Genomic DNA, 138556 nt, shown 5'->3' with positions numbered 1-138556 from the left:
TCTAAAGCGAGGTATGCTTCGAGTCTGTGCGGGACTCGAATCATACAGCTTAATAATGTTAGACTCGATAGTTGTAACAAGAAAATATACGCGTTCTATTGTCTTTGCGATTAGGTGGGAAATAATTTGTGCGCCAACCGTTCGCAAGTCGATGGAGTTTTTTCGTTGCGAATCTTTCCATCACTCGGCTCATCTTGTACGGTGTAAAGTTTACTGATGCCAACTTGAGAAATGAAACAAAAGAAGCGAAGGAAAACGGAAAATCACTTCGGGTGACTAGGTTGTACGACTGTTGGACCGATTTCACTTGTTTTTTGTAACCCTGCGTAATCGATTGTTGCGCAATATTTTACTGCTGTAACGTCAGGTCGTCTGCATTGTCCTTGGCGAATTGTCAAAGGATGCAAAACCAACCCGAACTTCGATTTATCCGAGTCGATGTATATCACGAATAACGAAATGATGATATAACTTGAGTGAAAACGTCGAAGAGGACAACGTGTTTACCAAGTTCCGAGCAAGACAGGCGCTTCAGAGAATTGGAAACTAAAAACGACAGATCTAGATGCATTCTTGTATCTGTTGATAATAATCCTAACATTGACAGTTATACTAATGTTAATAATACTAACGCGAACAACAATAATTATCGCTTACACTAAAAGTAATAGTATTAGTACGTATCGGGTTTCAAATAAAGATTTAAAGAAAAAAAATCTTTGCGCTATCACAAAGACAAGTGCGTGCCACATTGACTGATATCTAGTCACAAGATTTAACAAAAGGAAGTCGTCACGTTGAACTTGAAAGTTCAGTCAGCAGATGCAAATGATAGAGACAAAAAGAGGCGGAGTAACACTGGATGTGTATTCTAATAATAATTAGAACTGTAATAATAAGAAATTAATAATAACAACAATAACAATAATAATAATAATAGTAATAATAATAATAATAATAATAGTAATAATAATAATGACAATGGAGGAAAATTGAAGGAGATTAAAATTAATTAAAGGGAAAAAAAAATGGTTAGTCCGGCCTACGTTTAGTAACACAAGGTAGAGCGTAAAAAAGTAAGAAGGGATTAACAAAACTATCTATTATACACATATATATATATACATATATACATATATACATATATACATATGTACGTACATGTATATATATGTATGTATATATAGATATGTACATTATATACTTGAATATATCATTCAAAAAAGTTTGAAGAGAGAAAAATAGGAAATGAAGAAAAAAAAAATACTTAGAATAGGCACAAAAACTTGTTTGCATTCAGTGCGTAGTCGTTGTTAAAATAAGATGCTTCTATCCGTTGCGTGGTTCAAGTTTTTTGCTATGAGCATATTATATACGTACGATAGATCTGTCTGCTGCGGTCGTAGCAAGCATTGTATGTAGAAGTGATGAAAAAATCAAACGGACAAGGAGAGAAGAGAAGAAAAGAAAAGAAATTAAGCGAAAAAAATATATGTTTTAGGTATATTTAGTAAATGTTGAATCCGGAGCTTATGGGAGGAGAAAAAAAAAATAATTCAAACATTTCGCCTTGGCTTTTTGCGATGCTTACTTTGTCGAGAAATCAGAATCGAAGAAAGAAATGTGTGTATACGTACATACACATCCGTTTATTCGTGCGTACGTGGTTGTGGAATAGAAATACAAAAAAATAATAAAAAAATAAATAAATGAAGATGTGAATAAAATTAAAAAAAAAAAAAAAATTAGTAATAAGTGAAGAAAATTACACACACACACACACACGCGCACACACACACACACAAAAAGAAAAAAAAAAGAGAATCAATAAGTAAAAAAAGGAAAGAAAACAGCGGTTTCAAAGGGCCAAGAGTTCGTTTGAGGAAAAGATGGTTGTTTTTTCTTTTTCTTTTTCTTCTTCTTTTTCCTCGTTCTCGTATTTTTTTAACCTTCTCTCATTTATTAATTATTCAGAATTATGAAAAGCTTTAATAAATATATGTACATGTATAACGAAACAATTAATAATTTATAAGTCACGCAAACTATATTATAGGTATAATCACATGCAGTGCATAGATTATTGAGTGTTTTGCAACGTTAGTCCTGTATTTGAAAATGAAAATGAAAAGAAAAAAAATTTTAATCCTTAAGTAGATAAATACATATTATGTATAATATCTATATAATGTAAATGTAGGCACGTAGTCAGCCATAGGGTAAAAATGATTGTTGTGCATTTTTCGTCGTGACGATGTTGCGTCGTTACGTGTAATAATTGGGTTTATTTTTATTTAAATTCATTTATTTATCCTTTTACTATTTCATAATTTATCGACGGAGAACACAAAAAAAAAAAACACACACACCCACAATAAGGGAAACGACGATCGTCTGCGATACTTTCTCTTATCTTTTCTTTCCTTAATCTATATCGATGCGATACTAATGGAAGAAACGAAGATGAAAATAATAGAATCTGTTTGAATTTTCAAGTTTTTGTTCAAACTATTTACTAATGTAACGTCTTATTTATTTTTTATCTACAAACGTACCTTGACACTTTGTTTATTTGGTATTCAGATGGTGCATATTTGCATGCCCGTTATAGATTTAACACGTAGTTTTGTCACGTCCGTTTAATTTTATCGATTTCATCAACTCCTCATTTTTTACTGTCGATCGTTACCGAATTCATGGGCGTAAAATTTATCAACTCTATATGTTGTGACTCGGATTAATAATTTTCTGCGTTTGTGCCATTTTCTTTCTTTTCTTCTGATCATTTTCACAGCTAGGCGAGTGGAAGTAAGAAACAAATTTAAAAAAAAAAACAAATAACAATAAGGACATTTCAAGAATCTAGCTTTTCATTAGAGATTTTTAATATAATGTAATAATCATCGTAATAATACTATTAACTAATTAGGGTTTACTATTTAGACGGCTGTAAATCCAATCCTACGTCACGCTGTCCGGTTCGATGTGATTTTTTTCTATCGCCAATTAATAATATATGTATACATGTGTGTATATGCATATATATATATATATATAATATATATATATATATATATATATATATATATATATATATATATATATATATATATATATATATATATATTAATTATGTTGAACGTTACGAAGATTAATAATTATATAATATATACCCTTGGATTGATTCTAGGTCACTTTTGTAGTCTGCTGTCACTTGTCGAACATTCCGAACAAATGCAACAAGTTATTAAATGGCGTTATCGAATCTCTCGCAATCATAATCAATCCAAGGGTCTGTATATACGTACATGCACATATACGCATATAAAAAACGAACAGAAGAGACAAAAACACGCGCAAAAAGAAATGGACAGGATAAAAAAAAAGTAACAAAGAAAACCAGAAGTAATGTGTACATATACATACATACATACATATATATATATATATTTATTTATATATATATATGTTATATATATAAAAGAAGGGAAAAAAAAGAAGATTTTACGTGCTTGTGCTTTAGGAAATAGAGAGAAAATCTATACTTGTTGAAGAAATGAACAAAAAATAAATAAATAAATAAATATATTAATAAAGATACCTCAAGTCAACCGTAAAACCAAAAGAACGAAAAAAAAGATTTAAAAAAAAACAAAAAAAAACAACAAATAAACAAACAAAAAAAATATTCATCGATGTTGAAAAGTAAAAGTGATATATTTAATACAAACAAAAAAAAAAAAAAACAAACAAAAAACAAAAAAAAACGAAAGATAAAGCAAGGAAAAAGGCCAGGAGCGAAAAGTACAGTTGAAAAAATTGGAAAGTGCAAAGTACATGGGAATAAAAACTAAAGTTAAATAAGAAATACTGATAATATTGTTGCAATATAGAATCTAGAGAGGGAGAAAGAGAGAGAGAGAGAGAGGAGGGTTAGTCTTCTTTGCAATTTGCGCGTAAGCAAAGAATCTTAAGAAGAATGTTTGACGCCACACCTCCTGCTTGTTTAGTGTTTCTTATATTCCATTGACTTGAATGGTATAAATTGATGAATAGGTGATGTTTACTTTTAGAAATTAAGTAGAGAGTCAAGAGTTTGGCATGTAAACGTAGCGCCGTCTCATGTCTCATCTTGTCACCACGTCAAGCTTTGTTGTCAGAGGAAATGAAAGAAAATTTTAGAAAAGAAGAAAAACAAAAACGTAGTCTTGTCTTGTATTTTTCGTAGCAAAAGAGAAATTTCGAATGAACCTCTGAGATGCGATATGTCTCATTTGATCGAGTAGCCGTCCTGTTGTTACATAATTGTTTAAAAATTAACAACGCGCTGTATAGCATATATAGGTATGTATAACGCGTGATAAGAAATATTGCCAAGGGAAAGGAGAAACCAAGGAACTTCGGTGGTCGAATGAAAATGAGACGACACAAAATTGGAAAACCATACCAAGCGCGTCGTTGGAATATGTCAAATATCACGAGAGTCAGGGAAGACTATAATTTTCACGACAAGAGAGACAGTGATTTATATCTTATATTTCAACCACCACGCCACCCTCGATGCCAGTGCAATTTCTGTAAGGTGAATTATGAACATTATAGAGCAGATTTTATTTTTTTAACATATAAGATAAACTTTTATCAGAGGAAGAAAAAAAGGTGAAATAACAAGAAACAAAGATTAGCCAAACTTTAATTATTATCACGCCCAGGTTGTGTTTGTTAGCGAGGAAAGAGTTGTAAAGCTATATCGTATTTTCACGGTTATGTTTATTATACTCATCTTATTTACTTTGACATAGCGATTTTTTAAACAGTTATTACACCTAATCTATCAATCAATTAACTTGTAGATCTGTTCGCATAAAATGCAATTTTACCAAAGAATAAGTATAATTCTAGTTGTTATTACTATAAATATATAATGTATGTTTATATTATATATATATGTATATATATTTTTCTCTCTTTGGTTACGCTTTTGTGTTTCGAATGCAAAACTATTTTTTTTTTTTTTTCACCTGTTGAAATTGTCTATCTGTTTTATCGAAAGAAAGAATGAAAGAAGGAAAGAAAAACTTACGTTACAAGAGAAGTCGCAATTTAGTTAATAAGTTGGAGGAAGGAAAAAAAAAGAAACGAAAAGAAAGAAAAAAATAGTAAACTTGGCGCACAATGGTCTCAATGTAATATCTCAAGCCGCTGCACGCTACAAATATTTTCTTTTGCTCCAATCCGACAAGTATATCTTGATCTGCAAAACAATCCGTCATAACTTTTCGCAGAGAGTCATTAATGCTCTGTGGTGTTGGAGTTTTGCCCAAGAGTGAGACAAAAGTTTTAGTTCTTGAGTTCTATGAAAAAATACCACGTTATAGAAAAAAAAGATGAAAAAATCCACAAAAAAACATTACCCTCCGACGGTATTTCATGTTTATCAGAATTTCTGATAACCCTGTACAGCCGCAATTTTAGCAGAAATTCAATGAAAGTAAAATTGGAAAACACATCGTACGATGATCGGCGCTAGAATAAGCGAGACGTACGCATCTTGAACAAAGAGAACAGCGTTATTCACATGTATGATGTATACGTTTGAAAACCACAAGTAATGTCTGCGAGTATTTGGTATCGTATGATAATTATACGTTATACTATATTGGTTGAATCTTGGTTATTATTTAAAAGAAACAAAAAAAAACTAAAAAAAAAAAAAAAATCACTTAACTATACACACAGAGTATATATGAATAATTAAATTATCTGCCATTCGATTGAAAAAAAGTAAATGCTTTCGGTGTTCTGAGATGAGAGAAAAATGTCAAAAAGCAAAAAAAAAAAAAAAAAAAAAAAAGAGAGTAATAAGCATTGTGTACGGTATACATATACTATTTACAAAAGTGATGTATACGCATGTTACTATATATCATCATGCATATGTTAACATAAGTAATAATAATAATAATAATAATAATAATAATAATAATAATGATAATGATAATATTATTGAGTAAATAAGTAAATATTAACGGTAATATATTTATATTTATGTTACCAAATTGAGGTAATAATATGCTTTTCATAACTATTATTCAACTAATTTTTGTAAGTCCACGAGTACAATTAACTATATAATGTCCGTATTATGTTAGGTCGAGGACATTGCCAGATATTATTAATATCTTTTATTATTTTTTTTCTTTTCTTCTTGTTTTACATCGGTCTAATGATTCCACCTATTATTATTATTATTATTATCGTCATCGTCATCATCGTCGTTGTTACAAAATCTATCATTTACACGTTTTCATCTGCAGGCGGAAGAACATTAAAGTCAATTATTCTTTTCTTCAATGAGTCATCAGCTGTGAAAATTAATATTTATTTTAATTTTTATCTTTTTCGTATCTTCCCAAGAAGAAAAATTAAACGCATTGAAAGAATATTCGATTCATTATAATGAAATTCTTATTCATTACCACGTGCCGGTGCCAAAACGCAACATACATATGATACGTACTATAGAAGAATGAAAGATACGTATAATTTATAATTAAAGGGAGTGAAAAAAAAAATGAAATATATCAACCACCTACCGTTTCGCAGAAACTTATAATATACAATATTGATATTCTTGACATGTGTTACACACCGTTAAAAAATAAACATAATTGTACGAATCCTCAGTTTCTTTCGTGACGCAATGTCCTCGTATTATTTTCTTATCGTCATTATACTGTATAATTATTATCGCATAGAAGAGAATTAATTATCAGCGTGGAAATGAAGGAAAGGGGACTTAAAGAAAGAAGAGAGGCAAAAAAAAAAAAACAAAAAAAAACCCTAGATAAAGGCAAGTTGAGAAAGGATACAAAAAACATTGTAACATTACCTAAGAGAGAAGAGAGAGAAAAAATACCTTGTAAGTAACAAATACCCACATCTATTGTATAACTATTGCTATAGAATAAATAAATAAATAAACAAATGAATGAATAAAGAAAATAAATATATGTATACATATATACATATATGCATACATACATATATAAATACCTAGATAATGTATATCATACAAATATATAACACGCCGTATGCGAGCAGTTGCTTTGCCGTTTTCCCTATCTGTGTAATGAAAGAAAAAAAGTAAATAAATAATAATTGTACGCATGGGTATTATACCGATGCAAGAAAAGAAGAATATAATACACGATGAATATAGGTATTATAATGTGAATAAAAGAAATTCTCGGGTAGATGAAAGTGTATATTTATTGATTGAATATTTTCGTTTTACTTGCATAGGGTTGGCGACACGAGCAGCTAGCAACTGAAGCGAGCGAACACTGTTACTTGTCTGATTATTGTGTAAAAAATAAAGATGATTAAAAATATATATGAAAGAAAAAGCAAAAAGGAGTAGATAGACAAGCCATGGAATACATGTATCATCTAAGACGTCATTACCTGTCGCCAAGAGACACAAAAGCTCGTGTATTCTAATCCCAGTTTTACATTTTCTCATTCTCCGTTTCTTATCCTCATTGCGGGGAACATTTGAGACAATTACACCGTGTCATCGCAATATAATGATTTTATTGTGTTCTTACAGGATTCGAGTATACTTATATAATAATAATAATAATAATAATAATAATAATAATAGTAGTAGTAGTAGTAGTAATAATTTATATACAGAGCGGTTTCGATTTATCATAATATCGTACACTAATATATAATTTTTAATAACATTTTCAACTAATAATTCATCACTCAATCTCTACACGTTACATACAAGTTTATTTGTTTACTTGTTTGTTCATTTTTAACGTCAATTTTAAATATAATAATATATGTTATATATACCCCCACGTTGTTCTGTTTCCATGCAACAACGTGGATCACAGTCTATATTTTTCTGCATTCGTCGACACAACCGTTTAGCAATTGTTTAAAAGGTTTTCTATTCCTTATTACTTGTTCATTTCCGCGATTGCCATTACACACAATTTGACGAAAGCTTTGCATTATCTTGATATCCTACTATTGTTAGGCTTATACTACAATACCACGATCCTTACGAACGAAATAATGTTTTTCTTGTTTTGGTGTGAAATTTCAATGTCATTATCGTCATTCGATATCTCGATTGAGAGCTAAAGCTTTTCAACGCGCGGTGTTGAGAAAGAATTTTCATTCGGCCGAAATCAAGTAACAAGTTGAGTATTTACAGAGAAATAATTCTATCAATGATTCAATAAAAGAGAAGTCTTTCATTTCTTAGGCTCTTTAAAAATATCCTCCCGGTATAATACCTATGATGATAACACTTGATGGATGAATCCGATCTGTGTTGCTGTCAGTAGGGTAAGCTACATTGAATAATGTTTTACCGCCGGTAGTCTCATTCCCATATTAAAATATACACGTAACAAGTATAATATATATATATAATATATATATATATATTTATATTTGTATATAACATATCATTTTTTTTAAGTTTTCCTTTCATAATAAGTCGCACTCGTTGAACGTTGTTGTTTCATCGGCGGTGCGGCGTTTCATTGTGATTGGAGAGAACTTGTGCGGGGCTCGGTTTAAACTTTCGCACTTTGCGAAAGACGCGTAATAATTAATTTAAACATTATCTATTCACGGAGCCCTGAGATTATACACTAAAAGCAATTTAACTATAACATTCGTGCCTCAATTCTCAATAATTTTTTTTTTCACTATAAAGCAATGCGAAATAATATATCGAACCTACGATTGCTACCTAGGAGTTTTATTCCAATTTTAAGTAATGTACATTCATTGTAGCTATCAAGTTTATCCACTACTTCTCGAACAGGGCTATTTTTCATCTAGACATTTAACGCCGTGCAACCTCGTTATATTCGATTTTCTTGACTCCTGAATGTTTTGCACAGTTTTAAACTTGGCAGTGTGTAATATTTCCTCGTATAATAATCATAATAATAACCTCGAATGATAATAATAGTAACGATACCATAATAAATGTTGTTTAAATGCAATTTGGTACAACGTGTAGCATCCGAACCAAATCGGTTTTTCAGCCTGAATCGATAAATACTGGAAGAGATAAAAACTATTAGGCTTTACTGGCAATCTTCTTTTCGTTCGCGTTCCGACGTATGTTTTATACGCGTATATTCGGCAAATAATACGAAAATGTTTATTTGTCTGATTGTGTTTTCGTATTCTTTTTATTTTACAGCCCGCGCGATACTAACTAGGTATTATCTTCGATCCTTGTGCGTTCGTTTTACAGTCACTTACTCAGACTGGTGCCAAGAATTAAAGATCAGTCATTATTCTAGTACCAGGATCAACGTCCCTTGACCCTCTCTGAATACCAATTTAACTGGCCTGAGAGTGTATCACCGGTGCCGGCCTGTGCAGCATGGACACAGGTCTGGATCTTCGTCCTCCAGCCGAGGATGGCGGAGCCTGAGGCTGTTGACTGACCTGCTGGACGATGGTCGAATCCCGCTTGGATACTTCGACCGGGGACTGAAGGACCTCCGTGTACTCCCTGATTAGATTTGATATCTGGAATGCCTGCGAGAGGGAGAAGTCAGGTTTATTCAGAGACACGTTGAGACAGAAATTGACAAGATATCAGTCAGACGCGCAAATTACCTGCGACGTTGTTATGATAACTTTGCTCTGCTTTTTGTCCGTCCCAGTAATGATCATCAGGCAATTGAGGGCTGGACTGAAGCTGAGAATACTTCCGTACTCGTAGCTGCAGAGAGCGTTCCGCGAGCGATGCTCGAGTAAATGCAGACCCTTCTGGTCAACGGCAAGCCACAAGACTCTCGGCCAGTTTGACGTGAATGACTGCATTACGTCGAATATCGTCGCCTTGTGCAGCGGCCAAGACTGAATCAAATTCAAAAATGCCTTCTTCGCCTCCGGCGGCGTCATTCCTCTCAGCGATTGGTGGTGTTGCAAGACCCCGTCGGGACTCAGATTCGGAACTAGTCGAGCCGGCAAGCAGTGTCCAGCTATTCCCCGGTACTCCTGACCACCGGACAAACCCTCCTCGCAGTCGCCCAGTTCCAGTTGGGCTTGCAGCGCCGTCAGCATCATCTGGGATTAATGGAAACACGTGCAAAGGTAAGAGTACGGCACAATTTAACGAGGATGAAGTTATAGTAACGTGACGTTACTCTAACGATGCGTGTTTGAGAAAAATCGTTACTTATAATTAAACAAAACACACTTATATTTTGAAAACTAACTCTCTCAACGTCGTTCTAAACGTTAACGTTACTAAGCGTTACAGCCCCGTACATTTCAACGATGTCGAATATGGTGACGATTAATCAGCGCCATTTACTCACCGCCTCTTTGTCCGTGATCGGGAATCTATCCGCGCGCAAATCGTGCAAAACCTGGTGATAGAGGAGCTCCTTCTCCACAGGATCGTCAAGGTTCATGTACTGATCGAGAAACAGGTGCTTTTTGAAGAGGAACAAATGATGCGTGTGCTTTCTCTGGGATTGCTGGGACTGTTGGGTGTGCGTCGCACTGGCTGTTCTGTAACGCTCCCATTTTGACATTACGTCGGCTATCTTCTCCTCCGGAACGAGGGAGCGTTCGGACGAACCAAGTTTTTCGTAAATCGCGTAGCCTGCAAGGTGAGAACAACGTTCGTTACGGTACCGGCTCGTCCCGATTTCCTTTACAATTGAATCTCTACTCACCCATGGCCGTTTCCTCGAGTCCAATCTTCGCCTTGATTATTTCCATCACGTCCCTCGCGGTCGACGACGGGTGAAATTCAACCGCGTGATATTGACCGTCCATGAAATGGAACCTAGCGTAAATAGGCCGCCTGTTTATGGTGCACATGATTTCCTCTCTGCTGGGCGGCCACTGCCTCCTCCTCGTCCCCTGTGTCTTGTTCAAACATTTCTCGGAAAATCTCGCGTACTTTCCCTCCTCCGTTACGTAGTCGCTGGCGCATCTTTTCAAATGGGCCATTAAGTACTTTCTTATTATCTTCTGTGGCGGGAGAATGACCGAGCAAGCCAAGGAGAGGAGCGCCCAGTGTCTCAGGTTTACTCTGCTGTTTGGATCGGGGTGGTCGGTGGTCTGCTTTATCAGTTGTAGGTAGAGCTCGCCGAGGAGGCACTCCTTGCGCATACAGCGTTCCATTATCGTCTGGATCAAGTTCACGTGCTCGTCCTCGACGCTCCGAACCGCGTCTCCGTTCTGTCCGAGTCCGGCGTAGGTCAGGATCAGTTGAAAGACGCTCAGCGCGATCTGCTCCTCGGCTTCCGGGAGCTTCGTCAGGCTTTGTGGAATGGGCTGCCTGCCGAACGCCCAGTAGGCGTACGGAAAGCCCTTGTACGTCTCCCCGTGGTCCATCGCGTTGCCGTGTTCCTGGCGCAGCTTCTCTATCCTGTGCTTGGAGAGGCGGCGCAAGGTGTTTCTGAGGAACCCGCCGCCCATGTCTTGCGGCTTTCGAAGTGCGTCCGAGTCTACCAACGTCCTCCGACAGTTGACCAGGTTGTGATAGAGCCGTACTCTATCCTCGTTCGTTATCCCCTTGACCTTTTTCACCGGCGCCTCATTCTCCGTTATCCAGCCAGCCAGGGCTGGACAGTAGCTGACGATCAGACTACCGATCTCGTTCTTCTGCTTCGTCTCGAACACGAAACACTTGTGCGAGCTGTCCGGGTTGTGCCTCAGCAGCGACAGCGTGATGAATGAGTCGCTGGGGTCCAGCATTATGCTCTCGACGTCCTGGTATCTGTACTCCGACAAAACGAACTTGTCGTCCGGCTTTATGAGCATCAGACCGTCGCAGTTTATTCCCAGTATCAGCTGATTACCGTAGGACCAATAGCCCCGGTACGTCACGTTGAACATCGTCGTACCGTAGAGCGGATACTGCATCACGCAAGAGAGGTACAACACTTTCGCGGCCAACTCGGCACGCCCAGCTCCGTACTGCATGTGGGCTTGGGCTATGATCGGCACCCAGACGTCGTCGCCTCGAGCTCTGCTTATGCGGTAAGGAAGGAAACTGTCAACTTCCGCGTAGTAGTCGAGCCGATCGTTGTCCTTCGGGTCACCGAGTGCAACCTGGGCCTGCAGCCCGGCCAGTTGAAGCGCGACTTTCTCGGACACCGGGAAATCGTCGCACTGAAAACACAAGGATTCGACATTAGTCTCGCTAATCGCGTATCGGTGAAAGTCGACCTGTGCCTCGATGTTACCTTGACGACGTTGTAGACCGCCTGAGCGTAGAGCATGTTGACCTCGACGGGATCCTGGGACAGCTCGCGACTGTTTCTGAATAATCTTCGTTTGAATACAAACCGATTCTCGCCGCTTCCAAGTGTCGGATTGTTGCTGCGTCTCAGAGTCGAGAATGTCGACTGGGTCGTGTTCAGCTTGCACTGCTTCCTGCGGAAATAAATTCACTACGGTAAAAATAAATCCTTGCGAACACGTTTCGACGCTACGCGATGTTACAACTCACACTTCCCAGGCCGCTATCACGTCGTAGAGGTAATCGTGGGCTCGGACGTGCTCCTCGCCGTCGGGCCTACTTTGGTATATCGCCCATCCGTCGAGCGACCTCAGTCCAAGTTTCTCGGCCAATTTCGCGGCCGCGTCGGCCGCCGTGTCCGTCGGGTGTACGTCGATAGCCTTCGTCCTGCCATCGAGGAAGAAGAAGCGACAAACGATCGTACCGAGTCTCCTCATCGCCGCGATCTCAACCGTCGACGGAGGAAACTGTCTGCAGGACACTTTGGTGTTCTTACAGTTGTCGACGCACCATTGAACGTACTGACGGAGTTTACCCTCCAGGGCAAGGTTCTTCTTGAGAAAAGACACGAAGTACTTGTAGAGGAGTTTGCTCGGCTGGAACGCGACGATTGCCAGGCAGAGAAGCAGCCAAACCCGCTCCGCCCATTCCGGATTCGGGTTGTTCGTCGCCTGACGCATGCACTGGACCAATATCTCGTCCCTGAGCTCCTCGCGCTCGATTCCGTAGCCGATTATTACCTGGATCGTCGCGATCTCTTGCTCGAGCTTCATCTCGCCTCGCGTGTACTTGCACAAGTCCTGCGATGAGAGGTAAAAAGAAGAGAAGTGAAAAAAAAAACAAGTCGATTTAACCGCCGTTCGAAACTTCTTCGATCGCTACACAACTTACCCTGAACACCGAGCAGGCAACGTTCACGTTGTCCGGGTCGTACATGTGGATATGAGAGTTTGGTATGCTGGATCCCTTGTAGTACGTGACCATTTCGTACTTGGGTATAAACTCGAGACTTTTGCCGCGCGACTTCCTCGTCAGCGTGGCGATGATGGTTCCCTCGGGGGATCGCTCGTGGTTGTTGAAATAGTTCTGGGCGAACTCGACGATGTCGTGATAGGTGGCGTCCGCCTCCTGGACGTCCTTGTTCTCCTCCAGTTCCTGGAGTTTCCTCTCGACGCGGAATTTTCGCCGCTGTTCCCGCTCGGCGGGCTGCTGTTCGTGAGGGTGGGATGTTGGCGGCGGAGGCAGCGATTGCGACTGGTGATGGTGGTGGTGGTGGTGATTGACGATTCCGTTCGAGTTCCGGGAATCCGAGCGAGGCGGCGGGCTGCCGGCTATGGGCTCCTTGGCTATCTTGCCGGTGGGTACCGGAGGCGGCGAACCGCACAGATCGCCGTTGCCGATCGTCGATCCGACGTTGATTAGCACCGGGCTGCTAGGCCCGTTCTCGTCCCTTGGGAGAACCGACTCGTATATCGGCTCTCCGTCGCCCGCCGTCGAGATACCGGAGCTGTTCGTCGCGCTCGGAGACTCGTCCTCGAGGACCGCCGGCGGCGGGGGTGGAGGCGGTGGTTCCGTCGGTTCCGGGAGACGCGGCTGTCCCAGCTTAGCCGCCGCCCTTTGCTGCTGCTGAAGCACCGTCTCGGCGTTCGTCCCGCTCTGTCTTCGCTCCTCCTGCATGCCGTTCTGACCCAGCTCCATCTCCTGCTGGATCACCGTCTCCAGTTCCACGTCCAAGTCCTCGACCAGCTCGTCCATCTGCTCTCCGATCTCGTCGATTATCTGGTTGCTCTTTGTCGACTGTACGTCCGACAGGAACGAGAAGAGGTTGTCCAGGTCTACCGCCTGCAGTTCGGATGTTGCCATTTTCGAATTCAGCTGCTCGGCCATCTGGGACAGCGCAGCGATCTCCTCCTGCGCCTTTCTGCAATTTCGATAGAAATTATATAGCGAACGTTAGAGGTAAGTCGACGACGAATATCGCGGGAGGATCTAAATCCTTCGGTGTTAGACATTCCAAACTCGCATACTGTACAATATTTATTTTTATCAAAAGACGTGCTGATGCTGAGGAGGTGTTGTTTGTTTTTTGTTCCATATCATTCATCGTGCCCGGTATTAGTTATAGTTTTGCGAGTTATCATGTATCAGGCGCAGAAAAGTCAGAAGAGATTGTGTATTAATTGTAAGTATAGCAAGACAGTAATTGATTGATTCAACGAAGAGACGGTACACGCAGGCATTTCACCGAACTTACCCTCGCTCCATTCCCATAATACCGTCGTATTGCGCGCTACAAGACACAAAGGGGGAACACGATAATGAAATAAAGTCGTTCTCAAGTCGTCGTATATCCATATACCTAGATAGTACCTAGATATGTCCAATTCGACAGTCGATAATCAGCTCGTCCTTGTTTCCACACTCACCTCTGTATCTCCTCGAGTGCTTTCTTGTCTTCCATGTGTTTCCGTTCTTCCTCCATCCTCTCGCGTTTCCTCATCTCTTCGTCGACCCGTCGCATTTCTCTCAGAGCCGCGGCAACCTCGCGCGCAAATACGCCACGAAGGTGGGACTGAATCACGACCGCAGCCCTGCGCTTCCTTATGAACATAATACGGAGTTTCCATCCCCGGTAGGCGTGCTGAACCCTCAGCGCAGCTTCTCTTACTCGCAAAAATTCTGTAAAGTTTATAAGAAACATCGAATTTATTAGGTCGTGAAAACGGCGTCGTCTCAGGTATATTGCTTTATTATTATTATTATTATTAGGGTTGTTGTTGTTGTTGTTGTTGTTATTATTATACCTTTGCGAGCTGTGTAACCCCGCCAAATCTTCTGTATGACGATCGCGTTTCTAGTGACCATTTGGTTCCTCGTGTCTTCGAGAGGTTCGTGAACGTAGCTCCGCAGGAATACTTTCGTCCTACCTATCTGCCATTCGGTCTCCGGTATTCCCTGGCTTCGTATCAGTCGTCTGACAGCCTCCTTCTCGTCGCAGTTACCGAGTAGCCTGCCCTTGTCGAGACATCTGTATCTCGCGACGAAGTCAACGAACGGCATGTGTATCGGGAATCCTTCTTTCCGTATTCTGATTATGTCGAGCATACCCAAGTACTTTAGTTGGTCCAGGACCAATTGCTCGTCGTAATTGTTCGCCATCTTTTTCATGTTCGGCTTTATGCAACGCGCGTACCACGGGGTCGTCGCCTGGAGGACGTCGACCAGTGCTTGAAGCTGGTGCCTGAACGAATCGCAGAGGGTAGGTTTCCCCTTCGACGTCCCTCGGGACATCGTCATCGTACCGGATCTGGCAACCGTGCAGCTCAGCAGATCCTGATACCTCGTTATTTCCTGAACGAATACGTTCCTGCTCCTCGACATGAAGTCGAAGAATACGTCCTGCTGCACGTCCCTGTTCTTGTCGACGAATCCCTCAACGGTGTAGGTCACGCAACCGGCGTAATGCTTCACGCCGAACTCGGTCTCCCACTTCCTCCGGTCGTCACCCTTCACGTAACACGGATGGGCGTCGAACTCGGCGTGCAAATTGGAGAGATAGGCCAGGTCGGATCCCTTCGGCATGTGGCACTGCTCGGTCAGCATCTTAAGCACGCATCGCGGCGGCTTCTCGATCAGCTCCAGGCACAGCGTGTTGTCGGTAAACTGGATGTGCGAGTATTGGATCTCCTCCTGGCGGTACTGAAATGGCGAAGAAGAAGAAAGAAAAAAAAAACGGCTTATCTAACTGCCGCTGCCGTACACATCCAGGTGTAGTACCTATAAACACGATACTCACAATCTCCTGCTCCAGGGCGAAAACGTAGTGATTGAAGAACTTGTGGAGCTTCTCGTTCGTGTAGTTTATGCACAGTTGCTCGAAGCTGTTCGCGGCAAAGTTTTCGAAGCCAAAAATATCGAGGACTCCAAGGAACCGGGAGCTGTCCTGACCGGGGTTAGTGCAGTTGTTGATGTGGTTGATCAGCCAGGCGAAAGTTCTGGAGTAGAGCGCCTTGGCCATCGCGTGTCTGTTTTCTCTGGCCTCCTGGACCTTGAGCGGAATCTCCGTGATGTTGCCCCGTACGTTGATCTGCCGCACGAGAACAACTCGCGTAACGTCCTCGACCTGAAGCCCGAGGAGCGGAGCGACCGTGGCGACGATGTCCTCGTCGTCGCGGGTCACCTCGCAACGCTCCCCGTCGACGTCTTCGAAGCTGAGGTTGCCCAGCCACAGAATGGCCGACAATACGCGGAATATACCCTCGCACATCTCGGCTGGTACTTGGAGGACGTTGAAGGCTAGCCTCAAGGCGTCGAGCTTGCGCGAGTCCGAGATACCGTCGATCTTCGTGCACCCGGACTGGTTTAAATACTTGTAAAAACTCGCCGGTCGCAGTTTGTACTGATCGGCAAACTCCCGGTTGCTCGTTCCCGCCTCCACCAGCTGGTAGAACACGTGGTAATTCCGCTCGCCCGGACTCTGAAATGTTATTCTACTCTGCTCGAGGAGGTAGTCCTGAATTATGCAACCCTTTATCATCCACTTGCTGTCGAAGCAGACTTGCATGAATTTCCCGAACCTCGAGCTGTTGTCGTTTCGAACGGTCTTCGCGTTACCTGCGGCACGTTCGAAAAGAGCGTGAAGGAAAATACGAATTAAAAACGGCTGTGCAAACACAACAGGCAAGGTGCCGTTGGGCGGACAACGACTTGTGACTCGTCTTCTTACCAAACGCTTCGAGGATCGTGTTCGCCTCGAGGATTTGCTGCTCGACCCACGTGTCGACGTTGCTGGTAACCGAGCACAAATACTGCAATATGAATTTGGTGGTTTCGGTTTTCCCGGCGCCGCTCTCGCCGCTTATTACGCAGGACTGATTGCTCTCGGTGTCCTGAAGCGACCGGTAGGCCGCCTCGGCCAGGGCGAAGACGTGCGGCTCCAACGCTCCCATTTTCTGCCCATGATAACGGGTGACGTAATCCTGTGGGAAGGGTAGAGCTATAAGGGAATGACAACTTCTCGCCCTCGTAACGTTACGAGAGCCGTGATGATGATGATGTAACGCTAAACGTTTTCCCTACTTCGCTACTCATCATCATCGTCATCATCATCATCATCATCGCATCTCGGCTGCGCTTCGCTTTTTCCCTGTCGCGTCGTGGCTTAAAGTGCAGCCCACGAGGGGTGAAACGGTCCTCTCGCTTATACGCTTGACTCGTAACTAGGCACTTCCTTCTTCACGCTGCACTAGCCGCAGCTTTACAGTGACATTTTAAGGCTGTACACCTTGTTTTCTACTCCACAGGGACCAGCCTGGGACTCGTATGACGACGTTTACGGGTCGCAGGGTGAGCGGCACAAGTGCCCCTCTCGTCAGGAGGAGGAGCATGATAATGATAATGATAATGATAATGAGAACGAGACCGAGCCGGAGAGGGAGGAGGATGAGGAGGAAACGTGCACTTCCCTCGACTCTGGAGGGATGGATTGCAGATTCGGATATGACGTCATCGCGCGAGATGATCGAACCCGCCGACCCCCACTGGTTGAGCAAATCCATATACAGGCATACCGATGCCGCAGCTGCAGTATATCGCTCCGCGAATTTTAACCGCGCGAATGAATGAACGACGCGGTTCCATTCTAGACCCGTTATGCGTATAATACATACTGTATGTATGTATATGTATATATGGACATACATATGTACACGTGCCATGCGCTCGGCGGTTCGCTTGGAGCTGAGACCGATCAATAGAAACCCGCCCCGTTAACTTTGACCGCCCTAGCGGCCGGATCTTCGCCTCCCAGTTTCCCGTGGATCTCCTCGAGGGCACACCCCGTTTGAAAGACAGTCGAGAGAGGGAAATTCACCGGCAAGCAACATCTATCGCTGCAGAGCGGGACTGGGATGATGAATTTCCGCTCATTATTCGCGGACTTTCACGATCATCGATCCGGCCGCTGCAAACCCGTTCGGTTCCTTCGCACTCCACCATCGCAATTGGGGTACGAAAATCACATGCATCTGAGTATCCGACCTCCGACGACGACGAGGACGATGTATAAACGTCGTAGCTGCACGCGGTTGCAACGATCGATTCCCGCGCAATGTGGCATTCCGCAAGCTGCATGTAGTTTGTTTGTTTGTTTTTTTCGGTCATCAACTACCCTTTTTCTTTCTCAAAACGCTCGCTGCTCTGCACTTCAGAAATTATGAAGCAGGCTATTCAAACGTGGTTGATGGTTGATGGTGTGCTCCGGTTTTCTGACCCAGTTTATCATATGCTGCTGTTGCTGCTGCTGCTGCGAAAGCGGGGCGAAATGCAACGTATAGCACATGGCACTTGTTAATTCTGTGCATGGTATACGTATGTATACATTATACGTATGTGCATATTTTAAAGCGGAATGTTTTCTTCTATAGTATGTATATTATTCGAAGAGGGTTAGAATGTCGACGTTACACGATTACAGCGATGTCGCGAAATTTGAACGCGCGCTCTTACAATTAGTTTCCTTCGCAGATGTAATTCTTTTCACTTATCCTGCGCGCATTTGTCATATTTTACGCCTCCGTTTTGCGGTTGGGCAGTAAAGTGACCGACCGTCGCTAATATCAGTTGAACAGAGTTTTAAATAGTTTACTGGCAACAACGCTGATAATCTAACGATGTCACGATGCTATTTCTTCTCAAATCATGTTCAATGCGCAGAAGCAGGGTAGCTGAACACGAAGAAGCTATAGGGGGCATCGACTCGATTACGCGGATTCTGACCCTGCCACCAATCTCGTGGCCAGATCCTGAAAATAGTCGGCGTTGGATGCGCCGATGAAGCGGTTCTAGTATCATTCACCCCTTTACGCGACTTTCAACCGATCGTTTCTTTCTTTTATTCGTTTTTGATAGACCGCACTGCAGCCAACAAACCTGGAAACAGCCTTGCAAAACTATGGCTATACTGTCTGAAAGCGGTTAGGATTATTATCTACGTAACGTCGTGGCCTTTCCCGAGTTATAAGACGCGAAAGCTGGGGGATTTCCGTTTCCTGTTTTTCTACCGCAAACGCTTATAGGAACAGGCGACAACGGCGAGTGATTTTCGGTGATTCGAGATCGGACCGTTGGAAGGAAACAAGAGTGATAAAGAAATCAGGGTCAAGGTGAAAAACCGTTGCTGTAAAAACGGTTCGACCTTGTGTGGCGAATTTTGTCCACTCTCTCTTTCGCTTATCGAGCAATCGAGAGAGCGAAACGTGTAAATCTAGGAAACGAACGAGGAACGCGGAACGGAATTCGAATCGTGCCGAGTGCAAGGCAGGAAGTTACGACGAAGCTTCTCGAGTGTTAGAACCAATAGGGCTAAACATAGACCCGGATATTTAGGAGCACCCTGCTGAACCTAGTTGTGAGAAAATTTAAGGAGCGCGAATGACAGAATGAACGAAGCGAAGCGAATATATTACACAGCTTATATACCTAATTCATGATTCTCTCTCGGCACCGACGTATTATACATATATTACTATTCTCGAGATAGGACTTCCTGTCTCGTCTGGCGGGTACACCGCACGCGTTGCAAAGTCCGGAAGCACGTGGCTAGCGCCAGCGTTTTACGTACGTACCGCGTTGGTGTGCCTTTCTTGTAATGTATGTATACCTTTTCTTGGCACATAGGTGCCAAACTCGAGTTAATTGAATTATAGCTACGAGGCATGGTTGAGTGGATGTACGGCTAACTGTGAACGGATGATAATATGCATGAAGGAATATAAAACAGCTATGGGTAGGCATTCGATGCTTTTCCTTACCGATGTGTAGATGTCGACTTCCTTGTAGGGATTGACAGCAATCAATATGGACCCGGTGTAGGTCTGTGAGGAAAAGTTTCAAGTTAAGGAAAACTCGCGGTGTGTAAATAGAAGGATAAACAGCCAAACCGGGCAAGGTTCACACGGCTTGTATTACCTGGCCTGATTTACGTCTATGTTATACACGAATCGGGCTACATTATAAGTGGGTAAACATACACCTATGCCGGCTTACGAAATGAATGACATTTGAATCGCGCGACACTGGAACAACGGGGAAGTGTGCGGGTGTTGAAAGTCACCCCGGCTCTCGGCGAGGATGGAGGAGAACGTAACGACAACCTCGTCGCATCGTGATCCACACACCCGACATGTGGAAGGCCCGAGGAATGTCGGGATCCGGGGCGCGGAAATCAAATCAGTCAACTGCAATGGACTCCGCCGGTTGATCATCCACATTCGGCGACCGGTCGAATCCCGTGAAATGCGGTTTGAAACGGAACCGTTTACTCGGGTATCGCTGGTTCATTGTCAGTATCAAATTCCGTCGGCCTTTCCCGGGTCGCCGGTCTTTGCTTTTTTTTAAAACTCGTCCTCACGCCCGCGTGTTTGGTGTTGGGACTCCCTCCCTCCCCCTCTGTTTCGAACGTTACACGTACCGTTTTCAGTTACGTCATGTTTAGGGGTAGTGGAGCCTGCCGCGTGACTCATTCCCCTCGTCCTCGGCGCTCGTGCCTTGCATCATGTTCCAAATTCAAATCAACTGCCCCTCGAGATGCAGGGTTTCAATGACGAGACTCTCGAGTCAGAAGCTCTTCTGCTTATGTCGTTAGACCGCAAAGAGACTGTTGCGACGTTAGTGTAAAAAGCAGTTTGCTTTTTCAATCAAGTGGAAGGAGGACCTGGCTTTCTTATTGGACAGTGGATTTTAATGTCCTTTGTGCCATAATCGAACCTCCACACCGTAATTAGCCTGCCTCGGCTAGGGCAAAACGGCGCGTATGTAACACCACGTGGCGCACATACACGCGCGTATCCTGTACCTGAGGCAATTATGTCATCCGGTTTTTGCGCACGCCCCCGCGAGCTCTCGAGCCGAGTTCAACGGTCCAATCAATGCGCGAACTGGGTCTAAACGAAGGAATTAAGCCGTGCTACGCGTACCTACTCACAGCGGAATTCATTACGAAGACGGTTTGGATACAGTGCATGCATTCACGCCCCGCGACCCGACCTCTGAACCATAGGTAGGAAATTCCCATTAACAGTTGGAAGTGTTTGATCGTTCGGTTTGGCTGAATCTTCTCGCCATGTAAGAGGGAATGAAAATTGGCTTGAAACGAGACGTCCACGCTGATTTCCACCCTGTCCCCCTCCTCCTGCATATCCCCGGGGTCACCGCCCCCAGGGTCCGCCGCTCGCCCTCTGCCTGTTTCTCTCCCTCCGGGTGCGGTATTCTATCCACGCACCCCTTGCCGCGGGTCTCGTTTTTGCATCCCCCAGCATGCAGCGCGTCGCGCACGGGGTTGTCCGAGTTCACCGACCGTGCAGCACGACTGCTCATCTTCCCGACTTTCAACAACGCGAGTGTCATTACTAATGTCGCATTTCTTCTTTTTTTTCGACTTTCTCGGGTGATTCGTACTCGAAACGTACGTGGCAAAGGATACATATATCTGGTCCCGTTGGTAGCGGACCTGCAGGTTCCTGTTTATTCCGGTCTCGTCTATGTCGCTGATCACCGTCATATCCGAGACCCCCATCTCGGGCCTGGAGCCTGGAAAAATAAATACGTAACACCGTGTATGAGTTACTCAGTCACAATTATTCGAACAACAAGGCGCAAGGGTAATCTTCTTTGAATCCGGTTCAAATCATCGGCAACCACGGGAAAGTGTATCGATTGTATTTCAGCACACCAGGATATAATTTCTAGTTCAGAGCTGTTTTGTACGGTCCATCGTAGCTTTCAGCGTTGAAAGTGCTTACCGAACCGGAAGTAGCCGTTCGGCTTGGTCCTAACCAAATGACAGAGGCCAGATGTGTTCTCAACCGCAAGTGTATGGCGTGCACGTCGGTTGGTGACTCGAGATCTTTCCACACGGTATAATTATAATGTACGATGAATTATATAATATTATACAGCGGCCTTGTATTCTGATACGAACTACAACTTGGATGGATATTTTCTCAACGTTACGATGTTTCAATCAGTCGTACTTTAAAAGAACACCCGAGAGGCCCAACTTCTATTTTAACATGATCCCGACTTTTCACTAAACGTACCTATATAGCACCTGTAATGTACTACTGAAAACTGAATTGGTGATATCGTGCCATATTATAGGTACAAGACCCACGGCAATAAAAAGGAATGAAGAAAAGTCGCGCAGGTGGCGGGAACTGGAATCCCGGGGTGTAACCTTCGGAAAGCAAAGTATGCATCATGAGTCTCGAGACGGTCGTGGCGCGTGCTGCACCTGTAGCAGCTGGCATCCTGGGCTTGGCGCGTGTCCCGATCAGTCTGCTGCAAGTACGTTGCAATAAAACAGGGAGGACGACTCGGGGTGAGAAATGGCTGCGGAGTGCAGAGGCACCCGAAGCGATCCACGACGGCGAGTTGCTCGGTGAAATTTCAATATCGACTCCTTTTTCCGCAGGGCGTCGAATATGCGATCGCGAAACTAAGAGGCAATAATCGGCACCGAACAAGAGAAATATTCTTCCGTTTACCAAAAGGCTTGAGCGGGACTCACTCAATGTCCTTAGGACATTGCGGGTAGCGGTAATAAATTCTCCACCATAATTTTATCTCGGTTGATTTTTTATTCTCATTCTCATGCGCCTGCACACTCGTATCCTGCATATTCCTTATCGCTGTGGTAGGATCTACGTCAGTTTCCTCACTTGGACGTTCACGGACGCACCACGCATATTTTGCCTCGTCGACGGAACGCTGCGCAATTTCCAGACCCCCATGGGTTTGTACGTCAACTGACTCTGCGTGTAATCGGATGAATAGACGTTAAAACCGTGTTTCGATTTAATTGTAAGTAAAAGAAACGCCAGCGCTGGTGTCAAAAGTAAACTCTTTTCACGATCCTACAATTTCGTTATGTCATGTATACATGAGGAAATAGGAATTCTGTAATCGTGGCCGGTATAACAGGAGGCGAACCTTGGAAGTCTGGATTTGATAATAAAATTATTTGATTTTGAATTTCGTGTCTTTCGAACTGTGCAACGAGAGCCTACACGTCCTGTAATAATATCGAACCTGTAGCCTCGGCCGGAAAGACATCCGCGCATTGCGTACGTAATCTTCGCATTGCGAGTTGGACGAGTAATTGACTATCGCATATGATGTATGTCCGCTATTTTGCTCATTCGCGTATCCAGAGCCATTGTACGCTGTTATTTCATTGTGTGTCCGCTATTTATGCATTATCGCTGTCGGAACCGTTCATTGCATATCAACGATAAAATATTCGTTTCCAGTTCTTTCTCTCTGTATCCAACAAAGAGCAGTGATTTTCACCCGGTATCGAAAATTCCCCTCGATAGACGGACGAATTTCTCACGATTATAAGATAAGCTACTATGTGGTGATACTATTGCAGTTGTTCTTTACTTTGCCGTTTAGACAGCGTTGCCATATTCACGATGACAGTAGCTGCAAAAGTTTCATAACAAGGAATGAGAGAGAAATAGAAATGGAAATAGAAATCTAAATAGAAAGAGATTTATCATCATCCGTGACAATGTTGGATAAAATTAAAGCTAGATACAGAAAGAACTTCCAACTAATTATAGAGAGCGAGAGAGAGAAATAGGAATAGAGCAAGAGTTGCAGGCGTATAGGTTTAATTCTACACCATGTTTAGTTTAAAAAATCAGCGTTTATATTTAGACGAAGCAGTCCTATTCGGGGAATCATTTGCCGACGCTTCGGGATCGGCAGTCTGTTGGTTCCTCGGCTTGGTTCTGTGTCTAGCTCTACACGCAGACACTGCGGAACATAGGTATGAGGTGGAAGGTGGTGGGTATATAGTAGCTCCGCAGGGCGGGCTACTTGACAGATGGTACCGTACTTCCAAACCCTCTCTTTCTCTCTTTCTCTCTCTGTCTCCCTCTCTCCCTCTCTCTCCCTCTCTCCTCTGCTCCTCGCCTCTCCGTCGTTCATCGTTCTTTCGTCCCCGCCCGGCTCTTCCTTTCCTATAAAGGTTTGTTGATTCTTTCCCTTCCTTTTTAGTTGTTATCTTCGTCTTCCGTTCAGCGTTTTGTCTTCTCTTTTTCTAAAATTCTATCCGCGTGCGCGTATTTACATTGGAAAAAGAAAAAAGTTGGAGCCGCTATGAGCAGGAACGTGGTGCAGCATGAAATGGTAATAGAATAAGAAAGGAAATTTCCTCCGCTGTGCACTCTGCACACGCCGGTCTCAGCTCAATTAAGAAAACCTCCCGAGGCGTGTACCTGAGGCGCATGGTTTCCAAGTGACAAAGCGTCACGAATTCTACAACCTGCGTAAAGCGAAAGAATATGACATCAGTGAACCGGAGTTCCTCGGTTCCTTTTCCGCTATTTCCGTTTCGGCTCGGACCCTCATTATCTATGTGCTACGGATTTACACCGTGCCATGCGTCTTTTAATATCTATTTCTCTGTCGAGTATCACTCCGTGCACGTCGGAAGGTTCCGCTGCTTTCCTCCTAAAACGCTGAGATAGCGTACGGAGGAATCGGCATAACTAAAAGCGATAAGGCCTGTCTTGTCTTGATGCCGTAGGTATGCAGCAACAGGGGCAGGAGGGGGAATAATCTTGGAGGTGCGATCTAGTGCCCCTCTTGCGAGGCGTAAGAAAGCTCGGAGATCCGCTATTGATATTCTCCAGTGAGTCACGTCGGCGTCGCCAACGACGACGACGGCGACGACGGCGACGACGACGACAGCATCCCAGAAGGGGAATCCCCGGAATTTCGTGAGTGCCCTGCACGGTGTGAGTCACGCTCTCACTTAACTCGCAGGTATAACTCATGCAGTCCCGCAAGAAGTTTGAGTCCCGCTCTTCGCCAATGAATGGGAAAGTCATGACGACGATGAAGCAATGCCGGATTGTGTGAGTCGAACGCTATACACACGCGCATAGCGCGCGAGTTATCAGAGATGAATAATTCTTTCCGCCCGAAGTAGATCAAACCCCCTTCACGTTTGTCCGTTCGTATTCTTTGTTTCCTATCCACATTACGGTAGAATAAATACCACAGAAAATTATAAATGAAACGAATGTTGATAATTTTTCCAACTTTTCTATCCTCCAGACAAACCAAAGCATATAATCGCGTGTTAATTAACTACCTAAATGAAATATGACAAGGAAAGGAAATGAAACGAAAACATAATTAATTAGATGCGTTCGCGATGTGGTTGTGTATGGTGTATATAGTTTATAACTGGGTCAGACAAAATGTGTAAATGGGGTGACACGAGAAAAAGATAAAAATGAAAAAAGGAAACGGTTTTTTGTGTCGTAAGGTAACGTGTGTCCTTATGGTCTCGTGCAGGGTTCGCATGGTATACCTTTATACAGTATCTAAGTGTATATATAGAGTATATATAATATATATATATATATATATATATATACGGGGCGGAAAAGAGGGGTATTGGGCTCAGCGTTGACAGCTGTTTCTACCGAATATACATATATATATATATATCTACACACACACACAAAACTACAGGAATAGTCGTGACTGTGTATGCGTTTAGGCGACATTTAGGAAAAGAGGATTACTGTATCAGACATGCAGGTAACCGGCTGTATTTCGAACAAATATTAAAATATCGTATTATAAGAAATAAATGATATGCGTGTACTCTATGTTTTTTATTAATTGTCATTAGTTTGACTGATGATTTTTTTTAAATAAAGACAAAGAGAAAAATGTTAATGATAAAGAAAGTGTGCAAGGAAAATTTACGGAAAATATCGAAAATGAATATTGTATGCTTATTTTCTTCTTTTTTTTTCTGTGGCAGTCACTGATCGCGAGTGGGTGGAGTATTTGACGAAACTCCGAATCATTCGGAGGATGGAAATCGCATCAGCGTAGAAAAGTGTGTTTGACATGTGTATTAAGGTATGAGTGAAACAACGCAATGTATATGTGATGCGGCGTGGAGAGATGATCCACCCTTGACAGTTGGCAGTCGAACGGATTGTAGCGTGCTGCTGACAATGAGCAAGAGTGCCGAAAATCAAACTTGAAGAAGTGAGGGTGAACTTGTTAGGGGTGTGAGTCGCGTTGAATGTGCGTATGAAAATTAATACTCCTTCGTCGACGATGAATGCAGTAGTCGGTCTAGTTTTTCTGGAATGATTCCGAATATTCACGATTGTAAAATGGGGATGCGTGAAGAATAATAAGTTAACTCACCCTGAGTAAAATGCTTAGCAACCATGCTGGTGTCGTAGGTGGGTGGAAAATATTCACCATTAAATTCAATTCCGATTATATCGTCGATATATACGTTTTTGTAGATCTTGTTTTAACGTATACAAATCACCGGTCGTCGTTGATATATATCGCAACGCGTGAAACTATTACAATATTCTCTGTGTTACACGTACTTTAGAAAATAGGAAAAATACATGATCATTTCACCAGTAATCACATTGTGCTTTGCAATACGTGACTTGAATATCGCATTGTTGCTTTCCTTAATCACACACCCGAGGTCCACTCCCGTAAGAATCGCGCATGTCCGACCATCCGCCACAATACTACCCGACTAAACGCAGAAGGCTTCAGTTCCTCTGACCTCATCTTCGAAATCCTGAAGCTCGCTATCCTTGTTCGTTCGAACTCCGGCACTCGTAGCTCGACCTGTCGTCGTTTTCATGGGATACCCTGCTTCCACTGAAACATCCTCGAGGGCACCACAAGCCGGCCGGACGCGTGCGTAAACGCCTTACTCTATGCAGTCGGTGTTAATGCCTTAACGCACGCATTGATAGATGTGAATCGTAGCAAGCTTATAGTGTAAAGATAGAATACCTACAAAATCTAGCGGGGAAAATTCAAAGTCTAGCTTCGAATAAAATACAGGTACAGATACAGTATATATACATCACAAATAAATTTTGTTAAATTTTGGCTGTAACATTAACATATTCTAATCCTCATCTCCAAATTTGTAATCGGACGCTGTATCTAAAAATCACAACTATATAAATAACTCAGGTTTGCTTCTGAATTCATGATTTCGCAGCTTGCTACAGAAATCGACACCTCACTGCAGCCTCATGTTCTTGAAGTCGTACCGATGCGAACCTTGTACTATAGAAACCGTCATGGCAATGTCCAAGCTGAACCAGGAAAAACTACTATTACCTAAGACTGGTAAGATTGAAAATTCGTATCAGTTTCTCACAAAGTATCATACACTATTGCAGTGCTTTGACCTTTACCATCATTTTACCGCAGAAAGAAAATCAGAAAACGCAATATCAATCATATTCCTGTTGCGAACGGTTGTTGACATGTGATGAACATGTTGAAGAGCGAGTTGAAACAGCATCAAGGCTCATCAATGACTCCTGGGGAACAGATTCTACTCCTGCCTACAGACTCGGATTTGAAATTTTCAATATTTCCATAAAATAGAAATACGTACGAGACATTTATTTTAGAAATTGTTTGGTAACTTCAAGTGCTATAATAGAATTTGAATTGTTTTCTATGAGATTGGAGGCTCGTAAAAATATACGAAGAAACAAACCAAGCGAATAAATATTGTTTTGGTATTTAGTCTATAGTGGTATATAAGTATTTTTAGTATTCTCGGATTGGACAGGGTGCGTGCAGATGATGAACCATCTTTGCAGCATACGACGATTATTAGATAGATTATAGATACATGAGTATGGTCGGCTTCGATTAGGAAAAAAAAACTACGACATCTTTATATCATGGACGGTGGTCCAAAAAGACATTCATTGTACTGATCATATTCAATATTTATTCCCGTGCGTGGCGTGTATGATATTCATTTTTGCGTCCAAGAAATAATTGCGCATAATCTAGAGTCACTGTAGAAAATGGATCGTGAGTTGCAACCAGGAAATCAACCATTTTCGTTATAATTTCTCAGCTGTTGGCCCTATTATGTTGTAGATGTGTTTTTCAAATTCCTGACTATTGACCTGATCGTAATGATTGATTGGAATATAGATCAGTGAATTCTGCAGATCACTTCTGACGAGTGAAAAATTTGGTTAAAAAATCGTGATACTATAGTAACTGAAGTGAATTGGTACATATCCTCAGTCAACGCCAATACTAAACATTAATATGGAATGTAACATAATACTATGTCCGAAGAGATATTTGGTGGAAGAATGTGTGCAGAAACTGAATAAATATTTGATTACGCATAAAATTTGGGAGTGATCACTTTCCTGTCCCAGTTGCATGCCGTTTCAAATTTATGCAAAATTTACCTATGCGATGATGGCCGTGCCTGCTCAATTTAAAGGCGCCTTATTTGGGGCAACCATACTTACATGTGAGACGCATGCCCTTTTGGACAGGCAGACACGTACTCATCGCTGGACACACAGCATCGTGTGTACCACTCAATCTCTGTTTCTGAGCGACCTCCTCAGCTCAGATATTCTCCTGATACCAGGAGCAATTTTCGACTGAAATTTCTGCAATTTGCTTAATTCGAAGTAGATGTAACATGTGAGTAAGCGATCGTGTATAGTAGAGATCAGTGCTTCTCAAACAAGCAGGCATGCATTTAGACACGCAGCATCAATATCATAAGCAGTCAATCGATCAGTCCCTGTTTTGAGAAGACCTCCTCGGCTCAGATGTTCTCCTGATACGAAAAGCAATTGCCGGCCGAAATTTCTCCGATTCGCTGAATTCTACGGGGATAGCAATTAATCGATTTCTCTCGCGCAATTACGTCGGAATAGTGCATGAAAGAATTGATTTTACAATTTTTCGAAGTCGTCGAAATTTTGGCAAAAAATCCAAAGGGGTTAGCCTTACTTTTGATGAGATTTTTGAAGCTGGAAATTTTTGGTCTCCAAATCGATTTGTATAACCCTTTTCTGGCTAATTGGAACCCCAGGAACTCAAAAAACACATGAAAAATAGCGTAGGACCAGCAGCAGAGAAATGACGATGAAAATCTGCAGTTTTTCGGCTGTAACTTTACAGGTGTTGCTCGCAGCGCATTGGGACTGCGATAAATCAATTTCTCTCGCAAAATTACGTCGGAATAGTGTTCTAAAGAATTAATTGCAGCAGTTCTTGAAGTCGTCAAAAATTTCATCAAAAATGCAAAGGGGTTAGCCTTCGATTTTTTTCGGCCAAAAATTTTTTGGTCCAGGAATCGATTACTATGACGCTTCTTAGACGAATTGGACGCCCAGGAACTCAAAAAACACATGAAAAATAGCGTAGGACCAGCAGCAGAGAAATGACGATGAAAATCTGCAGTTTTTCGGCTGTAACTTTACAGGTGTTGCTCGCAGCGCATTGGGACTGCGATAAATCGATTTCTCTCGCAAAATTACGTCGGAATAGTGTTCTAAAGAATTATTTGCAGCAGTTCTTAAAGTCGTCGAAAATTTCATCAAAAATGCAAAGGGGTTAGCCTTCGATTTTTTTCGGCCAAAAATTTTTTGGTCTAGGAATCGATTACTATGACGCCTCTTAGACTAATTGGACGCCCAGGAACTCAAAAAACACATAAAAAATAGCGTAGGACCAGCAGCAGAGAAAAGACGATGAAAATCTGCAGTTTTTCGGCTGTAACTTTACAGGTGTTGCTCGCAGCGCATTGGGACTGCGATAAATCGATTTCTCTCGCAAAATTACGTCGAAATAGTGTTCTAAAGAATTAATTGCAGCAGTTTTTAAAGTCGTCGAAATTTTCATCAAAAATGCAAAGGGGTTAGCCTTCGATTTTTTTCGGCCAAAAATTTTTTGGTCTAGGAATCGATTACTATGACGCTTCTTAGACTAATTGGACGCCCAGGAACTCAAAAAACACATGAAAAATAGCGTAGGACCAGCAGCAGAGAAAAGACGATGAAAATCTGCAGTTTTTCGGCTGTAACTTTACAGGTGTTGCTCGCAGCGCATTGGGACTGCGATAAATCGATTTCTCTCGCAAAATTACGTCGGAATAGTGTTCTAAAGAATTAATTGCAGCAGTTTTTAAAGTCATCGAAATTTTCATCAAAAATGCAAAGGGGTTAGCCTTCGATTTTTTTCGGCCAAAAATTTTTTGGTCTAGGAATCGATTACTATGACGCTTCTTAGACTGATTGGACGCCCAGGAACTCAAAAAACACATGAAAAATAGCGTAGGACCAGCAGCAGAGAAATGACGATGAAAATCTGCAGTTTTTCGGCTGTAACTTTACAGGTGTTGCTCGCAGCGCATTGGGACTGCGATAAATCGATTTCTCTCGCAAAATTACGTCGGAATAGTGTTCGAAAGAATTAATTGCAGCAGTTTTTGAAGTCGTCGAAAATTTCATCAAAAGTGCAAAGGGGTTAGCCTTCGATTTTTTTCGGCCAAAAATTTTTTGGTCTAGGAATCGATTACTATGACGCTTCTTAGACTAATTGGACGCCCAGGAACTCAAAAAACACATGAAAAATAGCGTAGGACCAGCAGCAGAGAAATGACGATGAAAATCTGCAGTTTTTCGGCTGTAACTTTACAGGTGTTGCTCGCAGCGCATTGGGACTGCGATAAATCGATTTCTCTCGCAAAATTACGTCGGAATAGTGTTCGAAAGAATTAATTGCAGCAGTTTTTGAAGTCGTCGAAAATTTCATCAAAAATGCAAAGGGGTTAGCCTTCGATTTTTTTCGGCCAAAAATTTTTTGGTCTAGGAATCGATTACTATGACGCTTCTTAGACTAATTGGACGCCCAGGAACACAAAAAACACATGAAAAATAGCGTAGGACCAGCAGCAGAGAAATGACGATGAAAATCTGCAGTTTTTCGGCTGTAACTTTACAGGTGTTGCTCGCAGCGCATTGGGACTGCAATAAATCGATTTCTCTCGCAAAATTACGTCGGAATAGTGTTCTAAAGAATTAATTGCAGCAGTTCTTAAAGTCGTCGAAAATTTCATCAAAAATGCAAAGGGGTTAGCCTTCGATTTTTTTCAGCCAAAAATTTTTTGGTCCAGGAATCGATTACTATGACGCTTCTTAGACTAATTGGACGCCCAGGAACTCAAAAAACACATGAAAAATAGCGTAGGACCAGCAGCAGAGAAATGACGATGAAAATCTGCAGTTTTTCGGCTGTAACTTTACAGGTGTTGCTCGCAGCGCATTGGGACTGCGATAAATCGATTTCTCTCGCAGAATTACGTCGGAATAGTGTTCTAAAGAAATAATTGCAGCAGTTTTTAAAGTCGTCGAAATTTTCATCAAAAATGCAAAGGGGTTAGCCTTCGATTTTTTTCGGCCAAAAATTTTTTGGTCTAGGAATCGATTACTATGACGCTTCTTAGACTGATTGGACGCCCAGGAACTCAAAAAACACATGAAAAATAGCGTAGGACCAGCAGCAGAGAAATGACGATGAAAATCTGCAGTTTTTCGGCTGTAACTTTACAGGTGTTGCTCGCAGCGCATTGGGACTGCGATAAATCGATTTCTCTCGCAAAATTACGTCGGAATAGTGTTCTAAAGAAATAATTGCAGCAGTTTTTAAAGTCGTCGAAATTTTCATCAAAAATGCAAAGGGGTTAGCCTTCGATTTTTTTCGGCCAAAAATTTTTTGGTCTAGGAATCGATTACTATGACGCTTCTTAGACTGATTGGACGCCCAGGAACTCAAAAAACACATGAAAAATAGCGTAGGACCAGCAGCAGAGAAATGACGATGAAAATCTGCAGTTTTTCGGCTGTAACTTTACAGGTGTTGCTCGCAGCGCATTGGGACTGCGATAAATCGATTTCTTTCGCAGAATTACGTCGGAATAGTGTTCCAAAGAAATAATTGCAGCAGTTTTTAAAGTCGTCGAAATTTTCATCAAAAATGCAAAGGGGTTAGCCTTCGATTTTTTTCGGCCAAAAATTTTTTGGTCTAGGAATCGATTACTATGACGCTTCTTAGACTGATTGGACGCCCAGGAACTCAAAAAACACATGAAAAATAGCGTAGGACCAGCAGCAGAGAAATGACGATGAAAATCTGCAGTTTTTCGGCTGTAACTTTACAGGTGTTGCTCGCAGCGCATTGGGACTGCGATAAATCGATTTCTCTCGCAAAATTACGTCGGAATAGTGTTCTAAAGAAATAATTGCAGCAGTTTTTAAAGTCGTCGAAATTTTCATCAAAAATGCAAAGGGGTTAGCCTTCGATTTTTTTCGGCCAAAAATTTTTTGGTCTAGGAATCGATTACTATGACGCTTCTTAGACTGATTGGACGCCCAGGAACTCAAAAAACACATGAAAAATAGCGTAGGACCAGCAGCAGAGAAATGACGATGAAAATCTGCAGTTTTTCGGCTGTAACTTTACAGGTGTTGCTCGCAGCGCATTGGGACTGCGATAAATCGATTTCTCTCGCAGAATTACGTCGGAATAGTGTTCTAAAGAAATAAATGCAGCAGTTTTTAAAGTCGTCGAAATTTTCATCAAAAATGCAAAGGGGTTAGCCTTCGATTTTTTTCGGCCAAAAATTTTTTGGTCTAGGAATCGATTACTATGACGCTTCTTAGACTGATTGGACGCCCAGGAACTCAAAAAACACATGAAAAATAGCGTAGGACCAGCAGCAGAGAAATGACGATGAAAATCTGCAGTTTTTCGGCTGTAACTTTACAGGTGTTGCTCGCAGCGCATTGGGACTGCGATAAATCGATTTCTCTCGCAAAATTACGTCGGAATAGTGTTCTAAAGAATTATTTGCAGCAGTTCTTAAAGTCGTCGAAATTTTCATCAAAAATGCAAAGGGGTTAGCCTTCGATTTTTTTCGGCCAAAAATTTTTTGGTCTAGGAATCGATTACTATGACGCTTCTTAGACTGATTGGACGCCCAGGAACTCAAAAAACACATGAAAAATAGCGTAGGACCAGCAGCAGAGAAATGACGATGAAAATCTGCAGTTTTTCGGCTGTAACTTTACAGGTGTTGCTCGCAGCGCATTGGGACTGCGATAAATCGATTTCTCTCGCAGAATTACGTCGGAATAGTGTTCTAAAGAAATAAATGCAGCAGTTTTTAAAGTCGTCGAAATTTTCATCAAAAATGCAAAGGGGTTAGCCTTCGATTTTTTTCGGCCAAAAATTTTTTGGTCTAGGAATCGATTACTATGACGCTTCTTAGACTGATTGGACGCCCAGGAACTCAAAAAACACATGAAAAATAGCGTAGGACCAGCAGCAGAGAAATGACGATGAAAATCTGCAGTTTTTCGGCTGTAACTTTACAGGTGTTGCTCGCAGCGCATTGGGACTGCGATAAATCGATTTCTCTCGCAAAATTACGTCGGAATAGTGTTCTAAAGAATTATTTGCAGCAGTTCTTAAAGTCGTCGAAATTTTCATCAAAAATGCAAAGGGGTTAGCCTTCGATTTTTTTCGGCCAAAAATTTTTTGGTCTAGGAATCGATTACTATGACGCTTCTTAGACTGATTGGACGCCCAGGAACTCAAAAAACACATGAAAAATAGCGTAGGACCAGCAGCAGAGAAATGACGATGAAAATCTGCAGTTTTTCGGCTGTAACTTTACAGGTGTTGCTCGCAGCGCATTGGGACTGCGATAAATCGATTTCTCTCGCAGAATTACGTCGGAATAGTGTTCTAAAGAAATAAATGCAGCAGTTTTTAAAGTCGTCGAAATTTTCATCAAAAATGCAAAGGGGTTAGCCTTCGATTTTTTTCGGCTAAAAATTTTTTGGTCTAGGAATCGATTACTATGACGCTTCTTAGACTGATTGGACGCCCAGGAACTCAAAAAACACATGAAAAATAGCGTAGGACCAGCAGCAGAGAAATGACGATGAAAATCTGCAGTTTTTCGGCTGTAACTTTACAGGTGTTGCTCGCAGCGCATTGGGACTGCGATAAATCGATTTCTCTCGCAAAATTACGTCGGAATAGTGTTCTAAAGAATTATTTGCAGCAGTTCTTAAAGTCGTCGAAAATTTCATCAAAAATGCAAAGGGGTTAGCCTTCGATTTTTTTCGGCCAAAAATTTTTTGGTCTAGGAATCGATTACTATGACGCCTCTTAGACTAATTGGACGCCCAGGAACTCAAAAAACACATGAAAAATAGCGTAGGACCAGCAGCAGAGAAATGACGATGAAAATCTGCAGTTTTTCGGCTGTAACTTTACAGGTGTTGCTCGCAGCGCATTGGGACTGCGATAAATCGATTTCTCTCGCAGAATTACGTCGGAATAGTGTTCTAAAGAAATAATTGCAGCAGTTTTTAAAGTCGTCGAAATTTTCATCAAAAATGCAAAGGGGTTAGCCTTCGATTTTTTTCGGCCAAAAATTTTTTGGTCTAGGAATCGATTACTATGACGCTTCTTAGACTGATTGGACGCCCAGGAACTCAAAAAACACATGAAAAATAGCGTAGGACCAGCAGCAGAGAAATGACGATGAAATTCTGCAGTTTTTCGGCTGTAACTTTACAGGTGTTGCTCGCAGCGCATTGGGACTGCGATAAATCGATTTCTCTCGCAGAATTACGTCGGAATAGTGTTCTAAAGAAATAATTGCAGCAGTTTTTAAAGTCGTCGAAATTTTCATCAAAAATGCAAAGGGGTTAGCCTTCGATTTTTTTCGGCCAAAAATTTTTTGGTCTAGGAATCGATTACTATGACGCTTCTTAGACTGATTGGACGCCCAGGAACTCAAAAAACACATGAAAAATAGCGTAGGACCAGCAGCAGAGAAATGACGATGAAAATCTGCAGTTTTTCGGCTGTAACTTTACAGGTGTTGCTCGCAGCGCATTGGGACTGCGATGAATCGATTTCTCTCGCAAAATTACGTCGGAATAGTGTTCTAAAGAAATAATTGCAGCAGTTTTTAAAGTCGTCGAAATTTTCATCAAAAATGCAAAGGGGTTAGCCTTCGATTTTTTTCGGCCAAAAATTTTTTGGTCTAGGAATCGATTACTATGACGCTTCTTAGACTGATTGGACGCCCAGGAACTCAAAAAACACATGAAAAATAGCGCAGGACCAGCAGCAGAGAAATGACGATGAAAATCTGCAGTTTTTCGGCTGTAACTTTACAGGTGTTGCTCGCAGCGCATTGGGACTGCGATAAATCGATTTCTCTCGCAAAATTACGTCGGAATAGTGTTCTAAAGAAATAATTGCAGCAGTTTTTAAAGTCGTCGAAATTTTCATCAAAAATGCAAAGGGGTTAGCCTTTGATTTTTTTCGGCCAAAAATTTTTTGGTCTAGGAATCGATTACTATGACGCTTCTTAGACTGATTGGACGCCCAGGAACTCAAAAAACACATGAAAAATAGCGCAGGACCAGCAGCAGAGAAATGACGATGAAAATCTGCAGTTTTTCGGCTGTAACTTTACAGGTGTTGCTCGCAGCGCATTGGGACTGCGATAAATCGATTTCTCTCGCAAAATTACGTCGGAATAGTGTTCTAAAGAATTAATTGCAGCAGTTTTTAAAGTCGTCGAAATTTTCATCAAAAATGCAAAGGGGTTAGCCTTCGATTTTTTTCGGCCAAAAATTTTTTGGTCTAGGAATCGATTACTATGACGCTTCTTAGACTGATTGGACGCCCAGGAACTCAAAAAACACATGAAAAATAGCGTAGGACCAGCAGCAGAGAAATGACGATGAAATTCTGCAGTTTTTCGGCTGTAACTTTACAGGTGTTGCTCGCAGCGCATTGGGACTGCGATAAATCGATTTCTCTCGCAGAATTACGTCGGAATAGTGTTCTAAAGAAATAATTGCAGCAGTTTTTAAAGTCGTCGAAATTTTCATCAAAAATGCAAAGGGGTTAGCCTTCGATTTTTTTCGGCCAAAAATTTTTTGGTCTAGGAATCGATTACTATGACGCTTCTTAGACTGATTGGACGCCCAGGAACTCAAAAAACACATGAAAAATAGCGTAGGACCAGCAGCAGAGAAATGACGATGAAAATCTGCAGTTTTTCGGCTGTAACTTTACAGGTGTTGCTCGCAGCGCATTGGGACTGCGATAAATCGATTTCTTTCGCAGAATTACGTCGGAATAGTGTTCCAAAGAAATAATTGCAGCAGTTTTTAAAGTCGTCGAAATTTTCATCAAAAATGCAAAGGGGTTAGCCTTCGATTTTTTTCGGCCAAAAATTTTTTGGTCTAGGAATCGATTACTATGACGCTTCTTAGACTGATTGGACGCCCAGGAACTCAAAAAACACATGAAAAATAGCGTAGGACCAGCAGCAGAGAAATGACGATGAAAATCTGCAGTTTTTTGGCTGTAACTTCACAGGTGTTGCTCGCAGCGCATTGGGACTGCGATAAATCGATTTCTCTCGCAAAATTACGTCGGAATAGTGTTCTAAAGAATTAATTGCAGCAGTTTTTAAAGTCGTCGAAATTTTCATCAAAAATGCAAAGGGGTTAGCCTTCGATTTTTTTCGGTCAAAAATTTTTTGGTCTAGGAATCGATCACTATGACGCTTCTTAGACTAATTGGACGCCCAGGAACTCAAAAAACACATGAAAAATAGCGTAGGACCAGCAGCAGAGAAATGACGATGAAAATCCGCAGTTTTTCGGCTGTAACTTTACAGGTGTTGCTCGCAGCGCATTGGGACTGCGATAATTCGATTTTTCTCGCAAAATTACGTCGGAATAGGACACTAACGAACCATTTACAGCATTTCTCAAAGTCGTTGCAATTTTCCAGATGTATAAATTAGATGAATTATGTGTAGAACAATTTGTGTGGGATATTGTTATGTTTTTTTATTCGCAAATTTAGTTACACATGAACAATACAAGGATATCGGACATTACATTATAATCTCCAGTGGTGCATAATTCATCTGTTTGCAGCCAGCATAGCTTACATTCCCATCGCAAACCTCAACTCAAAATGTCATAGACAAAAAAACGAAGAGTTAGTTCCGTCTTCCGGATATACATAAATTCAAGCGTAACCGTTTCTCTAATCGATTTTTCATCAGCTGACCTATTCAATTTTCCTTATTCAATAGGTAATTGTTCAAAATCTAAATTACATAGTAGATGTGTTCAATATACTTTTTCCGAATCATTCTTCTCCACTTTGGTATAAAAGGCATAGAGTCATTTTGTCCGGCATAACCATATGTATTATAATTTTATGTGCTATCATTACATGTACAATTACATCGTATGATATGATCATGTGAAAAATACTCGCTTGTAGAATATTCCTGCCGTAATTATATAGAAAGAATCTTCATGTATCACGATGTGGAAAATTCGTGCTTGTACAATATTCATGCCGTTATTATGTAGAAAGAATCTTCATTTATCACCTTTCCACCTCTCCTGCATGCCATTCTTAATTATTGAGAAATTCCGAGTTATAGCACATCGAAAGCTGCCTTGCGCCTAACGCTCCTTCAAGAGGCCTCCCAACACACAGAATGGCATGTCGGAAAGCCTGAGAATCCCTGCGCAGGCGTGTACCCCCCCGCCGAGTACACCGGCTCCAGGTCGTTCGTCCAATTGAATTAGCACTCGTAGCGTTTCATTCATTACGGCACTAACTTCACTTGTGACGCACGATTCGAGTGTAGAAATACCACTACCAATTTGTGAATTAGCACGTATGCCCCCATTGACTGCATCTAGCGGCAAATCTGGTAAACAGTTCATTCATTGGCAGTCATTCGCAAATGATCCGCATACGTCAACGCAGGACATGCTGATGAGATTGTAATTTTCGGCACTTTCCCGTTGATTTTCGATAGGTCATGAACTATTGAATTGGGATTCTAGTATGGGTCCTTACGCCCAAGGCGTTTTTGCACTCCTGAGAGTCTAATTGGCGAAAAAAGAAACATGCACGATTCCGAGGAAAAAATTTTGGCTTCAGAAATCGCAAAAATATGGAGGGCTAAAATTCAATTACAAAATTTGGCTTGCTTCTAATTGTCAATTTAATTACAGAATATGACCATAAGGAAAAACAGTACAATTCCCTCTTATGCTTGCGAACAATCAAATAAATAAGTTGTTGACGATCTTTGACCATTCACAGAGGTACGGTGCAAGCCCAGTAGGGCACAAATTATTTGACAATTATAACTTTATTGCATTCAATGTCATTTCTAGATGCAACGCTTTTATATAACAACGCAAAGCACACAGAAGACGAGTTACATGATGTCTATGACTATACCTTACATGGGAATCAATCTATCCTCGTAGACGACTAAGAATCATTGCCACTATAACTCTCCAAATGAAACTTCTTATTTTTCAATGATAACTAGAAGTAATGAATAAATATTTTTTTCACCTACATATAAATATAAGATATTCATCATACCTATGTATGCATATATATTCTTTACAGATTTGTGTCATTCAACCTTGAGTTTAGTTCCGCAGCTTAACAGTAAAGCAAAAATAATTTTATTCACATTCTTTGCAAAGAATTCCTACTAACAATCTATTTGTATGTACGTACGTATAACACGTGCCTGAAAGTCACTCTTACAGGACACACGTAACAACACTCAACGCAAGTTGTTGATAATCTGTGACATATATGTGCAACACTATGATAAACCTGTAGAGGTGTGTACGCATCATCATACAGAGACTATCTAAAAACGAGGTTTGTCAATGCGACAGCGTAAATTTGGGACATAATTAACTATCTCTTGTCAGTATTCAGGACGCGCATCACAACAAATCCAGCAACTGTAGCCACAGCAAGTCCGAGTCCAGCTTTCCACCAAACGACAGACTCTCCTTGTATCAAACCAAATTGCTTCATGTGCCTGCAATCATATTCCATAATTTACATAATTCAGTGCATCAAACATATCACTTTAGATTAACTTTACAGTATCAAGAAGGGATTGTCTAACGATGCAAATCTCTACCTATAAACAGCATTTTGGTGAATCTATTTTATTAGTACATTAGGTGAATAAAGTAAAACCGTTCCAACTTCAGGTTTGCATAATCGTACAAAAGTATTACAACTAATATTAGTCGCATTGTTCAGTAGTAATAAATTCACAGCTTTAATAAGAGGACAGGCATAATGTGCGATCAGGCAGGATGTAATAAAATTGGTAGGGTATGCTTTTTTTGAAAGATTCAAAACGCAGAGTACGTACAAAACTCATTCTCCCAATTATCGTAAGACGTGAAACGGGGTTTTAGAGTGAACACGGTAGTTGATGCCAAACAAGCAGAACAACCTAGGTATAATCGTTGTGCGAGTTAGAAATAAAACGCCAGGACTAAATCAAATGGCGACGATGAACTTCATAAATTAAACTTTCAATTATATTTCTCTACAGCGATCTAATTGGTTACTGAATACACCAATAAAATTTTTAAATAAACGTGCAATTCTATTCAGTGTATTAATTGTCAATGTCATCGATTCATCAATGTATCGAGACATTTCAATAGGATAGTCCTTTACTAGAATAATTTGTCATAATTCATTTACACGTAATCTCATCGATAAGAGTTTCACAATAAGGAATTTCGTCTTGAATTATTGTAAAACAGGTATGTGACAGAAAGACAAATCACGCATGCACACAATGGCAAACAAATGAAAAGAGTAATAATAAGGTGAACCTTCTAATCGAACTCCACCACTCAATGGGTGAGGGTTTCACAAGTAACATGTGGACCATACGCCTCAGTGGACTGAAAATAGTAATACGATGACATAATCATGTTCGAAGCACGCTCGAAAATCAGTAAAGTCAAATGATATGATTGTAACATGCGTGCGATTTCATGCCGTATAGGATGAATAACGCATGTTTCTAGGTAAGTGCACTGGTTACAGGTGCAGGTGCAAATGCGTCGAGTTGAAGCTGTTGAATAAATTGGATTGTTATAGTTCAACCAACCTGTGCTTGTAAAATAATACCCACGCTGCTTGAAAGCGGCTAAATGTCAAATTTTTTTGTATTAATGTTTTGCGACAGCCAATTTTCTCACACCAACGTACCTATTCCTTGATTTTGTATTTCATTGTTTGAAAAAGTAGCAAGTTAATAACGCTAATCTGAACGCAATTCTGCTGCATCACTAAGACATTCTAGGTATTATGTGTAGATTTTCCCGGTCTAGAAAGTCAATAAAGGGGGGAATAAATATTCATAGCAGAATATTTAGATATAACTAACTTTATTTACCTCGGTCAATGAATAATTTTTTATTTTTCTGACGAGGGCCCCCCTCAGGGCCAAAAAGTAAAAAATATTTGACTTCCCCCCTTTATTAACCTTCGACACTAAGAAATCTAAACATATTTCGACATATTTGTATATATTTGTAAATGATAACTAATCATCAAAATCTTGATCATCAAGCTAGATACGTTGGATAATAATAATCGTAGTGAATCAGGATATTTTACTAAAAATAATGCGGACTTACGGGAATGCTGCCATAGTAGCCAGCTTGACAAATATTTCACGACGCACAGTACGTGTAACACTGTAAGGCTGAGGTGGCATTAATTTGTATTTGCTGCAGAAACTGTTGGGCTGCAACAGATAGTCCTGCTTCGCTTCCGTGAGGTCACTCTTGTTTGCGACTATCAGTACCGGTATTTTACTGTCGGCAAAGTATTTCTACAAAACCAATACATTGCAATTAATATGCAGCACACATACTCCCAGGTGTACACTGAATTGAGCATGATCAAACAATATGCTATGCTGCAATGACAATTCGTGAGTGTCTCAAGATAGTATAGTATATAATTTGATAGCAGAATAGATTAAAGTTCCACATGTTTAATAATATGTTACTATTGAGTATTAATGATAACTGGTAATTAATTCAGACATATCGCTGGATGCAAGTGCTTACAATGAAAATCCGAGCAATGTACTCGAACGATTTTGGATTGCTAGCGTCGTAAACGAGAGCCGCAGCGTCGCATTGGATTTGTGCAGGTGTCAAGGCATCTTGAACGTTTAAAATATTTATGTCCCTGAGCACGATCGTTTTCTCTTGTCCATATACATGCACCGTATTCACTGTGATGTGTGAGGTGGATGGGACTATATCTGGTTTCAATTTCTAAAGGATAAAGAAATAAGTATAATAATGTGGTAACGGAAAGTTGATCATTTATCCGTAAAACTACACGAACCAATTGGTAATCATTGCCAGTTCATACTTGTGAACCCCACCGTAAGATTCTCCAAATTTAAAGCATGTAAAAAGTGAATCACGATAAACCTTGAAAAGTACGTAAATTGTCAACATTCGTCAAGCATCTATTCGTAGTGATACTTAGGTGGTTTGGAAATTGAAATTCTCAAAAATAGAAACTGCTCACAGACGTTTTAAATCGGAAATTTCCATCACCTCAAGTTTTGGATCTACGAAAGTTCTGCATAAGGTTGTTTTGCCGCTGCTCTTCGGTCCTATAACGTGACAGCTATACACGTTTCTGCTGGACTGTTTTTTGGCCAAATCCAATTTTTTCTCACGTGTCACGTTAATAGCATTTGTTTGGCACTCGTTATTATACATATTGTAACCAAGGTATGCCATGTATTCCAAAGTTTTTCGTACATTGGTCAACGTCATCAATGCCCATTGGCACATAAATCCTTGAAATGTGATCCAACCCTGTGAAACAACAATCAGTTATGACGTCATTATTATTGTCGATTATCTACAACTGGTGTTTTGTTTTGAATCAATGGAATGCAAAATATCGACAATCAAAAACTTGGTACTTGTACAAGAGTGGCTAATCTTCAAGCGATCAAGACGTGATTTCTGGAATATGACTTGGCTAGGTCAGGTGAATATATAACTGACACTAAAATAAAGAAGAAAACCGCATAGGTGCAAACCTTTTCGTTGGTAGGTACGACAAACCGATATTCGTCACCCCAGGGTGGACTCGGACAGCGAGAGAAAAGCATCTCCAGTTCTAGCGGAGATAGAGCGCCGTCATGATCGCAATCGTGTTGCATAAAAAGTACAGCTAAGAACTCCTGGCCTTTGTGCGATAATTCGGTCGTACAGCCCAATGGTACCTTCAAACTATTAAAACTATTAATCAAAATAATTGAAATAGGTACAAAGTACGCCTCATTTGGTTATCAAGCATATGGTACTCACGGAGGATGGATATATTCTTTAGACATTAAGAGATCACTGTCGTAACCAAACTTTCTGAGAACAGCCCATGTCGTTTCGTTGCGACCTCGCTGTATAAATAGACACTGCAGATACATGAAACCTGGAAATATTGATTTATTTACTTTTTATTTTCTGTAAAGCATGTACCCTCACGAATCATTCAACTAGCTTTAAGAGAAAAACAAAAGTAACTTCAACGCTGGACAGTAAAAATTTGTATAAAGTATAACAGAGTAGGGCTACAAGTGTGAACGTAAGGAAGTAATTGATGACCGAGGCCTACCTTTCATTGTGACGCAGCCCTCGCTAATCCCATCGGTGATATTTTTAGAAAGAACTGCTTTTACATCAACTAAGACTTGAGGTTGTAGGGGAGTATTGAAGCACCATTGTTGAAACGTGTTCAATTCCATATCGTTCAACAGACCGTCATTGTCAAGGTCACATATCTGGAAAAAAATAAACATCGCAATTAACAAGGATCAGGAAATCAAATTGGCTTATTTCCATCAGCTTCGTTCGACGTACCTTAAATATTCTTCTCAGTGCAGTTTTGCATTCGTCCGTTAACTGCAATTTGAATGAAGATCACACGAAAGACAAAAAGATATTATTTTTACCCATGGATTGGAAATTATTGTTTACTCGATATTTCTATTTCATTATTTGAATTCGACAAACATCCGATACGTGAGTGTATCAGTAATGCAAAAAGCTCACCTCTTGTGTGTCGTAGTTGTAAAGGGGCGTAGTAGGATGCAGGACAGCTTTTTGCGCATAATAAAACATTTCTGAAATATTTTGCAACGTTTTGGCGGAACACTGTAATTAAGAAAACAAACGTGACGGTATGACAAGAAAATCCAATTAGGATGACCAAATAGCAATCATTTACCTCGATGCAGCTCTCTATTTCAGAAAATTCTTTCATAATTGGATAAACGGCCTGAAACAAGAATATCAGGTAGTACATTTTTGGAGTAGAGAGTTTTCCCAAGACAATAGCTTTATATTAAATTTGTATCGTAAGTGACTGATATTCCAACCTCAATGGTTGAATAGTCGACGAGATCAATTTTATTGCCAACAAGAACGATTGGGCATCGGTTGTTCGGCGACGACTGTCTGATTAAGGGTAACCAGTAACTGGCCACCCGGTCCAACGTGTCCTCATCCTCCACCGAATATACCACACAAATTACATGAGCCTTTTGAATTTCCTCTGCTAGCTGGTCGTCCGTCTGTTCTGCAGCTAAGAATTCGAGTTTGAACTTAATACGAGATAACTACGTTGACATCGACATCGAGGAAAATGGATATTGATACACTTGCGACTCGAGGTGCAGAATATATTTTGGTACGTACATGAATGAACAGAGACGGATACTAACCCGAGTAATCGACTATATGAGTGGGGACCTGTTCCGGAGTGACATCCGCCGGTATCGTGATCTCCTCAGCCTTGCTGGGGACATCCTCGGCGTACTCCTCGCTAACCAAGGAGAGTATCAGGGAGGTTTTTCCAACTCCACGCTCCCCCACCAAGAGAATTCTAACATTTCGCCGCGTCCCACCTTGACGCATAACCGTATTGCCGGCCGCAACCATTTGTCAAGAAGCTTATACGAATTACGGGCATTCGATCAGGGAAATTGTCATCCTTAGTCTAGTCATGATCATCCCGGGTATTATAGACGAGGACGACGCATTGCGCGGAATGGTTTGAACGCTCCAAAGGTACACATACAAATAACGTAACCTTCAAATCGAACGATTATATCAACTCGGTACCTGGCGTCTTGTTCAACGAATAAATTCGTCACTCGCAGCACCGGCGACTGTACATTTATGGCAATTTATGGAACCAGGTGCCTCAGCTCGACGACATTCGTCTGTCGAGCTAATGTTTGGAAGAAATGTGATGGAAAAGCGATGATAACGATGTTCAACAATTCACCCCTCACACGACCATCGTCATCCCGACGCCGCCCGAGCGGCCCCCCGAGACGAGACGAACCTCGACGGCATGCGGCAGGAGGTGCTAAGCTTTTTTACCCGCAGGAGGCAAATCAAACAAAATCAACGCCAGATGCCAGCAGATATCTGACGCCATTAATTTCCAGCAACGCGGGCACGGCTCCAGAAATTGAATACACAATACTCGTGGCTCTGGGAAGTCTCCGATCGTTGTAATTAATTAATTATGAAAAGCCCTCGGTGTGAGAATTTAAATTTAATTTAAATTCAAATACCGTTTATCGCTCGCACACAGGTTCGTACTCGCGAGATATTTCCTTGCGCGTTAATTCCAATTGAACTGTAATTGTTTTGGGAAAGAAATAAAACGGCAGGTACGCGTCATTTGAATAATATGACCCTCATAAGTATGGATAGATGCATATGTATGTACATATGTACATACATACATACGTACGAATGCATGCTACATACACGCATAGGTTAAATTACAGGACTAGGTATAGTTATGAATGTTATGATAAGCCGTAGGGCAATGACGCAATAACAATTCCTGCCATGTGGGGCAGAAAAGTGCAAGTGCATAATATAATCACGCAATGCTGTAGATCGCGAGCTCAGGAGCTCCATGCAACTCGAACTCTCCCTGTTGAGGGAAAGCCAGTCGTACGGCACGCTAAAAGGGTCGTGGAGCAAGGTGAACGAGTTCGCTTCAGGTGTGCCGTGTAATATGTATACGTCTCGATGCCTGTGTAGGTAGAAGCGGTAGAAGCGTCACCTTGTTGTGAATCGTCTACAAAACCGACAGAGCTAAATGAGAATTTAAACTGAGTTAGTCGCGCGCGCGCCTTGATCGCCGCGAGCGGAAAAAGTGTAAAAATCATCCCTCGTCCCGTGCCTATAGTCGTAACGCGGACAGAAAAATATCGTATCTGTCATTACCGGAACTGTGCATGGTGATTAGCCCCCTTTCGTCGGTGATCAAATCTATTCTAGCTTTTACAGAAATATGTAAGAATGTTCGGTAGAGATAGTTCGCTGCGTGAAAAACAGTTTTTCGTCAAATGTTCTTCAGTCCTTTCTTACCGCTGGGCCGCAGTTCAACCATAACAATATACCCCGCAATAATATTATTGTAACTGTTGTTACGTTTTACCCATATACGCGCTGATTTTGATTCGCACATATACGGAAATAAAAGGTAAGTCGACGTACCGCAAAATATCTTATGATTCTAAGAAAAATCAATTCATTAACAAATCGATAAATCAACTACACCTATACCTCTCTATACGGCCGATCTTTACACGGAATTTCGCTATAACGGTCTTTTTTTTAATTATGGCACTTCATCGAATTGTGGCCCACAATGCTTCGTTATACGGGCGAAAAAATTATTTCCATGCAAGCACTTTTATAGGAAATAAAACGAATAAAATGCTTTATAAACTAAAAAATATGTTATTTTATAAAATATTGAAACAAATCCAATTTAATTTTAATGGGTTTGTGTAAGGATAATAATTGCAGCACCGCTATCACATTTTTATTTCATAGTTTTATTTCATGTCTAATCTTTCTGTTCACAGCTCACGCGTAATTGTAATTTAACGTATTCGATATAGACCTGTCAACTAATGATCACTGAACGTAGAATTATATCTTTTACTACCTTTCTTTAATACCGCGAGAGCAATTTCGGTGATTTAATTGCTGCTTACACCATCATCTCGGTACAGTAAAACGGACAAAAGGTTGAGAAGTTCTCTAGAATATAGGGTGCGAACAAAAATAGGTATTATATAAAAATTAGCCAAATTGTCATTCTGAATCGCGCGATTTCTGCAGTCTGCAGCAGCATATTCATACGGCGTCGTTATTTTATGACCATATTAGGCCCTGACAAGGATTTTTTGTTAGCTGGAAATTTGATTTTCAAGCCTTGACGAGAACCTACAGGTATCTCTGCCGTACGTACAAATTCACATACACGCGTACACACGCGCAGTGCGTAGTCTTTCATTTTAACAAGCACACACTCTACGTCAGGATCAACAGACGTACGTACGCAATATATAGGAATGATAGAGCGGAGAGTTTGTACAGGTAGGAGCTTTCTCCGCGTTGCGCCAACTTTCACTATATTCCGTAATTTGGTACAGACGCACATAGTACAGAGCAGTCGCGGTTTTTACCATGTGTCATGCACAGGGATATACGCATACGTATCGGTAAACGGTTTGACAAATCTTAGGGGGGAGGCTGCCTCTTCATTTCGGCGGTGGCATCACTAAAAATCGCAACGCGAAGGTTGTCTTTGGACTCTGCCCACCTGCGGTGGGTAATGCAAACGCATTTCTCTCAATTATTTATTCATGAGCAATTACTTGTTAAAAGAATTTAATACACAAGCGCAGTTGTTGTCTGGGTATTGAGATACATGCCTGTAGCAATCATTTACGTGTACAATCCACAATTCGGCTTTGTGTAGAGTTTAGTGCCGCGGCTCAAGCCGTTAATCAAACAAAGTAGAGAACGTGGCGAAAAAATTTCATCGCTAAACTTACGGGTCAACTATTTGAATATTTCATATTTACCGACGTCGGCAAAAAAACAAAACGGATTGTTTGCTGTCCCTGTGAGTAATAATGTGCATGTCATTCTGAAGAACCGGTTTTTAACGAAAGCGCAATGAGACAATGACGAGCGTTTCTCTAGCTATTTATTTGTATTTCCTGGAACTTTGTTCAAACGTATAATAAAATCGTTTACCTTAAATCCATCATCCAACAGTGCACTGCCAAAGAAGATTTGGCGAAAAACCCTGCCAATAGATCGAAAAAAATTTGCTTGATTTAAACAAGTATCATTGTATGTTTACAGGATATTAGTATTTGATTATTATGAAAATTAAATCAACGAAAGTAGGAATACCAACGGGAACCGATTCGAAATGTAATGATGGATATTATTGAGAAAATGTAACTTTCTATTTTTTAGAAAGATGCCAGCCTTGAAATTATTTGGACGAAAGTGGTTAGCTGCCACTGACGATCTCGTATACCCCGGGCTGTTCGAAATTTTCATTCGAATTATTTGGTAAGGCCGGAACATCGATTGACATTCTAAAAATATTTCATAGCACCTGATTCATTCGGTGAATATTAACAAAATTCTCTAAACACGTGTCACGGCTTTGACTATTCCCTCAGGTTAATCCTAATGACAATTGCGTGTATAAAATATTATGAGGAGACTTGGAAATGCCGGACCGGTGGTGAATTGGTGCGTGTATTCCTAGCTGGGGAACTAACGCTCCTGGGCATAATCGCCACGCTGTTATTCGTCATAGTAACCTACAGTTCGAAAGGGTCTATCACAGACACGTACTCTCGTCGACTGGTCGAACCGCTCCTGACCGTCAAGTAAGCCATAATTAGATCGCAGTTTTGCAGAATCCTCCTCCCAGATCACTAATTTTCCTTCGAATATTCCCTCCAACCTGTGGTATATACCTATAATGAGCAATAAATGTGGCTGAAAAACAGTGCAGGTACATACATACATACATACGTTAATGTTTCAGGGTATTGTTAATATTCCCTGAAGTAGCGTGGAATGTTCTGGGAACATTTTGGGTATTCACTCGACACGTCGAATGTTCCGATGACAACTATACAATACCCGTCGTAGAGGGGCTGGTTTTGTTCCACTGGGTACTACTTGGCTTAACGATGCTAGGACTGGCTCTCGTCTTCGATCCTCTCGGCTCTTTAGGCCTCGAAGATAAGACTTTACAAGATTTCGAGGAACATCGCAAAGTATCCAACACGTGGATACGAAGGTTCAAATTTTTATGGTGGATGCAGCGAGATGAAAGTGCCGACGAAACGTTTCAACATGTTGCTGGTGAGACATAGGTACATATGGGTGAGGTTGCCACGTGATCGTTGATTGCAACGAAGCTTGTACCAGTTTTGCGGAGCACTAATTATTGGAGACAGAGAGTGTATTCGATCGGCAGCGTTATGTCATTTTAAAGACGCAAGAACCGAAGCTTGTACTACTTCTCGAGTTTCGTATAACATGACATGCTTAGAAATGATTCGGTATCTATAGTCCGTTTGTGAATGGAATAAGTCGGTTAGAAATATCAAATTACAATGGCTATTTTGTCAAGATTCAAAAACGTTTCGTTTCGTTTTCATCCTATGCGTTAGGATTACTCAGCGCACTGTTTCGAGGCACAGATCTAGTTCCATCTGATGTTATGGCGGGCTGTATTCTGTTGAGAGTCAGACAAAAGCGGGAGACGCTTGAATTGAAGCGGCTTCGCATCTTAAATCGCCCAGTATATACTTCCGGTGAGAACAATGCTCAAATAATACAAGTTCTCTAATTTAGTAGTATCGCTATAGTATAGTTACTCTTATTCGATTAATTCTCTCCCACTTTTTCCCAGATGCACAGGAAATTTTTCGCCTCACACCGAGCTGGATGTCGCTCGAATGGGCTCAGCATTACATGCAGTTATCCGTAGCTTCTTATGCTTGGGTATTTGTCATGTATCAGCATATGTGTACAGGCTGCTTCAGACTTACCAAATACATGACTTGTTGCGCGTGTTTCAGGTATATTGAGCTAAACCGTAAAACTATATTGATATATTTCAAGAAACTGAAATTCAAATTTTACTACGACTTGCGAGATAAACCAGACCCAGCTAATGATCCCTAATATCCGTGTACATCTTGACTTGTTCTAGGCGGAAGGACAACGCGGTGATCGATGACAATTGCTGTTTGTGTAATCTTGCCGGTGTAAAATACTTGTCTCAGTTATCAGAGGACGATATCTTATACGCTTCGTTTCGAAACCACCTTTGCGAGGTGCGCGGAAATGAGATGAACCAACAAGCTAGAAAAAAGATATCTACGCAACTAACAGAATTTTTCTTCACCCTATCAATAGATACCTTTCTGCGTGGTTGCTGACCATAAAACTGCAAGCATCGTGATAGTGATTCGGGGATCGCTATCTTTGCGTGACCTGTTTACAGATATTGCAGCAGCTTCCGATCTATTTGAAGCGGATGGCTTACCACCTGGTAGTATGGTACGTAAATTACGGCAAGTGCGTTTCTTTCTTTAAAATTGGCGTAATTTCGGCAAAAGTCCAAGAATACACGGTTCATTACAGGCTCACAGAGGGATGATTATTGGTGCCAAGGTGCTATTGAAACAGCTCGAACAATCCAAGATTCTCACTAAAGCGTTTGCCACGTACCCGCACTACAACCTCACACTCACGGGTAATTGAGTACAACTTTTAAAAATGTAGTATACCACACGGGTCTGAAATTTCCAAATATTTTCAAGGTCACAGTCTGGGTGCTGGATTATCCGTCCTCCTAGGCCTCCTGATTCGACCGCTGTATCCAAATCTGAGAGTCTACGCATTCTCAACACCAGGTGAGCGCGTACCGTGACAATTTTTTCGCTGCACTACGAGTGGGAATAACGTACTCCTAGAGATTTTCACACCAAAATACCTTTTATCCGTACCGGATAACCCTGCCGTGAATGATGCTTAATGGCAATTACCTCGTGTAAATTACAGCTGGACTGCTTAGTCGAGAAGCCGCCAGGATCACCGAAGAATTTGTTTTCACAATAGGTCTCGGAGACGATCTTGTTATGAGACTTGGCGTAGACAGCATTGAAAATTTCAGGACTTCTCTTCTCATTACCCTGCAGGCTTGCCGTTTACCCAAGGTAATCCATATACCATGTGAAGCTTCCATAGAACATGTGCCCCTAGATCTATAGGTATAATTTGCGGCGTGTTATATTTAACGATGCATTCTCAACAAGAAATGCAAATGTTTCGCGCAGTAGTGATAAAAAAGAAAAAGGAGATATTAAAGACTCACAATAATTTCAGTACAGAGTGGTCCTCAATGGTCTCGGTTATACTTTGTTTGGTATACCTGAGAGGGACCTTGAAATGTTGTGGCAAAACGGTAACACAGTTGGATCTATACAAGGGCAACATCCACTCCTTGCCGATCGACACACAAGACAGATGGTGGGTATAATTTAATAACTTCTCTAGATCGTCATTACATAGCGGCAGAAGTCTGCATTAGAATATAAATACAATACATCAAGTGGTCATCAAATTCCCGTTTGATGGTGATTCAAGTTGGCCATTTTGGCAAACAATTATAATCCGGTGATGTTTCATTAACAAACTATGTATCTGTTACCTTGAGTCATTCTGTAGTGCCACACTCTTACTTTTTCAAGGATGCAACAATATTGGAACGCAATGTGGCTCTGCGAAGGTACTCGAGTGTTCGATTATACACAGCTGGGCGTATACTTCATATTTCAAGGCTCAAATCAGCCCTCCAGCAAAAAAACAGGTAATTCGCAAATTAAAAATTTCACCTTCAACGTCGTACCTGTGAATGAATTGAAATGAATTCATTGATGTTAACTAACAAAATTCACCTCTTTTGCGATTCATGGCTCACTTAAGCTAAGGTCCGATAACCAGCTTCAAGTATGTTACAGTAATGAAAGCAAAAGTGACAAATGTCGATACGAAATGCGTTGGGCGCAAGCTGAAGACTTCATGGAGTTATCGGTGATGCCGAGGATGTTATTGGACCACCTGCCTGAAAACTTGGAGCATGCGCTGACTGTGTTACTTGGTCAGCAGGACGAGGTACCCGAGGACATTAGTATAGTGTAGTTCAATGGCGTTCAACCGCCAAAGTTCAGCATCATGATAAAGACTAGCTGAAAATTGACCAAGAAAATCAGTATTTTTATATTTATACACATTATACCTAGAATCAAAAGATGTTCGAATCAATTTATACTGCGAACCAAATTATTGATCATTCGTAAAATTCATCTTTATGTACAAGATTATACATCAAGTTTACCAAGAAATCAATTGAACTAAATTATCCCAATTCATAATACAACGTACCAAGTAGCTTGGTGTGTGACGCTTGATTCGGAACATTGATAGGCGTTTAATGAATTTCTTAAAAAAATCTGTAGCATTTGGGATAAGGTGTCAAGTACACGCCAGTGATGTGTCGATATTTTAGTATTTCCAGTTATCAATAAATAAATAAAATACTTTTGTAACATAAAAAGATTGATCGGTACCGTGTGTAGGAATTTTATGACAAAACGTGGGACATCGCGAGTCCCTACACAGTGTTGAATGTTCAGGGTTGCAAGAAACCAGGTGATGTTCCATAAGAGAAGACATCCATGTGATTGCACGAGCTCGACAATGGAATTGAGGTTTCATCCATAAAATCGTCATCGTCATTGTCATCTCTGCAAGTGGTCAATGTTGATTCCTCATCGGTTGCACTGCCTTGATATACCATGTAAATCGAAGTAAATCTTCGGCCACTTCTCAGGAGAATGTAGGGGTCAAAAGGAAAGAAAGTATCCAGCCACAGAGTGACACGGTTGGTACTTTGAACGACGGGTAGATTACTCCGAGCGTTGTGTTCGATTATTGTGTAACAGTAGGCCAACTGGTAGGTGCGCGTTATAGCCGCGAAATTCCGCACTACTGCCGGTTGGCAAACTTTTAATGGATTCAGTCGACATGCTATAATCTTCGTCAGATTCAGGCTTTGAAGGAACAACAAGTCTGAAAGTATACAAGTTCGTAAGTAACGATCATCGATCAATTTGAAAGCTTTGTACCGACATCGTGTCTACATACTTTTTCTTGTCTCAACGAGATGCTTGTGCCTAAAAGCAATGACATAAAACATTGCCTGGCATACGGCATAAAATACCGCGTGCACCCTTACATCGCTATTAGCGCACTCAAGGCTATCTTGCGATGATATGTAGCTGTGTATCCACATCGACATTTTCAATAACGTTGATTTGATCACTCTGCAAAATTGAAATTTTTATTATTTAGGGAGTGTTCATACGCAAATTTTTGAAATACCATACTAGAGATATGTCAAGATAAAACTTGTGCAATATTGAAAGATAAGTTTCATAAAGTACATATAGGTTTATTAAAGATTGACGTACTCAAGTTGAATAAATGTTGCTCTGGCGAGTAGACTGGCGATATAGGATACGGAAGATTGTCGTATAACAGGGGCAACGTTTGGGTCAGAGACTTTCTGCCACAGCCAATTTACAAAGGCTTCGGATACTGTCGGTTTAAAACTACAAATATAGAACATGATAAACTGTACGTGATGGCTGGCGTGCGTGGGCAATATTATTTGTTCAAACATCTTTAGGAGATCGTGATAGAGACTTTTCAATGATTCCCAGTTGAGTATTCCCTGATTGTGGCAGCAGTTATATATATATGCAAGCACCTGCTCCATGCACACGTCCAAGGTGTTCGCAACAGGATGTTTCATTTTTCGTATTTCCTTCTGTTTCTCATTTTTTATCGCGTCACCCTGCACTTCGTCTAATGTGAATACGAACTGTGCGCCATCGTCACTTTCATCCATATCTTCGTCGTCTTCGCACTCGTCTATTTCAGATCGTGGCGCATAAACGTCCAAAACAATTAGCCTGAAAACAAAACATAATGAATAAAAATACCTCGTGTAATAACAGGTCATTTTCTTATCAAATTTGATTCAACTATACTTGGTTGATTAAGAAAAAAAAATCCCGGAAATAGTGCTAAATTAGGGGTTGATGGATATTCACGATTGATTTATATCCAGACCAATAGGTATATAAGGTTATATTACATCAACCTCCAGTTTTAAATACCTGTTGATTATAAGCGAGAGAATGTCAGATCTGAGATGTGGGGCATACTCCAGTATTTGAAGAAGGGCGTATATGTAAATTTCATGTCTTTGCGTGTTGAGCCTCCAGTATGGGTAGTTCGCCACAAGTGATTGTAACAAAAGGTCGGTAGCCCTACAAAAGAAACACAATTGTTAGGAGGCATTATAAACAAACCGATCTGCTCAGTATGAGTCGGCAACTGCAGTAGAAAATTATGAAGCATTGGAGAGCGTAAGAATTCACATCCTTACATGGGAATAATTTTCATAAGCATCCGCAGGACGTCATGCACGTGTCTTAACGTTTGCAGATCCTGTTTTTTTGATTTGGCAAATTCCCATTCTGTAGCATTGTCGTCCTCTTCTGAAAATGAATAATGAGTCAGATAACGAGGGCCGTTGAAGGGTGCAAATGAGTGACAGGTGAAGTCAGGTACGTAACGGCTTTACTTACCGGATTTAAATCGATCTACTAGCTTGTCTATTATAAGCTTGGCATGATAGTTATGAGCAGATACTAGATCTTCAAGGAATTCTTTGTAGATCGTCGTTACTTGCAACGATCTGGTTGTCCAATTAAGCGTCAGCAGTGCCTCGATAAATAATCTATGGGACGGGCCAAGTAGCGTGATACAAGCGTGTGTCTCCGTCAGTAACTCTATCAACTCGCTTTCCTAGAAAAAATTATGAGTTGTGAAAAGTGACAAACAGGTAGAAATTACGACTATGTCGATTAATAAGTTTGCCAAAAATGTATATAACAATATGGGATAATAATACATACCCTAATATCCGAGTCACGAATGGTACACACAAGATTTTCATATTGTTTGTGATTTATCCCACTTTCGAAGTTGAGCAATATATCCTTGAGATTTTTGGGAAGTTTGAACTGTACTCTGTTTGCCTGGTTGACAACTTTTGCTCTAATGCCTGGGCTTTTCAATATCGAGGATACACTGCTGAGCCTTGACGAGGCCACAGACATCTGAAATATTCCAGAATTGACGATACTTGCAACTAGCTGCGTTTATCATACTCTAACAGACATTGAGATATTTGGATATTAATAAGAATCACTACCTTTGCAAATAACTGAACAATCTCTGGTGTCGAACAATAATAATGAAAAGGTAATCTGAGGATACGACGAAAAAATTAATTTTCCAATTCTCACAACTTCGGCCGGCCTCGTAACATGAGATACGCGAGCAAACATATGTGGGGATTAGCATAAAGTGTAGCAACGTGTAAATGACATAAGGTCCAAGTTATCGAATATTCGAAACGCGATCACTTCTGCTCGCCAAGCTGACGCATATGCCTGGAATTTGGCGCCCGCAGACCAGACGGATGAGCGACATTGGCGATCGCCATGTGACGGCTTGTGAGGTTAACGCCGATTTAATAACCGGGCCAAATCGTCGTTGCGGTACTTACCTTTGGACGGGAATGAATGAAATTCCTTTTATCTACGAGGCTTGCTTTCACGTTCTATCGTTCCCTTTAAAAATTAAACGATTGTTCGATCAAACTGAATCACTATCTGTCCAAATCCGTACGAATTTGCGCACAGCGAAACCTGCATCGCTACGAGCACCAGGCGCACACTGTTGAGGTTGTGACGGTTGTGTAGACCACACATGACATGCGGCGGAAACCGGAAACTGACCAACTCAATTGAGAGTCCGGCAAACAGACTGCGGATCGGAGTAGTTAGAATTTGATGCAATATGAAATGTAGTTTTTTGGGTTTTTTTGAGATATGTTTGATACTGTAAAGTTATCGGTGCTATTGCTTTTTAAATTCGTCATTTGAACCTCTTTGTTCAAACTTGGGTGGTATGAAAATCCGATTATAGTTGGTATATACATATATAATATATATATATCTGTATCAAATCCTAACGCAACTCGAATTTAAGGGGGTCCCCGGGTCGATTCCGACGTTGTCGTATACATTTTCAGATTCCGAAGTCCATGCATCTCAAGCGCGATAAAGGGCTCAACAGCCTGATTCTGTACGCAACTCAGAGGAAAAACACTCCAATGCATTTTAAATTGCCGCCGAAATAAAGAGATGGCACGGATTTTACGAAATCGCAATTTGTGCTTTACACAATTCTTCGTGCAATTTGTTGGGGTCTGAATCCACTTATACAATTAAACACATACTAATAATATAGGGAATTGTTCTTCAATCAGGGTTACAGAAATCCAACAGTTTGTCTCCCCCTTGTGAACTTCCGACAGCCGCAAGTTACAAGTCTCCTGCAGTCGATGGTGGTACACAAAAATGCAGGGAATTGGAAATATACGAATACACGGGATTCTTTTTTAGGTAAGTCATGTGTTATATATTTATTTTGGTACAACAGAGCTAGCCAAACCAGAAGTAATGGCACATGTTCGGTGTCGTCTGCCTTGCATCCGGCACCTGTTGTGCTTTCCTCACCGTGGATGGGATTTAATCGCTCGAGGGATTCCAACTTGAGTTCATCTCAATGCAGGTAATAGTCCGCTCATCCTGGTGGATATCTGTTAAGAAAATTATATTAATACAGACTCTCTAACGCAAAGTATAGAAATATGAATTTTGTTAGAGAACGAGTGTACCTAATGCACCTCATTGACTAATTTTCGGCACGTGAACCGTCAAATATCAAGTATATTTGTTTTTCGCGGCCTCGTTATAATAATTTTACATCAACAGCTGAAAGACGACAAAAATCAGTCAATTTTGGAAAAGCATAGAACTAGAGATGAATCGAAAAAAAAGAAAAAAAAAAAATAATTGCCACCATTTCAAATCAATTTTACACAGAAATATCTGCACCCTAAACGAGCCTGTGGCTTATATGGTTGATGTGGCAGTACCATCCTGTCTAATCGCATTATTAACCACGCAAATTCCAGTAGCGCAATGTCGGAAGTGTAAGAAAACGTCGGCATGACTCTAACGCCAGAGTTCGTCAACTTGTAACACTTTTCACAGTTTTCAGCCAATTTGAACTCTAAACGAACGCTAAAAGCTGTAGATAGCACGCAAGTAACGTAGTACATACGCTCTGCACTATTTATTGATTTTATGGCAACATGTGAATTGTTATAGTGAAAATTGATAATCAGCCACTGAAGCAAATACTTGATAGGGGGCAAGTTCGGTTAAATTGAAAATGTATGAATTACACACGGAGGTGTATTATATGTATGTATGTATATTGTATACAATAGGAGGATACAGATGTGTACGTATGATGGCATAGAATTGAATGTATTCTAAAAACGGTAGTAATGAAAAAGTAAAGTGAAGGGCGCACGCGTCTCAACATACCTTTTCCCACTTCAAAGCCATCAGCTTTGGAACGGAAACGCAATCGCTTCACGCTATCCGGTTATTGGAGGATGATAAATCGCCAGAGTCTCTATCCGCATCTATCGGGCGCATATAGGCAAGAGGAGACCGTTGTTTTTGCTCTCCATTTATAAGAGGATGACGAGCGTCGCCCGTTGATATCCGGCTAATCCAGTTAAGCGCTCGCATCTACGGCCGGGCAACGCCAACGCTTCGGTTGCACTCTCGTTATTGGAGTATAAGTGCATGGTCAGTTGATATCGAGCTAATCCAGCCGTGCGATCGCATAAACAAGCCACGCGTACAGACAAAGGTGACTGCAAATCGTGTTCTCTGGCAACCCAGGTCGTTTTCCAATGGATTTTCGGACTAAACCGACATAACTTTTAGGAGCCTTTTTCAACAGCCACTTCATCGCTCGCATCCCAGGGCAACGCGTGGCCAGGCGCTAAGATCGATAGCCTTGTATGCCCAAAGTTGGGGGTCAATGGATTACCTTTCTTGATTTCTATAGTCCTTACATAATACACCCTAGGCATGATTGTCACGATTCGTGATTTGGATCGATACGAGTCTCATATTTTTTTCTACTCGTTTATAAAATCTACCATGTAAAGAGCGGTAGGTGGGATATGTCGGATTAAATTATTCAAACAAATTAACGCCAATGTTGTCTCAAAAATCATTGGTTTGTTATCTATAATTTGTGCATTGTGTTTTTTAACCAATCGCTCAGGGCATTGAAGAACCAGCTACAATCATGCGACATTTGGAAATTCAGCATAGTATTAAAGAATAAAAAATAGGTGTATATGTAATAACGGAAAGCCGATTGAGACGAAATCAATACAACCGGGCACTGCGGTAGATCGGCTAATGACTAGTGAAATTATTATCAAAGGGAAGAGACACCCGTTCCACATTTTGTATTTCAGTTCTATCTCCATGTTGTATCGATTTTCCATTAGAAATTTGTAGACATACATTAAAAATCATCTCAATGACGTTTTCGGTTTATTGATGAACAGTCAGACATAATTGTTACATGTATAAAAAAAAAAATAAATGATACACAGCACATCCCTCATAGCTCATGTTTACCCTTTCCACTGCGGTCCTACGCTAACTAAGGGAATGAAAAATATTATATTCAGTAAGGTTTCAAACTGTTGGCCTTTGGTCTATGCTTGAATGGAATATTATTTCAGTTAAAAACCAACACTGTCGTCAGCAAAATACGTTCTCTACAATACGTGAGATAAACTTGGCAACAAAACTAATTCTCAATGAAACTTGATTCAGGGTATAAAATATCATATCGAACGGTCAGCGATAGTCACGCGAAATCCGTTCACCTTTGCTACACAATAATTGTCGTGGGAATCTAATACTTACATAGTGTCGCTGTCAACCTAAATCTAAGTTTTGCGTTAATAACTTTTCCCGGTCTTACTGCATCTTATGATAGTTACCTTAAAATTGTTACTTCAAGTTTAATATAAATTATACATTTAGGTTTCAGTAATTCATAATTGAGTGGACTGCGTTTTTCTCTTTCATAGGGCAGATCGAAACAGTTGTGGCGCAGGTTTATATCCGCACGCTAATCGCCGCAAGGTATTTATTTGTCTCCGACGAACGCTACCGATCGGTATAGTACTTTAGTACCTCGGCGGCATCGAGTCTGCCGGACCTGGGAAGCTAAAAGGTCAAAAATTGAAAATCGCAGATTAATTTTTTCGCTTCGTACCGCGGCTTGTTAGAGTTACAGGGCAGAAGAATCAAGACTGCCGTCAGTCAAACTGAAATATTGTTGTCCCTTCGTTGACGCTTGAGAAACAAATGACTTTTGAATGGAAACTGACGCGAAAAAACGTGATTCTGCAGCCGGGTAACGGCACGAGGGAAGTGTAGGTAAAGCGAAGAAAGGTCTAGGACCGTCGTAAAAAAACTGTCGTAATTAACTGTGATTCGGGACAATAACGGTTTTCATTTAAATGCGTTCGCTGCCTAAATATCAACCTCGCAGACAAAGAATTATAACGACGTACGATGCGTACGAACGGCAAAAAATCAGTGCTAATATTAACTCACCGTCCGGCACTCCTTGGACCGTAGGGATCCGTCCGGTCATATCCGTCGCTGTAACTGAAGTATATCGAAAAACGATTGATCAGAAAAATTAAACGGACATTGGATTGTTTAGCTTAGTTGTTGATGCGATTGTATCCTTGCCATGAATCAGTTCAATACAAAGATTTTAACTGGGATTAAACAAGGACTTTATATTGCCTCGAAAGATTAGAAATTGTCTTAATTTAAGGAAGACACATCTTGCCCAAATTTCGAGGCTTTAATCGTGAGTTCACCAGCCATATGGATCGCCGTATGAATGTCGAATACATATTTGTTTAAAACTAATGATGGTATTGAAAATCATTCAAATTACTCACCCTCCACCAACTGGAGGATACCCTCCGCTAGGAGCGGCACTCCCCGGTCTTCTGCTAAACATGTCCGCTTGTGGCCCGGGACCTGTGCTATAATTGGGTACTGCACCAATGGGCCTGTCCAATAAAGAAAAATTACTAAGAAAAGTCCTTTCGTTCCTATTGAAATACATTAGTCTATCCCTGATTTACAGTTACACCCCCTAGACCTGCTGGAAACCCCTGTCACGCGGCGTTATAATATTGTAACCAAATTATCTTTCATCCAAATCAAATGAATAAAGCAATGTTTCGTGTGAAATACTCCACATGCTACAATATGTGAAATAGGCGTATCGCGCTTAGTAGGGTTCAAATTATTGCGTGAACCAAATTATTCTTTGGGACAAATGCACTAGCGAGATCTTGGAAGAGAGTTAGGAAAAACGAAATCTCTTAGTTTAGTAAGCAAAAACCATAATGTCTCGGGGAAAGCATACCCAGCTTCTGTGAAACCTCCGCCATAAGCTGCTGTGGCGCCTCCATTCCTCATTGGTCCCGATACTCCGCGATCGTAATCGTTTCTCGGTGGATATTCGGCAGTACGAGCGCCGCCAAATGTGTCGCTACGGCCATAATCAGCTGGGCCACCACGGCTGAAGTCACCTCCCATACCAGCTGCTTTGAGAAATACAAGTTTGCAAACGGATCAGTATAAACGTCATACGTATCACTACGATCCAATATAATCACGTTATAGAACAAACATGTCTGTTGCACTTCAATATAGAACATGGATCCTATACAACTATAAGGTTCACAGCCGGTAGTAACACTTACAAGAACGGCCCCCAAAATCTGCTCTGGCTCCAAAGTCTGCAGCTCGACCAAAGTCTGCACCTCGTCCATACTCTGGTGTGGCCGTAGGTCCGTATCCTCCAGAAGCCCCCGAGGCAGGGCCGTACGCTCCTCCCATTCCTGGTGAGCTTGTCGAGTATCCTCCCAGACCACTTCCGCTATTTTGTCCGTAACCACCGCGATCGTTGTATCCACCGCCGAAATCAGCGCCGCGACCAGTGTAGTCGCCTCCTCCCCGATTACCGTAGTCGTTGTAACCACCCCCGGCACCGGGGCCATTTCTGCTGCTGCCAAAATCGCCTCTTCTACCAAAGTCACCCCGTCCACCTCGATCATTGCCACCAAAGCCGCCATCTCTGCTACCACCTGAAAAAAACCCACATTGCTTCTCATATGTTCTTTGCTTGAATGATCAATTTAATTATCGGCACTTTTGTTTGATTTCGACGATTTGTATCTTTGCCATGAATCAGTTAAATATGATGAGATTTAACTGGGATTATACAAGGATTATTTGATGTAGCCTCGGAAGATTAGGAACTGTCTGAATTACAGAAAGTCCTTGCCCAGGTTCTGAGGCACTTTCATATACAATTTAACATGCATGAACAAACTATATCACAATATCGATCATTTTGACATCTTGTATGAAAATTCTTAATCATAGTGTTGTCGGTATTTTTACCTCGACGATCATTATAAGGTCCCGGTCGTCCGTCCCGTCCTCCATCTCGACCTCCTCGCCCCCCTCTCATTGGACCACCACGACGATCGCTGTCTCTGCGAGCACCACCCCCGCCACCACCCCCTCGAGATTTTCCTGTCGACTGTTCGACATTGATGGTTGCTCCTTTGAAACTTGAATTGTGAAGAGTTTTGATCGCCGTTGCTGCATCCTCTTCCCTTGCCATATGGACAAATCCATAACGGTTCATCACATCACACTCTGTGACTTCGCCGAATCGTAGGAACAACTGTCGCAATTCATCATTGCGACAATTTTCTGGCAGTCGGCCGACAAAGATCTTAGTTTTTCTCTATGAATTAAAATAAAGACATATTGTGCGTTATTTCAGGGACAAATTCAAAGAACCAAGAAAAAGAAATGCTTGGCTCTTAACTGCCTTGTGAAACTTTCATAAATAAAGTTGTTCCTGCACAAAGCTCTTTAATGACAACGAAGGATAGATTCATTGATTTCAAGTATGGTAACGAATTATGTGTAAATAAGTGTTTTTTTTTGGCACACATTTAAAGACGAAATTTTTACAAAATGATAAACAGGTTAGACGTGCGGAAACCCAAGTACTGTATCTTTCAAATCGACCATAATTATGTACAATACAAATATGGTGTCTGTTGAAGAGTCAACTTTTCTATAGCTCGATCCAACTGATGAACAAATCTCACAAAATTCACTTTGAATTGATGTGAAATATGTCGAGCATGGCTTGGTTCGTCGAATGGGTGATGTTGTGCTTTTTCACTTACCGGCGCAGCAGTAGAAACTATTTTCTGTAAGGAAAGAAACACCAGTTATTACATTAAATATTAATCAGAGAAATTGTGTTCTACAAAATTCTTCTGACAAAAAGTAGACGAGTGGAAAAATAATGAAATATCAATTTCTCAACGTAACAACAGGGTCAAGTCGCAGAACAAGATAAAGCTCAAGTTGCCGCATACGGGTAAAATAAGATAATAAACTAGCAATTGAAATTTTGTCAAATTTCATGGAGAGCTGATATTTTTACAGCAATATTTGGCTGAATTAGCCAATTTTAATGTTCAGCAAGATCGGCTCTGCTAGCTTGAGATTAATCGAAACAAAATAAGGCAATTTTTATACGCAGCGAGAGTAGAATAAATCTTTACGAATCTATAACTTGGTCCCATCCATAAAGTGTGAATGTACATCTAGCTAATTTGAAAGTACATACCTTCTCTTCAGTCATTTTTGTAAGAAGGAAATATCAGCTGTAACAAAAACAAAATAGAAATATAATTAGTATAATCATTTATATGCACAAATAACAAATATTATTATGGGTATGGTGTAAGAAACATTCGTGAGGGCAGGAGGGGAATTCCGTAAATTGGAGTTTAACGCATCAACGTCGGTCACGCCTCAATGGCAAGCTTTTTTCTCAAAACATTTTTCTGCACTGCTTCCATTTAAAGCAAAGAACAACGCCATCGGCAGTAAGCTCGGTGCATATCTAGTCATTTTCAAACTTTATATACAATTGCAAAAAGTTGCGACGCCGTCTTTACGAAATATTGTAGACCAAATACCCGGCGATGCGCCATTAAAGGCATCGCACCATGTCGGGTTTTCAATAAATTTCAGTGGGCCTCGCGTGCCCTAAAACGAGCCGCTGTTCTAATGCTAGAACGTAAATATTACCAGTGCTGGGAGGGCGGGAAGAAGCATAATATAATCTCGGCTGAAAGATTCCCTTACTTCGATGGATTACGCCGCAAATAAATTTACACCAGCGAAAGGGAATCTGAATCACCGCCCGCATAGCGTGGCTAAACGGGCAATTGAGATAGCGTTACGCCGATGCCGGAGAAGGTATCTAACACACCTCAAAGACCAAATCTATTTGATTTTAAGCTTTCAGCTGATAATGAACGGAAATAATAAATGATCTGTACTCACCGGAGCGCCTACGGAACGGTAAGATCAGTTATAAAATCAACAACGTATTACTGAATGCAATTAATCATCGACTAACCGACCCTCGACGCCACAGAAACGGAAATGGAATGGACGTTGCAAATGGTCGCAAAGCCGGGTGGCGTCATTCCCTCCAACAATACCAAATTCGTTCGAGAGGGAGACGGAAGTCGATTCTACTGCTCTCTGACGGAACGGGATTAGAACGAGCAGTGCCGAAGCAGGCCATGGCGTGGGTGTCGCTGCTTCCAGTCGCTTCCGTTTGTAAACGGTTAGACCAAATCTGATTGTGATTGTGGCGAAGTGTCAATTCTAACAAGATGGCGGAAGTAAAATCACGCCGTGTCGCGCAAACTGAAGATTTGTCGAATGTGGAGTTTGAAACCAGCGAAGATGTCGAGGTTATCCCGACTTTTGATAATATGGGACTCCGCGATGAGCTACTACGAGGGATTTATGCCTACGGTAAGATATCCCCGCTAATTTTCCTGCTGTGAACATATCTAACCTAAAAATCATCACGATTCTTAAAAAAAAACTGTAATCTAGCTCTGGGCATACACATATTCGTATACATCTGCTAATGGTAATCTACCAAAAACCAATCTAAAGATGATCCATTTATTTATATTTGAATATAATGAACCCTGATTACTACCCTGACCTTGATAGCCAGTAAAAACCACATAGACACCGTAACTTGCCAATCTCGGTTACGAAATGTATAAAAAAGGATTTCTACTCTAAACTGACCATTCATTGCTTCCAACTTGATGCAAATACTATCCAAAGTAATGCACTGACACATGTCCAAGAAATGTGCAAACCCAAAGCTATCAAACCGTGATTCTTTTTTCTTGTAACCCCAGGAATTTTATTTCAACAGGTTTTGAAAAACCGTCGGCAATTCAACAGCGATCTATTAAACCAATTATGAAAGGGAGAGATGTGATCGCCCAAGCACAGTCTGGAACGGGTAAAACAGCCACCTTTTCAATTGCCATATTGCAATCGCTGGATACGCAGGTGCGTGAGACTCAGGTTCTCTGTCTGTCTCCCACACGTGAGCTTGCTACACAAATTCAAAAAGTAATATTGGCTCTTGGTGACTTTATGAACGTGCAATGCCATGCGTGTATCGGAGGTACCAATTTAGGCGAAGATATCAGAAAATTGGATTATGGACAACATGTTGTGTCCGGTACCCCGGGGCGAGTATTTGGTAAGTAAACAACCAATGTCATTCGTATACCGTATTGAACCTGTAGCCATTGTATCTGATTCAGTCTTTTACTTCCTGTTATGTTTGACCTGAAATCAATTTCCTTGCATTGTAGATATGATAAAACGCAGAGTATTGAGAACCAGAGCGATAAAAATGTTGGTTTTGGATGAGTCGGATGAGATGCTCAACAAGGGATTCAAAGAACAGATCTACGACGTCTATCGGTATTTGCCTCCAGCTACCCAAGTCGTACTAGTTTCCGCTACACTACCCCATGAGATCCTTGAAATGACCAGCAAGTTTATGACTGATCCTATACGTATTCTTGTTAAACGGTAAATAAAATCTCTTACGTATATACACGGTTCTAATCGGTCGACAATTCTTCAGTTACTTATTTTTCATTCTAGCGATGAATTGACACTGGAAGGTATTAAGCAATTTTTCGTTGCGGTCGAGCGCGAAGAATGGAAATTTGATACTCTGTGCGACCTTTACGATACCCTTACAATAACCCAAGCTGTTATTTTCTGTAACACGAAACGCAAGGTAGACTGGCTTACAGAAAAAATGCGCGAAGCAAACTTCACCGTATGTTCCATGCACGGAGATATGCCGCAAAAAGAAAGGGACAACATAATGAAGGAATTTAGATCTGGTCAGAGGTATGTAATTTCACCCATGACTCATCTTCAAGCTGTTACAGGCGTTATTTGAACAAGAGTCGAAGTAATTTCAATACTAAAATTCCAAGATTAAGACACGCTGATCGTTTCCTTTTATTCACCAAAATTTCCATGTGATACTTTCGTTTTATCCAGCATATCTTACGAGTAATAATGACATATGTTTTCTGAATCCTCAGTCGAGTACTAATCACAACGGACGTGTGGGCTAGAGGAATAGATGTACAACAAGTATCATTGGTGATAAACTACGATCTACCCAATAATCGAGAATTGTACATACACCGAATTGGACGTTCGGGACGTTTTGGAAGGAAAGGTGTATCCATCAACTTCGTCAAAACCGATGACATCAGAATTCTACGTGATATTGAGCAATACTATTCCACTCAGATTGATGAGATGCCTATGAATGTCGCCGATTTAATCTAATGCAAATATTTCCTGCTCTCTTCAACGTTTTGATGATAGCAAACAATCGTATTATTTGTTTTTGTTGCAAAGTTCTAAATAGCTACGAAGTAACGCTAGATTACTTGTACCAGTTTCTTCTGCCCTGTTCATCCTATTTGTCAGAAAAGAAACAATGGCGCAACATTTTCTACCTGTGAATAAATATCTATCATTATTTATATTAATAATTATGCGTACCTGGAACACCGTTGTTGCAGGTTTATTGAAAGCTGCTCATTTTTTTTCATTGCGTTAGTTCATTTCAAATTCATGTGAAACCTCAGCTGACATGTACGCCCTAAATGGCAAAATATACTTTCCAACAAATCAATCTCTAGACTACTTTAATGTTTTTTTTTTTTGTTCATAAACTTTTCCACAAGCAATTCGTTTTACTATAAACTTCGGAATAGGTACGATATTATTTGCATATAATAAGAATTACGGTGAATGTAAAGTCTTAATAAAAAATCTTTATCCACGGATTAAGTCCAATAATATATGCATATAATAAGAATTATGACAAATGTAAAGTTTTAATAAAAATTCTGTATCCACAAGTAATGTTTCATTCTTAAAACATTGTTACATCAAGGATAACTTGGTAAGTACCTATTTATACATACGTATACTTCATAATTACTAAATATAAAATATTCTAATTTCAGATATGTTTATCCTACTGTAAAATGAAGAACTTTGAGAGAAGTAAAATTGTCAAATTGAATCTGGTCTTGAGTCCAGGAAATGATGCACCCTGTTAGAGGACACAAATAATCAATAACGTGTTCTGCCATCCAGATAAAGTCCAGCTGATCAGTTCTTTCTCTACTATGAACTGTCTAAGATGATGGGATACTTATGCTTTGTTTTAAACAGCAGTTTGTTATCAATTATTCGTGTTATTAGTTTTCAGTATCAAATAATTTGTTGGTGTACGCAAAACCAGTTCTAGAAGTAGGATGTTGGCAACAAGGGAAAAGCACCTAACAACTTTTTTGTTGAAATTGCAATGGCAAGTGTTAAGACAGAAGTTTATCCACACAGAAATCGAACTATTCGGTCCTGGACTTGGTACAATTTTAACGTTTCGCTTTCAGTAAACTAAGAATGAATTGCAGTCACCATAGAGATACGCTCGACTGTGGGCTTCAAGTTTATCATCCACCGAACACCGTTTAAATGATAAACATTGAGTACACATCAACCGGGTAGTAACGGGCGACAGAAGACAATGGATCTACAGGAAAAAGATTGCCAAACCGGACGAGGGCCACCTCATCACCAATTCCACAATGATTATCAGTCGGATCCTCGTGCATCACCTTGTTAGTATACTGCCATATTAGAGAATGTCCGTAAAATTGTTTTCAGCAATTAATGCAGTGTCATGAATTTTTTTTCACCGCTCTCGTTACAGTGACTCGGACTCTTCGATCACAGCAATTAAGTGCAAATAAACCTGTGCTCCGCATCGCCGTTTACTTAATGTCAGGAGTGATTCTTACTATGGAAGTGGAACGTGCAGCTACCACCCAAGATATCATTGCTATAATTCAATCCGAAAAGGAATTGGGACTGGGAAGAATATCCCCACCTCTGGGACAACCGGTCTTTGCACTTTGGCTTTGCTCCCAACAATTGGAAGTACAGCTCGGGCCGACGCATAAACCCCTGGAGCTTGGAACTAGATGGCCTCGCTTGCTAGCCAAGTACGGAAGCGATGAGATTAGAGATGAAGAGCAGCCAGTTTTGTACTATCGTAGAAATATTTTTCTCGCTCGAAGCGACGAGGAGCAAGTCAAGGAGGCAAAGACTTTGGAACTGCTTTACGCTGAGGCCAGACATAATGTCTTAGAAGGTAAACCCTTTCAATTTTAGAGTGCATAAGGTTTAATACATACGATATATGCATAAACGTAAACATTTTACTCAACCCTTAGGCATCTGTTACTAAATGAAGATCAAATTTTTATGAAAATACGTCTACTGCAGGTAGATATCCGTGCGAGGGCCAAGCAAGATACGCGAGTCTCGGGGCGCTTCAAGCACGTATAGAGCTCGGACCTTATAATGCACAGATTCACACACTGGCATACTTTCGCCGCCATAAAGGCAGATTTTTACCGCATCACTTCACATCTCCGACTCTCTTATTAGGATTGGGTCTTGGTTTGGGTCTGGTAGGGGGGAAAGGGGCTCCCGAAGTGCGTCTACTCGATCAGTATAAGCGTATACCCCCACATACAGGGACCAACGCCAATCCGCGAAAACTGATAAGGAAATATTTGGAGTTTTGTTGGGGACTTCCCTGCTACGGAGCGACCTTTTTCCACGGACAAATAGAGCGACCAGTCAGAGGCCTGGCATCATGGATCACGCATCGGGATTTGAAAGTTCTTGTTGCTATCAATGCTCTAGGAGTCTACATAGTGGATGACGCACAGTGCGTATGTAAATAGAAGAAACATCTTACTGTACATATAAAAGTGATAAAGTTTTGATCCTAATATGATTGAATAACATGTGGAAAAATTAATAAACAATACCATAGTTGGTCAGCGATTGAGCATAATCAAGATAGAGTACAACAATAATCTAATTACAATAATTATACACCTTTTCAGAGTCTATTGCTGGGACTGAAGTACTCTGAACTTAGTTGGGAGATGGCAAAACCTTCCGACGAAAGGAATCCCGACTGCCTGCCTTGTCTTTTTCTCCAATTTCCTGTGCGAGAAAATGGTGCACACGTATTTAAAATTCTACAAGTATTCTCAAGGCAGGTACGAAGCTATCCCGTTTGGGCCATTGCCATCTGTTTCAATGATGGCAAATGATATTTTGAATGATCCACCCTAACTGCCTTATCACTTGCAGGCAATTATGATGGATACCCTGATCTCTGGGTTTGTGGAAGAAAGCAGAAAATGCAATCCTCGCTGTGATATGGCAGGTGTTAGCCGATCATCTGACATTACTATCACGACGAATGCGAATTGTTTTACCAATAAACTCAGCAAATTCACCTTGGCAACATTCGATGATGAAGGTAATATATCAATTTGAAGTAGCTACGGTGATCATAAATGCAACAGTTATCAAGTTGTAATTCCCAATACTTCTTGTCTGTGTGAAAAGTTCAGCAATGAATATTTTCAGGGCGTTGCATCGGTCAAATGGGTTCCTGGTCCTTCCAATGAAACTGTGGATGCCTGCCTTAGGTATGAAACGCAGCAACAGTACACCTCACCATGTTCGACAATTTATTATTAGAATAAGTTTGGCAAATGACATTACGTTTATAAGTAGGTATTTTCCTACGATATTATCATGGTAAGCAGCAGCAAGCATTATACATATAACTGCGGCATAGCACAGACGCTCGATCCTGTAAATTAGGAAAATAGTATGATTACAGAAAGATCAGCAGTGGCAGAAAACTTCAATTTCAAAGGGAATTGCTTCCCAAAGTATAATCTCTTATATCAGGCTGGAATAAGACGTGTACTATACCCATGCATTAGATACCAGCGACGTTTGATGTAAATTTCTTTATAGCCAGTGGATGGAGAACCATCGTATGGCAAGCAAAGTGCGTTTTATTTAAAAAGAGCGATGGATGGCAGATAAACGAGGATCCATTTGAAGATTCATTAGTAGAGTTTGATACCGATCCGTAGCTAGGTCTCGGCATCGGTTCAATTGCATTTCGACCGTGTGCAGATTGAAAATAGCATTGTTCATTTCACTCTGAAACGTTTCTTCATCCTCCCTGGATAACTCTCGTTCCTGTTTAGCATGGAAAATTATCATTTCGTACTATGTAAAAGGCTCAGTAAAGAGTATGATCATCGAGATGTGATCTACAGTTTCAATTACGTATGTGTCTCTACCGTTCGAAATTATTTTCTCACTTTACTTTTCCCAATATCACTTTATTGTATACCTGGGCATGACGAGCCTGCTTTTGCATTAATTCCTCTTTACTTTTCTCAAATGTTTCCAATATGAAATTGGCTCGATTAACCAGGTCTTGTTTGAAGTCTGTCAAGCATTGTTCTTGCACTTGAAGTGCTTCAGCCTTGCTCAGATACATAGGATTCCCAAGGCGAGCCAGATACGGGCCCAAGTAGTCCATTTCTTTAACAACTTCGCGCTTACTTTGAGCTCTCAGTATTTCTTCCTGTAGAGAAATATGAAATCAGAGCTAAGTTAATCCGTAAGTTTCGCTAATTTGCATCTACTAAGTTACTTAAAATCTCAGATTGTTATTTCTTCTATGTTTGTTGATTGTTTTGTCACATATCTCAATGTTGTTGAAAGAAACACTTGTATTCGATTCCGAGCTCAAAGAACACTCCAGGATTGAAACGTAAAAAAAATGCTTCTCCCTTTACCTTTGACACGACTTGAAATACATTGGGTCTTGAGCAGATGAAGACTCTGTTAACTTATGGACTTGCCTTTTTCTTCCTGATATGTTTCGAAATTTATGAGTCTACTTACCCTGGCAAACATTCCAGCCTTAGCCTCGTCGTTTCTATTCCTGTCAAACAAGGACACTGACAAAATGGGCAGGGAATACTCGAGCGAACGTCCCTTTAAAAATGCTTTCACTTCATCCTCTGCAGCTGCGATCAACGTCCTACATACCTCTTCTTCCTTCAATTGCTTGTCCAGTTCGTAATAGAGCGTCAACGATTTTTCTGGAGGTGCCATGGGGTCTGGCTGCAACCAGAATATTGGCAAATATTAGTGGATTAAAACGAAGAGTAATTGCAATACTTTTTTTCGATAAGGGTAGAAGACTTCAAGTACTGAACGTTATATCCACTTGTCATATCAGGATTAAAGGTGAGCCGTTCCCCTCTGTCCGATGGAAGCGGTTTTACAAACGTCCGAGTAGCTCTGGTACCCTTGCCGCTTTCGTAATGATATTTCAGTCTTATTTCGTTGTCACCTACTGCAAACTCGCGAATGCAAACGTCTTTGCTAGCAGGTATAGATTCGTTTCTGTGATATTTCTCAGTTATTTTCTGTAAAATCATTTATGTACTGAGTTGCACTGTATCCCTTCCCTTTTTTAATAATGTTATATACCCAAACAATCCGTAAATATTCTTCAATTAGCGAAGTAGTCTTCTCCGAGGCATACTGGACGTATCTGGAATTTCAGTTTTTGTAACTCGAAGAAGGTCAAAATATCGATTGTACGTTTTAAAATTCCTAGAAGTTGAGCAAATATTACCGATAATAGAGGCGATCTTTGCGATTGGCAAAATGTTGGATAAGATATGAAGGGTGTATTTCAATTCGAGTTAGTCCATCCAAACGAACAACGTCGTAAAAGTCCAACGAAGTTTCTGAATCCACCACAGCGTCGCTCAGGAAATATCGATGTTCTATACAAATTTTTAATTCCTATACCTATTAATGCATTATCTTGACGATACATCAACACTGTATTTTTACCTTTACATGCATCTGGGCGTCCTCTCTTGTAGTAATCAATTACCGTTTCGGTATCTAAATTCTTCACAGTTTTCACTCTGTAATCAGTTCGATTAGTAAACGTCTCGTAGATAGCCGTAGGGATCATATACTCATAATCCTCGAACAATGTAATTTTTTTAACCAAGCCGTCCCTCTGAACATAAGGAGCGTACAGTTCTAATTTGGCCTTTTTGTAAAGTATAGTTTTACTTCCACCTGGATAGCGTCTCTCAAAAGCTAAAGCAATATTGGTATAAAAAGAAAAGCAATTCATACAATCACACCAGGTGTTTCTAGCACATGCAGATTATAATGGTCAGGATGAACATACCGACGCTAGATAATGAAATTTTTTCCACCCAAGAAACAGGCATGTCCAAGTGCTTGTCCATCTGAATATTGAGATCCTGTTCGGCCTCCTCTTCGTCTACTCCTCGTTTCGTCCAAGGCTCTCCGGGAAGGAGATGCTCCCACAATTTGGGTTTGGTTAGATCCCAGTCAATGGACGCACATCCGTTAGCGCAGATTTGCATGTTTACCCAATAATTCTGATCGTTCCAAATGCTCTCTACGCCCAGGTACAGATTACTGGTTTTATTGTCGGCAGGATAATGAAATTCCCCCGACGTAGGCTCGATGAAAATGGGTTCCAGAATTTCATCCTTGCGCCCACCATTTTCTTCAGGTAAAATGACCACCCATGAGTGTATTCTGTATCCCCAATATTCGTCCGGTGGTGGGCGCTCAAGTTCCTGTCAAATAACAATTATACGTTATATAATCATCCGGTTCATACAATTCACTGGTTAAAAATGACTCATATGCTCGGATGCTGTATCGTACTTGAATCATCTTATCACGTTCTTCTTCTTGAAATTTCAAATCATCTTCCAACTTCTTACGTTCGCTTGCCTCCATTTCCAACAAAAATTTACTCCTCATGTCGGGAGGTGGTTTCAAGCGATATCTTTGAGTTTCCAGGGATACGGCTTCTTGCTTTGGCTCTTCTGGTTTCTGTAGGTATGGGCATACCTTACGGGTGCAATCGTAACTAACTTGTTCTCTGCTCGCATAGCCACTTACAACGTAGGCGTTGTAGCCTTGACCTAACAGAAGACTAATCAGTACTGTAGAAAATTCGAAGCTATTTCCCTTTTGTCTGTGAAGAACCCACGTCGGAGAGCACAGGCGATCCGGCTAAAAAATTAAACGGTATGTACATAGAATGTATCGATAAATGTCGACATTATCTTTCAACAAATTTGAAACTTATTTAACTTTATTTCTTTTTTTATACTGTCTGCATTTTTGTTGATTCTTCCATAAACGAACGATCATATACTGCAAAATGAATCTAACCCTATATTAACATTGAAACAGTCCCTGCGACCATCAACAGATTATCGAGATTGTTAGTTTACAATGTCACGGAACAATTATTTTGAATCGAAATTCGGTACAAATTAGAGTAATTTGAATTTCCGGATACGCGTGAAGTGCGGTGAGATTGTTCATTTGTCTCCGAACTGAATTAGCGGGAAAAGAATACGAATTCCCCCGCTTTGGGCTCACTTCACACCTGTGGGCGCGTTGCGTTGGATATAACTCTTTTGTTTTTAGCTCCGGCCGGTCCTACGTATGATTATGAATCGGAGGTTGATTACGTATCGCGGAGACACGAACTTGGTATGCTAATAATGAATGATCGGTCCACATAGTTTTCACATTGTTTTCGATTGATTTACAAAAATGGAATGTAGCTTTTTACATAACTGAGTGAAATCTCGGGAAGTAGGACAACAATCGATTTTCCGAATTGTTTCCTGTGCAACGCTCTCGAATCGGCCGGTGAAAAAAAATTACGCGTTTGTAATTAATCGATGAGTGAAATTTATCAAACTGGCAGTGTCACAGGATGTGAGTAAGTTATACTTGCAACAGCAAAAAGTGCACGGTGACGGCAGCCGATGTTGTGCGTGATTTATTGACTCAAGATAGATCTTCCGTCAACGAATTTAAGGATTACTTTGACATCGGAGCGATGAATTATGCGATAAACTCTGCATAAATTTTCTGCCATATGTAAGTAATTTCATCATAGCAATCTGATAAGAGTTGGAGACAATTTACGTAATATGGGTTCGGAATATGATTGGAAGGTTGCGGTAGAAGATGAAATTCATCCATTGTATCTGTAGGCAGAGGTATTCTAAAATTTGAACGCGATGTCGCCTGCCACACGTCGATGATCCGCCCGCCTATAACTGCCGTCACAGTCGGTCAGTGTGTGTTCTACATTATCGGCATAATAAACTGACGTATCGGCATCGACGGTTTGTCATCGGTTTCAAGTTTTTCGAAAAGATGGTAGTAGAAGGAAATGTTTTAAAGTAATAAAATCGAACTGAAATTAATACTGATACCTAAATGAAATTTAATCAAGAAAACGGTGTTTGCTTTTATAATTTTTGATAGAAATAAGTAAGCCGAGAGAATCGGGATTTGAATTTGGATATCGCGATGTGCTCCGACGACTCTTATCCAACGACGGCAATGATTTCGAGTGAGAATTTTATACTTGCTTACACCTACGATGCGATCCAAGGAACACACATGTTCATCCACGGATTTCGTAAAACGTTCTACAGGCTGTAGATCCCTGTAGCGCAAACTTGTCAAAATCTCCTTCCAATGCCAATTTTAAGAAAAGTCAAGAAATACGTATACCTATATAGGTATACATAAGGTGTTCGTTCGAAGGTGTTGCTTCGGCCTCTTTCTGCAGCCAAATCTCGCACTCACGCGATGATACGGACGTTAAAAATCGGCGGTAGTATTCGGTACTCAAGCGGTCTTTTGTTTATTATACCTATGAAAAAGTAACGAGCTACGAGCATAACTTGACAGACTTTTGGCATTTGCACGATTTGATGCAGTAAACCTCACCCTTCCAGCCCCGACGCACGCACAAAAACCTCACGAACCGATTTCGATAAATGCCCTAGTTTATAGACCGCTGCATATAGGTTAGGGTATTAGAGACCTGCAGGTACGAAATGAGCATCCCTTCTTGTCGAAACTGCGGCCAAGCTGAGAAGAGGTATACGTTTCTTGGCTAAGAAGGGTGTAACCTGGCTATACGTATACGTAGGCACCGCTCCATCACACCAGTATAAACCTACCTAAGGCTGACGATGAGAATTAGTGGGTGGTTGAAACACCTCCTCCCTCCCCTCGCCCCTTTTCCGCTTCGCTGCCAAACCCAGCTCCCTCAGTCCTTCATACCAAACCGCCCGGACCTTCGCCACCCCCGCTTTCTCCTCACGCCAACTTCTCTCGAGGTGTGGGTGACCAGCGGCGTGGACGACGTGGACGAGATACCGCCGCGGTGCGGCAGCTGCACCCGGTGGTTCTCAACTCACTTTATTGTTGTTATTTTTTCTTCATCTCGACCGCGCGGTTGCATAATTATCGAATACGCATTCGGTACGCAGAGAGATGATCGATTGAATATTGGAATTGAATACCCAACCATCGATCTTAATTGTTTCACTCCGCTTGCGCAACAGAGTTGAACAAACTGTCGAATTTTCTTATCATTGCGAGCAGTTTGGTTTGGTGGTTCCTTTAAGTTACAACGTTGAATTCTAAGAATATAGGTAATAGTTAAATTATATTGGCACTCTCGAGAGTCCACTGGTGAGAGCCCGCACCGCAACTCCTCGCGCACGGTGTAGCGAGTATAATATACGTCCACCACCATCCGGTGCGGAAAAGACACCTCCGTGACTGTAGATTTAAGATTACAATACGTAAGCGAAAATTATGCTATCACGATTACGCTGCGAGTCAATTATTTATCGATACGTATCAACCTTTAACCTATTTGCAGATTCGTGATTGCGGTTCGATTGTCGCCAGGTTTTTTAAATTATGCGTACGCGTTGGTGCAGCATGATTGATAACTGGAACGGGCGTCCTGCACCGATACCCCGCGTCCGTGGAGCGAAGCCATAGATATAACGGGGTGTGTATGATCCACGGTAAAGCCTACGTCAACGGAACAATCCCTGCAATCTTTCAAAATACCTATCCAATCTATACACAAGATGTCACCATTGTAATATCTACGAGAGAGGAAATTAAATAACTCGGGTTGTATGGGTATATCTATCATTGTATACGGATGAATTCGGGTGTTAGAAAACTCGACCGGCGAGTTAAAGATTTCATTTAGCGATGATGTAAATCAGCATTCCCGCGATATTCGCCTACCTACGTACAAAGATGTAGACACACACACACACACACAGATATGCATGGCATGTATAGGTGTACACCTTGATACAAGCATACGCGTATAGATTGCAACTAGTATCTTATGTACACACTTAACGGCTATGTATATATATCCAAGCAAACACATAGCCGATGTATATGTATATAGGGCGAAGGCAGGGTTCGCCGAGGGGCAGAGAAGGGAATCCGCGTCCGCGCCGGGGGTGAGAGCCTCTCGCTGATTACGTCGCGGGGATATAGCCGTGTGCCGTATTCCGTAGCCCCGGTGTGTGTGTCTATGTATATATACACACACACACACACACACGCACGCATGTACGCGTATGTCGGTACGTGTATAGTACGTATACGTATAGGGGGGGGTCGCGCGAGTACGACGCGAGGATGGCGAGTACCGCGTATCTGCAACGTCTCTCGCCCCCAACCTCCTCCTCCTCCTCCTCCTCCTCCTCCTCTTCGTCCTCGTCCTCGTCTCTCGTCCTCCCTGCGGCTCCGACGCCGCGCCGTGGCTAGAAGCTAGGCTAAAACGCGGAGGGTCTAGGACGTCGGCCAGAGCTAGGATATACGCTATACCCTGCACCACCGGCGGTGCCCCCCAGGGGGTTAGTCAGGGGTGGTATATTGACGGCCGGCGTCGCGAGGGCGCCTATATTTAGTGCCGGAGAAACGACGTGTTTCCAGAAACGTCCCTCGATCCCGGATCTGTTCTATACCGTACCGTACGTATGGGTAAGCCGAAACTCGGGAGACCGGACCGTGGAATCATTTGAGTATCGTTATCTTGTAGGTAGAATAGATACGGTCCAGCCTTTCCTGCGGTATCGAGGTTTTTACTGTATCGCGTATGTATACAACGCGTGCAATACACCTATGACCTGGCTAGGCTACTACGTTTTACGTTTGTAGATGCAAATTGAAATCATACAATCTTCAAATCGGGACGTGAACGTAGTACTCGTATAAGAGATATTCGAGTATAAGGCGAGGTATAAGGCATTGTCGTCTCGTTGTCGTCTTCCTGGATTCCAATAATGCGCGCCGAAACAGGGATTACCCGTTGTCTTGGCATTTGCGTTGAGCCCGGATTAACAGTACAGCAGATTAAAGTATACTTGTATTATAAGTAATAAATCACATCGAACAAAAGCTGCTAGGATGACCGTCGAAGGTAGCGACGCGATTTAGTTATTGGGAGTTGTAAAAAGGGGGTGCTTCGGGGAAGGCTAAACCTGCGATGCGACAGGGCGATCCGAGAACCAAACTCCGTACAATCGCAGCTGCGAAACGACTCGACCGCATAGTTGTTGCAATTACTGCATACGAATAACGCACACACATATATATGTATCTCGACCTGTGACGGTGACTCATTGCAGCTACAATGTATGTATACGAGATTATTATACCTTAATATGAGGTGTTGATTTGCGAGTTGGTATAAAATTCTCGATAGGTAGGTACAAGTGCAGCAATTCATTGGCATTCTTTATAATATTGTGACCACGCAGATAATGCAAAGCATATTTACCGTAATTGGTAATATCTATACGTATAACGGTACAGTATATAGTATGTGTATACCTATATGTATATATGTATATATATATATAATTCGCGTAATTTCGGGTTCGCTGGTGCAACCCTGTAGCCGGCTGCAGGGTTCGGGAAAATCCAGAGGGCGGAGGGGAAATTGCGACGTTGCCCAGGTATATGCATTAGCCCGGGCTGGTCGCCGTGTATATACATCTGTGTGTGTGTGTGTGTGTGTGCTGCGGCATATGTATATATATATATATATATATACATACATGTACAAGGTAGACGCGTTTTCCTTTATCCGGTCGCGGAGGGTCGTGCGGGTCGAAAAGAGAACCGCGTAGTCGATTCCTAGAAGGCCCTTATCCTAACTCTCGGCTGCAGAGCCGGGGCCCCCGAGGCCAAATTCGGGACTCGTAGGCGTGGTAGGATCCGGACCCGACCCGAACCAGGGCCCCCCTCCCCCCTCCCTTCTATGCAGGCTCCGGAACAAGAGTCCTTAAAGCCGCGGGGAATTTTCGGCTACCAAGAAATTAAGGCCAGCAGTAAACCGATCGCGTCGTGTACCGCGGCCAACTTTCCCACCTCCGACATTGCCGCGTCTTGTTCAACGGCAATTCGGAATACTCTGGATATCATATCTTATCCGTACGCGTATGACGATCGAGAAATTACGAAAAAGAAAATTGAAATAATAAAATGAAATAAAAGCAGAAACGCTGCGTGTAACACGTGCAGCACATATCGATGTCAGTAGGTACACACGTAAAGTATGCATGCGCTCCTTATACCCGCAAAAATTAAGTATGCTTCTCAAACCCATAAGCGTAAGTATGTGTGTATGATGTTGAGGGGTGGGGAGGGACACGTAGTACCGTAACCTAGTAGGTACGTCATGCACTTGGAAGTTGGAAGTTGGCACTTTGCGAAGTTGCAACCTCTGACGGAGGTAATGCAACGTAATGGGAGCGTCGGAGTCGTATGAATGAGCGTCGCGCAACAAGTTGCCACTAAAAACTCTCGAGTCCGCTTCAGTCGTGTTCTGTTCGTTACACGTCTATATGTGCCGGGTTTCCTTCCCTTATACCAGCCGTTATACACCCTCTGGCTTTTAAAGTCTGCTGCTTTTTAAAGCTGATCTTTCATAACATTCACCGCGATTGACGCTTATATCTTTTACTCCACGCTCTCGTTCCTCCATGCTATACATGTACGCTACATTCTACTCATACATGCAGGTGTATGCGATACGTACGCGTACGTGCGACGACTGCTATTATACATATTATTTTAATAACGAGAATCGGTTTCTAGAAAATGTACTTTGTCATTGTGATCGAGCGCATAATTAATTGTCACAGGTTCGCAAGGAAAACACACTTTTCTTTGGACAAACATCGGTGGCCTTCAATATTTTACTTCTCGTTTGCCGTAGGAATTTTTTAAATATATAATGATGCAGTGTGTCGTATTCCGGGAAATTTTTATCGTTTTCAAATTAAATTGCCGACAGCAAAAACGCACCTCAAATTTTTGTATGAAATGACGAGAATTTTCAGAAGGGTAGATACGCTAAACACACACACACACACGCATATAAATATATATAAATATACGTATACCTATATACCATATTATATTTGTAATATACGTGTTTTCATAGTTTGACCTCTTGAACCAACACGTGTCGTCATTCTGTTTTCACCGCGTAACGTAGTAGATCATTCCTGTGAGTCATTTCTACAGTAGGTAGTTACTGTTTAACAATTGGGACGGGGACAGAGGGGTTTTTTATACCGCAAATAGGAACTCGGGGCTCTTATCCCTTATTTTTCCCATCTCTTTTACGGATTAATAAGCTCGACTAGCGTCCGGAAAGTGGCAATGAAATTTGCGTGATCTTTTGTCGAGCACCTCGATCGAGGAGAGACGCAGCAGCGCACGGCCGGATGTCGGCCGTGTTATTCGGTAAGCGGTAAAAGGCCAGACCTGGGTCTCGAATTACGCGGCTTCGACATATCCGGCATACAGGGAAGAAATTTCAACGGTCGCGCGGTAATCGACGGCGATTCCGGTCATATCGGGCCGCGTCGCATTTATTCATTAACTAGGGAAAACTTGCCGAATCGGTGCGGAAACTCGTGTGCCAAGAAGAACAGGAAAGTGACGGGAAACGGTAGATGAAAGAGAGGGAGGGAGGGAGGGAGAGGATACGAACGGTCAGCAGCAGAGAGATTAGATAGACGCAGGCATGCAGCTTCGCTGTTACACGTTCGCGTAGCTGTAACAGTAAACGTATTCGGAAAACGTAAAAGCAAAAAGATGATCCTCGCATCACGTCGACGTTATACCGGAACCAACGAACAATGGTATAGTAATTGGTCCGGCAAGACAATCGGCTCGACAACAAGATCCGAGTCTTCATCTCGCTTGTTAAATAAGATCCTAGTAGCTATATAGTGTCTATGCAATAATGCCCCGATCGAGACGGCCCATGCACGGGGTGGTTTCAGCTCAGGTCGGTAACTACTTTTCGAGCACCCCGTATACGTGCAGGGATGTACCTCTGTGTGTGCGGGAGCGCGGCATGTACCGCGTAAAATACAACGAAGGTAGAGGTTCGCGATGGGCCTGCTGGATACATAAGGGAGCTCTTTATGTGGCACATAGGCGCTGCTGCCTGGCGTTCACTCGGCGTGTGACGCTCAAATTACCTTGGCTACCCCTCTGCCCCTCTCCTACCCCCCTTAGTTCACCCTGCCCCGGCTCTTCGCCGTCCCGCGTTTCACCCTTTTCCGACGACCGATGTTATATATATATATATATATACGCGAACGAACGACGAAGGAACGAACGAACGAACGAACAGACGGACGAGCCGACGGACCGACGGAGGAACGGGACGACCGAACGGAAGGACGAACGGAACGACCGTGCAACCCCCCCTCCCCCCCACAACCCTCTTCGCTGCCCCATGAACCAACTATCTATGTGTGTACGTGTACACAAACACTCACGTATATCTACCTACGGATGCCTGTGTATGCAAGCGACCGCGCGCGCGCGCCGCGAAGAGAGAGAGGGAGGGAGAGGGGGAGAGAGAGAGAGAGAGAGAGAGAGACGGACGGATCTCTCTGCCTCTGCAACGCGGGCAGCGGCAGACAGGCACCGCGGGTCACCGCCTTTCCGTCCCCCGGCCGCCCCCTCGCGCCGCCCTTGTTATTAGTCGACGGTATATATAGGTGTGCCCACCCTAAATTCACTCGGTCGCGTTGGAACGCGCACAAATTTTGCCCCGAGGTGAGAGCTGGAGTAGCATCTCCTCTCGCTAGCTCTGCACTCGCGCGATATTCTCTTCAACTATATTCCCTATTTGCGCCTCGAGTGTATACATATAGTGTGTAGGTAGGTAAGTATGTACGTACATACGTACACGTACATTGCCTTGGATTAGACTCGGTGCTTTTACGCATATATGTATACCTTGAACGTAAGTAACGCAGGGGAGTGTGGGGCTAAACGGACCCTTCTCGCGGATAAAAAGTTAGGGAGTTAACTAAAGGGACGCCCTTTCCGAAAGAAGGCAAAATTGATAAATGATAACGTAAACACGTTAAACACGAACGTCGACGATTGCATAACGATTGTATTTTGTTATAAGGTGGCCGTTTAGACATGGATGTGCATACGCGGTACTGACAAATACGACGTGTGACCTGCACGTACCATTGCAGATGTATTACGTATGCACTTAAAATTATACCCGAATGTACATACGTGTATACGTACGACACGTAGGTATTTGCGATCCCTGCAGTTCGCATACGATATACCTATAGTAGACAAAGTGTGTGCATGTTATACAAGAAGGGGAGCTAAGCACGGGCGTCGAGACCGCGTGCCGTTGCGCTGATTACTCGATGGCGAGGTCGCGGGTCTTCTCGCGACGCGGACGGGAAGGTCGCCCCCCTCATCCGCACTCCGACGCCGTTTTTGCCCGATGGCCGACCACCTCGCAATTCGGTCGGGCGGCGCTGTCGTGCCCGTTAGTCGAATTTAAATCTGATCACACAAATCTATGCTATATAGGTACACAAGGTATACGTACTGCATACTTACAGCACAAGTATATGCATGTGTGTGTACAAGAGACGCGGGAGCAGCCGACAATAAACGCCTCTTCTTCGGCAACCTCGAATCACCCGCGATATATTATTATATGTATACCTATGTATGTGTATATATATATATATATATTCCCCTCGCGACCGGGAAGAAGACCCTAAGTATGTACGGGCATCCGTGCGTATGTATGCATGCATGCACTACGTACAATATAGCCAGGTAGATGGGGGTACCAACCGAAGAAAGAAGGAAGATGCGGGGAGAACGCGATCGCGCGCGGGTTAGTTTCTCTACGCTGCGCTATGCGCTGTTCGGCTGGCTCGCGGTGAGTCATGCATCGCGAGCTTCCTGTTGCCAGCCTGCCTGCCTGCTTGCCTTGCTTGCTTGCCTGCCTGCCTGCCTGCCTGCCGCCAGCCTGCCAGCCTGTTCGCGACCACCCTTCGTCCTCCCATCGCATCGCCGCCTCCTGGCCCGTCCTTTTGTCTGACGGTCCGTCCGTCCGTCCGTCCGTCCGTCTATCTGCTCGCCTGCTCGTGGTCGCCGCAACACCATCGGCTCGTCCGTCACCCGCAGGGTTAAGGGTCTCCTTTTATCTCTGCAGGAGTAAACACGAACCTTCCAACAGCCGCGAGTTCCTACGCATTGCTTCACGGCAGTATACATACCATATACCAATACGTGTTTGCACGTACGGCATGTATCTTGGAAGCACCGAAGCGTATGGCGGTGTATATATTGATAACGTCGCTGTTACCCGTTTCTCATTTATTACATAACTATATACAACTATGACCTACTGACAGATGTCATTAGGAGGTAGATCAGTCTATGACTTGTACAGATTGTGAAGAATGCGTTATCGTCTCCTCGTCCTGTTTCGACGGCATTCTTCGCATGTTTCACCAGCAGGTTATGCGATATCTAATAATCATCGATTGACTCGGGAATTGCGAGCAACTTTTCGTTCGTATACTTACGTAGGACTATCCATGAAACAGGAGATACGCCTAGGTTCAAACACATGCGGAAAACATTGAATTTGTATTAGGAAATTAAAATGCACGTTTCGCGCCAAACTTAGTACCACTATATATTTATTCGTCCATCTGTACATCCCTCCCTCTCTTTCTCTCTCTCTCTCTCACACTCTCGTCTACACGTTGGGGTTGGTCCGGAGCGCCGACGCACGGACTGTATACAACTGCAGCGCGCGTGTATTACCCGCAAGAAAAGACACCGGGAGTTTACGTAGCCGAAAATAATACACCATATGACGTATGCAATTACGATTTATGTACGCATTCGACACGGCCGGACGCGATACGACTTGCGCATTCCCCTCTGTACCGACTGATTGGGATCGGAGTCTAAGCACCGTACCGCACATTATCAATACACTCATTTAATAACAGCTTTTCGGCCGTGCGAGTGGAGTGGATGATTTCGGAGCAACAAATTTTTCTCACGCATCGATTTTCATCGGTCAAGAGCGCGTCAGCTTGGACCTGGATGGACGAAAGCTCGGCGAGTATTCGCCAAGGTGTATAATTAACGATCGAATGTATCTCGCAGCGTACAATAACGATTACCGATTCCCTTACATCGGTCTAAATCAGTTTGAATGCCCATGCAACGAAAGATGTCATATCCATCCGTCCGCGGTACTTTAGCGGTGCTTTCTATTCCGAAAAGGATCGAAGGAGGAAGAAGGAGGAAGGAGATGAAGGAAGGGGTAGAGATGAACGACACCCGTCGACACCAGCATCGGGTACCTAAGCTACATGCTTGGCCCGCCGCGCACCCAACTAAACCTAAAATAGAATTGACCGCTGAATATCGTGGCCGGTACCCGACTACCTACTACCCACTATACCTTATCCGTATATCCTATAGCGAAGTGACTTAGAAGCAGTACGAATACACGGAAACGCTTACAGCCCCGAAGGACCGCGCGGGTGGACTTTGACCGTCAAAAATTTCCTGGGAAGGATATGCGCATTATACATATATACATGTATATATATATATATATATATATAGGTTGGGGGTGAAGGAAAGAGGAGGTATAGATGGCTATATGCGACTTGGGTAAAACCGTCGGGTCCCTGCGGCCTTTAGACCCTGCAGGATACATCGCGGCGACGACGGTGCATCATGCGGGTCTCGCGAGCGAACCAAGTGTCGCAGCTGTTGCCTCTGCTTCCCGATCTCACAAAGGCTCTCGGATCTTTGCGCAGGCACATGTACAGTACATACACGTTATACGTTATACGTTATACGTTGTATGTAGACTATGTAGACCTGCGGTGTTTGATTACGATCGTTTCACGGGCCTCTGCTACCATTTATTTGACCCGCGTAACACGCGACTCGGGTGGCCTTGAATCGGTCAGAATTCAACACCGTAGGTGTACGTTCTTCGCGGAGCTGCGATACATACCCATATACATACGCACGCACACACACACACACCTATACTCGCACCTACCTCGGTTATGTACCTGTGTACATATGTACATGATATAACGTACATGGTATGTAATACGTTAACTAGTATATAATCCGTATGCAGTGGCGGAATGTCGCGTCATCGTCGTCGGATCGCCGGTAAATGTCTCGACGACGTCGCCGACGCTGCCGTAGCTGCAGCGCGAGCAGAGCCACCGAAGCACGTAATGCCGGGCACACCGAAAGGCGCGCGGAATCGCGAACCCTCGCATCCTGTCTGTCATCCAGGACGGCTGGCTGGGCTGTAGCCCCCCCGCCTCACCCCGCTGCCCCCCAGCTTCCCCCTTACTACGTCGGTTCTCGTCCCCGTATGCACATGGTTTATACGAAGGTATATAGTTATGCGGCGTGTGCGCGTAGTATGAGTGTGCATACACAGCACATATGTTGTATGTATATTTATAAACATTGTGTGTACGTAGATCGGCGAGATATCAAAGCTGCAGTCTTTGGCAATCAATGTATTCAAGCAAATATTCGAATCCGCAACTATGTATGTATCGTCTTTAATTCTATTTCGTACGATATTAAAGTGAAAGAGGGTATGAGATGTAAACACTGTTCGAAGCGCGACGGTGGGTTACATTGATGCGGAAATTTTGTCAATCACAATCGGTCGAAGGCGAAATCGAGTTATGTAGTTCGTAGTATGATCAAGCAGACGGTTGAAGGAAGAGAAGTATTTTTCTACAATGTATCCTGCATGAACGTGTAAATACGTGTATAATGTACAATGTAAGTAGATTGCGTCGCTATATAGACGCTTATACTTACCTTCGTCACGTTTATCGTTCTGAGTTGGAAAAGTTGAAAAAAAAAGACCCGCGATATCGCGATAGATTATTATTTTTTTCTTTCGCGTCTCGTCGGGCGAACCTATTATCGGAAACCGTTCGCTCGCCCGCGTATGCCGTTTAATTATCCCAAAAATTTCTGGAACACGCGGTGGTCAGGAAAACGACGCCTCGGCGCCGCGCGCTTATATAGGGCCTTCGAAGTGAAATTTTCCACGAAAGCAGAAACTGCGTTGCACGCTCCAAAGGTTGGCAATGGCGATGGCGATGGCGATGGCGATGGCGATGGCGTCGGCAGGGGTGGTAGTGGTGGTAGTGGTGGTAGTGGTGGTAGTGATGGTGGCGGCGGTAGAGGTTCGTATCCGCGCGACAAAGGAGGACGAGACCGACCGTGAGACGCGGTACGAGGGGCCGGAGGGTGGCAGGGTGGCAAGGGTGGAAGTCTAGGGGGTTCGAGGAGGAGGGTCGGAGGGATGAAGGCCCAAGGGTGAGTTGGGTCGCGAGGGACGCCGCGCGACCAGCTAAATAACGGCCCGCTCCCCGCCGCGCCATCCTCTGGTCCGACGGCTTCGCCGTGTTTTTCCCGCTTATAAAGCTACGCTCCCGGTTTTCCTTATTTTTCAGCCACCAGCCTACGCGGGTACGTACACCGACATACGCGCAGGTGTAATACCGGTCTATCATATCCACGTACATACGTAGTGTACACAGTATCCGAGGATGCTCAGAAGTAATTCGTAACCCTCTTTTATCTGTGAAAATTCGCACTCCCTAATCTACAATGATCGCTTCTGACCTGCAGCCTATCCTTTCGTAAGATTATTCGCAAAGAATACTTACTCCACAGCTCTGCCATAATTTACACAAATCGAACGATATTGTAGCTTTTGGTTACGAGCGTGTATCAGCTGGTATACGGTGCGAAGCAATTACGTGTTCAACTTCGCGATCCAACGCGATATTGCATTGCACGTAGTGAAATCATCGTTGGTTTAGTACATGTTCATTGTAGATGCATACACGGTTGATACAGCTACGGTGCCTCTCGGAAGAAGTAATTTGTTCAGGCCCTACTACGAATATATGGATAGACTAAGCCGGTGTAACGTATAGTGCACGGGATTACCATCCAAGTTTTGACAAGTACCCAAGTTCGCGGCGCTGATTGGTGTATAAATACACAGGTCTCGATCGCAGAGGCTAGCTATTATGTAAAGGCTAATCGTAAGTACCATCTGTACCATGACTATCAGAGGTAAATATACCTCACTCACGTATGTCCAATTATTAGGTTAATAACACACCTATTTACGTCTATTTTTTTACAAGCTACAGGTACACGTGATTTCGGAATTAATTGATTCCTCGACGTATATTTCCTGCTCCGTACGCATATTTTTACGCTTAATCGGTGTGATCGCGATAAGATTCGGGTATGCATATTAGCGTGCAGCGTTTGCACGGCGTGAAAGGTGTGAACGTAGAACGTAGACGATGGCGCGAATCACCTATAATATGCATCCACAGACGACGGGTCGCTGAAAAGTATTTAAAATATAGAGGCGCATTCGCGCGATGGTGAATCCTCGGCAGCTTACCCTCGGCGATCGGGGCGCGTAGTCGGCGCGTAGTCGGCGCGTAGAGTTTTCTCCCGTGAGGGTTTTCTCGCGAGGTTGGAACCCGCCACGCCGCGGTCGGTCGCCGCTTCTGCCTTTATGTATTTACACCGGGGTGGGTTCTGGTCGGTACCTAGTACATTACATAGAGGCAACGGGGCGGCCAGGGTGGCGGGCAGAAGGGCGGCAACGGCGGAGGGATGAGGAGGGAAGGAACGCGGCGAAGGGAGAAGGTCGGGCCGGGGAAAGGACGAAGCGAATGGCAGGGCGGTGAGCCTCCGAGGGTTATACCGAGCGCAGGGAAGGGGAGGAGGGGACGTTAGGAGACAGCTGCAGGCCATGCGAGGGTCTGCCGCTATAGTCGCTATACCGTCGTCGGTGCCTCGCTCGCGTCCTCGTCGTCGTCCCTGGCGAGTGAAACAGCCCGTTTACCGCGCTCTCTCTCTCCCTCTCTACCTTGCCGTCGTCGCCGTCGTCGTCGTCGTAGTTCCCGTCGCGTCCCCGCCGATCCCTTGGCGCCCCTTTGCCCTTAGCCGTGCCGCGATGCGAACTCGCGACGGGGTCGACGGAGTAGGGGGAGGAGACTCGGAGGGTTGACGGGCGGGAAGAGGGAAGGAGGTAGGGCGGTTGTCGGCGTCGCCAGTCCGCGGACCGTCCGGCGTCCGCAGAGTCCGCTGAGCCAACAGTCGTGCGTCGCGGTACGTCGCGAAAGGAACGATTTTCATCCGCCGTTGGCCAAACGAATATCAGATTGTCAGGCAAACGATACCGATAACATACATCCGTCGCTCGAGTTCATCGTCAATCGTGCCCTTCGAACACAGCCACGAGTTGCCAGTTTCTGTCTGTATACTGCTTACCGAAACAACGTGGAACTACCGGCACCCGAGGACCACCATCGACGCGTGTGCGTTTTCTGCATATTTTTATAATTACATACCGCGTTTCTGCTGCACTCGATTAACATAAAGTGACCAGTTTAATAGCTATCGCTTCAGAGGGTGATTGGTGGATTTTAGATCGATGATCGATCGTAGAATTCGAAACTGAGAATAAATTTCCCATCGGACGCTTAAAAGAAACTTTAACGATAATAGTGATTGATTTGTGATAGTGTGGCGTAGTAATTGTTGAAGTAATTTTCGTCGTAAATTTAAAAAATAAACAATAAACTATCGCTCGCCTTTCGGAATATAAACGGCGAAAAGAATACAAAGCGAAAATCCGACAAAAGAAGTTTCCCGTCGGCGAGTCGAGCCAAGGTGATAATAACAAACAATTACCGGACGATTCGTAAACAAAGTATAGCCCGATAGAATGACACAGTGAGTGCAGGGGTCGCCGCCTCGTGGTATCGGTTGTCGTTGTCGTCGTCGGCGTCGTGTCGTAATAGTACATACATTTCCCGCGTGCATCGCGGATTGGTCGAGCCATAGCGTGGTGGTTTACGACCAGGTGGATCGGAGCGGGGGAGGGGAGTAGAAGTTGTTTCATTCATAAAAAAGTTCTTTATTACATTCGGCGCATGTGCTATCCAACGTGTACGACACAACTACTCGAACTCACATTCTCGCGGTCCTCACCGCCTAACGGCATGAACCGTAATTTCGTCGCGCAGCACAAATAACAGCCAACAGCAGCAAGTTGGAAAGAGAGTGATCCCGAGATTCTCGAAGTTGGAAACAGTTTCGCGAGACAAGGAATCAGGCGACGTGAATGAATTTTTTAATCGGCTACAGCATCGCCTGGGAATTCGTTCGAAGGACATCCGGACTTGATATCGAAGATCCTCGGAATTGATCGTCCGGCGTAAACAAGGACTGCCGGACTGCGGAGAACGTGAAGCGATCAAGATGAGGGGTGAATCAGCCGCACGACCGGGTAAACGTCCCCTGCGGGCGCTGTCAGCCTCGGAAAAAATGGACGCGATACAGAGAGTCCACGAGGGCGAGAGCAAGGCTTCAGTGGCTCGGGATATCGGTGTACCCGAGTCGACGCTGCGGGGATGGTGCAAGTCCGAGCACAAGATAAGGGGAATGGCACGTAACTCTTGCACACCGGACAGCGAGGCCCATTCCCCGGCTTCTAGTTCCGTAAACGCGAACAATTCATCGCTGGCGGGGAACAGCGAGGACGAGGGATGCACCGCGAAGCGGCAGAAAACCGACGCGGACGGTGGTTCGCCGACGGAACAGCTGGACGCCGGCAAACTCGAGGGCGGACAATCCAAGATCGACTACGCCGCCCTGATGGCGAGCGTAGCTGCAATCAGACCCGAGGGCAGCGGATCTCTGTTGCTTCAGCAGCTCGGCCTTCTCTCAACCGCGACCAATGCGATCGGGAAAAATTTGCTCCACGTACCGTCCGGCGGTGGGACGCAGAGCAGCCCTGTGGTAGGGCTCGTCGAGAATGGGCTCCAGTACACGAGGAGCGCCGGGATAACCAAGAGGCAACAGCAGCAGCAGCAGCAAAGCACATCGGCAGCGGCGCCGAGCCAATTGGACACCGTCGACAAATCCGGATCGAGGAACAGCCTGCCTCCTGCGGCCGAGGCACCGTTCGCTCCGGCACCGGCATCGCCTCGCAAGACTAACGACGATTCCGAGCATCCCGGTAAGGCGAAGAAGTCGAGTGATTCCAAGAACTGTAGTAAGGCCGGAGGAGGAGGAGGAGGAGGAGGAGGAGTCGGCGGTAGCGGCGCCGGTGCTGATGCGGCAGCCGGGACTGGGACGGTCAACAACAAAGTGGACGAAGCTCTGTGGCTGTGGCTGACGCAACAACAACAGCTACTGGGCCAACAGTCTGCGATATTCAGTCCTGGCGGTAGTCGGGACCTCGGTGGTTCGTGGTTCTGGAAATGGTACAAGCAGTACGGTTTCGCACCTACCGCGCCCACACCAGCAGCCGCTGTTAAGAAGTCTCCCACCAAGACGAGGGCACTGCTCGACAACGTTCTCGGGAACAACAACACCATCAACAGCAATAACAACATCAACATAGATGAGAGGGAGGAGGAGGAGGAGGACGACGACGACGACGATGAGGAGAATGTGAAGCGAAACACCCAAGTTCAACAGAGCAACGGCGAGACCGGGGATGCACAGCTGACGACCGAGGAAGCTGTAGCCCACGGGGAGAAGTTCCTCAAGTGGTTGGAAAAGTGCTCCCAACCATCCGTATCGCGAATGCAAATCATGCAGTTTAGATATCTGTTGAACAATTTGAAAACGTGCAGAAAACCAACGTCCACGTTCAAACGGAGTAGAAAATAAATCTATATTGTTACCATATCGTTCTAGGCATAGGGTAGTAAGTACCTACCGACCTACCTATGTAATATTACCGGAGAGACGGGGGGAGGGTTTCGTATTTTTTCAAAATTATCAACTCAATAGAGGTCTGATTGTTCGCGACACGTTGGCAAAATTATTTTACCATGCCTTAAATCAGTGAAACTCGGGAGCTGACACGGACGTGATAGCGACTGCGGGTTGGGGGAACTTCACTGTACGTAAGCAGTATTTAGCCGAGAAGATGAAGTAATACCAAAATCAGAAGATAGTCGTATTTAACTTTAAACATTGCTAAAATTTTATTCCTATACGTCCTTAATCGTTACCGTGTAGGCATAGACGTATAGATATGTATGTACCTAATTATTATACCTAGCTCCGGCAGTCCGAGAACAATTACATGCAGTGAGTGTGGAATATGTAAGAGACAATTGTTGAACCGTATTCCCTACTGTAGGTTATCGTTTTTCCTCAATAAGCGAGTACTTGCGGAGATCTGTGAATGGGATAGATTGATACTGACACTGATCGGACACTGACTGGAGCTGGTAGGCAGAAATTGAGCGGAAAACTTACCATAAGAATTGGATTTCTTGGTGGTTCGTACGTCAGGTAGTCGCTGACGAATTTCGCGCATCCTTGCCACGTAGACAATTCCGGATACGGCAGGGTACTCGGTCTGATGGTCGTCGAGACAAACTTCTGTCAACAAAGTGGCTAGATTTAAGTATATGTATATCTATATCTATACAATATATTACGATGTTTCGTTTGAGTCGACTATTTTTTGTTCGCTCTCGACCTAAGATTTTATCGAATATGTCGAAATAAGCATTCTCGGAAAGTTACAGCCTTCAAAATTAATATTAAGTAAGAATAGTGGTATTTTGAAAACAAAAAAAAACAAAAAATCCTGATTTACGTGTATTTTAGATGGTAGATCTTTTAACGATAAGCGAAAGTGCTCGATGTTAATTTTGAGGGCCTTAACTTTCAGAGAGTTTTTATTTCGACATGTTCGATAAAATTTTAGGGCGAGAGTGAAAAAAAAAATAGTCATCTCAAACGAACCACCCTAATATATGTGTATGTATATATATATATTTATTGCGTATCGCCGGGAAATAATTAGGTTACACGAAATGCAGGATCAATCATTCTTCACCGCTCGAATAGGGTACCATCCTCGTAAGTCGAAGCATGTACATGCAACAGCCGATTTTATTTCAAGTCCGCATGAGGATCTCTCTCTCTCTCTCTCTCTCTCACGCTCAATTACGGTCAGGGAGGAAACTGACGTACCAAGCTATATATTATCTAGTTAGAGAGGGAGAGAGACGGAGAGATAGCCCAGCTTACGTGAGGCCCTTACCCCATAAAACGAGATATTGACAGTGACCGTTGGGATCTCCGTACGAGCAATGAGGAATGATTGATCTTGCAGAGATTCGGTATGTCCCAACATGTCTGCCGCCAGTTATGTATCTCTGATCCTTCTTCTATATTACTGTGTACAGACATTCGTGCGTCTCTCTACATTCGCCACGAGTTTATTCTCATCGAAAGCTGTTCGAATGTTTTTATACGTGAAAGTAAATTCAGCACCAAGTCCGAAATCCCTCGGTGATAATTATCTCACAAACCGTACATACGTATGTGTGTATGCATACGCGTGTACGGCGTTTTCATTGAAGCCAAAAAGCTGCCGCTTCGCAGCCTGTATATAAGACTGCAGTGACTAAGCTCTTAGATATTAAGCGCGAAACTATGCGTGTATATAATATTATACTAGACTAGTTTAGCATTGGTAAGATAATAAATGTATAGCGAAATTTATTTTTATTATTTAGAATGTAGAAGAAATAAAGCATCAAAACTGATGTATCTGTCGTCCATAGATGCAACTATAATTCCCATTAGTAGATATAATATTATATTATAGAGTTGATAAAACTTAGCGCTGTTCTGAGATGACATTCCTTGTTACCCTACGTATACCTTGCGATTAACAAAGTTTAATAATAATATCTCTATTTATGTTTCGTTTTAACTTTATATGAAAAAGCGCCTTTGTATGACTTGACGTCGAAAGTATTTAAAGAAAATAAATCGAAATATGCAATCTACTTATGCTCGAGGCGTTATGCCTTACGTTTAGTATTATCTTCCCTCACAAAAATTAACCCGTCCATCACCGGCATAACGTAGGTTCAATGATGTATGCGTAATCGTGACCGTACAGAGAAGCATAATTAATCAATCAATTAAACATTAAAACGGCAGATCAACTGTAACCTACGTGTATCCCGCATTCGTTGTCGCGTGCGAACAGCAATGGTTTTCTATTCGCGTAAATGGTGTGATATTGTTTTCGAAAATTTTCAGTATACCAAAGCAAAAGCTTTTCTTTGTCGCTGTTGTTGTTGTAACTTGAAGGTAGAAAATTTTCGTCGATGTCGATACACTTGATCTCTGGAGGCCAGCTGAGTTGTATGAGACACAATTCTTGTCGTATTTGTTTCAAAATTCCGGCACTGATTTCAAACGGTCCCGTGTACTCCGATTCCCGCCGAGCGTTGGTTTCCACCTCTGAACCCTCGGATTCGTCATCGTCGTATTCGTGATCTCGGTTAATTGCCGAAATTCCAGGTACAGTGGACGTCGACCGCCTCCTCGAGTTTTTCAGTAATGTCTCCGACCAGACATCCTGGTCAAATTTCACCTGACTCTTTGATTCCATGTCGATATTGAACGCGTCCGTTATTGTGCTCCTGTTGTCCGAAATCGTACCGAACATTTCCTTATTATCAATATTTGACTAGTATTTTTATTACAGGTTGCGTAGAATAGACAAGACGATAAAAGTACAACGAGGAACAGTAGCGCTGTAAACATTCGGCATGGTGGTCATAGCAACTGTAGCCAAGTTCGACCGGGGTTTGTATGCAGAGATAAGTATATCGGTATACTATAAATGGGAATGGTGGTGGTGTCCGACAAATAATCGCCCAGTACCTGTAGTAACGTTTCATTCGTTTTATTATGACAAATATTTTTTAATACATACTATACAATATATCATCGGTATAAAACATACACAGTTCAGTGATGAACGAAATTACATACATATACAAGAAGTGAATACATTTTAATTTTTTTTTTTCTTTCTTTTATCGCGTAACGGATACAGGCGTACAAATGTTCGTTGTTCAAATTTTACTTCCAAATGCCTGTACCCGTCATTGATTATAGCAGCTGTAATCTTATAGTTAACATATTCATAGGCGTATTAGCACATTGCACGTGTACAACTAATTAATTAAATTGCGGTGGCACAAGCATTACCCCGTAACTGGAAGTAACAACGGAACTCGATTTATTCGGACGTTGTACGCTCTTTTACAACAAGTTCGTTACGTCCTCCGTGACGTTTTGACTTTATCCACATGCCGATGTGGACGCCCAGATTCACCAGCGCTAAGTATAATATAATTCGTTGAAAACTCTAACAATACATCTGTTTCGATACACGTAATGGGGAGATACAGCAGAGTAGTCAAACACACGTTTTTTTTGGAATCGCCAGACTGGATTTTCTTCCCTTTCAGTTGGCATCTCTTGAATCCTGTCTCCACTTTTGAGCAGCTTCTCTCCTGGCATCTGGTACTAATTGCGATCGCATGCCACCAAGGACATTACTTGTCGCTTCGCTTGCAAGAATGATCGGCTTCACAACAGTGGGCGGTATTTGCCTCAGTACACCTCCTACTGCACCGGAAACTCCTTTTTGTTCATGTTCCTCACTTGCCACTCGTACCAATTGATTCGCAGTTTCGCCCAGACCCTGCAAGACATAACAAAGATATTTTCAAGGATTAGAAAATCAGTTCAACCCTGATGCCCTAGCAATTTTAGATCACATTGTTTCATTTTTTTGTTTCATTAGTAAACGATAACACGTCGGTGAGGATCTCTTGAGGTGGGCTTGCCAAATTGATTCTGTACCTCATGTTCACAGTTATTGTAAATTGGTCTTAGCTTGAGCTACCATTTTGGGGCGGTTTTCGTTTTTTCCCACCCCTCCCCCTCTAAAAGCAGTCTAAAGCTGACAATTTGACAGCTGACAGTTTTATTTGCAATCATAATAGTTATGAAGTGATACGCATAGTTTAGTTACTCCTGATTAAGTAAATAATTTGAATTATTCTCCTTTTTTCATGTTCACAAATATGTATGAAATTTCGTAAGAGTTTAAGTGATTCGGATATAGTGTCAATAAATTCCTGACCGCACTGTGCTCGTAAGCAATTTCTCTTCGTCAGCTATGCAATAATATCAGTACCCTGTTAACGTTCGATTTTTATTCGAGTACTTTTGCACTGAACACCATTCGAGGGCCAAAGACTCGTTTCGAGAGATCCTCTTTTATTTACGTTGTTATTACCTCCTTGACGAGCGTATAAGCATTAGCCATTCCCTCTCGAATATCAAGTGGTTGATTGTATCGTTTTCTACGCCCTTTTTCCCCTTTATTTTTTCGCCTCACACTCGGCCCAGGGCTGACCATGTCATAAGCTGTCTCTGCTGTACTTTGTATCGCGTTTACCAATCTTGAAGTTAGTTCCAGAGCTGCCATCGCAGTTGATGTAGTAAAACTATTAGCACCCCGTTGTAATCCTCGTACAATTCTGCCATCTTTCTGGTATTGTTCAATTGGCATCCAGAATAGGTCCCGTATGCCGTGGACTGAAAATAGATAATCATTCGTCGAAGTCATCTGAATTATGGATTCATCCGGGTATTTATATACATTTACAATGACGACAAAGTGACAAACTAAGGGAAGGTAGGTTGTCATATTCTGGTCTACTCACATAGTTGTACCAGCGAGTGCATCGGCCCAACTCCACCTAACAAACTGGGTAGCTGATTCTTCTTTATGTCTTGGATCCATTCGGACAGCATGAAAGCTACTAATTTGTCAAAGCCTAAAAGGCCATGACGATGGGTCAATCTTTTAAGCCTTAGTTCTGAACAATTCAATTGGGCGAGACCCATTAGAAGGCCGGCGAGTGGACCGTGTGTAAGGTCAACGCGCTTGCCCTGATAATCCAGCCTGACGAGGACTTCGGGGGCGAATATAACGCTTCTGCAGTGATATGAATATCAAATGATATTAAAATATTAACCAACGGCATTATTTCGACCTACCTAGGAATCTTGGATCAAGTGGTAAAAAACCAAGAAAATAATATATTTCCTAACTCCTCACCTAAAGTAAATTGGTTGAGTATCCTCGGGTACATCACCACTAGACTTTGCCTCCGACTTACTCTCTCGTATCTGTAATTCATCCTCAAGAAGTATCAGTAAGTTTTGGTCAACAGTGCTTCCTTGGGGTGATACACAACCGGTCATTAGTCCATCAGATGTGGATGACAAAGACGTCGATGACGATTCGTTAACACTCATTACTGGTGGATGATGCGTAGGCGTACCGTGTTTAGAATTCGGTGAAGATTGGGCGGAAGTCGGGGCACTGGTCCTGCCGCTTCCTCGGGTGGGTTCATTTGAGTCTTCTCCGAGTTCGGTGAAGAAATTAATCAAAAACAACAGGCTATCCTGGTCAATGTTCAACCTTAATGGGAGCAAGCTCAACTTTAGGCAACATTCCTGAGCTGTTAACTTTGGGTCAGGGCGTACATGAACAGCTTTCATGGCAAACATGTTTGCATGAGACTGTCTAGGCCGTGCCTCGCAGCTATACTGATAAAGAAACTTGTTTATGTGCGACGATTCCAGGCGATCCCGTATTTCGATTTCATTCACCAGTAAAACTTGTCTCGAAGCCTCGGGTGTACTGTCTGGGTAAACTTCGTGCTGGAATCGAACCTTGTTCAATTGCAGTTCCATGAGAACATCGTTTTGTCTTCCAGGACCTCCGATTGACTGCCAATCGGAAAAAGATTCCCTGGTTTTTCCTCTAGGCGAGTTGGGTACACTTCCAAAGCAGACTTTGTTGGGTGCAGCTTTGCTGAAACCGATCCCCCCAATCCCACTGACAACGGAGTGGCTCCTAGAAAGATGAAAATCAATGAAACGCATTCCTTACGTTCCTCTGCTGTTCCTTGTTATTATTACTTTCATCACACATTTCACGGCTATTATGATTCGCGATAATGGAAAATCGCTGGCACAAATATAAGAATAACGGACACAAAGCAATCGATCTACCTTCCCAGAGGTGAATTTTCAGTACGGTGTAGACTATCGTCTATAGTAACGTGTTTCTTGGTCGAACTTTCGGTACTGCCGAAGTCCTTGCCTCCAAACATGTGCCAAATCAATGTCATCTCGCAGAGTGTATATCTCAAAATAGCTGGAGGGAAATGTTTTGGAGCCTTCAGAAGATCTGTCTTTCCAAGTGGTATTGAAAAGTGATTGTCTACAACGCGTATCGGCTCTTCGGACAACCATCGAATTTCGGGAACCCCGTGCCTGGGCATTATTCCAGCTCCTGCCTCTTCTCCCAAAATGCAAAAGTCATCATCTGGATAATCGCTTTTACTGCTATTACCATCAACATTTCTCTCTTCACAAGTTTTCTCAATCGCCGTTTCTGCCTGGCGGCTGTGTAACGTCGGGTGAGATTCTCCGGGGAAAAAAAATATATGAGCTTGATTTTGAGTTGACGATGACATTCCATCGTTGTTACTCATAGTACCTGTTGTAAATTTTATTTCGACTCAATTTCAAATTCAAATCAAGGAAACTAAGATGTGTATAAAAACTGTCGTGAGCATAGAGATTTTGTAAGATTTTTTTTTCCGAATATAATGTACGTATTATGTATACCTTTAACAGTGTCCTCCATAGCATCTACCATCAAACTATTGACACGTTCTTCTTGACTCTTGCTGAGGACATTCAAACTATCTTGCCCTATAAGGCTTTCGTCGTCACCCGAGCTTAGTACAGCAATACTTTCGGTACTTTTGGAACATTGTAGAAGATCTCCGTCGCTAGCAAAGTACGTGAGCAATTGCATCAAGGCACGTCCGGAATCCGAACAAGTGCGCACGTGCAAGACGTTGTTACTTGCCCTCAAGTCAACCCTTGGTGCACCTCCGCACATTTTCTCGTTCAGCCTCAACGACAGTTCGAATAACCCGAGATCCATAACGCACACATAGTCTTTTCTTAATTCCACGCCATTACCAAGTTTTTCAGATATGAAAAGAGCCACATCCTCGGCTATAAATCTCAGCGTCGATGTGTTTGTCTGTGCTGCAATGTTACTGGATACACTAAAACTTCCTAGTGTAACCATTGATCGGAGTTGCAGATTTATGGGCCTGTAAAGCATCCGGTTGTTGTACACACAAATTGGATATTTGACAGTGCGACTGAATTTGAGAAAAGAACATTGCGATCGACAGCAATGTTTGATGTTGTTCATACACACCTGTAATCGACTGCACAATCCCAAAGATGTAAATGTAATTCAGTGAGTACTCCAGGTGGCGAATAACCAGCAACCGGGTGATCAGCTACATCCAAACAGTCGGTCAATTGAGTGAACCAAGATGCTTGTGTCGAACTCATTCTGTGCCTCAATGTTGCATTTCTTATTCCTACTGCTACTCGAAAGGTCTACAATATCAATTGCAAGAGATATAATTTACCATTGAATTTCTTATAGACAGAGGTAAGGTTTCATTTCAATTACAAGCAGCAGCTATAAATGCGTCAAAGTATAATTACTATAAGTCAAATTTAATATGCATTCATTTGCTATTAGTTTCCGTGGCTGTTACCTTAATTCGATGAGTCTGATGCGACGATTGTATTCTCACTGCTACGCTCAGCATATCTTTTTCAGCAGAATTCACAGTTCTGTTTGCTCCTCGGTCACTGCGATATATGGTCGACTGACAATGTCTGGGTATTATGCTGTTCATACTTCGGAGTGGAGGTGCTTGGGATGGCGAAGTTATCAAACCGCAATGACTCAAGGAAACATTTCTCAACATTGCACAGACGTAGCCCAAGTTATTATTTCCTTTGTATGCGCTGATTGAAAATAAAAGAGCATCTTCCAATCGTAGGATCAACTCGCCCTGCTGCCCAGGAATGACGTTATGAGACGAGTCCCGTACGGGTGGAAACATGCTCACAAGCCCTTGGTTTATATTTAGAGACAGTGCCACGGTACTTTGACCGTTACAAAATATTTTTTTTTCATTTTGTCTGCAACTTCTTTCAGCTGCGGAACGATAGATACCATCTTCGTCCGAGTCGGACTCTGAGTCATATTGAATTCCGCTCTTGCACATGCTGAATCTGAAAATTTGTCAACATCAACAAGAATAATCATTTCCACATGGAACGATATTGGACGATTTTTGAGATTAATTCAGTTTCACTTTGAACACCGAAAATTTGGCATCACCTGGGATATACAGACTCTTGCAGTAGCGTCGACGCCAAATCTAATCCGACATGGGATTCCACATGTGTTGTGGTTTTAGGCCTTGGCGCAGAAGGTTCCCAGAGAAAAAGATCGGCATTAAACCGATTATAAAGCAATTCGTACAAATGTTTGGAAGGTATTTGGATGGAGGCACACGGCAAACTTATTTCCAGTTGTATCCTAGATCCTCGGGTTCCATCTTCAATAAAATCGAGCATCTCCTGTCGATTCCCAGGTATCACTAGCTCCTCTCCTTCTCTGTCAATTATTTCATAGACCAAAGTTGACGATATACACTGACATAATACCGTGAGATGCAATAACGTATTCTCTCGTTTTTGCTCCCCTAATTTCCTCACCTGTTATCTCATGACTTACTTGTACGCATTTCTTTCGATCATCTATTCGTGTATGTAAAGCTTCGAGAAGGTATATATAATAATCTACCACGAACCTGTGATCCGGAGAGGTATTTTTGTCGCTGTGATCTTGAGGTTTCGAATGAGGTGTGTCTGACTCGTGGACAACTCTTTTCGAACTAAAAGGTGAGGGCTGATGCTTAATTGTGTTTTCTAATGTGTCATCTAAACTTGGCTCTTGCTCTCCTTCTGAACTATCTTCCAAGAGTCCGCCTAAATGCTTCGGATACACGCTAATGACCATCCTGGGCCATCCAAAACCCTCCCCACCTTGGGGCAATGAACTGTTTGCTTTTTCATCGGTAGATGCCCTTCCAATTTCTACACCGACATTGGCATCAGCTTCCATGTAAGTAAGCAGTATTTGGCGACACTGAATCTCATGCCGAGCCTGACAATGACTGCGACTTTCCATGGAGGAATGAATTTGAGCATCCGTCAGCTTCAGCGTGACGAAATCTGGTCGAACTGATCGTTTCCACCAGGGTGCCCTACTCATATCGTGCAGAGGTCGTAAGTCTGGTACAGGAAACCTGCAAAGACAATTGCAAAAGATGATGTTTTCTCGTTTCTCTTTGTGATCATTGTGCAAGTTCTTGTACACCTTTACACATATATTAAGCATTCGAGTAAATCGGTCATACCTGAGTTTGATCATGCAATTTGCCGATGAGACCTTCACATCAATTTTTGAGTCCGGTAAGGATGGACTTTCTACAGCTTGATAGAACAACGCTTGCTGATTCTGGAAATGTAACGATACAGGTGCAATGGTGTTACAAATGAATAATGTATAAAGTGATTGAATGTATAATTGATTGGAAATATTTGGTGTACGTGATTTATAAGTATATGTTGTAAGTATTGCTAATAGTTGGTAAAATATCATAATAAATTCTCACAACAGCATCTCTTGAGGCTGTAACAGGGTACGTAGAGGTGCATATTGGATGTGGATTGAGAACCGCTGATATCCTATCCACTATTGTAATATCCAATTCGCTTCTACATTCTTCCAATTGAATGCTGAAAAAGTTCAATGTTGTTGGTACTGAATTCTTGCGCAATACAAACTACTCGTACTACTGAAGAATTTAGTATAACATGGGATGAGCCAATCTTACTCAATTTCTGTGCGCGGGTGGGCGAATTTGGTAAACTGAGCGTGTCTCACAGCTTTTTCGCTGTATTTGAATCGTGCTCGGAAGTCAGTCTTATTGGTAAAACTATAATTGTTTGCTGGGCTATCTTTTGGGAATCCTAGTAACTCCACATATTCCACAACTGCAGTTTTCTTGGAACTCGGACCATTGGAATCGATTAGACATTCGAGTATTTCCAAGCTGGCCAAACTAACGCTACCAGATATCGTTGAGGCCTGTGCCGTGGTTTTCTCACTCGCTTCAGTGACAAGAGGTGCTGCCAAAAGCCTGCAATATGGAAGAGCAGAAAAATCCATATCTCAACAACGAAGTTCGATCTGTTAACGAATACGATGAAAACCAAGAAGAATGTACGTATACCTTATATGACTGAGGTGACAGGCCTCTGTGAATAATTTTGAAGCTCTGTCGAAATCCTTATTTCCATATCCAGTTGCCGCGAAAATTCCTAGTTTTGTAAAAAATTCGTCAGCCACATTCTTCATTTGTCTTCTACTAGCTTTTGTCAATCCCAATCCTTCGATAGACGTTGTGAGTATATCCTCATGCAGTAAAACGATGGCAATTGACGACAGCCTAACATGAAACTGGAATATTTCGGCAGTTGGATCACTGTCCACGCTTTGCCTGGGCTTATTAGTTCTGTGAATGTTAGACACTGAGCTTTTGGAGCTAATGCTACTGGCTGATATACTTCCATCCATACTAGAGTTATTGCTTGTAACAGAGTCGCTAGTTGTCAGTGTCCCGGGTAGCCGCATCGGTAAGAATTCTTCTTCATTATCAGATTCATCCAGCGACGCTGTTGACCATCCTTGCGTATGGCGCAAATCCTTGTTAAGACAAATCACTTACTATAATATTTTTTTGAAAATCTGATTATCTAGATTTAAATTCTTACAGTTGTTCGGACTCCTTGCACGGGATGAATTTGCTGCAATAGCTCACGCTCGATACGATTGTAATCGCTACCTGCCATAGGTTTCTCGATACAAGGCCTCGGAGCAACATTGCTGGTGTCTTCCAAGTCCGGTGAGGCGAGCCCGTGCGCCAACTCGATTAAAACGTGTAGCTGTCGAGGGCTAATAAAAGATGTCAATGATCCAAGTGTCACTTCAAGTTCCACCTAAGCAATAGAGAGTCGTAAGCTTTTACCAATAGTTGGTAAACTGCGATAGATTCTACATTCTAAGCAATTGCTACCTTAGGGCCCAAAACTCCTTCCCCTTGCTTGATTTTAAGTCGCATCTCTTGCCTCCCAGCCAGCTTTGCAAACATTATCGGATCAGATTCTCCTAAATTGTTAATAATATTCTTTTCTGGCGGAGTTTGCATATTTTGCGTCGGAGATATTTGTGCAGATGAAAATTGGCCTTCAGAATTCTGTTAGAGAAGAAAAGAATTTTCATTTGATTTCCAACTGTGTGGAATTAATTCTATTTTTTTTTTTTCATCAAGTTAAATCTCAAGTTCGTATTTCTGGACGTACAACTCGTTGCTTTCAAGTTTAAAAAAATGATTTCAACATTCTCTTGGGTATCTTCATCATGTTTATCGTGTTTGGTGCAAAATAATAATAATAATAATTTATATAAATGACCTGTTGTCACTAAAATCGCATTTATGGTTTACGACCAATCATTAGCGTCTAAAACCTTAAGTCATCAGACACACAATTTATCACCATCGTCACAGTCTATGTGTTAGCGACTAACGGATCGAGCTACCTTTGAGTCCGGGGTAGAACCTCTGCTTGCTGTCATAACACTTCTAGAGAACGTTCGGGCGAGCGAGGGAAACTCGTCTGTGTGAAAGGTAACCCCTTCTAGGTAAAATCTCTTTGTTGCAAACGCGGATACTACATAGCCCTTGGATGTTTGATTTGGATCTAGAGTCGAGTTGCCCGGGTCGGAACCTGCCTCGTCAGAGTACTCTAAATTCTTTATACACATTTGTACGGCAACGCCAGTGGTCGAATCCATTGGTACGTGTTCCAGGCGTATGACTGTGTCCAAAAATCTAACTTTGACTCGGCTTAATACTGGAAATGAAGAAAAAGGGGATCAACAGAAGCTAAATTAACAATTGGATAGACAGAGCACACGTAAAAGATGTCAGGGACAAAGGCTAAAAACGAGGTGTTCCTTCTGACGGGGTAAAGCTTTTCAATTTTCTCACTCGAGTCTATTGCCTGGGCAAATAATTCAAGTCCCTCAAGAGGCTGGGAACTTTCTGCTCCTGCTGCATCCTGCTGCAAACATTCCTGGGCAAGCTGCATGCTCGAAGTCATAGAGCTCCACATAGACTCAAACATAGAAGTGCCAGTGTCAACCCTTTGCCTCGGCTGTATCGTGAGCCGAAGTCCCGTTACTTCGACATAGCTGGCTTCGCTCAGCAAAGCTGACCAAGGTATACTGACCGACATCTCTTCTACAAAACCATCGATAAACTCAACAGGCAGATGTTGCTGTTCACCCAACTCGTTCAAAGCCTGAAAATGTTTTTTTTTTTCATATTCAACTAAGATCGCCTCAAGTAAATAAGTAGATTAGATTTCGAATTTCAGAATAAGGACCAGAGACAAAGAGAGAAAAATTTTACCTGAACATCGAGCTTGACGTCCGTAACTCGACCAGTCCCATTGTATAGATCTACAGTGAGTTGATCGAGTGTTAGTTTTTCTTCAAGGAATTGTCCGAGATATCGCTGCAGCAAGTACCTGCAGGCCCTTTTCTTTATTCCCTCTGACCAGGGTAGGCATCCCAGCCAAGACATTTTGTCTTTGAATAAATGTAAATTAATCCCAGAGAGGCATGGGAATGAGGCTCTAGTTGCGAGCTTTCAAAATTTCGTTACTCATCCGTTGTAGGTTAGATGACAGAGTATTTTTTTATCGTGAAAATAATCGATTTATTTGAATATGTGCACGTATTAGATAGGTAGGTATGTATGTTTTTTTTCCTTGCTCGTGCCCGTGCCTGGAGCAGAAAAACAAACACTGAACATAATACGACGATTGACGTCTCACGTTGATACGGTGCACCAGACACTCTGTTGCATGTGTGTACGTCTGCGTGTGTATGTCAGCGTACATATGCAAGCATAACGCGGAATACAACCAATACAACTGACCACTATGACCACACGCCACTCTGAACACCCTGCACGTTTGGTGTTTTGTTTGATGTGTTTGATCGCGATGGCCACAGGGCTGACTCTCTTTCGGTAATTCCTAACTAACAGATGATACAGGATATATCGAATAGCACGCACGTCGTGCGCATTTTACGATTAAATTGGGCAACAAACAAGCGGTACACGAGTCTTTCTCGTTCAATAGCTACAGACAGACCCGTTCATAACTACTCGAATTGATATAAATAAAAATTTGCCTCACGGCAACTATGCACCTATAGGTTGGCGAAATTATCACGCAGTTAATCGGCGGTTGGACAAAAGACGAACGCCCTGACTTGATGGTATGCGTACGCGAATTCTTACAGGTAGTCAAGGCGGTATGTTCACCCGCAATTCGCACGAGAGTATAGGCCTTCCCGTGACCTATGTGCGGTCATGAAATATGTATACAGTGCGCAGTTCGCATTTTTTTTGGAGGATATCAAGCGGCTCTTTCGCGCTCAAGGTGGAGACCGCATACATACATCGGTACAATTGCGTACACGTTGTAGATGTATATCGCGGATTATTTGACATACACACTGCAAATAGCTGACACACTGACGGAGCGGAAAATGGCGACGCGTTATGTTTATCCTACTAAATAACAGTGACATTTCGGTACATTCGACATGCGGCATCACTGCTGACCGCGTTTCGTACTTCGCATGGATGTACCCGGGCATCTGTACGTAATACGCTGTACGGAAACATTTATAAATCATCGTATATGAGACTGCGTACTTATACGCATATACATGCATGCAGATATTGGTATTCGCACGCCGTTGGCCGTGTGTAGTTTAGATTTGACTATAGCAACGTCCAAACTTTTGTCACTTGTCAGGCGGTGTAAATAGTATGTTTGGTATAGAGAATCATCGACGGTCAAGGAAAGGGTCTGGGAAGAATATATACCTAATCAAAGGAATATCATTTTGGTAACCGTCGGAATACGCATCATCGGACTGACAATCGAGTTGGTTAAGAAAATCCAAACTTATTGAGGTCAAGTCAAAAAGTTACAGTGATTACCATAGCGAGGAGGTCGAATTATCTCTTGGACGATAGTTAACCTAACCCAACCTGCTCCAGAAGAACGAACAAATGGCTTTGACGAATATTCTATTGCTCAGCCAGATAGCCGGATACGTCGTGGCCTTGATTTTGTCTCTATGCATAATCGTGCCCATGAGCCTTCATCAAAATGAATTTCGGTAATTTGCATTTATCGAGATATTAAATACCTGATATCAAAATTTAAATCCCATTGACTCATCTCTCGTCAGTTTGTATCTTCGATTGAAAATAGAAATTGCGGTAAATAGAAAACCGGGTCTATTCGCACGCCCCCGTCTCTTCTTTTGCTTCTCTTACTAGACAATGGATACCAGCGGTGTTAGTCATACCTCCAACGTGTGTCATGATTGTGGATAACGACGGAATATCGTAATTAATGAAAATTTTAACAATGGTGAAACAAAGACCAGACTTATCGAGACCCCTATCAATTATATTAGACTAGCAAGATTTGGCAGGTCTCGAGTGTCGCGTGTAGAGACTTGGAATGAGATGTCGGAGGATTCGTAGGCGTGCGAGAAACCAGGTCACAATTAATACTCTGACGCAAACAAAGTGTTGAGCTGATTACATTTTGGCAGAAATTATTGTTGCTGGCTAAATCTACAAAGTAGGCTAATAATGTGTATTTATTTGCAGCGGGCACTGCCTTCTATTTTCTACAGGAGTATGGCAGGAGAACGACGGCCAGTTTATGGCTAATTGGGCTTCGCAGGCCTATTGTAACTACACGATACTTGTCGGTCTGATTCTATTCTTAACGTGCGTTGTCCAAATATATCGCCTATCCATGCTGATGTACCGTGGTGAGGATAGTTCTTTTCTCTCAGCATTTGTGGATGTAGTTTGCTCGATACTTTTGACGACGTTCACCCTCATCGCCGCTGTTATTATCACATTGGGATTCATGACATGGTGTCAATGTATGACTAAGAGATTTCTATCGTGCGAGCTTGCAGCAGGTAACGATATCGACAAAGCGGATGGAATTAACACTACTGGCTTCCACATAGAATTGGGTGCTGCTCAATTCGGGGCTTGGAGCAGCTTGTCCATTTGGGTAGGCCTCTCGGTATTTGCTGTTTTAAAGCTATTGAGGTATCACCAGTTGGAAAATATGAAAGTATCCATGTACAGAGAGAGGCAGAGATTAATCCAAGCTGGTGATAGGTCTTCCCAACTGACGCACAGTTAGGTTTGAAGTGAAAAAAAGGTTCATGGTTTGGGATGCCAATGATAAAATTATGCTTTAGAGGTATTTATTAATAGTCAAATGTACCTATAATTCAATCATTTATCCCAACATATCAAAAGATACTGAGACCCCTGCGGTGTGCAATATTACGAACCTTCTTTCAAGTAAGGCGTTGATAGAAATGTCATTTGATGTTGTGTGGTTTTCTTTATCCTTTACTTTGTTTGCCAGATATAATTGAAAGTGACAGATCTCTTAAATTATTGGAGGAGGTAAATTATGCCACAGGGGTGTTGTGGCAATGTCGATATGTTGTAGGTTTACATTGAGTATATAAAGAGTATGCTTGTTTTATCATGTTATACTATTGAAAGAGCTGGAATGAATTTCCTTCACTGTTTACGGAGATATCTGAACAAAGATACGACTGAGAAGACAGCGTGATTTGGCAATTGTCGATTAAAAAGTACCTCCGAATATTTTTTGTTTTAATCCCATTAGTTGTTATTGCTTGTGACCTTTGCCAGTTATGTATCTACAAGTCTTGATACTCCAAACCACCGAAGGCCATTTATGTACCTCACGCTGAAAGTTGTTATCAAAATGATTAAAAGAGCTCATTGTTTTGACATGGGGCTACTTTTTGTTATGATTCGTCGAACATTCAGTCAATAGAACATATCAGTTATAATTACAAAAAGTTCAATGTGTCAAGGATCAAATTACATTGGTAGACAAATTCTTAATGTATGTCATCGTATTTTATTTATTTTATTTCAGTTCATGTATCAAATCCACTGAAATTTACAGTCTGTAGATGCAAATCCTATAAAGGCAATCACAAGCATTATCTTTACATAGGTCTGGCATCGATCAAATATAAAAACAAACAACTTATGTTTCTGATGAAAAATAATTCAGGTAATATAGATTTTGCCTCGTGTAAAACGGCCTGCATGTGGGGAATAAGGCCGAGCATTTATTACAAGTCGGGAGATGTATAAGGGAAAAAAAGAAATCAACCACAATGTTAGAACGTGAAGTTCATTGTTGCAGGCAATCAGTGGTTACATGAAATCCCAAATACATATTATTGTCATAAAAGATACAATTAATAGCTTATCAAGAGTTCAGAGAGAAGTGATGTAACAAAATTAAGAAAGAAGCGTAATAAACCTGTTAAGCAAGCAGGCTATTTGTACCAAATATCAGTTTTGTGTAGATATTTGATATTCACGATGTATTTGATAATGCAATAAACGTGACAGATGATTAACAAAACGTAAATGACTTAAATTGATTTCCTGCAATTGCCGGACGCATTCCTACGACTCCCTGCGGGGCACAGTTTCAATGGTGCGTCTATTATAATATTCGGACCAACACTTGTCGATACACATTCCAATTGAAATGTAGTTTCGTTGACAATTATAACTTCGTTTGGAGGACACGGTCCCCCTACTTTCATCAACTCGTAACACGTATTATTGTAAGACACCAAGCCATCCTGCTTGCAGGGATTCCGTTCACATTTCGGGATTACTTCTCCTTGTGGCAGAACAGCGTAATTCTCGAGCGGGCAAGGGCCCTGTCTGTACGCAGGATAGCATGAATTATTGATCGGAAAGTAGAGATAGCCAGATATGCAATCACACTCCCAGGCGCTTCCAGGTCCGTCTCCTGGATACAGAAGCATGTTTTCAGGACATTGACCTTTTATGTCAAGTGGAATGCGCTCGGTTATCTTCTGGAAATGATCAATAGATTAAACTTCACTAGTATATTGTACCTGCTATTATAACTGGCATTAAGACCTGATTTACGTCGCTCCAATAATCAAATATGTCAAAGCAATCTTCATTTTAGACAAGAAACTACTGCTTCCCAGTTCGATTCTTCGTATCTAGTATATTATTTATCCTCGATTTTCAAATAGTTTAAATAGAATTTCATGTATTCGATCAAGTTAACAGGTATTGAGAAGCCGTAGACTGAGGAAAGTCCAAAAAATTTTACTTGTACCTTCGCTACTTTTTGTTTCAAACCAAAACGACTTTAGCATTTAATAAAAATATTATTTTCAGATATCACAATGAAAATTGCAACTTGTTAATTTTCTATTAAAAATCGTGGATTACCGTTGCATTGTTACCACTCAACACCTCTTGATTATTATCCTGGCCTGGGAACATGATATCTTGACCTAATGTTCCCATCGTGAATATCACCGTTAAATATCCCAATAATAGCCACACCATATTTAAAAAGAGTTAACTCCAAAGAAAATTTGGGTTTTTCCTGAGGAACACTTATTTGTTTTAATTATAGAATATTTATGACCAGCGTGGGAAAAACTTAAGAATAAGCGAATTAGATTGAACAAACGACTGAGGATTAATCTGTATTGATATTTATTATTTTTCGTCACTTTAGAGCTTTGCTGGTTAGTTGAGTTGGCAGGTTGGCACTGCAGCGGTAGTTACACTGAGAGGTTTTCTGTAGAGTAATCTAATATACCGTTATACCATGGAGCCTGTAGAGCTTCAAGGCTAACTAGTACTGAGAAAAAGCAAATGACAAAAATACGAACAGGTCATTATCAGGCAATGGGATCATGGTGGAATAACATATCGTGTATTATAATTATTATGCTTTTGGGTATAGTCCAAACAAGATAAGCAATATATTAAATGATGCACAAAAACAGAGACCAAAATAACAGTCGTGATATATTGCACTGGGAACGTTCGTTAGTCAATCTTTACCAGTTTCTTGAAGAATTTTTTACCTTACCATGTAACGCGTATGCAAATTTCACCTTCCTATTATAATTGCAATCTGATTTTAGAATCACAGTGATTCATGGATGGTGCGTGGCGATACATTCATATGCCGAAACATTACATCCAGCAATTATGTAGTAATCGACAAGTTTGAGCTTGGAGAAAAGTTTATAAATTCATCGCTCGTAAACTAATATCACTTCTTCGTAGCAAAAATTGTATCAGAAAAATTAAAGTCTCTCTTATGGTAATATATTGACGATAAGAATTTGTTCTCTGTTTCACGGAAATGTTGCAAGGAATTTCTATTTTTTATTGAACAAATGGATCTTGTAACAGCTGACTCGATGCTTACATATATCAATAAAAATATATTTGTTAACTTTTATTGATTGGATTCTGTATGTAGTAATCCAAACAACAATAAAGGTAAGTGGTAACCGATTAACATACGTATGTGTACCTACTATTTGTACAGGATGCAAAGGAACCATCTTTTCGACTCAGATCTATAAATAATCGATTACGATTGAATTCTCTACACAAGGTATGAACGAAGATTGAAAGCTAGGCCAGGTAGTAAAGTCCTTATAGAGTTCGTATATTTTTACTGGTTTCAAATCACTGAAATAGGTGAATACATTATATCCTTGTTTGATTAAAGCAAGTCCGCAATCCGGTTCCCAGCATCTGTGGAAGAAACGGCTGAGGTAGTAACGATAAACGAATAATTTGTCTCGGAATAACTGCGATAGGATGATGAATCACTTACTCCATTTGTTGTATAACTCTGTTTGATTGTGAGCGCAGAATATGACGAAGAAAAAACCAATATGGTTCTAAGAGCTCTTCATCCATAACTTCTGAGAAGAGATTTTTCTTTCCTTCGATCCTTACGACGTACATCACCGCCTCGTTATTCGCCAATTCCTTTTGGTTGAGTCGTACGGAATACGTCTGCCAGGGTAGAAATGCTCTTCTAGATACTCGACCGAGTATTTCACAGTCAAATATCGTTTGAAATAATACGGACATAGGCGTGGTCCTTCGCCGTGGGTGTGAGCCATCATTTGTGTATTTCTGAGAGCAATGAATAGCGAGATATTTAAGACGTGACTCGTGGCAAAATATTTCAATTCAGACTACACGGTCAAGTGTTGATTTCAAAATCATGCCCGACCAACCCCAACTTACAACTCTAATACTTCCATTCTTTCTAACAATCAAATAAAAGACTTTTCATGTAGTACAAACCTCCCAAATCTCTGGCGGCATGCAGAGATAAAGGCAAGGTCTTCCATAGGAGGACAACTTGCTCTGTCTAATTATATCCAACGCTACAAAACTAATAAATTTACCATCCATAACACTTCCAATAATTTTCAAGCCACGCTCGTTTCCCCATGGAACACGCGAAAACTCTGAAAGAAGCTGAGGCACCCTCGGGGGAACTTGAAACTTGTCTTGGTAAACTAGTTTCCAAAAGTTCACAAGATCAAAATTTTCAATATTTACATTTTCCGAATATCTTATCAACGAGTCCTTCAAAATTGTGGTAAACTTCTCATTTGGTTCCAATAATTTGACGAACCGAACGTTAAAGTCGATCAATTTCTTAGTCAACGAACCTATCCCTGGGTTCATTTCAATGACTTTGGAAGGAGAGGTTGAGAGATCATCTTTTACCATATTTACAACTTGGGCGGCCACATCGTCGTGACACAAGTATACATTGTAATTATTTGAGGTTGGACTAGCAAAAAGATTTAGTGGCAGTTGGTCGATGTGTTCCACGAGCGTTGTCCCGCTGAAATATTCTAGTACAAGTTCCCTCCCTTTCGAACCTCTTCTACTAAGCTGATCATATTTCTTCCGAGGTCGTTTATTCTTTAAACCAGTGAAATGTCTTCCCTCATATACATTTGTGAATGTCGAGATTTTGGAGGTTATTAATTTCCCGAAGAAAAATACAGCCTCTTTCTTGATTCCGATCATTGATATATTAATTCAACTGTTCAACGATTGGTATGATTCACGACTACAAGCAGCTGTGGCACTGCGGTGGAAGCACTGGAAGCAGGGTACTGTTGTACATGTAGTGTAGACAGCGTCTGTAAAATAGGATACAATACGAGATGGCGTTGCTGAGCCTATACTTGATGGTTTAAAAAAAAAAAAAAAAAAAAAAGACGTTGCTGCAGCAAAGTTCCAGAAAAAAACGCCGATCGCATCGAACCCTGATTACTAAGCGCCGATCAGATTGACTTGTTGAACGACGATTTGCTGCTTTTTGGCGAATACTTTTTCAGTTGAAAACCCATATGAGAAACTGCTCCTGACCTCTACCCTCCATAGTTTGCAGGAAAGATCAACAACTCCAACGACGCACGCGTTGTAACAACTTTTAGGCGCATCATACCGCGTTCGTTGGATGCACATGTTTGCATCCCTAACTTATTTGGGGTTGTACGACGTTATACGTTGCATACATATGCAGACGCACACGCGTGCAAGAAATGATAATGAAATGAGTGGGAAAATAGTAATGATGGTTAGATTATTAGAAACGCATCCCACGTATCATCAATATATTTATTAGAATCATACCGTTATCTTGTGCAACAAAATATGGATTCGTTGCAGTGTAGAGCTTGAATACATATTTCGATCGAAGAATGGTTATTTCTTCTTCTTTCCTTTTTTAGCCACTGCTAATTGCGGTGGCAATGGTAGTTTAAGGACTACAACGTTCTTATTTTGTTTTGTTGGCACTGCACCTACGAATCTTGCCAATTCCCCTAACTTCTTAATTCCTGCACCATTTTTGATGATCGTTGTGAACAAATTCAAGTCCAGTGTAAAGTTTGATATCGTAAGGCCGAGGATTAAACAGTGCATAATTCCTTTGTCTCGCATACTGTTCGGTCGTTGCCTGCAATGAATTCCATAATATAAACCAATTATGACTTACAATTTCCGAAAACATGCTTTTATTACTGACTGAAAATAATTATTTCGATTCAAATTGTTCATGGCATAGCAATAAACATTTACCTGCCCTGAGCACTGCGCATGCTATAAGTCTGTATAACGTAATCATTAATATCGCTGGATTCGCTACATATTATTATGCCTCTCTTCTTGGCATCTTTTATCGGCATATTGAGCCAAGCAGCAACTGCTTCTATGTAAAGCAGTAACGCAATTTTTTCTGTACGGCAGTTGTCACACATCAATGCTGTTAAAGTTTCCGTAAAGAATTTCGATTTTCTGAAAGAAACGACTCATCTCATGTACGTATTGTGAAAGTATTATCATAAATTATATTGAATTGGATTTTTCTTCAAATTGATATTCTAGCAATAATATTCAAATAATGCTTTGACTGGTACTAGATATTATTGCAATACCCTTCTTGTTCCTGATTTAAGACAGATTTGGCTGCATCATGCAAGGTTTCCAGTTTAGCTAGAGGAACAATGTCATCTATATTGTATACATCTCGAACATCGGAAACATTCCTGTTGCATTCGGGTAAATTTGTGTTTGCTACTGATTCGTCGTGCAACGAAGGTAGCGAAAGATCCGTTCTTTCAATACTAATGTCTGCAAATGTTGAAAAATCATTGATAATTTGATTAACAAATGATGCTACCAAGGTGAAACAGATTATTTCGAGCACCGATTTGCCAATCTTACTAGAAACAGTTTCCTCCAGTTGTTTTGTGACAGAGTTAACATTAATTTTCATTCTCTCTGTTTGCTCCGTTCTTCGTTTAACCCTTTTTGAACCAAACTGTTTATTCAGTAGAGCGATTCTGTCGTCATCTATGTCTTTGCCGCCCTTTGGTTCCCTGTCCAATACGGGAGCTACCTGCCATCTCTCAGCTTGGACTAAACGGACTTTACCAGTTTTCCTATTGTGAATGGCAAGCATGGTATAGGTTGGAGCTTGGTCAGGATCGGGTCGGTAACCTTTATAAACCACCTGCCCGTTCGAAAGAGCGAGCAGTTGTCTGTTGACTTTGTTGTCACGGTACAGCCCGCATTCCATATTGACAGCCTCGTCATCCTTTAGCTCCCCATTTTGAAAATCCACTGAAAGATAAATTTAAATACTGAACATGAATAACAAAATCATTTAAAACCGCTCAATCTACAATTGAAAATGGGTGAGTGACGGGAAAGGTTAGAATTGCTTATTGTATGTGTCGTTTTGTCGGGTGGGATTATTTCTTACCAATAATCGGTTGAATTTTATTCGGTTTGAGAGAAACTTTATCGATCACCGCCTCTATCGGATGTTTCATTTTTCTTTCAAAATGTCCGTGATAATTGTACAAGAAGAATATATTTGTTTACAGTTGACCCCGAGTTAACATATTATCTGTCGTTCACGGGTCCACGTGGTGAGCTCCGTCGGTAAGTCGGTAAGCAGCAGAGCCAAGACGACTGTATTCCTGCGTATTCGTTCATGCCTGAAACCCGGAAGTGGACGATCGCAGCGCCATTTGTCTGATAAAATCCCATTTGACCAGCGTGGTCGTGTTCCGTGTCCCGTGTCCCGTAATGTTAAGCGGCTAAATGTGTACCGAGTTTCCGCACCTATGTCTTCATTCGCCTACGATAACCCGTGGTGTGAAATTGTGCTGTATGTGGTGTACCGTGTCACACCGGGCGGCGTTCCGTGCGCGATTTGTTGACAAAAGTTCACGGATTTCTGACACTCGTGTATCGTGGAAGTGAAAGGCGTAAATTATTCGTCAACGCGTTGATTGCGCGAACGTTTATCAAGCTGGATTCTTGACTAAGCCGAGCCGAGCACGAATCAAGCTTGCTGACGACTCGGCGGGCGAGTAAACGAGAGGGGTGATTTTTCACGTTCGTTAACAGACGCATGCATACATGTGTATTGACATACGTGTCATATGTAATACCTGTAACGTGCGTCGCGTGTTTTGGAAAGAGAGACTCAACGGTAAAAAGAGAAGGAGCTACCGCGGCGGGTTGGTAAGAAAGAGAGAGACGGAGAGTTGCGGGTTCGTACTGTGTGTGCAGTGTGCTTGGCTCTCTTTCTCGCCAAAATGAAAATGGCGTTGGTCTGTTGAACGGAATGGGCCGCCGCCAAAGATGCTCGCGGTTCTAACGGGCACGTGAAATTTGTGCGCGCGTCAAACCAGGTGATCATAGGTGCATATAATTCTCTGTGCCGTGCGAGTGATAAATAGATAATAATCGGACGTCACCGATGGACATATGAGGGTTAAAAAGTTACGATGAAGTGACGAACGGAGCTAGGACTAGGACTAGCAGGGCGACGACAACGACTAGGTAACGTCGACGACGACGACGACGACAACGACGACGACGACGACGACGACGACGACGGTGCGTCCCAAGTGTCGGCTAAAGTCCCCTAGTTGTGGCGCGGTTGTGCGCGTTTGCAACGGAGAGCGCCGATGCCGGCCGAATACTACGAAGATTTTAAAACAAATTTTCAAAGGGCGTTGCAAATCGATTCTCAAGACTCGAGCAACATGACTGCAAACATGTACCGGGTTGGAGGTATGACGCATTCTTTGGCTCTCTCAAATCCCTCTTTCGACCATTTCAATCCTCCCCCTAGCTTTAATTACCTACGAAAAATGAATGTTTGCAAATGGCAGAAACTATGGCGCCTGTACGCGTCCCCCTTCCCCTCCTCGTCCTTTCCCACCCCCTCTTCGTCCTTCCCCGCCCCTCCCTCATCGCCGTACATACGCATGCAGGTATGTATGTATGTATGTATGCACGCTCCACGGCCAACTCTCGCCGCTTCTCGGCCCAATATTCGTGCGTCCCCTCGCCGCCGGTCGTTTGTTTCTTGCGCAGCGTCCGCCATCCGCCTTTTAAGACGCCTCGAATACACCGAATACTTATGTTTCCATCATCTCTGCATCTCCTTTTATTCCTGTCATCTGTGTAGACACATTCACCCCCCCCCCCCCCCCCCCAACACTAACAAAAAAATGCTTGTATACATGGTGTCGCCTAGGACCGCTGCTGTGTACGTCTGTATGCATGAAATGTATATATAGCATATTATAGCATGCAATTGAAATGCAATGAAAATCTAATCACATCTGCAGAACAACGAGTCGATCAAAATTCAAGCGTTACAATTTTTAACGAAATTAATGATAATCCCATAGCGGGAACATTTGGTGATAGTAACCAGGTCAACTGGTCGATGGGACTCTGTGAATTGCGCTACTGCTGTAGCCTTTCTTCCCTGAGTCTGAGTGATCACTATCGCCAAATATTCCTGCTGTGCCTTTGGAAGAAAAATATGTCGTCTAAAGAATTTTATGCCAAGACATCAATTCGTCTGACGACCAAGGAAAATGTGGTTTGAATGTCTTTTCGCGTATTTGTAATCTTTCGACTGTTTGATACATTTATTTTCATGTGGTAATAATCACAAAGTTAAAATCATGATGTATAGAAATGCCTGTACTATCGTTTTACAGTTTTTGAAGCGAAGTCAATCTATTGGGCAAATAGGTGCAAAGAATTTTAATATTCTATCTATTGTATGTACACTCTTTCAAGGCTCACTGGTTGGGTAATTTATAGGAAAATTGTGCATCCCGAAGAACAGTATTATTAAAAGTAATAGTAACATGTAAACTATGTAACGCAAATTACAGGGTATACAGCGATATTAATGTTGATGTTGATTTCGACAACCAACCGAGCCTGACTAGTGCTTTTGTTTTAGTAGTCTTTTCAAATTTACAAATACTCGAGATAATCGTATTGTTTTCAATATTTTCCAGACTACGTGTATTTCGAGACGTCGTCAACCTCACCGTATCAGATTCGTAGAATAGAAGAATTGAACAAGGTATTTATATACATGTGTAATAAATATCAGGCGATTAACATAAAGGGGTTACTCGATATCAGAAGCCAATAAGAAGGCAAATTTGTTCCAATAATATGTTTCGGCCTGTGTGGAGAGGATCCACCATGGATCAGCAAAAAACCAGTGTCTATCAAAACATATTCTCAACCAAATTGATCATGAACTTAATTATTCATATTGATTTGGGTCAATGTTTCAGACAGCGAGTGGAAATGTTGAAGCAAAGGTGATGTGTTTCTTCAGGCGGCGGGATCTTCCATCGACTTTAATTATGCTTGCTGACAAGCATCAATGTAAGTTTGTGCTGCTTCAGTCGAATTATATAAAAATTACCTCACGATCATTACATCAACCATCATTTGTTTCTAATAATTTCCATATATTAATTGGAAAAGTATCTGGAAATGAATAGAATTCATATATTTTAGTACGGTGTCAGCATATATATTTAAGAAATAAACTGGTTGTACTCTTCCGGTATGAATTCCCGATTAAGTACACTCGACAGACAGTGTCAGCACAGTTGAATTTTCTAAGGTGCACACTCCTTGCCCGAGTGATGTCAAAGTTCTAGTAATACTATCGTTATTCAGATAAAATTTCAATGAACATTTGACAACATCTGAGCATAGATATGCTGCAATGTTCTTAGGTATGTGTTTGCCTTGACGTTAATGGTGTTGCTTTTAATGACTTTGAAAATTCTTGGAAACACAAGGTCAGAAATAAAAACAAAGATTAACTGAATTTCTCACGAAAATTCCAGTGGCAAGCGTGGAGCAGCAAAGGTCAGATTCCCCTGCTATCACCCAGATTCAAAAGCTGGAGAATCCGGATTCGACTAAGGATTTGACTGGTAGAGATAGCGTTGGGATCGGTGCGAAAACTACAGCCAAAGCGGGAGGTAAAGGTGGTTGGCTGAAGGCTCCGCTTTCAGAGGCCCAGGAGCCCCATGGTGAGTCAGCTAGCAAAATTAATTTTTTGCCCAAGGCATATAACATACAAACTTAATAATGAACAAATGCAACAATGGCATTTATCGAGTTAAAGCTCTCATTCCGAAATAAGTGATTTTGGTTACACTAAACACTATTTTAAGACTCAAATAAGATAGAATTTTGAAGATTCAAATGCAATTGCTATCACGTTTATGAATTATGTAATCGCCGTCATTAACGGGAATGCGAGAGCCGTATCTTATCTCGATAAGAATTGATATAATTTTCATAATTATTGGCAAAAACAATATTGCTTTGTCCGCTGTTTGATTGAAAGACAGGGATCTAGCGCCTTACACTCGTTAATTTTCTTTTGGCAATGAAACGTTTCTTTTCCAAGTTTTCCTTTGCGTTCATCAGTAGTGGCAGCCGATGATGATCCACGGCTACTGACTCAAGGGTGGGATTAATTAAAATACTTTGTAATCTTGGTGGTGATCAATAGTCTAGATTCGAATCACTGTAAGGGCGAAGTGACACAATAGTTGGATATTAATCGATGCTGCTTCTCTGAAGTATTATGGCTGTAGCATTGCATCTGTTTCTCTGCATTTATGTACGAGTAATGAGATCCGCAACATTTTTTTTTTTCTTCTGTCACACAAGTTTGTATGTACGGTGTTTTTTCAACTGGTTTCATTAATTTTCTTCATTTCCATAATAAATAATGCCTTTCAATATTTTTTGATCCATCACCTCGTTATTCACGACAAATTAAAATCTACTAAATCACTATTTTTGTATTTCTGCCTGTAACTCCCTGCATACAAATAGTGACAAATCCCACCACGTGTCATGATGATTCTTTAGTAATCTGAGGCTGCTACTTGATGAACAACAATATTCCACACTTGAAAAAAGGGATAATTTAATTAACTCCAGGTACGCATCCGCTACCATGATGGATAGTTAAATATAGTTTGATTACACATTTGAAAAATAATACTTGAACAAGTATTTTTTCAACGTTCATATTTTTCAGACGTGAAACTTTTTGTCCATCTCTGATTATATACAGATGTTTTTTTTTTATTCTCTGTGATCAAAGCATTACTTCCGACATACACGGGCAGCGAGTAAACAGGTTTTTTTTTTGTTATTTTTTTATGGACTGAATATTATCTGATGCGATTATTCTACAAAGTGAAAGTGAGAATAATTATACCTTTTTGTCACACAATTGCATTTATGTATATTACCATCAGCATTGATGTTTTGATGCGGCATTAATTTATGGTGATTTATTATTTATGACCACAGGTATGGACGAAGGGTCGATAGGAAGTGGGGGAGTGGGCGATCTTAGCGTCAAGCAACGACACCAGATGAAACACCGAGAGTTGTTTTTGTCGCGCCAGGTTGAAACGATGCCTGCAACTCATATAAGGGGAAAATGTTGTGTTACTCTATTGAATGAGACGGAGTCGTTGCTAAGTTACCTAAACAAAGAAGATTCCTTTTTCTACTGCCTCGTTTTCGATCCGGCGCAGAGAACTTTACTCGCTGACAAAGGTAATGAACTGCATTTACTAATTGATTATTTTAAAATGAACAACTTGCAAAGGGACGTTGAGTTTTTGTTATTGATACATTTTTGGTTATTCAGCTACAGCTGCAAATAGACTTGAATAAATTCTTAGTATTTCGAATAGCAGGTATATTGTTCGTAAGTTATTGTGAATTCTATTGGGCTCTTGCTTGTTTCTTTAGGGGAAATCAGGGTTGGTAGCCGCTACCAGGCGGATGGAATCACTTCCGCTCCTTTGACACCGGCAGAAAAAGAGACAGACCCCCGAAGACTCCAGGATCTAGAAACATTGGTTTGGACTCCTCGCCATTCGCTGACCGATCGCCAAATAGATCAATTTCTTGTCGTCAGCCGCTCAGTGGGCACTTTTGCTCGTGCCCTAGATTGTTCTTCTTCCGTTAAACAACCTTCTCTTCACATGTCTGCGGCTGCTGCTTCTAGAGATATTACGCTTGTGAGTAAGCTCGATGATCTAATCCACCAGAGAAATTCTGGTGGAATAGTTCAATTCTGTACAATCTTTTAACCAAATCTTTAATAATATACGGAGTGCAGTGTCCAGAGTGATATTTAATATCCTCACCGTTGTCTTTCTCATTGTCTGGCTTGTAGATTTAACTTATCAACACATGAAATCTCAACTAAATTAAACTGAATATTATTTTCATTATTATCACAGTTTCACGCCATGGACACTTTGCATCGGCACAATTATGACGTTGCAAAAGCCATGTCGTCATTAGTGCCCAGTTCTGGTCCTGTATTATGCAGAGATGAAATGGAGGAATGGAGCGCCTCGGAGGCAAACCTCTTCGAGGAGGCTCTTGACAAGTACGGCAAAGACTTTTCCGACATTCGCCAGGACTTTGTAAGTTTGACTATCCAGTATTTTTAATGGCATATTTATATATTTCCGTGGAACTCTTTCGTTACTTCCTCTGTTCTCTCTTAACACTGAAATTTTTCAATATATTTGAATTATGAAAGTAAAAATAATGATGATATATTCTCTTCTATGATACTAGTTACCCTGGAAGACGTTGAAAAATGTAATCGAGTACTACTACATGTGGAAGACAACGGATCGTTATGTACAACAAAAACGTGTTAAAGCGGTAGAGGCTGAGAGTAAGCTGAAACAAGTATACATACCAAATTATAATAAACCACCATCGGGTACCGCGTCAGCACCATCGACCACCACTGTGATACCATTGGGAATCAATAACAATAACAGCAATGGAAAATTGCCAAACATACTCAATGGCAGTAGCAATGGGAACGTACCTGGAGATGTGGGGGCGCTGCTAGTACCTGGTGTTGGTAGCAGTAAAGCGTGCGAAAGCTGTCAAGGCATGCAAAGCGGACAATGGTACGCTTGGGGGCCGTCCCATATGCAGTGCAGACTCTGCCAGTCTTGTTGGACCTACTGGAAAAAGTACGGAGGTCTGAAGGTAATTTGTGCAATTTCATTTGGTCCAACTTTCCATCGAAATTTTATAAGGCAAGATACACATCCCAAATGTCCGCAGGTACCATCGCGTATAGATGATGTCGACTCTGAGAGGAAACGAGTGGGTTCTGTCGGTGCGGGAGTAGGTGGTACTGGTTCCGATGAGGAGGGTAAAGGAGCGGTAGGCGCCCACAGACCGCATCGGTGCAGCATACCGTCTTGTGGAAAAGAATTCAAATTGAAGGCCCACTTGAGCCGACACTACGCGAGCGCGCATGGCGTCGACCTGCGCGGGACGGGCGTTGGCGTCGGTGTCGGAGGTGGCGGAGGTGGAGGGGGAGGTGCCGGGGGTGGCTCGCCGCGTCCCGTCATGAAGACGCGATCCGCTTTTTATCTACGCACTTCCGCGCTAGCGCGTGCCGCGCGTAGGCTTTGTGCTGCTCAATTGCGTACACGTCACGCTGCTCGTGCACCACATCAACCGGTCAACGCCACACCTCTCAGGCATTTATGCGCCTCGCCGCAATTGGCGACGAAAACTCCCGGGGAACTCAGAATCCTCGCCAGAGCAACGCGACCCAGACCGCGTCCTCGCGTAACCGACATCGCTACACGACTCGGCGATCATCCCTCTCCGAGGCAACCTGGCGATTGGGATTGGCTCACCCTTACATCACCCGCTCAACGGAAACAACCCGATCGCGTCTTCTTTCCAAGACCTCCCAAGGCGCCTGGTACGAAAAGCCAATTTGCTATAATATTATCGTTCATTTTTCGATTACATAGCATCTCAACCACACATTCGCTGAATTCTAATCCCATCTGTCTTCATAGACGGCAGCCTTCTGTACGAGAGAGTTCCCAACAAACCTGAGGCAGATAGGCTACCTTTGACCCCTCAACCCCAGCCATCGCTACAGGTGCAGCAGACTATTCTGAAACGCACGCGACCGCCGTTTGATGAAATAAATGGATCCGATGGTGAGCACCATTATTTTGAAATACCTAAATTTCTTGGAACAATATAAATACTGTGAAATTTCTATGTTTGTTGGCTTTTACTCGGATGTGGACTGGGACGAAGGTAATGACTAATCAAGTTCTATTGGCACAACTGATGTGAATATTCGTCCGATTTATACTTATTCCATTCTTTTACAAAAATGTTTTTTCAATATTAAAGTACAGAACTCAATTGCATTTAAAATATTATCGATGGGTCTTAATGAAAATAGTGTATACCAGGTGGAAAAATACATACCTGCATTCCGATCCGTAACTTCAAGATACGTAGTTTAAAACCTGCATAGCTGGACACGACTTCACCATTTGTATCTCTGAAGTGTGTCATTTTTGATAGGATGCTTCTTTATATTCTCGGTACTCGGGATTTTTTGAAAGTTTTAAAAGTTTTTCAAACTTGCGCTTAGCACATCGACACGCAAAGATGTTCCATGTCTGCCTAAACGTTAATTTCAATGCGTTTGTGCTGCATCGGAATAATTGTAATAAGATCATCATTTGATTTGAGGAATCGCTCTGAATGCTGGTCTTTCTGGCGGTCCGCCTGCGAAAAGAGCTCATCATTCGCAGCATCTGCATTCTAAGAGTACCTTGGAACACTCGACTCCCGCGGCAATGCCTTTACCTTCTCCACTAAATGGTAGAGCGGCACCTCATCCACCTACCCATCTCCATGGAGGTCAAGCACCAATTTCTCGAAGCAACGCACGGAAACAAGTTATCTCTTGGATGGATGCACCCGACGATGTCTACTTCCGGGCCTCCGATCAGGCCAAGTCGGTATACTCAATTTGAATTTTAATCCCTGATTCATTCAGCAAACACGGTTGTTTATTTTTAATATTTATTGACTAACCGAGGCCAGTTTATTATTCCAGAGTATGTTTGGCAGGAAAACACTGTTGTAGAAAAATGAACCAGGGATTATTGATGATTTGATAAGAGGTATGTTTTTAGTAATATTTTCTCTTGTTTATTTGTGTTTTCTGCAGGAGAGTTAGAAGATCGCTGTCGTCAGTGGAACTACGACGGGCGGCGCGCAAACCGTGGCGTCGACTGCCGCCCCCTCACCATTCGGCACCTCCTGTTCAAAAGGCTCAACGAGGCGACGACATGGTCGTCATTCTCGATTAGATGTCGTGATAATACGGTGAAGATGTTAATGATGATGATTACAACAATAAATTTTGAATGCCCTATATTCGGGCTCACCGATCGGCAAGGAGTTGAGAAATAAATTTCATTCAACGTTAATACCAGGGAATAGATGAATTACCATAACTGCTCTACTACATCTCAAATTATGATGTAAATCGAGATATTAATAAGCTCTCACTTGTCTGTTACCTTGTCCTCTTTATGATTACACAGAATCTCTCAATTCATGTGAACACCATTCGAAAAATGTTGGTAATTCTTGATATTACCTGTCCCAATGGTCACACGGCAATACTGGCATTAACGTCGACTTCAAATAGTAAAACGAGTTACTCGTAGTAATCGATTATCGTTGTTATTGATAATAATGATTATTATTAACTGAATGTACATATACATGTCTACAAACATACGGAAGCAAGCTCGTCGATAGAAGTACATGTAACTGATACACCTATCCATCCTCTGCACACGCGCAGTAACATGCCGTCAGTGAATATAATTGACTTGAAAGAACTTCAAGCGAAGCTGGTTTTGAAGCTGATAATATTAGCTTACGTGCGTCTTTAAATATTGATGGGCAAATTTTAAAGACGAAAATTTTGCCTGATGAGTTGACCGTTATATATTAGATGCGGGATGAAACGAATGCGAGTGAAAGCGGAAGAATGATGATTGTGAATATTTTTATTAAATTTTCAAGTTTGATGACATCCGTCGTAAAAATAAACAAATACATATACTTAAGGACAATTACTTGTGATACTTATCTCCATATGGTGTTGTTGTTGTTATTTTTATTATTATTACTATTATTATTACGATTATTATTATTATGGCTTGTTCAATTAATTTTACTTTGTCGTTCATACCTTGAGGGTCCTCTATTTGAATGGATTATAATGAACTTTATTCTCAGGATCAATAGCTCTAAGTAACTGTGTCGTGACTTTTGAATCCTATCTCGAAGTTACTTCGAATCAAATGACATCGTTATCTCAATGTATACGTTAAGGTTGTATTTTTCGGAATCACTTGAATTTTAGCGAACGTGACTCAGAAAAAGGACATGTTTTTGATTTTCCTTGTTTCACAAAAAATTGGCTCTCAGAGATCATTTGCAACCATAGTAGCTGGAAGAATATTGAGTTTTTTAAAAATCATGTCAAGTTTTGCCAGAAAAGATTATTGCGGTAACAGTCATTTATTTGCAATTTTTTGGAAACTTTTAATTTGTTTCAAAGTCGATTTGTTTGCGATTCGATTCGTGACCCTATAGTCAATGATTGAATTCTAATAAATGCAAGACAGCTGGAACTTCATAGGATCAACAGCGGAGAATATATGTAAGAAATTTTTCGGGTTCTCAGCTATGTCAACACTGTATGTATTGTCTTCGTAGATTGATTCTGGTATTTTTCAAAAAGTAATATGTTCCATACATTTTTGTGGCAAGCTTAATTTGTATTAGAATTAATTTTTAAGTCGGTTTTTTTTCATTCATCGAACTGTTAGAAATTCGAAAAATGCGCCTAGACTTGCACTTTTCGTATGTACAAGCCTGATTGAAAAGATCACCATATCATCAAAGAGCGCCTAATCGTGACGATCTGACGCAGCGAGTGTTCGTGCTCGGTTGCCTGAATGCAGGTACGTTTCGTTGCACTATATAACTTATATGTTAACAATAATGAGGAATGGCATGCAGGAGAGACATGAAAGTATTGAGTGATAAGGTTTCCCACATTCATGGCATAATTAATACACACGTGTGATTATGTCACACCAAATACCTCTACACATTATTAACCGTATGGCATACCTGGCAAAATTGTTTTACACAAATTCAATCTAGATATGATCATACTACATAAAATTATCCTAAATTTAATTATACCGTATAAAATTTTTCTACACGTCATTGTATCACGAGAATTTATAGTACACATTATCATGCCACACAATATTATTCTACACGTAACTATACCACACGAAATTGTTCTACATGTATTATATCAAAGAAGGTGTTAACCATAATGGCCATGTTGACCAAATGTTGACAAACTGTATATTGGACATATCTACTATGCAACTACAATTTTCAATTGGCAAAAGTGAATTCTGAACATCAGATACTAAAGGTAAGATCATAAAATGTAATTAAGCATGTATCCAACCATTGTAACTACCTTTTTTTAAGGGTATAACATACTTCTGTAGTTATAGGTTTTATCAGATATGTAAGCTATACCAGCTGCACAAAGGTGCATCACTGTAGAATATAATGTGACGCCTTAAAGTATTGCATTGTTCTTGTGTAATGTGCTACATGAATGAAAGAATAAATGAAACATCAAGATACCACACGAATTATTCTACACATAATTATGACACACCTTCTACACATAATCGCACAAGAGTATGGAACAACGAATTATACCACACCACATTATGACACATGCGTACAATCGCTTGCATATTCGTGTATTGAAGCATAATACAGTGTAGATAGATAGATAGATTTGACTGATTGATTAATTGTAAATATGCAATCCACTTACAATTAGGCTATTCGGGGAAATATATACCGAAAATTGCTCCTGGTATCGGGAGAACTTCTGAGCCGAGGAGGTCTTCCAAAATCAGGGACTGATTGATTGACTGCTTGCGACGTTGATACTGCGTATCTTAATGCATGCCTGCTTGCTTGAGAAGACACGTTATCGCTTGCTTACATGCTACAGCCGCTTGAAATCAGGCGAATCGGAGAAATTTCAGCCGAAAATTGCTCCTGGTATCGAGAGAAAATCTAAGGTGAGAAGGTCTAGTGAACAGGTGTGGTTGCCTATAATTAGTCAGTGTGACGTAAGGGAAAAATAAAGGTTGCCCATAATTAGACACTCTTAAGTTGCGTGATATTGATTGCCTCTAATTACACAAAAACTGCGGATTTTGATAGTCGTTTCTGTGCTTTTGGTCCTACGCTGTTTTTCATGTGTTTTTTGAGTTCCTAGGGTTCCAAGTAGTCAGAAAGGGGTCATACAAATCGATTAGAAGGCCAAAAATTTTCAGTTCCGACGATCGCTAAGAAAGTGGGGCTTACCCCTTTGTATTTCTGGCGAAAATTTCGACGGTTCTGAGAAGTGCTGCAGTCAATTTTTGCATGCCCTATTCCGACGTAATTTTGCGAGAGGAATCGATTAGGCGCAGTCCCAATACGGTGCGAGTGATAGCTGAAAAGTTACAGCCAGAAAACTCATGATTTTCATCGTCATTTCTCTGCTGCTGGTCCTACGCACTTTTTGATGTTTTTTCCGAGTTCCTGGGGTCGAATTACTCCAGAGATGGTCATACAAATAGATTCCGAAACGAAAAATTTTCGGCTCCGAAAATGACCAAAAAAGTAAGGCTTACCCCTTTGGATTTTTGGCGAAAATTTCGACGATTCCGAAAAGTGCTGCAATCAACTTTTGCATGCCCTATCCCGACGTATTTTCGCGAGAGGAATCGATTAAGCGCAGTCCCAATACGCTGCGAGCGATAGCTGAAAAGTTACAGCCGAAAAACTCATGATTTTCGTCGTCATTTCTCTGCTGCTGATCCTACGCTCTTTTTTATGTTTTTTCCGAGTTCCTGGGGGTCGAAGTACTCTAGAGATGGTCATACAAATCGATTCCGAGACGAGAAATTTTTGGCTCCGAAAATGACCAAAAAAGTAAGGCTTACCCCTTTGGATTTATGGCGAAAATTTCGACGATTCCGAAAAGTGCGGCAATCAACTTTTGCATGCCCTATCCCGACGTATTTTCGCGAGAGGAATCGATTAAGCGCAGTCCCAATACGCTGCGAGCGATAGCTGAAAAGTTACAGCCGAAAAACTCATGATTTTCGTCGTCATTTCTCTGCTGCTGATCCTACGCTCTTTTTTATGTTTTTTCCGAGTTCCTGGGGGTCGAAGTACTCTAGAGATGGTCATACAATTCGATTCCGAGACGAGAAATTTTTGGCTCCGAAAATGACCAAAAAAGTAAGGCTTACCCCTTTGGATTTTTGGCGAAAATTTCGACGATTCCGAAAAGTGCTGCAATCAACTTTTGCATGCCCTATCCCGACGTATTTTCGCGAGAGGAATCGATTAAGCGTAGTCCTAATACGCTGCGAGCGACAGCTAAAAAGTTACAGCCGAAAAACTCATGATTTTCGTCGTCATTTCTCTGCTGCTGATCCTACGCTCTTTTTTATGTTTTTTCCGAGTTCCTGGGGGTCGAATTACTCTAGAGATGGTCATACAAATCGATTCCGAGACGAGAAATTTTCGGCTCCGAAAATGACCAAAAAAGTAAGGCTTACCCCTTTGGATTTTTGGCGAAAATTTCGACGATTCCGAAAAGTGCTGCAATCAACTTTTGCATGCCCTATCCCGACGTATTTTCGCGGGAGGAATCGATTAAGCGCAGTCCCAATACGCTGCGAGCGATAGCTGAAAAGTTACAGCCGAAAAACTCATGATTTTCCTCGTCATTTCTCTGCTGCTGATCCTACGCTCTTTTTTATGTTTTTTCCGAGTTCCTGGGGGTCGAAGTACTCTAGAGATGGTCATACAATTCGATTCCGGGACGAGAAATTTTTGGCTCCGAAAATGACCAAAAAAGTAAGGCTTACCCCTTTGGATTTTTGGCGAAAATTTCGACGATTCCGAAAAGTGCTGCAATCAACTTTTGCATGCCCTATCCTGACGTATTTTCGCGAGAGGAATCGATTAAGCGCAGTCCCAATACGCTGCGAGCGATAGCTAAAAAGTTACAGCCGAAAAACTCATGATTTTCGTCGTCATTTCTCTGTTGCTGGTCCTACGCTCTTTTTTATGTTTTTTCCGAGTTCCTGGGGGTCGAAATACTCTAGAGATGGTCATACAAATCGATTCCGAGACGAGAAATTTTCGTCTCCGAAAATAACCAAAAAAGTAAGGCTTACCCCTTTGGATTTTTGGCGAAAATTTCGACGATTCCGAAAAGTGCTGCAATCAACTTTTGCATGCCCTATCCCGACGTATTTTCGCGAGAGGAATCGATTAAGCGCAGTTCCAATACGCTGCGAGCGATAGCTAAAAAGTTACAGCCGAAAAACTCATGATTTTCGTCGTCATTTCTCTGCTGCTGATCCTACGCTCTTTTTTATGTTTTTTCCGAGTTCCTGGGGGTCGAAATACTCTAGAGATGGTCATACAATTCGATTCCGAGACGAGAAATTTTTGGCTCCGAAAATGACCAAAAAAGTAAGGCTTACCCCTTTGGATTTTTGGCGAAAATTTCGACGATTCCGAAAAGTGCTGCTATCAACTTTTGCATGCCCTATCCTGACGTATTTTCGCGAGAGGAATCGATTAAGCGCAGTCCCAATACGCTGCGAGCGATAGCTAAAAAGTTACAGCCGAAAAACTCATGATTTTCGTCGTCATTTCTCTGTTGCTGGTCCTACGCTCTTTTTTATGTTTTTTCCGAGTTCCTGGGGGTCGAAATACTCTAGAGATGGTCATACAAATCGATTCCGAGACGAGAAATTTTCGTCTCCGAAAATGACCAAAAAAGTAAGGCTTACCCCTTTGGATTTTTGGCGAAAATTTCGACGATTCCGAAAAGTGCTGCAATCAACTTTTGCATGCCCTATCCCGACGTATTTTCGCGAGAGGAATCGATTAAGCGCAGTTCCAATACGCTGCGAGCGATAGCTAAAAAGTTACAGCCGAAAAACTCATGATTTTCGTCGTCATTTCTCTGCTGCTGATCCTACGCTCTTTTTTATGTTTTTTCCGAGTTCCTGGGGGTCGAATTACTCTAGAGATGGTCATACAAATCGATTCCGAGACGAGAAATTTTTGGCTCCGAAAATGACCAAAAAAGTAAGGCTTACCCCTTTGGATTTTTGGCGAAAATTTCAACGATTCCGAAAAGTGCTGCAATTCACTTTTGCATGCCCTATTCCGACGTATTTTCGCGAGAGGAATCGATTAAGCGCAGTCTCAATACGCTACGAGCGATAGCTAAAAAGTTACAGCCGAAAAACTCATGATTTTCGTCGTCATTTCTCTGCTGCTGGTCCTACGCTCTTTTTTATGTTTTTTCCGAGTTCCTGGGGGTCGAAATACTCTAGAGATGGTCATACAAATCGATTCCGAGACGAGAAATTTTCGTCTCCGAAAATGACCAAAAAAGTAAGGCTTACCCCTTTGGATTTTTGGCGAAAATTTCAACGATTCCGAAAAGTGCTGCAATCAACTTTTGCATGCCCTATCCCGACGTATTTTCGCGAGAGGAATCGATTAAGCGCAGTCCCAATACGCTGCGAGCGATAGCTGAAAAGTTACAGCCGAAAAACTCATGATTTTCGTCGTCATTTCTCTGCTGCTGATCCTACGCTCTTTTTTATGTTTTTTCCGAGTTCCTGGGGGTCGAATGACTCTAGAGATGGTCATACAAATCGATTCCGAGACGAGAAATTTTCGTCTCCGAAAATGACCAAAAAAGTAAGGCTTACCCCTTTGGATTTTTGGCGAAAATTTCAACGATTCCGAAAAGTGCTGCAATCAACTTTTGCATGCCCTATCCCGACGTATTTTCGCGAGAGGAATCGATTAAGCGCAGTCCCAATACGCTGCGAGCGATAGCTGAAAAGTTACAGCCGAAAAACTCATGATTTTCGTCGTCATTTCTCTGCTGCTGGTCCTACGCTCTTTTTTATGTTTTTTCCGAGTTCCTGGGGGTCGAAATACTCTAGAGATGGTCATACAAATCGATTCCGAGACGAGAAATTTTCGTCTCCGAAAATGACCAAAAAAGTAAGGCTTACCCCTTTGGATTTTTGGCGAAAATTTCAACGATTCCGAAAAGTGCTGCAATCAACTTTTGCATGCCCTATCCCGACGTATTTTCGCGAGAGGAATCGATTAAGCGCAGTCCCAATACGCTGCGAGCGATAGCTGAAAAGTTACAGCCGAAAAACTCATGATTTTCGTCGTCATTTCTCTGCTGCTGATCCTACGCTCTTTTTTATGTTTTTTCCGAGTTCCTGGGGGTCGAATTACTCTAGAGATGGTCATACAAATGGATTCCGAGACGAAAAATTTTTGGCTCCAAAAATGACCAAAAAAGTAAGGCTTACCCCTTTGGATTTTTGGCGAAAATTTCGACGATTCCGAAAAGTGCGGCAATCAACTTTTGCATGCCCTATCCCGACGTATTTTCGCAAGAGGAATCGATTAGGCGCAGTCCCAATACGCTGCGAGCGATAGCTGAAAAGTTACAGCCGAAAAACTCATGATTTTCGTCGTCATTTCTCTGCTGCTGATCCTACGCTCTTTTTTATGTTTTTTCCGAGTTCCTGGGGGTCGAAGTACTCTAGAGATGGTCATACAATTCGATTCCGAGACGAGAAATTTTTGGCTCCGAAAATGACCAAAAAAGTAAGGCTTACCCCTTTGGATTTTTGGCGAAAATTTCGACGATTCCGAAAAGTGCTGCAATCAACTTTTGCATGCCCTATCCCGACGTATTTTCGCGAGAGGAATCGATTGAGCGTAGTCCTAATACGCTGCGAGCGACAGCTAAAAAGTTACAGCCGAAAAACTCATGATTTTCGTCGTCATTTCTCTGCTGCTGATCCTACGCTCTTTTTTATGTTTTTTCCGAGTTCCTGGGGGTCGAATTACTCTAGAGATGGTCATACAAATCGATTCCGAGACGAGAAATTTTCGGCTCCGAAAATGACCAAAAAAGTAAGGCTTACCCCTTTGGATTTTTGGCGAAAATTTCGACGATTCCGAAAAGTGCTGCAATCAACTTTTGCATGCCCTATCCCGACGTATTTTCGCGAGAGGAATCGATTAAGCGCAGTCCCAATACGCTGCGAGCGATAGCTGAAAAGTTACAGCCGAAAAACTCATGATTTTCGTCGTCATTTCTCTGCTGCTGATCCTACGCTCTTTTTTATGTTTTTTCCGAGTTCCTGGGGGTCGAAGTACTCTAGAGATGGTCATACAAATCGATTCCGAGACGAGAAATTTTTGGCTCCGAAAATGACCAAAAAAGTAAGGATTACCCCTTTGGATTTATGGCGAAAATTTCGACGATTCCGAAAAGTGCGGCAATCAACTTTTGCATGCCCTATCCCGACGTATTTTCGCAAGAGGAATCGATTAAGCGCAGTCCCAATACGCTGCGAGCAATAGCTGAAAAGTTACAGCCGAAAAACTCATGATTTTCGTCGTCATTTCTCTGCTGCTGATCCTACGCTCTTTTTTATGTTTTTTCCGAGTTCCTGGGGGTCGAAGTACTCTAGAGATGGTCATACAATTCGATTCCGAGACGAGAAATTTTTGGCTCCGAAAATGACCAAAAAAGTAAGGCTTACCCCTTTGGATTTTTGGCGAAAATTTCGACGATTCCGAAAAGTGCTGCAATCAACTTTTGCATGCCCTATCCCGACGTATTTTCGCGAGAGGAATCGATTAAGCGTAGTCCTAATACGCTGCGAGCGACAGCTAAAAAGTTACAGCCGAAAAACTCATGATTTTCGTCGTCATTTCTCTGCTGCTGATCCTACGCTCTTTTTTATGTTTTTTCCGAGTTCCTGGGGGTCGAATTACTCTAGAGATGGTCATACAAATCGATTCCGAGACGAGAAATTTTCGGCTCCGAAAATGACCAAAAAAGTAAGGCTTACCCCTTTGGATTTTTGGCGAAAATTTCGACGATTCCGAAAAGTGCTGCAATCAACTTTTGCATGCCCTATCCCGACGTATTTTCGCGAGAGGAATCGATTAAGCGCAGTCCCAATACGCTGCGAGCGATAGCTGAAAAGTTACAGCCGAAAAACTCATGATTTTCCTCGTCATTTCTCTGCTGCTGATCCTACGCTCTTTTTTATGTTTTTTCCGAGTTCCTGGGGGTCGAAGTACTCTAGAGATGGTCATACAATTCGATTCCGAGACGAGAAATTTTTGGCTCCGAAAATGACCAAAAAAGTAAGGCTTACCCCTTTGGATTTTTGGCGAAAATTTCGACGATTCCGAAAAGTGCTGCAATCAACTTTTGCATGCCCTATCCTGACGTATTTTCGCGAGAGGAATCGATTAAGCGCAGTCCCAATACGCTGCGAGCGATAGCTGAAAAGTTACAGCCGAAAAACTCATGATTTTCGTCGTCATTTCTCTGCTGCTGATCCTACGCTCTTTTTTATGTTTTTTCCGAGTTCCTGGGGGTCGAAGTACTCTAGAGATGGTCATACAATTCGATTCCGAGACGAGAAATTTTTGGCTCCGAAAATGACCAAAAAAGTAAGGCTTACCCCTTTGGATTTTTGGCGAAAATTTCGACGATTCCGAAAAGTGCTGCAATCAACTTTTGCATGCCCTATCCCGACGTATTTTCGCGAGAGGAATCGATTAAGCGTAGTCCTAATACGCTGCGAGCGACAGCTAAAAAGTTACAGCCGAAAAACTCATGATTTTCGTCGTCATTTCTCTGCTGCTGATCCTACGCTCTTTTTTATGTTTTTTCCGAGTTCCTGGGGGTCGAATTACTCTAGAGATGGTCATACAAATCGATTCCGAGACGAGAAATTTTCGGCTCCGAAAATGACCAAAAAAGTAAGGCTTACCCCTTTGGATTTTTGGCGAAAATTTCGACGATTCCGAAAAGTGCTGCAATCAACTTTTGCATGCCCTATCCCGACGTATTTTCGCGAGAGGAATCGATTAAGCGCAGTCCCAATACGCTGCGAGCGATAGCTGAAAAGTTACAGCCGAAAAACTCATGATTTTCCTCGTCATTTCTCTGCTGCTGATCCTACGCTCTTTTTTATGTTTTTTCCGAGTTCCTGGGGGTCGAAGTACTCTAGAGATGGTCATACAATTCGATTCCGAGACGAGAAATTTTTGGCTCCGAAAATGACCAAAAAAGTAAGGCTTACCCCTTTGGATTTTTGGCGAAAATTTCGACGATTCCGAAAAGTGCTGCAATCAACTTTTGCATGCCCTATCCTGACGTATTTTCGCGAGAGGAATCGATTAAGCGCAGTCCCAATACGCTGCGAGCGATAGCTAAAAAGTTACAGCCGAAAAACTCATGATTTTCGTCGTCATTTCTCTGTTGCTGGTCCTACGCTCTTTTTTATGTTTTTTCCGAGTTCCTGGGGGTCGAAATACTCTAGAGATGGTCATACAAATCGATTCCGAGACGAGAAATTTTCGTCTCCGAAAATGACCAAAAAAGTAAGGCTTACCCCTTTGGATTTTTGGCGAAAATTTCGACGATTCCGAAAAGTGCTGCAATCAACTTTTGCATGCCCTATCCCGACGTATTTTCGCGAGAGGAATCGATTAAGCGCAGTTCCAATACGCTGCGAGCGATAGCTAAAAAGTTACAGCCGAAAAACTCATGATTTTCGTCGTCATTTCTCTGCTGCTGATCCTACGCTCTTTTTTATGTTTTTTCCGAGTTCCTGGGGGTCGAATTACTCTAGAGATGGTCATACAAATCGATTCCGAGACGAGAAATTTTTGGCTCCGAAAATGACCAAAAAAGTAAGGCTTACCCCTTTGGATTTTTGGCGAAAATTTCAACGATTCCGAAAAGTGCTGCAATTCACTTTTGCATGCCCTATTCCGACGTATTTTCGCGAGAGGAATCGATTAAGCGCAGTCCCAATACGCTACGAGCGATAGCTAAAAAGTTACAGCCGAAAAACTCATGATTTTCGTCGTCATTTCTCTGCTGCTGGTCCTACGCTCTTTTTCATGTTTTTTCCGAGTTCCTGGGGGTCGAAATACTCTAGAGATGGTCATACAAATCGATTCCGAGACGAGAAATTTTCGTCTCCGAAAATGACCAAAAAAGTAAGGCTTACCCCTTTGGATTTTTGGCGAAAATTTCAACGATTCCGAAAAGTGCTGCAATCAACTTTTGCATGCCCTATCCCGACGTATTTTCGCGAGAGGAATCGATTAAGCGCAGTCCCAATACGCTGCGAGCGATAGCTGAAAAGTTACAGCCGAAAAACTCATGATTTTCGTCGTCATTTCTCTGCTGCTGATCCTACGCTCTTTTTTATGTTTTTTCCGAGTTCCTGGGGGTCGAATTACTCTAGAGATGGTCATACAAATCGATTCCGAGACGAGAAATTTTCGTCTCCGAAAATGACCAAAAAAGTAAGGCTTACCCCTTTGGATTTTTGGCGAAAATTTCAACGATTCCGAAAAGTGCTGCAATCAACTTTTGCGTGCCCTATCCCGACGTATTTTCGCGAGAGGAATCGATTAAGCGCAGTCCCAATACGCTGCGAGCGATAGCTGAAAAGTTACAGCCGAAAAACTCATGATTTTCGTCGTCATTTCTCTGCTGCTGGTCCTACGCTCTTTTTTATGTTTTTTCCGAGTTCCTGGGGGTCGAAATACTCTAGAGATGGTCATACAAATCGATTCCGAGACGAGAAATTTTCGTCTCCGAAAATGACCAAAAAAGTAAGGCTTACCCCTTTGGATTTTTGGCGAAAATTTCAACGATTCCGAAAAGTGCTGCAATCAACTTTTGCATGCCCTATCCCGACGTATTTTCGCGAGAGGAATCGATTAAGCGCAGTCCCAATACGCTGCGAGCGATAGCTGAAAAGTTACAGCCGAAAAACTCATGATTTTCGTCGTCATTTCTCTGCTGCTGATCCTACGCTCTTTTTTATGTTTTTTCCGAGTTCCTGGGGGTCGAATTACTCTAGAGATGGTCATACAAATGGATTCCGAGACGAAAAATTTTTGGCTCCAAAAATGACCAAAAAAGTAAGGCTTACCCCTTTGGATTTTTGGCGAAAATTTCGACGATTCCGAAAAGTGCGGCAATCAACTTTTGCATGCCCTATCCCGACGTATTTTCGCAAGAGGAATCGATTAAGCGCAGTCCCAATACGCTGCGAGCGATAGCTGAAAAGTTACAGCCGAAAAACTCATGATTTTCGTCGTCATTTCTCTGCTGCTGATCCTACGCTCTTTTTTATGTTTTTTCCGAGTTCCTGGGGGTCGAAGTACTCTAGAGATGGTCATACAATTCGATTCCGAGACGAGAAATTTTTGGCTCCGAAAATGACCAAAAAAGTAAGGCTTACCCCTTTGGATTTTTGGCGAAAATTTCGACGATTCCGAAAAGTGCTGCAATCAACTTTTGCATGCCCTATCCCGACGTATTTTCGCGAGAGGAATCGATTAAGCGTAGTCCTAATACGCTGCGAGCGACAGCTAAAAAGTTACAGCCGAAAAACTCATGATTTTCGTCGTCATTTCTCTGCTGCTGATCCTACGCTCTTTTTTATGTTTTTTCCGAGTTCCTGGGGGTCGAATTACTCTAGAGATGGTCATACAAATCGATTCCGAGACGAGAAATTTTCGGCTCCGAAAATGACCAAAAAAGTAAGGCTTACCCCTTTGGATTTTTGGCGAAAATTTCGACGATTCCGAAAAGTGCTGCAATCAACTTTTGCATGCCCTATCCCGACGTATTTTCGCGAGAGGAATCGATTAAGCGCAGTCCCAATACGCTGCGAGCGATAGCTGAAAAGTTACAGCCGAAAAACTCATGATTTTCGTCGTCATTTCTCTGCTGCTGATCCTACGCTCTTTTTTATGTTTTTTCCGAGTTCCTGGGGGTCGAAGTACTCTAGAGATGGTCATACAATTCGATTCCGAGACGAGAAATTTTTGGCTCCGAAAATGACCAAAAAAGTAAGGCTTACCCCTTTGGATTTTTGGCGAAAATTTCGACGATTCCGAAAAGTGCTGCAATCAACTTTTGCATGCCCTATCCCGACGTATTTTCGCGAGAGGAATCGATTAAGCGTAGTCCTAATACGCTGCGAGCGACAGCTAAAAAGTTACAGCCGAAAAACTCATGATTTTCGTCGTCATTTCTCTGCTGCTGATCCTACGCTCTTTTTTATGTTTTTTCCGAGTTCCTGGGGGTCGAATTACTCTAGAGATGGTCATACAAATCGATTCCGAGACGAGAAATTTTCGGCTCCGAAAATGACCAAAAAAGTAAGGCTTACCCCTTTGGATTTTTGGCGAAAATTTCGACGATTCCGAAAAGTGCTGCAATCAACTTTTGCATGCCCTATCCCGACGTATTTTCGCGAGAGGAATCGATTAAGCGCAGTCCCAATACGCTGCGAGCGATAGCTGAAAAGTTACAGCCGAAAAACTCATGATTTTCCTCGTCATTTCTCTGCTGCTGATCCTACGCTCTTTTTTATGTTTTTTCCGAGTTCCTGGGGGTCGAAGTACTCTAGAGATGGTCATACAATTCGATTCCGAGACGAGAAATTTTTGGCTCCGAAAATGACCAAAAAAGTAAGGCTTACCCCTTTGGATTTTTGGCGAAAATTTCGACGATTCCGAAAAGTGCTGCAATCAACTTTTGCATGCCCTATCCTGACGTATTTTCGCGAGAGGAATCGATTAAGCGCAGTCCCAATACGCTGCGAGCGATAGCTAAAAAGTTACAGCCGAAAAACTCATGATTTTCGTCGTCATTTCTCTGTTGCTGGTCCTACGCTCTTTTTTATGTTTTTTCCGAGTTCCTGGGGGTCGAAATACTCTAGAGATGGTCATACAAATCGATTCCGAGACGAGAAATTTTCGTCTCCGAAAATGACCAAAAAAGTAAGGCTTACCCCTTTGGATTTTTGGCGAAAATTTCGACGATTCCGAAAAGTGCTGCAATCAACTTTTGCATGCCCTATCCCGACGTATTTTCGCGAGAGGAATCGATTAAGCGCAGTTCCAATACGCTGCGAGCGATAGCTAAAAAGTTACAGCCGAAAAACTCATGATTTTCGTCGTCATTTCTCTGCTGCTGATCCTACGCTCTTTTTTATGTTTTTTCCGAGTTCCTGGGGGTCGAAGTACTCTAGAGATGGTCATACAATTCGATTCCGAGACGAGAAATTTTTGGCTCCGAAAATGACCAAAAAAGTAAGGCTTACCCCTTTGGATTTATGGCGAAAATTTCGACGATTCCGAAAAGTGCGGCAATCAACTTTTGCATGCCCTATCCCGACGTATTTTCGCGAGAGGAATCGATTAAGCGCAGTCCCAATACGCTGCGAGCGATAGCTGAAAAGTTACAGCCGAAAAACTCATGATTTTCGTCGTCATTTCTCTGCTGCTGATCCTACGCTCTTTTTTATGTTTTTTCCGAGTTCCTGGGGGTCGAAGTACTCTAGAGATGGTCATACAATTCGATTCCGAGACGAGAAATTTTTGGCTCCGAAAATGACCAAAAAAGTAAGGCTTACCCCTTTGGATTTTTGGCGAAAATTTCGACGATTCCGAAAAGTGCTGCAATCAACTTTTGCATGCCCTATCCCGACGTATTTTCGCGAGAGGAATCGATTAAGCGTAGTCCTAATACGCTGCGAGCGACAGCTAAAAAGTTACAGCCGAAAAACTCATGATTTTTGTCGTCATTTCTCTGCTGCTGATCCTACGCTCTTTTTTATGTTTTTTCCGAGTTCCTGGGGGTCGAATTACTCTAGAGATGGTCATACAAATCGATTCCGAGACGAGAAATTTTCGGCTCCGAAAATGACCAAAAAAGTAAGGCTTACCCCTTTGGATTTTTGGCGAAAATTTCGACGATTCCGAAAAGTGCTGCAATCAACTTTTGCATGCCCTATCCCGACGTATTTTCGCGAGAGGAATCGATTAAGCGCAGTCCCAATACGCTGCGAGCGATAGCTGAAAAGTTACAGCCGAAAAACTCATGATTTTCCTCGTCATTTCTCTGCTGCTGATCCTACGCTCTTTTTTATGTTTTTTCCGAGTTCCTGGGGGTCGAAGTACTCTAGAGATGGTCATACAATTCGATTCCGAGACGAGAAATTTTTGGCTCCGAAAATGACCAAAAAAGTAAGGCTTACCCCTTTGGATTTTTGGCGAAAATTTCGACGATTCCGAAAAGTGCTGCAATCAACTTTTGCATGCCCTATCCTGACGTATTTTCGCGAGAGGAATCGATTAAGCGCAGTCCCAATACGCTGCGAGCGATAGCTAAAAAGTTACAGCCGAAAAACTCATGATTTTCGTCGTCATTTCTCTGTTGCTGGTCCTACGCTCTTTTTTATGTTTTTTCCGAGTTCCTGGGGGTCGAAATACTCTAGAGATGGTCATACAAATCGATTCCGAGACGAGAAATTTTCGTCTCCGAAAATGACCAAAAAAGTAAGGCTTACCCCTTTGGATTTTTGGCGAAAATTTCGACGATTCCGAAAAGTGCTGCAATCAACTTTTGCATGCCCTATCCCGACGTATTTTCGCGAGAGGAATCGATTAAGCGCAGTTCCAATACGCTGCGAGCGATAGCTAAAAAGTTACAGCCGAAAAACTCATGATTTTCGTCGTCATTTCTCTGCTGCTGATCCTACGCTCTTTTTTATGTTTTTTCCGAGTTCCTGGGGGTCGAAGTACTCTAGAGATGGTCATACAATTCGATTCCGAGACGAGAAATTTTTGGCTCCGAAAATGACCAAAAAAGTAAGGCTTACCCCTTTGGATTTATGGCGAAAATTTCGACGATTCCGAAAAGTGCGGCAATCAACTTTTGCATGCCCTATCCCGACGTATTTTCGCGAGAGGAATCGATTAAGCGCAGTCCCAATACGCTGCGAGCGATAGCTGAAAAGTTACAGCCGAAAAACTCATGATTTTCGTCGTCATTTCTCTGCTGCTGATCCTACGCTCTTTTTTATGTTTTTTCCGAGTTCCTGGGGGTCGAAGTACTCTAGAGATGGTCATACAATTCGATTCCGAGACGAGAAATTTTTGGCTCCGAAAATGACCAAAAAAGTAAGGCTTACCCCTTTGGATTTTTGGCGAAAATTTCGACGATTCCGAAAAGTGCTGCAATCAACTTTTGCATGCCCTATCCCGACGTATTTTCGCGAGAGGAATCGATTAAGCGTAGTCCTAATACGCTGCGAGCGACAGCTAAAAAGTTACAGCCGAAAAACTCATGATTTTCGTCGTCATTTCTCTGCTGCTGATCCTACGCTCTTTTTTATGTTTTTTCCGAGTTCCTGGGGGTCGAATTACTCTAGAGATGGTCATACAAATCGATTCCGAGACGAGAAATTTTCGGCTCCGAAAATGACCAAAAAAGTAAGGCTTACCCCTTTGGATTTTTGGCGAAAATTTCGACGATTCCGAAAAGTGCTGCAATCAACTTTTGCATGCCCTATCCCGACGTATTTTCGCGAGAGGAATCGATTAAGCGCAGTCCCAATACGCTGCGAGCGATAGCTGAAAAGTTACAGCCGAAAAACTCATGATTTTCGTCGTCATTTCTCTGCTGCTGATCCTACGCTCTTTTTTATGTTTTTTCCGAGTTCCTGGGGGTCGAAGTACTCTAGAGATGGTCATACAAATCGATTCCGAGACGAGAAATTTTTGGCTCCGAAAATGACCAAAAAAGTAAGGCTTACCCCTTTGGATTTATGGCGAAAATTTCGACGATTCCGAAAAGTGCGGCAATCAACTTTTGCATGCCCTATCCCGAAGTATTTTCGCAAGAGGAATCGATTAAGCGCAGTCCCAATACGCTGCGAGCGATAGCTGAAAAGTTACAGCCGAAAAACTCATGATTTTCGTCGTCATTTCTCTGCTGCTGATCCTACGCTCTTTTTTATGTTTTTTCCGAGTTCCTGGGGGTCGAAGTACTCTAGAGATGGTCATACAATTCGATTCCGAGACGAGAAATTTTTGGCTCCGAAAATGACCAAAAAAGTAAGGCTTACCCCTTTGGATTTTTGGCGAAAATTTCGACGATTCCGAAAAGTGCTGCAATCAACTTTTGCATGCCCTATCCCGACGTATTTTCGCGAGAGGAATCGATTAAGCGTAGTCCTAATACGCTGCGAGCGACAGCTAAAAAGTTACAGCCGAAAAACTCATGATTTTCGTCGTCATTTCTCTGCTGCTGATCCTACGCTCTTTTTTATGTTTTTTCCGAGTTCCTGGGGGTCGAATTACTCTAGAGATGGTCATACAAATCGATTCCGAGACGAGAAATTTTCGGCTCCGAAAATGACCAAAAAAGTAAGGCTTACCCCTTTGGATTTTTGGCGAAAATTTCGACGATTCCGAAAAGTGCTGCAATCAACTTTTGCATGCCCTATCCCGACGTATTTTCGCGAGAGGAATCGATTAAGCGCAGTCCCAATACGCTGCGAGCGATAGCTGAAAAGTTACAGCCGAAAAACTCATGATTTTCCTCGTCATTTCTCTGCTGCTGATCCTACGCTCTTTTTTATGTTTTTTCCGAGTTCCTGGGGGTCGAAGTACTCTAGAGATGGTCATACAATTCGATTCCGAGACGAGAAATTTTTGGCTCCGAAAATGACCAAAAAAGTAAGGCTTACCCCTTTGGATTTTTGGCGAAAATTTCGACGATTCCGAAAAGTGCTGCAATCAACTTTTGCATGCCCTATCCTGACGTATTTTCGCGAGAGGAATCGATTAAGCGCAGTCCCAATACGCTGCGAGCGATAGCTAAAAAGTTACAGCCGAAAAACTCATGATTTTCGTCGTCATTTCTCTGTTGCTGGTCCTACGCTCTTTTTTATGTTTTTTCCGAGTTCCTGGGGGTCGAAATACTCTAGAGATGGTCATACAAATCGATTCCGAGACGAGAAATTTTCGTCTCCGAAAATGACCAAAAAAGTAAGGCTTACCCCTTTGGATTTTTGGCGAAAATTTCGACGATTCCGAAAAGTGCTGCAATCAACTTTTGCATGCCCTATCCCGACGTATTTTCGCGAGAGGAATCGATTAAGCGCAGTTACAATACGCTGCGAGCGATAGCTAAAAAGTTACAGCCGAAAAACTCATGATTTTCGTCGTCATTTCTCTGCTGCTGATCCTACGCTCTTTTTTATGTTTTTTCCGAGTTCCTGGGGGTCGAATTACTCTAGAGATGGTCATACAAATCGATTCCGAGACGAGAAATTTTTGGCTCCGAAAATGACCAAAAAAGTAAGGCTCACCCCTTTGGATTTTTGGCGAAAATTTCAACGATTCCGAAAAGTGCTGCAATTCACTTTTGCATGCCCTATTCCGACGTATTTTCGCGAGAGGAATCGATTAAGCGCAGTCCCAATACGCTGCGAGCGATAGCTAAAAAGTTACAGCCGAAAAACTCATGATTTTCGTCGTCATTTCTCTGCTGCTGGTCCTACGCTCTTTTTTATGTTTTTTCCGAGTTCCTGGGGGTCGAAATACTCTAGAGATGGTCATACAAATCGATTCCGAGACGAGAAATTTTCGTCTCCGAAAATGACCAAAAAAGTAAGGCTTACCCCTTTGGATTTTTGGCGAAAATTTCAACGATTCCGAAAAGTGCTGCAATCAACTTTTGCATGCCCTATCCCGACGTATTTTCGCGAGAGGAATCGATTAAGCGCAGTCCCAATACGCTGCGAGCGA

General features: G+C 42.1%; 17 protein-coding genes and 1 long non-coding RNA gene across 32 annotated transcripts in view; 8 read left to right on the top strand and 10 right to left on the bottom strand.

The window, feature by feature from the left end:
- The window catches only part of LOC124413771 (protein kinase C), an 18116-nt gene extending 10776 nt beyond the window's left edge, over window positions 1–7340 (top strand). For all 6 annotated transcript variants that reach the window (XM_046894530.1, XM_046894532.1, XM_046894531.1 and 3 more), the window contains one exon: window positions 7306–7340. The gene's annotated coding sequence lies outside the window, so the exon portion shown is untranslated. The remainder of the gene's footprint in view (window positions 1–7305) is intronic.
- A 1531-nt stretch (window positions 7341–8871) lies between these two features.
- Window positions 8872–26911, bottom strand: LOC124413770 (myosin-I heavy chain). 2 transcript variants are annotated; one of them, XM_046894528.1, is made up of 15 exons: window positions 26561–26911; window positions 21795–21901; window positions 20125–20187; window positions 17040–17292; window positions 16110–16927; window positions 15118–16012; window positions 14740–14992; window positions 14568–14603; window positions 13205–14234; window positions 12524–13113; window positions 12258–12447; window positions 10737–12183; window positions 10374–10663; window positions 9667–10119; window positions 8872–9585 (listed from the first exon to the last, which is right to left on the bottom strand). In XM_046894528.1, exons 1-15 carry the CDS (start codon window positions 26583–26585, stop codon window positions 9385–9387), a joined length of 6651 nt encoding a protein of 2216 aa, XP_046750484.1. In that variant the 5' UTR covers window positions 26586–26911; the 3' UTR covers window positions 8872–9384. The 2 variants fall into 2 exon arrangements, with proteins under 2 accessions (XP_046750484.1, XP_046750485.1); XM_046894529.1 differs by lacking the exon at window positions 14568–14603.
- An 11535-nt stretch (window positions 26912–38446) lies between these two features.
- LOC124413909 (mitochondrial Rho GTPase) lies at window positions 38447–44526 on the bottom strand. 4 transcript variants are annotated; one of them, XM_046894713.1, is made up of 15 exons: window positions 44486–44526; window positions 43920–44287; window positions 43575–43780; window positions 43424–43474; window positions 43249–43350; window positions 43057–43098; window positions 42812–42977; window positions 42508–42628; window positions 42237–42429; window positions 41740–42006; window positions 41236–41448; window positions 40798–40994; window positions 40266–40304; window positions 39985–40056; window positions 38447–39164 (listed from the first exon to the last, which is right to left on the bottom strand). In XM_046894713.1, exons 2-15 carry the CDS (start codon window positions 44134–44136, stop codon window positions 39038–39040), a joined length of 2013 nt encoding a protein of 670 aa, XP_046750669.1. In that variant the 5' UTR covers window positions 44137–44287; window positions 44486–44526; the 3' UTR covers window positions 38447–39037. The 4 variants fall into 4 exon arrangements, with proteins under 4 accessions (XP_046750669.1, XP_046750671.1, XP_046750670.1 ...); XM_046894715.1 differs by lacking the exons at window positions 39985–40056; window positions 44486–44526 and having other exon boundaries at window positions 43920–44479; XM_046894714.1 differs by lacking the exons at window positions 40266–40304; window positions 44486–44526 and having other exon boundaries at window positions 43920–44479.
- A 1099-nt stretch (window positions 44527–45625) lies between these two features.
- LOC124413908 (diacylglycerol lipase-beta-like) lies at window positions 45626–51561 on the top strand. 2 transcript variants are annotated; one of them, XM_046894711.1, is made up of 13 exons: window positions 47506–47604; window positions 47718–47930; window positions 48092–48414; window positions 48726–48869; window positions 48968–49136; window positions 49271–49394; window positions 49477–49620; window positions 49705–49816; window positions 49884–49976; window positions 50125–50279; window positions 50449–50592; window positions 50814–50932; window positions 51084–51561. In XM_046894711.1, the coding sequence occupies exons 1-13, from the start codon at window positions 47510–47512 to the stop codon at window positions 51262–51264; spliced, it is 2016 nt and encodes a 671-aa protein (XP_046750667.1). In that variant the 5' UTR covers window positions 47506–47509; the 3' UTR covers window positions 51265–51561. The 2 variants fall into 2 exon arrangements, with proteins under 2 accessions (XP_046750668.1, XP_046750667.1); XM_046894712.1 differs by lacking the exons at window positions 50814–50932; window positions 51084–51561 and adding an exon at window positions 45626–45706 and having other exon boundaries at window positions 50454–50592.
- Window positions 51191–54942, bottom strand: LOC124413912 (RNA polymerase I-specific transcription initiation factor RRN3). The gene is made up of 9 exons (XM_046894718.1): window positions 54767–54942; window positions 54111–54314; window positions 53781–54000; window positions 53579–53690; window positions 53307–53459; window positions 52596–53099; window positions 52270–52448; window positions 51693–52194; window positions 51191–51311 (listed from the first exon to the last, which is right to left on the bottom strand). The coding sequence occupies exons 2-8, from the start codon at window positions 54312–54314 to the stop codon at window positions 51755–51757; spliced, it is 1812 nt and encodes a 603-aa protein (XP_046750674.1). The 5' UTR covers window positions 54767–54942; the 3' UTR covers window positions 51191–51311; window positions 51693–51754.
- Window positions 54943–55769: 827 nt separating this feature from the next.
- Window positions 55770–61945, bottom strand: LOC124413917 (glycine-rich cell wall structural protein 1.8-like). 3 transcript variants are annotated; one of them, XM_046894724.1, is made up of 9 exons: window positions 61909–61945; window positions 61460–61483; window positions 60654–61005; window positions 59951–60334; window positions 59611–59791; window positions 59135–59248; window positions 58776–58829; window positions 56661–58382; window positions 55770–55864 (listed from the first exon to the last, which is right to left on the bottom strand). In XM_046894724.1, exons 1-8 carry the CDS (start codon window positions 61921–61923, stop codon window positions 58343–58345), a joined length of 1164 nt encoding a protein of 387 aa, XP_046750680.1. In that variant the 5' UTR covers window positions 61924–61945; the 3' UTR covers window positions 55770–55864; window positions 56661–58342. The 3 variants fall into 3 exon arrangements, with proteins under 3 accessions (XP_046750680.1, XP_046750681.1, XP_046750682.1); XM_046894725.1 differs by having other exon boundaries at window positions 59611–59788; XM_046894726.1 differs by lacking the exon at window positions 56661–58382.
- Window positions 61946–62956: 1011 nt separating this feature from the next.
- LOC124413916 (eukaryotic initiation factor 4A-III) lies at window positions 62957–65296 on the top strand. The gene is made up of 5 exons (XM_046894723.1): window positions 62957–63116; window positions 63538–63873; window positions 63989–64211; window positions 64287–64541; window positions 64742–65296. The coding sequence occupies exons 1-5, from the start codon at window positions 62972–62974 to the stop codon at window positions 64992–64994; spliced, it is 1212 nt and encodes a 403-aa protein (XP_046750679.1). The 5' UTR covers window positions 62957–62971; the 3' UTR covers window positions 64995–65296.
- A 742-nt stretch (window positions 65297–66038) lies between these two features.
- On the top strand, window positions 66039–68319 carry LOC124413914 (putative FERM domain-containing protein FRMD8P1). The gene is made up of 6 exons (XM_046894721.1): window positions 66039–66343; window positions 66436–66876; window positions 67011–67465; window positions 67643–67801; window positions 67896–68067; window positions 68178–68319. The coding sequence occupies exons 1-6, from the start codon at window positions 66250–66252 to the stop codon at window positions 68216–68218; spliced, it is 1362 nt and encodes a 453-aa protein (XP_046750677.1). The 5' UTR covers window positions 66039–66249; the 3' UTR covers window positions 68219–68319.
- Window positions 68319–79618, bottom strand: LOC124413911 (dynein regulatory complex subunit 7-like). Its single transcript, XM_046894717.1, has 11 exons — window positions 79599–79618; window positions 73694–73908; window positions 71355–71708; window positions 70843–71263; window positions 70491–70748; window positions 70267–70420; window positions 70119–70182; window positions 69842–70054; window positions 69525–69746; window positions 68965–69201; window positions 68319–68807 (listed from the first exon to the last, which is right to left on the bottom strand). The coding sequence occupies exons 3-11, from the start codon at window positions 71451–71453 to the stop codon at window positions 68622–68624; spliced, it is 1854 nt and encodes a 617-aa protein (XP_046750673.1). The 5' UTR covers window positions 71454–71708; window positions 73694–73908; window positions 79599–79618; the 3' UTR covers window positions 68319–68621.
- On the top strand, window positions 79300–92281 carry LOC124413922. Its single transcript, XR_006929906.1, has 3 exons — window positions 79300–79345; window positions 84918–84924; window positions 92149–92281. It is a non-coding gene; the product is annotated as an uncharacterized LOC124413922 (long non-coding RNA).
- Window positions 86056–88935, top strand: LOC124413913 (protein distal antenna). Its single transcript, XM_046894720.1, has one exon. The coding sequence runs from the start codon at window positions 87243–87245 to the stop codon at window positions 88659–88661; it is 1419 nt and encodes a 472-aa protein (XP_046750676.1). The 5' UTR covers window positions 86056–87242; the 3' UTR covers window positions 88662–88935.
- On the bottom strand, window positions 89154–91508 carry LOC124413921 (dynein regulatory complex subunit 7-like). Its single transcript, XM_046894729.1, has 2 exons — window positions 90982–91508; window positions 89154–89384 (listed from the first exon to the last, which is right to left on the bottom strand). Exons 1-2 carry the CDS (start codon window positions 91477–91479, stop codon window positions 89154–89156), a joined length of 729 nt encoding a protein of 242 aa, XP_046750685.1. The 5' UTR covers window positions 91480–91508.
- On the bottom strand, window positions 91944–101870 carry LOC124413907 (autophagy-related protein 2 homolog A). Its single transcript, XM_046894710.1, has 19 exons — window positions 101339–101870; window positions 100916–101228; window positions 100465–100778; window positions 99941–100120; window positions 99639–99863; window positions 99098–99570; window positions 98699–99004; window positions 98477–98600; window positions 98219–98319; window positions 97610–98107; window positions 97135–97413; window positions 96500–97025; window positions 96148–96335; window positions 95538–96037; window positions 94917–95406; window positions 93955–94758; window positions 93557–93831; window positions 93127–93428; window positions 91944–92526 (listed from the first exon to the last, which is right to left on the bottom strand). Exons 1-19 carry the CDS (start codon window positions 101510–101512, stop codon window positions 92287–92289), a joined length of 6312 nt encoding a protein of 2103 aa, XP_046750666.1. The 5' UTR covers window positions 101513–101870; the 3' UTR covers window positions 91944–92286.
- Window positions 101871–102684: 814 nt separating this feature from the next.
- LOC124413918 (transmembrane protein 179) lies at window positions 102685–104302 on the top strand. The gene is made up of 2 exons (XM_046894727.1): window positions 102685–103131; window positions 103634–104302. Exons 1-2 carry the CDS (start codon window positions 103022–103024, stop codon window positions 104187–104189), a joined length of 666 nt encoding a protein of 221 aa, XP_046750683.1. The 5' UTR covers window positions 102685–103021; the 3' UTR covers window positions 104190–104302.
- A 1099-nt stretch (window positions 104303–105401) lies between these two features.
- Window positions 105402–106979, bottom strand: LOC124413920. Its single transcript, XM_046894728.1, has 2 exons — window positions 106328–106979; window positions 105402–105936 (listed from the first exon to the last, which is right to left on the bottom strand). The coding sequence occupies exons 1-2, from the start codon at window positions 106445–106447 to the stop codon at window positions 105481–105483; spliced, it is 576 nt and encodes a 191-aa protein (XP_046750684.1). The 5' UTR covers window positions 106448–106979; the 3' UTR covers window positions 105402–105480.
- Window positions 106980–107444: 465 nt separating this feature from the next.
- Window positions 107445–109003, bottom strand: LOC124413915 (dimethyladenosine transferase 2, mitochondrial). The gene is made up of 3 exons (XM_046894722.1): window positions 108227–109003; window positions 107745–108052; window positions 107445–107662 (listed from the first exon to the last, which is right to left on the bottom strand). Exons 1-3 carry the CDS (start codon window positions 108965–108967, stop codon window positions 107482–107484), a joined length of 1230 nt encoding a protein of 409 aa, XP_046750678.1. The 5' UTR covers window positions 108968–109003; the 3' UTR covers window positions 107445–107481.
- A 547-nt stretch (window positions 109004–109550) lies between these two features.
- LOC124414127 lies at window positions 109551–111404 on the bottom strand. Its single transcript, XM_046895053.1, has 5 exons — window positions 111213–111404; window positions 110672–111070; window positions 110383–110578; window positions 110027–110242; window positions 109551–109904 (listed from the first exon to the last, which is right to left on the bottom strand). The coding sequence occupies exons 1-5, from the start codon at window positions 111280–111282 to the stop codon at window positions 109652–109654; spliced, it is 1134 nt and encodes a 377-aa protein (XP_046751009.1). The 5' UTR covers window positions 111283–111404; the 3' UTR covers window positions 109551–109651.
- A 128-nt stretch (window positions 111405–111532) lies between these two features.
- Window positions 111533–120792, top strand: LOC124413906 (metastasis-associated protein MTA3). 3 transcript variants are annotated; one of them, XM_046894709.1, is made up of 13 exons: window positions 111533–112537; window positions 113791–113858; window positions 114079–114172; window positions 114646–114834; window positions 116138–116389; window positions 116588–116859; window positions 117085–117273; window positions 117431–117859; window positions 117938–118592; window positions 118693–118839; window positions 118913–118942; window positions 119390–119661; window positions 119874–120016. In XM_046894709.1, exons 1-13 carry the CDS (start codon window positions 112432–112434, stop codon window positions 119880–119882), a joined length of 2712 nt encoding a protein of 903 aa, XP_046750665.1. In that variant the 5' UTR covers window positions 111533–112431; the 3' UTR covers window positions 119883–120016. The 3 variants fall into 3 exon arrangements, with proteins under 3 accessions (XP_046750665.1, XP_046750663.1, XP_046750664.1); XM_046894707.1 differs by having other exon boundaries at window positions 111537–112537; window positions 119390–119657; window positions 119874–120792; XM_046894708.1 differs by lacking the exon at window positions 118913–118942 and having other exon boundaries at window positions 111539–112537; window positions 119390–119657; window positions 119874–120792.
- Window positions 120793–138556: the final 17764 nt, after the last annotated feature.

This window comes from Diprion similis, chromosome 13, assembly GCF_021155765.1.
Source record: "Diprion similis isolate iyDipSimi1 chromosome 13, iyDipSimi1.1, whole genome shotgun sequence".
Classification (NCBI taxonomy): domain Eukaryota; kingdom Metazoa; phylum Arthropoda; class Insecta; order Hymenoptera; family Diprionidae; genus Diprion; species Diprion similis.
This window is presented reverse-complemented; position numbering and strand designations above follow the sequence as displayed.

Bases quoted from the DNA above. Each gene is read 5' to 3' on its own strand.
- LOC124413770 (XM_046894528.1), bottom strand. From the start codon at position 26,585: ATGGTTGCTAAGCATTTTACTCAGG. The intron at 14,993-15,117 runs GTATAATAATAA...TAAACTTTACAG, and splicing joins GGGTTACACAGCTCGCAAAG to AATTTTTGCGAGTAAGAGAA. The intron at 12,448-12,523 runs GTGAGTTGTAAC...TTATTTCCGCAG, and splicing joins GTGATAGCGGCCTGGGAAGT to GAAGCAGTGCAAGCTGAACA.
- LOC124413909 (XM_046894713.1), bottom strand. From the start codon at position 44,136: ATGGTTGCGGCCGGCAATACGGTTATGCGTCAAGGTGGGACGCGGCGA. The intron at 42,629-42,811 runs GTAGGCCTCGGT...CAATATTTCCAG, and splicing joins GGGCTGCGTCACAATGAAAG to GTTTCATGTATCTGCAGTGT. The intron at 39,165-39,984 runs GTTCACCTTATT...ATATGATTGCAG, and splicing joins TGGTGGAGTTCGATTAGAAG to GCACATGAAGCAATTTGGTT.
- LOC124413908 (XM_046894711.1), top strand. From the start codon at position 47,510: ATGCCAGCCTTGAAATTATTTGGACGAAAGTGGTTAGCTGCCACTGAC. The intron at 49,395-49,476 runs GTGCGCGGAAAT...CCCTATCAATAG, and splicing joins TTCGAAACCACCTTTGCGAG to ATACCTTTCTGCGTGGTTGC. The intron at 50,280-50,448 runs GTAATCCATATA...CAATAATTTCAG, and splicing joins AGGCTTGCCGTTTACCCAAG to TACAGAGTGGTCCTCAATGG.
- LOC124413912 (XM_046894718.1), bottom strand. From the start codon at position 54,314: ATGTCTGTGGCCTCGTCAAGGCTCAGCAGTGTATCCTCGATATTGAAA. The intron at 53,460-53,578 runs GTAAGGATGTGA...TTTCTTTTGTAG, and splicing joins CTTATGAAAATTATTCCCAT to GGCTACCGACCTTTTGTTAC. The intron at 52,449-52,595 runs GTACGTCAATCT...TCAATTTTGCAG, and splicing joins GCAACATTTATTCAACTTGA to AGTGATCAAATCAACGTTAT.
- LOC124413917 (XM_046894724.1), bottom strand. The intron at 58,830-59,134 runs GTGAGTAATTTG...GATATACTTCAG, and splicing joins TATCCTCCAGTTGGTGGAGG to TTACAGCGACGGATATGACC. The intron at 58,383-58,775 runs GTGAGTTAATAT...TTGACCTTTTAG, and splicing joins GGTCCAAGGAGTGCCGGACG to CTTCCCAGGTCCGGCAGACT.
- LOC124413916 (XM_046894723.1), top strand. From the start codon at position 62,972: ATGGCGGAAGTAAAATCACGCCGTGTCGCGCAAACTGAAGATTTGTCG. The intron at 63,117-63,537 runs GTAAGATATCCC...TTATTTCAACAG, and splicing joins ACGAGGGATTTATGCCTACG to GTTTTGAAAAACCGTCGGCA. The intron at 64,542-64,741 runs GTATGTAATTTC...CTGAATCCTCAG, and splicing joins GAATTTAGATCTGGTCAGAG to TCGAGTACTAATCACAACGG.
- LOC124413914 (XM_046894721.1), top strand. From the start codon at position 66,250: ATGGATCTACAGGAAAAAGATTGCCAAACCGGACGAGGGCCACCTCAT. The intron at 66,877-67,010 runs GTAAACCCTTTC...CGTCTACTGCAG, and splicing joins CAGACATAATGTCTTAGAAG to GTAGATATCCGTGCGAGGGC. The intron at 67,802-67,895 runs GTACGAAGCTAT...TATCACTTGCAG, and splicing joins TACAAGTATTCTCAAGGCAG to GCAATTATGATGGATACCCT.
- LOC124413911 (XM_046894717.1), bottom strand. From the start codon at position 71,453: ATGAGGAGTAAATTTTTGTTGGAAATGGAGGCAAGCGAACGTAAGAAG. The intron at 70,421-70,490 runs GTAAAAATACAG...AAATTTGTATAG, and splicing joins ACGCCCAGATGCATGTAAAG to AACATCGATATTTCCTGAGC. The intron at 70,183-70,266 runs GTAATATTTGCT...CTGAAATTCCAG, and splicing joins AAAGATCGCCTCTATTATCG to ATACGTCCAGTATGCCTCGG.
- LOC124413913 (XM_046894720.1), top strand. From the start codon at position 87,243: ATGAGGGGTGAATCAGCCGCACGACCGGGTAAACGTCCCCTGCGGGCG.
- LOC124413921 (XM_046894729.1), bottom strand. From the start codon at position 91,479: ATGTTCGGTACGATTTCGGACAACAGGAGCACAATAACGGACGCGTTC. The intron at 89,385-90,981 runs GTAGGTTACAGT...CTTTGTTGACAG, and splicing joins ACAACGAATGCGGGATACAC to AAGTTTGTCTCGACGACCAT.
- LOC124413907 (XM_046894710.1), bottom strand. From the start codon at position 101,512: ATGTCTTGGCTGGGATGCCTACCCTGGTCAGAGGGAATAAAGAAAAGG. The intron at 99,005-99,097 runs GTATACGTACAT...TCCATATTGCAG, and splicing joins TGTCACCTCAGTCATATAAG to GCTTTTGGCAGCACCTCTTG. The intron at 98,108-98,218 runs GTATGACCGATT...TTGTCTTTGCAG, and splicing joins AATTGCATGATCAAACTCAG to GTTTCCTGTACCAGACTTAC.
- LOC124413918 (XM_046894727.1), top strand. From the start codon at position 103,022: ATGGCTTTGACGAATATTCTATTGCTCAGCCAGATAGCCGGATACGTC. The intron at 103,132-103,633 runs GTAATTTGCATT...ATTTATTTGCAG, and splicing joins CTTCATCAAAATGAATTTCG to CGGGCACTGCCTTCTATTTT.
- LOC124413920 (XM_046894728.1), bottom strand. From the start codon at position 106,447: ATGGTGTGGCTATTATTGGGATATTTAACGGTGATATTCACGATGGGA. The intron at 105,937-106,327 runs GTAATCCACGAT...GATCATTTCCAG, and splicing joins TGAGTGGTAACAATGCAACG to AAGATAACCGAGCGCATTCC.
- LOC124413915 (XM_046894722.1), bottom strand. From the start codon at position 108,967: ATGATCGGAATCAAGAAAGAGGCTGTATTTTTCTTCGGGAAATTAATA. The intron at 108,053-108,226 runs GTTTGTACTACA...CATTGCTCTCAG, and splicing joins TGCCGCCAGAGATTTGGGAG to AAATACACAAATGATGGCTC. The intron at 107,663-107,744 runs GTAAGTGATTCA...TTTCTTCCACAG, and splicing joins AGAGTTATACAACAAATGGA to ATGCTGGGAACCGGATTGCG.
- LOC124414127 (XM_046895053.1), bottom strand. From the start codon at position 111,282: ATGAAACATCCGATAGAGGCGGTGATCGATAAAGTTTCTCTCAAACCG. The intron at 111,071-111,212 runs GTAAGAAATAAT...TTTATCTTTCAG, and splicing joins TAAAATTCAACCGATTATTG to TGGATTTTCAAAATGGGGAG. The intron at 110,243-110,382 runs GTATTGCAATAA...CGTTTCTTTCAG, and splicing joins TTAAATCAGGAACAAGAAGG to AAAATCGAAATTCTTTACGG.
- LOC124413906 (XM_046894707.1), top strand. From the start codon at position 112,432: ATGCCGGCCGAATACTACGAAGATTTTAAAACAAATTTTCAAAGGGCG. The intron at 117,860-117,937 runs GTAATTTGTGCA...AAATGTCCGCAG, and splicing joins AAAAGTACGGAGGTCTGAAG to GTACCATCGCGTATAGATGA. The intron at 118,943-119,389 runs GTAATGACTAAT...ATTTGATTTGAG, and splicing joins GGATGTGGACTGGGACGAAG to GAATCGCTCTGAATGCTGGT.